The 118756-nt window shown below is 41.5% G+C and overlaps 1 long non-coding RNA gene across 3 annotated transcripts; it reads right to left on the reverse strand.

Annotated features, from left to right (window-relative positions):
* Window positions 1–1225: 1225 nt before the first annotated feature.
* Window positions 1226–77362, reverse strand: LOC118532087 (uncharacterized). 3 transcript variants are annotated; one of them, XR_013449752.1, is made up of 6 exons: window positions 76321–77362; window positions 75717–75915; window positions 74034–74134; window positions 54257–54499; window positions 54119–54167; window positions 1226–1937 (listed from the first exon to the last, which is right to left on the reverse strand). It is a non-coding gene; the product is annotated as an uncharacterized LOC118532087 (long non-coding RNA). The 3 variants fall into 3 exon arrangements; XR_004915556.2 differs by lacking the exons at window positions 1226–1937; window positions 74034–74134; window positions 75717–75915; window positions 76321–77362 and adding exons at window positions 52702–53039; window positions 63250–63617 and having other exon boundaries at window positions 54123–54167; window positions 54257–54504; XR_013449751.1 differs by lacking the exons at window positions 1226–1937; window positions 74034–74134; window positions 75717–75915; window positions 76321–77362 and adding exons at window positions 52702–53039; window positions 62857–63238 and having other exon boundaries at window positions 54123–54167; window positions 54257–54504.
* Window positions 77363–118756: the final 41394 nt, after the last annotated feature.

Raw genomic sequence — 118756 nt, forward strand, 5'->3', positions numbered from 1 at the left:
TGAGCCTTTAATATTCAGCAAGTCAGTCACTTGATTAGAAAAATAAACTATTACTTATTCAACTGTGATTATTAATTTTAAAGCAAAATAAGGGTTCATTCACATATAAGAAAGAAAAAAATTTTATTATTAAAATAAATGGAAATTTCAATGAACAGTTATTTATATTATATGATACCATACTGTTCTAACTAGACTCTGGATATGTTGAAATGTTTTTCAATTACGGTCATCCTCCAAGTATTCCTGTTCATTCATGTCTGCTTTAAGTTGCTGGTAAATACATAAAATAATTACTTGCCAAAAAACAAACAAACACATATATAATTTCTTTTTTTTTTTTAAGATTTTATTTATTTATTTATTTGAGAGAGAGAGAATGAGAGAGAGAAAGAGAGCACATGAGGGAGGGCAGTCGCTTAACCAACTGAGCCACCTAGGTACCTCCAAACACATACATAATTAGGGCTGCTTTAACCTTGCATCTCTGTCATTTCAGCCCACAGTCTCCTCTATGATTGCTAAGACAAGGGAAGAGAATGGAAGAAACATGTTGGCTTTTCCACTGTCACACATCACTCCCATTCAAATTTTCTTGGCCAGAACCATCACATGGCTCTGCTTAGGTCCAAGTCCTGTGTAGTCCTGTGTTCCCAAGAAGGAAAGGAGACCTGGATATTCGTTTGCACTGCAAACTTTTCTATCACTAAGTATTGAAGTTACTAATACAAACAAACTAAAATAAATACATGGGATATCTTGAGTCCTGACTTCATGCTTAATCAGTATCTTGTCTAGGTTACTTTCATAACAGAAAATAAAGACAAAAGAAAAAAATTTTTAATTGCACTGTTAATGAAGCTGACCATTTTTATGCACAGTTCTCACTTCCTTTAAAAGTAATGTCCCACAGATCATATCGTTTTCATAAGAAAGAAGCTCATTATTCTTTTGTGGCAAAATTCACTGGCATTTCCATAAAACTCTAGCTCTTAATTATACCGTGATTAAACTCCTTATGTACTTTTAGTTTGTAGAATAGCCCTAACATATTTCTACCCTCAGGGAGAAATATTTATCCCAAAGCAATTCTTTCTTTATTTAAAGAAATAAATAATGAATGATAATTTTAGAATCAGAGAACTAAAAGGAACTTCAAGAGATACAATTCTTTTTTCCCAATATTTTATTATTAGAAATAACATCCATAATTAATAACCCTGTACATATACCCATGAATTGTTACTGAAATGAAAACTTCAGCACTGTGTAAATTTACTTCCTTGTACTCCATGTACATTCTACATTAACCAATTATAAAGAGATATAATTTATCATCAAATATTTACTGAGCTCTTTCTATATGTAAGAGTTACATACATATCAACCCGTAATGGATGAGAGCTCAGAAAATGCAAAAATGAATAAGTCACAGTGTCCCTGCCTGAGAAGCTTACAATATATATGAGTAACAAACATTAAAATATTCTTTGGGATCACAGAAGGAATAAATACTTCTGACTTGAGGAAGGTTTATCAGAGAAAGGTCTGGGCTTTAAAAGCTTTTGGTAGTCAGAGAAAGGGTGGGGACAGAAGATGGACATTCCAGGGTAAAGAAACATGAATAAAGAAAGGAAAGCAGATCCGTCCTGAGCACCACAAGAAGCCTAGGCCCTCTAAATAAAGAGTCCGTGTATTGTTCTGTAAGTGCAAGGAAGAGGTAAGCTAGCTTTTCTCAACCACAATAAGTATGGTCTTGTATTACCATTAGGAATGAGAAGACAGGGGCGCCTGGGTGGCTCATTTGGTTAAGCGTCTGCCTTCGGCTTAGGTCATGATCCTGGAGTCCCAGGATCCAGTCGCACATCGGGCTCTCTGCTCAGCAGGAGCTTTCTTCTCCCTCTCCCTCTGCCACTCCCCCTGCTTGTGCTCTCTCTCTCTAATAAATTTTAAAAATCTTTAAAAAACAAAAAAAAAGGAATGAACTCAAGAAACTTAAGATGTGTATGATATGATAAACAATGAAAACCACTTTGGGTGGGTATTACAGGTAGAATGCCACAGTTGGGCCTCCATCATGGAGGGCATTGAATGTCAGAGTAAGGACTCTGATACAAGAAAAAATAAGGTAGCAGGGGCACCTGGGTGGCTCAGCCGGTTAAGCATCTGCCTTCGGCTCAGGTGGTGATCCCAGGGTCCTGGGATCAAGCCCCACATCGGGCTCTCTGCTCAGCGTGAGGCCTGCTTCTCCCTCTCCCACTCCCCCTGCTTGTGTTCCCTCTTTCGCTGTCTCTCTCTAATAAATAAATAAAATCTTAAAAAAAAAAAGAAAGAAAAAAGAAGGTAGCAGAATGAATACCAGGAAGGAAAAGTTTCAAAGCAGGTCATTTTGTTCAGGAGCGATTGTCAGATGGGGAGTGATGAAGTGATGAAGATCTGCAGTAGAAGCAATGACAGTAGGAGCGGTGGGTAAAGAAAGGATGGATTTGACAGTAAATTCTTGGAAACTGATCAGTTGTAAATATAAGGAGATGAGAGGAGGATTTAAGAGCTCTAGCCTAATGGATGGCATCTATCATTTCAGGGAACCCAGCAAGATAAGCTGTGTAAGAAAGAAACTAATGCATCCATCAGGGACACGTGGAATTTTGAACATTAACAGTTTTGCATCCCAGATGTACTATATACTAATTGTTTGATCTTGAACAAGTTGCTTAACCTCTGAGTACCTCTGAGGGTTAAATAAGCTGATAAAAATGAAGAGCTTTGCTGATAGCAAGAGATCAGTAGTGTTAGCTAGCTTCACTATTATTCCTATTATTATCATCATCATTATGATCACCATCCATGTGGAGATGCCTAAAAGACTGTTGGAAATCAGCGCTCATGAGAAAGATGAGGATTTGAGATGGAGATTTATGATAACATAGACCTGAGAACCGAGTGAGTGAAATGAAAGAGGAGGAGGGGCACCTGCATACTCAGTGGTTAAGCACCTGCCTTCAGCTCAGGTCATGATCTCAGGGTCCTAGGATCAAGCCCGGCATCAGGCTCCCAGCTCAGCGGGGAGCCTGCTTCTCCCTCTACCCCTCATCCCACTCGTGCTCTCTCACTCTCTTGCTCTCTCTCTCTCTCAAATAAATAAATAAAATCTGAGAGAAAGAAAGAAAGGAAGGAAGAAAAGAAAGAAAGGAAGAAAGAAAGAAAGAAAGAAAGAAAGAAAGAAAGAAAGAAAGAAAGAAAGAAAAAGAAAGAAAGAAAGAAAGAAAAAAGGAAGGAGGGAGGGAGGGAAGGAAGGAAGGAGGGAGGGAAGGAAGGAAGGAAGGAAGGAAAGAAGGAAGGAAGGAAGGAAGGAAAGAAAAGAGGAGGAGATGGCCAAAAGATGGGTGTAGTTTGAGGAGCGGGCTGAGATCAGAGCTTCCATGTAAGGGATGAGTGGAACAATAGGCATCAATGAGACTCTCTAGGAGACACAATGAAGGCATTCATCGCCTGGCTCCTGAGCACTACATGGCTGTACCAGATATGTCCAGGCACGAGGAGGCAACATCTTTGGATTCAGATCTTCTCTACATGGTTAAATGTTCACAAAAGCCTAAGCCCAGTGTCATCTCTCTTACAAGTGTTTAAGATTCAGAACTGCTATTCATGAATCATATAATGTCACCAGAAACCTCTCAATCATCTCACTATTTGTTTTCCGGGAAAAGAAACTGAGGCACAGGTCAAACTTCAGTTAATGACAAAGTCTAGACTTAAGTTGTCAAACAGAATGCCACAAAGCCTGTGGGGAGTATGTCATTGAACCTAGAGGTCTGGGAATATGGTAATGCCTTAAAGGGCGCTTTCAATCTTGAACTAAGTTTGGGGTGAAACTGTTTCTTCTCAAGGAGCATTTGCATTCCTCGGGCTTCTCAACCTCAGCACCGTTATTAATATTTGGGGCTGGACAACTCTTTATTGTGGAGGGTCGCCATTCTTACTGTAGAATGTTTAAAGCATCCCCTCTATCCGTTATATGCCAGTAGCCTCTCCCCCAACCCATTTGTGACAACCAAAAAACATCCACAAACATCCCCATGTGTCATCTGGGGGACAAAATTGCCCCAGGTTGAGAATCATTGTTCTGACTGATACAGGTTAATTATTTCTATTAAGAAATGATAAACTCACTGAAAGTCCAGAGTTGTAATATACATGCACAGATTAACAAAATTGGAACTTGTTTTGTTTTGGCTGGTGATCTTGGAAAGGATTTATCTATCTCCTTCATGAAAAAAGGCATTAGTGTTTGACTATCTGAAATCATAATAGCCATTTTATTAAATACCCATTTCAATGACCCAAATAAGTGAAATACTCTAAATCATCATTAAAAATTCAGATGATTAAAGATGAATTACTGATTTAGGAAATATGGCAATAAAGTAAAAATTCATCTGTCAGCACTCTACCAAATATATGCTTAAATATCTAAACCCTAGTGTTTCTTTCTTTTTTTTTTTTTTTCCAGAGAGAGCAGGGGTGGAGGGTGGGGAGAGGAAGAGGGAAAGAGAGAATCTTAAGCAGAATCCACACCCAGCATCAAGCCCAACCGAGGCTCAATCTCACAGCCCTGAGATCATGACCTGAGCCAAAATCTAAAGTCAGATGCTTAGCCAACTGATCCACCCAGATGCCCCTAAACCCTAGTTTTTCTAAATGATGAGGGAGCAGAAGGCTGGGGGAAGACAAAGCATAAGCGGACACTCTGCAACTTCCCCCCACCCCCCTACTCCTGGGTGGGACATGTGTGACATTCTTCCAGGAATCTCCCAACTATCTTAATGTTAATGCCTTGCTAGAGGGGAAAAACCACCTTAACTTGACAATGGCAAGGCCTCAGTATCTTGTAGGTCCTCTTTAACATATGAAAGTTCTTTTGAAACCTCCTTTTTCCTTACCCCCGCCCCCCAACCCCATAGTATATAATCAGCCACCGCTCACAACCTCAGGGCAGCAGCTCTTTCTTTCTGCCCACAGGTCCTGTCCCCGTGCTTTAATAAAACCACCGTTTTGCACCAAAGACATCTCAAGAATTCTTTCTTAGTCGTTGGCTCCAGACTCCGCCTCACTGAACCTCACCTATATTCCAAAACCCCATCACCATAGTAAGCTAAAAAGAGGGGTTTACTGAAAATATTCTGGGTTTTCTGACTTCTCAGCATTGTAAAGGAAGAACCAAACACCACAGCCACCAGGACAGGAAGCAGGGTCGCCCCGGGTACCTGAGGAATATGAATTCAGAGACAGCTGCTTGGGCTCCAGCCACCAGGGGGCCCATCTCCAAACCATCTTCTATCTGGTATCTCCCCTAAAGGTTCAACTCCCAGGAGAAGAAGTTGATTGGCTTAGCTTGGGTCAGGTGCCTACCATCTATCCCTCCCCCATCCCCCATGGTCATGGCTGAAGTCCTATGATCTACAGCCCTATGACATAGAATGACATGGAGGAGAGGTAATGCCCCCAAAACATGGATGCTGAACAGAAAAATAAAATATGTGCTTTACATTCACTGAGCAGAAAAAGGAGACGTGCTTTACTTTGTCGCACCAATCCTATCCCTTCTACTTAACAGAGAGCACTGAGGCATTCGGAAAAGCTAGGCTTTCTTCTTCAATCACCTTCAACAGCCTTGAGAGCCTGTCTTTCAGAATTCAAAAAAGTCCTTTTGAGTTGAGTCCTTCCTCTAAGAAACCCGGCATTGTTGATTAATGACTCCCAAGGAAGAGTCATTTAGTCTAATTATCAACTAAGCTCATTCATTCTTAACAGCCACGGAAGACACAAGGACAGAAAATTTAAGGCAATGTGAGAAGGAGGAAGAGAGAGAGTTTAAAGACAAATGTAACAAATCAATTCTTCCCAACCACCAAATGACCCATGTAAAGGAATTTAGTTAAGCATCTGCCCTTTCTCCATCCTCAGTCTGTTGGCCCTAAGTTTTTTTTTAGTAATTCTAAAATTCTTTTGATAATCATCAATTTCTGTGAAAACAGAGGGGAGTCTGTTTTATGACAATGTTTTTTGATCCCAGACTAAGATTGCGTCCCTGCCTCTGGGGAAATTCCTTCTACAAGAAAAAAGTTTTCTTTAGGCCACTGTTTTTTAAGTATTTGCCATCAGTACACTTTATCTTGCGAAGCAGAAGGACAACACTAAAGTTAGCATGTTGGCTGATTTTTATTTTTATATTTGAGCCGGCCTAAAAAAATAAAATAAAAACTTTCTTGGGCAAGTTCTCATTTGGGTTTAATTATTTGCTTCTTGTCTTCATTGTAGCAAAAGTCTCAATTTTACTGGAAAGAATAAAAGATTCTGCAAGATTTCTAACCAAGATTTTAAACTGCATTCATTTTTGTGAAATAAGGCCCTTTGGTCATCTGTATTCTGGGGTGAAAGTATGTTTCCAATGATCTTGATTTATTTATGCATTTTATTACGTAGAAAACAGAATTTCAAGTAAGATATCATATTGCTTGAGAAAGGACAAGATGGGGACAATGACATTCAACACATCTTATAAGCTCTTCTTCCAAAGGAAACATCTCTCTTAATATTCAAACTCTGCAGAAAACATCAAGTAGAATGGAACAATCACCTCTCGCGTCAGAAAGCCACACTCCCGTGTTTCTCCTTTCCTCTCCTTTACTACTACCACCCTCGACACTTCCGACACCAGCCGTGTGGGTTTTCCACACATCAAGCAATTCCACACAAGCAGGGTGTCCCATAATTCAATTCAATTCTGACACTAATCAGAGTTAGCGCCAACCCCACGGCTTTCAGGGCAGAGTCTCAGGAGACTGTCCCCTACTTCAGAGGCCAATCCCAGGTAGTAGGTCCCCAGGTTATCCCCAACTTCTGTCTGACTTCATTTCAAAGAAGAGGTTCCCATGACCCCCTGCTGTGGATTCAGTCATTTGCTAGGACAGTTCACAGAACTCAGGGTAACACGTTTACCAGTTTAGTATATAATAAAGGATGCAGGTGAACAATCTTATGAAGAGATACATAGGGTGAGGACTGGAAGGGTCCTAAGCACAGGAACCTCTGTCCCTGTGCAGTTGGGGTGCACCATCTTCCCTGTTCATGGGTGTGTTCACCAACCTGGAAGTTACTCAACACCACAGTATTCAGATTTTTATAGAGGTTTGGTAGGTAAGCATGAGCATCTAGTAACTCTATTTCCAGCCCCTCTCCCCTCTTGTGAATGGAAGGTGGGGCCGAAAATTCCAAGCTTCTAATCATGTCTTGGTCTTTCTGGTGACCATCCCCACAGAGGCCCACCAAGAACCACCTCATTAGAACAAAAGACACTGCTATCCCCTAGGAAATTCCAAAGGATTTAGGAGCTCTGTGTCAGTAACTGGGGTCCACAAATAAGTGTTAGAAGAAAAGATTTTCTTTTTCTTTTTCTTTTTTTTTTATTTGACAGAGAGAGAGACAGCGAGAGAGGGAACACAAAAGGGGGAGTGGGAGAGGGAGAAGCAGGCTTCCCGCCGAGCAGGGATCCTGATGCGGGGCTTGATCCCAGGACCCTGGGATCCTGACCCCAGCTGAAGGCAGATGCTTAACGACTGAGCCACCCAGGCGCCCCAGAAAAGATTTTCATAGCACCCTAATTTACAAGGGTTTTAGGAGCTTTGTGTCAGGAACTTAGGGCATAAGCCAATACCTATATTTCTTATTATCTCACACATATCCACTGATAAACAATTATAAAGGATGCTGACTATGTTCTGTTATTTTATTTTTTTCCCTGTTTCCACTGCCTGAAAAGAAGGGGCCATGCACTTTTTTAAAAAGTGGGGTTCTGTAGAGAAAAAATTCACCTTCTCTGCATCCAGTCCTGGGGGAGGAGAGAGCTGCTGTCTGCAAATCCACCCACCACCATTAACTCAAACAGAAGAGGGAGAAGAGAATGTAAAATAGAAAAAAAAAAAAAACCTACCAACCCCCCACACATTACTGATAATGCCTCAGGCACACATGGATCTATTGAGTAATATCTGATGACAAGACTTGTAGGTGGCATTTATCTTTGAAATAAATTTGGAAAGATTTGTTTTTTAATCTACTTTAAAATTTGTACTGAGTACATTTTAAATAGCAAAATTTCAAAGTACGAAGAGAGGTTATTTACATTCAAGGAGACAGAATCGGTTAAATAGAACTAAAAAATTACAGCTCTGCTGGGTACGCATTCTCACTTGGTCCGCGTCCAGGGCATTGTTGTTCGGAGCAGTTACGGAATGAACCCATAGACTGGAAGTCATCCTCTGTGGAGGATTTCCTGTAGGTCGTAGGTATAATAATATTCCTCCTTTTCACCTTCTGCCCATCCGAACAGCCTAACAAATTAAAGAAAACGTTTTTTCAGTTATTTAGCAAACATCATGTGGTTTTGGCAATGGTGAAATCCGCAATAACTGGGGAGAATAGTTGGATCTTGCCAGGAGGGGGAGGTCAAGCCAAATTAGCAATAGAGAGCTTCAGAAATGGGAGTTTATGGGAGAAATCTAGAGGACTGGGCTTACTAATTACAGCCCGGAACGAAACGCAGAGTAACGGCATCCACGGGCGGGCATACGTTGACGGAATTGCAGGGGCCCGCGGGCGTCGAGAGACCCGCCAGCTGCCGGTTAGCAGGTGGGCGCGGCCGCCGTGAGCACGCCGCCAGGGCGCATGCGCCACCTCTGGCTTTCCGCAGTGTCGGCTGTGTTCAGTCGTAAAGCAAAGTTAAAGCGCAATTAGGAAGCAGGTTCAGGACTCCGAACTCGATGACATTTCACCGTGTGATTAAACTTGGCTTCTCACACAGCCCGCAGAGCAGGGCAGAAGACAAGCCACACCACAAACGAGACAACAGAAGGGTGCGGGAAGTGAACGAACCGAAGGCGAAGTCAGTCTGCGGGCGCGAGCTGCGAGGAGGCCTTGGTGGGCTCCGGGTCAGCTCCTGGCACCTACTGCTTCTGATGTTCAAGCAGGGAAGGGTCTCAGATCTGGTCGGAGATCCATCGGGCAGAGCCTTCGGCAGCAGTTGCCTTTTTTAAGTGGTCAGATGTGGAAGGGTCAGGTCTAAAGAGTCTGACAGTATGCTGCCAAAATCCTCCCCTTTTTACAGGGGATTGAATCGGTCTCGGCCCCTGCAGACCTGCTCTGGTTCTGCTCGGTATTAGTTTTGGGGTGTCAGCTGATGCGGGTCCCCGCAGTGTCTCCTAGCTGCAGTACCTTAACTGCTTGCGTCATTGCTGGACACAGGCTCCTGCTTGACATGAGAGACTCCATTTTGCTCTCTACAGGGACACAACAGATTCCATTTCATGTGTGTATCATAATTTATTTAGCCTTTTATTTGCACCTCCCACCTATTTTTTGTTTGGTTTTGTGTGTGCGTGATTTTGTTTGTTTGCTTTGCTAGCACATAATGCTGGGATATCTATCAAAATAAGAATTTCCTTTTTTTTTTTTTTTTAGATTTTATTTATTTATTTGAAAGAGAGAAGGATAGCGAGAGAGAGCGTGAGCAGGGAAGAGAGAGAGAAGCGGGCTCCCCTGAGAGCAGGGAGCCTGAGCCGGGGCTCGATCCCAGGACCCTGACATGGTGACCTGAGCTGAAGGTAGACACTTAATCAACTGAGCCACCCAGGCACCCCCAAAATAAAAATTCAACGGACAAGTAGGTTACTCATTTTTCCCAAATCCTATCTTTTGGAAGAATTCCTTGGCAATATCCTACACATATTATAGTAATTGATTAATCCTTGCAGATCTAAGGTGCCTCATTAGTGTAGTAGGTAGCCCGTCAGTCTCAGAATCCTTGCAGATCTGAATTGTCTAAGTCTCACTTTTAAGTAACACTCATGCACTAATTTACTCTAATTCGTCAAATATGGTCCCCTTTCCCTGGGGATACACTCAAACTTCAGTCTCATTTTAAAAAAACAAACAAAAACTTGCCCCTTTCTCTCCACAAGATTATAGATCCATCATTTGCAAGAGAGTCCTTCAAAGTCCTATACCAGCTTTCTCCCAATAAACAAGCCTTGACTTCTTAAAATAGTATTGTACATGAGGGAAGATGAGAATTATGCCAAATGCTACTTTTGAAAACACTCTTGCAGTTGAGAAAACAGTTAAGAAAAAAATTGAGCTTTCTTGAAATGTCGCCATATTTATTCATCTTTCATCAAGCCACAGAGAGAAACCCTTTGGACGCAATGGCTTGGAGCCCAGCAGTCCTAGGTTCAAATCCTAATTTTGAATTTCCTGGCTAGGTGACTTCAGAGAAGTTGTCTTAACTTGCTGAGCCTGTTTGTCTATGAAAATGGAGTAATAGTAACTTCTTTTCAAAGTTGTTTGAGAGAAAGAGATAATGTATGCCCCTGGCATATAGACAATGCTTAATAAATGGTTGCTATTCTTAGTAAAATGGTGGTTAAATCATGAGCTCTTCAAAGACACAGATCCCTTCTCCTTCTAAGGAAGGGAGTCTAGGCTAACATTTTTCCATTGTAAAACAGATAATAGGTCTTCCCTATGAAGAGTTAGGCTGCCAGGAAGGTCAGAACTAAATGTTGTACCACTTTTCCTTGAATATACAGAGGGCTGGCTTCAGCAATGTCATCCTGCTAGAGACCTGCACAGCTGTTTTCTAAATGCAATAAAAGCAAGTATACTTACACAACAGAATGTAAATATTGCTAGCCTCCAAGGTTTCTCTAAGGAATGGCATAGCTGACAGAAGTCAGAAGTGAGGCGAAGTGTTACTAAATTTCACACCTTATATACTGGAGTCAAGAGATAATGTTTACATGTGATTGATCAGAAACAGATGTTCAAATACATGCTTTATACTACTAAGGCAACCAGTAGAGGAATTAAAAATAATTACGTAACATATTTGGGAGGTAGAAGGGTAATGGAAGTGGGAGCTGTGTAAGTGAACAAAATCTCTGACAAGTTTAGAGATTAAAGTATACTATTTATAGTTTTTAAACACAGTTGTTAAACACTAGGAAAAAGAAAACAAACAGCTAATGGTGATTATCTATGAGGACTGGACCTGGGAGTAGGGCATTAGGAAGAGTTTTACTCTTCATTTAAATTTTTTGGCAATGTTTGATTTTTATGTTTAGTAAGTGCATACTTTACATATATAATAAATATCTCTTCAAAAGAAGGAAATGAATACTGTGTGGTTGCATGCTCCAAGATGATCCCCAATGATCCCCGCTTCCCAGTAATCATACCCTTGTGTATTCCCCCTACCAGATTGTACCAAGGTTGTCTGTGAGACCAACAGCATCTAACAAAAGGGATGGTACATCATTTCCAAGCTGAATGAGAAACTTCGGCTTCTGTCTTGGGTGTTCTCTCTTTCCCAATACATGTTTTTCTCTGTGGGAAGCCATGTCGTGAAGAGCCCCGTGGAGAGGCCCATGTAGTGAGGAAATGAAGTCTCTGAGAATAGCACCGCGAGTTTAGCTGGAAGCAGACCTCCCAGTCAACTTTTTATATACAGAAGTCCCAGCCAACAACTTGACTGCAACCTAATGAGTGACTCTGACCCGGCTACACATGCCTAAATTCCTGACTCGCAGAAACCGTGTGAGATCATGTGTTTGTTGTTTTAAGCTTCCAAGTTTTTGCAGGACTTGTTCTGGAGCAATAGATAACCACTACAGACGGCTACCCCCGGAGAAATAGAAGCAACTGAAGAATCATCATTGCAGGTATCAGAAGCTAGAGTTAGGAGCTCAGAAACCTCTGTTCTAATCTCAGGAACGCTCTGGCTAGCACTATCGCTGAACTGCCAACTGGGTTTTCTGTGACCAGAGTCCCATTTGCTGCCTCCATCTCCGTGCAACCCAACCTGAATGCAGCAGCCTGACTCAGATCCACGGTTTTCCTTTCCTCTTCATAAGCCCACCATCCTCTTGTGTCCACAAGCCCAACCTCTCTTACCTAGCTTATCCCGAAAGCAGAGCTAGAGACGATGGCTGACATTCAAGCAGTTTGTCTGGTAGTGGGATCCCAGGGGTCAGAAGTGAGGGGCAGGAGAGGGCGGAGACCACTAGAAGGATGTGATTGATATCAAGTTGGCCAACGCTACAGGCTACTGGGTGCTCGATCACCTTATCAAACGGACCTCCAGTCTCCCCACTAGAAAAACAGAAAAGAAGCATGTGTCTGTTGGCTCCCAGTTCCATTCATCAGGGGAGGCTCCACAGGATATTGAATCCCCAATATCCCCCTGTTAGGAACACTGAGTGCCAAACAGGTCCTGAAGGGCACAGAAGCCCCATGGCAGGAAGCTAGAAGCACATAGTTCTGTGTGCTTGTTGTCGGGTTGAAAATGCATGAAGCTGGGGCGCCTGGGTGGCTCAGTCGTTAAACGTCTGCCTTCGGCTCAGGTGTTGATCCCGGGGTCCTGGGATGGAGCCCCACATTGGACTCCCTGCTCCGCAGGGAGCCTGCTTCTCCCTCTCCCACTCCCCCTGCTGGTGTTCCCTCTCTAGCTGTGTCTCTCTCTGTCAAATAAATGGATAAAATCTTAAAAAAAAAAAAAATGCATGAAGCTGCTCAAAATCCCAGAGGAGCTCGTAGCCAAGGCTCTGGCTGGAATCAGTTGAGAGCAATAGGACTTGGAGCCCTATACAAGACGTGTTCCATACAACCCGCAGCCAAATATTGCCAAATACTTCCTATTTTACAAACATCTCTCTCTCCGATCTCCTTCCCCTTTTTTCCATTTCACAGCCACTGGCTTAATCTGGGCTCTCATGGCCTCCTGCAACCAGGGTTTTTCTAAGGACACCTCAATGCACTAACTCCTAATATTACTTCTCATTCATCAAACCACCCCAATCACAGGCCAGGCCGAGCTCTGAGTCAGAAAGTAATGATTGCTTTGCCTCCCAGCTCACCTTTGTAAAACAACCCAGAGACAGACTGGCCGAGGCCAGGAGAATGAGTCCTTGCTGGACTAGGCTGCACAGAATTCCAGCCTGGAATCAAGAGATGTTTTCCACATCCTCTGTGGCGACTGGGGTGCAGCTGTCACATACTCTGGAGTCAGAAAAGGAGGTCATGGTGAATCCAGGTAAATTGGAGAGTATCTTTTACTAGTATTCACTCTGACTCTCAAAAGCATTTCAACACTTCCATAAAAATAGTCTATTCCGTAACTTCACAGCTAATTGGCTCCTCTGGATGTTGTACCTTGCCTGGGGAAATCTATCCCCTGACATACTTTATGGATTAAAATATTAGGCAACATTCTATGATGTAACTTTTTTAAAAGTTGATGATGGATTATTTTTTAAAAACATATTTTCCTTGGCAGATTTCTTGACTTGATTCCTGCTTATATGACAAACATACTCATTGAATCGGAGTAAACTAGATTCTGGTTCTCTGCATACTACAAATCTAGTGTACCTTAATTACTTGTAATTACTTGTATTGTAAACTCAAATCTGTTTAACTGGTTTTCATTAGCTTCATCATAAACGAAACAGTCAATTGTTAGAGGTTGTCTTGTTACACTGATGGAGAACACCTGGGATGGATAATTAGTTCCCCCAACAACAAATTCACTTGGACTACAAGCTGTCATTAATAATTACTTCACCCCCTTCCTGGAAGAAGCCTGAGATTAAGATCATAACACAAACCAAAATAAAGCCAGGCTGATTCTTCAAAATAGTAAAATAATAGTAGTGTGGTACTTTTTGTCTGTCCTACAGCAACTCCTTCCCTAAAGGGGTGTGTCTCTGTGTGTGAAAGTGTGTATGTAAATGCAAACATCTAATCATACAGACCCGACATATAAATGCATATAGAAGCCCACACATTTTACGTTATTTACCCTGGTCATTATCTTTATAGTAACCAAGCTAGCACAGAAAATAGAAGTTTTTTTGCACATTTAATAAACAGTTACTCAGGGACAGCCTAAACCACCAAACGGGCATTTTTCCCATAACCCTGTGAAGAACAGAGTTTTTTCCTTTCTGAGAATGAGCTTCCTTGGAGACACAGACTTCCTTTCTGGGTAAATTTTGGCCACTCTAAGTCCATAGAGGGAAAGCTTATATTAAAATGTTAAGTGGAAAATGCAGGGAACAAAACTAGAATGACAGCACAGCCCAGCTATATAAACACGTGGGAAAAAATGGAAAGGAAATGTGCCAAGATGATAACGGTGCTTGTTTCTGAGCGAGTTTTTCTTCTTTGAGCATTTACAAATTCCAAATCCTTATGTAAAAATCTTATACTAATTTTACAGTTGGAAAACCTCAACTTTAAAAAAATCCATGGAAATCCTGACTATACAGATATTCACTAAAAAGCCACAATGACCGGGCAGCAAGTACAAGGTTTTTGCAAGGAACTCTTTTTTACCTCAGGATGGAAAACTGAAAATCGAATTTGTTTTGCAAAACTTTGGTTTGGGAAACTTCAGCTGTGGAATCTGAAACCCTATTTGAAAGATAAGCAGAAACAACAATTGGGCTTTGAGCTACTGCAAAAAGTGCTTTTTATCAATGATGGTGCTATTTCAGATCGGTGAAAGTCTTGAGAGTTTAGAAGGAGCTTTCACAGCATAACGTGCTATAATGAGCCTGGGTTTGGGACCCAGGAAACCGCAGTTTGAGTCTGGTCTCCATCTGTGGGAAACTGTAATGCACTTAAAGGCACTGGGTAAACTGCAAAATGCTCTTTAAAAATGTCATTGTAGGGGGCGCCTGGGTGGCTCAGTCAGTTAAGCGTCTGCCTTTGGCTCAGGTCATGATCTCAAGGTCCTGGGATGGAGCCCCACAATGGGCTCCCTGCTCAGCGGGGAGCCTGCTTCTCCCTCTCCTTCTCCCTCTGCTTCTGCCTCTCCCCCCTGCTATCTCTCTTTCTCATCAATAAAATCTTTTATTTTTTTTAAAGATTTTATTTATTTATTTGTCAGAGAGAGAGAGAGCACAAACAGCAGGAGGGGCAGGCAGAGGGAGAAGCAGGCTCCCCGCTGAGCAAGGAGCCCAACGCAGGGCTCCATCCCAGGTCCCTGGGATCATGACCTGAGCCAGAGGCAGAGGCTTAACCAACTGAGCCACCCAGGCGTCCCTAGATAAAATCTTTTTTTTTTTTAAAGATTTTATTTATTTATTTGACAGAAAGAGACACAGCGAGAGAGGGAACACAAGCAGGGGGAGTGGGAGAGAGAGAAGCAGGCTTCCCGCGGAGCAGGGAGCCCGATGCGGGGCTCGATAAAAGGACCCTGGGATCATGACCTGAGCCGAAGGCAGACGCTTAACGACTGAGCCACCCAGGCGTCCCTAGATAAAATCTTAAAAAAAAAAAAAAAATGTCCTTGTAAGGGATATGTGATATAGGCAGAGAAGATGGTTTTATTTTATTTTACAAATGAGAGAAATGGAAAAACACAGAAACTACTATGATTGTAGCACTCATTGTAGTAGAAAAAAACTTCACACAACCTAAATATCCATCATCAAGAGAATAAGTTATGAAAATGAAACAAACCAGAGCTATGCAAATCAACAAGTATGAACCTCACAGACATAATTTTGAGGCAAAAAATAAAGCTAGAGAATAAAACACAGAGACTGTGTTATCAGGTTTAAAAGCATCCAAACAATATTCTCTCCATCACTTTCAGTAAAAATATAAAGATACCCATAGGATTGAGGTTACCTCCGGGTGGGCAGAGAGAGAAATGCAGTCAGGGTTCCACGTTTTATTAAGGATGCTAAGAGGTGAGTACCCTGGTGTTCACTATATTTATCTATATACTGTCCCTATGTGTGTAATATTGCATACTAGAGTTATCGATCACTTACTATGTATCTAGCATTACGCACTTTTCCATACCTCATTCTATTTAGTCCTCACAAGACCCCTACAAGGAAAGCCTTGCTATCCCATTGTAACAGGTGAGAATGCTGGCTCAGTCCCCTTCAATCACGTGCCCCAAGTCACTCAACTAGCATGTGGCAGAGAAAGGCCTAGGATTTGTCTCCCTCCCATGGCACTGCCCCCAAGGATCTTAAACACCCAGGATCCAATAACCCAGGGACCTCGTTTGAGAAGAGGTATCAGAACTCCAGTGGTTCCTATAGCAGGCAGCCAATGCTGGCTTTCCCTCCCCACACACAGGCATTCTCTTCGTTGGAAATACCATCTTAGAAGGAGTTGTGGCTGTTTTTCCCAGTTAATAAACGTTTGTCTTCTCAATGAAGACAAATACAACAGCTACCCTTTCACCCCCAAGTTCCCATCGTCCCAAGCAGGGCCCCTCCCCCAAAGAATACACAATACAGTGGGGGCTCTCTTCAAGAAGTGAATACTTGCGGATGACCATCATGGGCTTCTCACTTCTCAGTCAAGACTTTTTCCACATCGTTCCCTGTCTGTGGTTTTACTTTTTGTTGTTTGAACGGGAGGAATGAATCCTCAGCATTGAGTGGGGAGTATGCAGACTCTGTGACACGAATCTTGAGTTCCAGACCCAGTGTGTAATCTCAGCCTGGGCTTTGTTGTACTTCCAAGGACAACAGAGTTAGCAGGCTGTCATCATCACAAAGCCTCACTTTCTGGAGCTTTGGAAAATGCTTATTTTCCCTGTCAATGGACTCCTCGCTTTGCACCAACAATAGGCTGCCACTTATAAGACACAGAAAGTGGAGTCTGTATTTTACTGCTCCTGTAATGCTACAGCCCAGAAGAGGTGTAATATAGAGAAAAGGACTCTGTCCTGGGAACTAGGAGACCTGAGTTCTAGTTCTAGACATATTTTCTAACCACTTCTGCCTCAGCTTCTTCATTATTGAAATGACAGGGCTGGGCTAAATGAACTCTAAAGTTTTTTCCAGCTTCAATTACATGGAATAATATGCAGAAAACACATACAGCAAAACATATATAGAAAAAAAGAAATATTTTGGGGCGCCTGGGTGGCTCAGTCATTAAGCGTCTGCCTTCGGCTCAGGTCATGATCCCAGGGGTCCTGGGATCTAGCCCCACATCGGGCTCCCTGCTCAGCAGGAAGCCTGCTTCTCCCTCTCCCACTCCCCCTGCTTAAGTTCCTGATCTTGCTGTGTCTCTCTTTGTCAAATAAATAAATAAAATCTTTAAAAAAAAAAAGAAAAGAAAAAAGAAATATTTAAAATAAAAGATGCCAAGGGCGCCTGGGTGGCTCAGTCGTTAAGTGTCTGCCTTCGGCTCAGGTCATGATCCCGGGGTCCTGGAATCGAGCCCCACATCGGGCTCCCTGCTCAGCAGGAAGCCTGCTTCTCCCTCTCCCACTCCCCCTGCTTGTGTTCCCTCTCTCGCTGTGTCTCTCTTTGTCAAATAAATAAATAAAATCTTAAAAAAAAACAAAAAAAAATAAAATAAAAGATGCCAAATAACTAAGTTTGATTTCATTTAACATTAGCAAGATTCTCTTACTATTAGGAACTTCTTTTTCAATTAGTAGGTATTAAGATAATGATGTAATCAAATTAAACAATGAAATGTTTAATATTATTTATTATTTGGTGAACGCAATGAAATTATGTATGCTTCATTATTGGAACTTGGTAAAATTTTTAGTGATGGAGCAGGGAGACACTCTGGTTCTAGATTCAATTAATTTCAATATTTAGCTTTAATATCTGCCATAGCTGGAAAAAATACCTCACAAAAAGCATCAAGTCAAATGGAAGAAGTGTGTCATTAGCGGGACTTACTGAATGGATACACTCAGTTTTCAATTTCATACATCAAACTTGAAAAATACCTTTTTTTAAATTTTCCTACTAAATTTTCATTCTCTTGAAGTCCCTCCGTCATCTCCATACTAATCGGGACATGGTACAATATGTATTTTTAACAAATGAGCTCAACACTTTCTGAAGTTCTTCATCTAAAACATTAGTACACAGGTTAGAAAAATTTCGTTTCCAATTTGAAGCGTGCAAATGTGAAAATTTCTAATAGGTAAAAATCACCCCATTAATTTTGGCCACAAACTTAATAATGGATACAAATTCAAGTACCTTTTCAAAATGCTCTCTCTGTAGCATGTTTCTTTTGCAAAGCAGTCATGTTCTCATTATTTTAAAACAACTGTTAACTTGAAGGGACAGATTAAGCATGTTTAATTTTTTTTGAATCTCCTGAAGAGAGTATACCTGATAGCCACTGGCCTTCACAAAAAAAAAGAGAAAAAAACAAATTTTGAGCATTTGTCTATTTTATGAAAGAAAAATGCCTAATGCATTCAAGATTAGTTTTGAATCTTAATTTTTATTTCATTACATTTAAAGGCGTTGTTTTTAAAATATTAACCTTGTTAAAGATTGGAGCAGCACAAAAAAATTGTAATTAGGCACAGTATGCCAAAGGCAAACGAAAGTGAGAACGCCCTGCTCAGCATCTCCGTGTGGGGGAACTCCCACTCACCCATCAGAATTGTTCTCTGTTCTACAGATTAATATCAAGATATAGATCAAACTTATTTCTTTTCTTCCCAGAACTGAAAGATCTCTTTAGAGACCACAGCACTAGACTGTGATTAGCGTAAGAGCAGAGACCAGGTACTCCTCTCCTTGGTACTGTCTCTGTTGCCAACCCCTACGGAAGGGCTTGGGACGTAGGAGGTTCTTTAGAAAGACTTACCTAGTGAAGATTGTTAATCCTTTGTTGAAAAGGCTTTAACCGTCTTGTAAGACGTTGCTTTAGATGGTGTGGCTGCCAATGTCTCAGCCAACAACAGCAAAAATTTGCTCCAGGTTTTTCAAATAGAGAAAGATGAATGAGGGGCGCCTGGGTGGCTCAGCTGGTTAAGCATCTGCCAGGGTCCTGGGATCGAGCCCCATGTCGGGCTCCCTGCTCAGTGGAGAGCCTGCTTCTCCCTCTCCCTCTGCCCCACCCCCCACCTTGTGCTCTCTCTCGCTCTCGCTCTATCTCAAACAAACGAATAAAAATGTTGAAAGAAGGAAGATGAATGAAAGAACTTGTGATAGAGGTGAAGGCAGGGTTTAGGAAACAAGGGTGGTGAAGCAGTCGGAGACCAGCAATAGTGAGAAATTGTTACCTCCCACCCAACCTGGGAGAGCTAAACTGGCTAAGGAGAAAGGACCCCGTAGGAGTTGTAGCTGTGGGGGAAACCAGCTGCTGCCAGGATACAATGTAAAAATAGAGAAGAAACAGGAAAAGAATACCCCCACTTCTTTTCTCTGTCCTGCTTCTGCCTTCTGTTGGCCAAACCCACCTGGAAAGCAGCCAGCAGGTGAAAAAGGGAGATGTCATCTAAAAGGGTCAGCCTCCTGGGCACAGAGGAGGGAAAAGGGGGGGGGGATGTGGGGGGGTGGGGCACAGAGCAGTGGCTGGTGCAAATGGAAAGAAACCCACTCACATGAGAGGGCCAATCCTTCAACATTGGTTTGGATCCTTAAAACCAGCCAGCCCTTGTCCATACTGTAGATAACATGCTTCTCCTCTTGTGGAAAATGAACGGGATCCTTTTTCTGCTAACTCAGAGAATTTCCATCAAACCATATATTTCCTATGTCCACTGTGACTGATTCATGCTCCAATCTATTTCCTCTGTGGAGCCTAAGGATAGAAGTACTATAATGCTTTGGACTTTTTTTTAAAAATCTCTTTTTTTTCCCCATATTTGAATTTCACCTATTCTACTGAAAGTAACTCTTTCAGATGGGTTTACAAAGGTGAATATTTGTCAAAATATGAGCCATCTGTAGTGACAATGAAGTCCTATCAAGTGTTCCAATGTTTTCAGCTCAATACCACAAACATATATTGAGGAGTCTACTACCTGCAAAGCATCATGGGGAATTCAAAGATGAATTACAGATGGTCCCCACCCCTCTTTCCCAGGGAGGTTACACCAGCATCTGAAGATGGACAGTGACAAATGTTCTCATAAAGATTAATTCTGACAGGACTCAGAGATGGCCTCAAGGAAGTGGGACTTATTAGAATCTAGAAAGGTGAGTAGAACTTTGACCAGTGGAGTTTGGGGGGAAAGGGGAATTGGCAGGATACTTCAAGTGAAAGAGAAATTATTTCAGTTGAGCTACTTTCTCAGACCAAGACTTGCACAGTCATCGACTTTAGCTAATAAAGACTCTGGTAAGAAAAAAAGAAATGATGGCCTCTAACAAATTTGAAATGCAATATCTGAATTAAATTAATAAATAAACATCTCCCCCATCAAAACCACAACCACATCCCAGATTCAGAGCTTCTCATCTAAAACATTCTCAGTGCCAAAGGCCTGTATTGGAGAAACAGTTCTGAATGAGTTTGAAAGTTCCAAAAACTCTTCAGATAAGCCTTTTGCAACTTGAGCAAAAAGTGGAAACTGGGCAATTTCATTTCAGTTTCAACTCTAGCTCAGCACTGCTCCGGAGGGCAAAATTGGAAAAATGGAAAGTGAGAATTGAATTTTCCTTGATGGTTGTCAATCCCATCAGAAGAGTTTACGGGAGAGTGAAAATCATTAAAGCTAAAGGTAGCTATTATGGAGATGCGGTCTCCTTTGATTTCATTTTGAGGTTACATTTTAAAGACAATACCAAATGGAATGCTAAATGCAATGGCGGTAAACATGTAATTTTTCAAATGTCTCTTGAATCCTCAATATTATGGTCTTACCACCAACAACCTGGCATTAACCAGATAGAATCTCTATCTGAAGGGTTACAATTATTATAATTTATAGAGCACTTACTATGAGCCAGTCACTGTTCTGTGCTTCACATGTAATAACCCATTTAATCCCACATTTAACAGACGAGGAAACAGAGACACAGCATACCTAAGGTCATATAGCCACTAGGCTACTGCATTGTCAGATAAAAGACAAGATGAACAGCTGCATTTGAATTTCAGATAAACCAAAAATAATGTTCAATATAATTATGTCCCTCGCAATACTGGGGACATACTTATATGAAAAATATTCATTACTTTTCTGAAATTCAAAATGCAGGACCCTGGGTGTCCTATAGTTTTATAGAGAGCCCTGTATTTTGCTAAATCTAGCAACCCTGATAGGCACTAATGGAGGAGCTCAAAGAATAGTTGAATAATAGTGCATCAAGGAGTTTCCAAGCCCAAGAACTACCAGTAGACTCGTGGTGTTTGTTCCTTCTTGACTATAATAATGACATTGAATGTATTGAGTGCTTTCTTAAGGCTGTATTATAAGCACTTAACATAGATGATCTCATTTAATTTTCAAAAGGATTCTACTAGTATTAGGTCCATTTTACAAGTGAGACACCTCAGAGAGACATGCCTAGTTTCATGAAATTAGTAAGCAATAGAGCCTGACTCAAACTGGAGTGTGCAAGGGTGCAGATCCCAGACCATGCCAACCTCGCTAATGCAAACTCATCTGCTCTGTGTTATGTTGCTGGAATCATGGTATGTCCAAAGATCTGTCTTTCAGAGTTCTCAAAAGATAAGTAAATGTTTAATCATAGCCCTCTTTGATTCTAAACTGAAAGCTTCTATGAAAAGGACTCCTTGAAACCAGTAAAGTCATGTTCATTGTCTCCACTCCCTACTGGGCCTAGCATGGCTATCAGAATACAATATGAGGGCAATCCGTGTTTGTAGAGTACAACTCAGTATTACCTTACTCAGCATGCATAATGCATCAGAGTGTCTGGGTTTTATTTTTGGTCAATGACTATCAAGCTCTTGACTTTCAAGGCCCAAATGACCTTCTCTGTGAGGATTTTAAGGAAAGAGAATTGAAATAGCACCCAAAAAACTGGCTGGAAAATCCTTTCAACGGTCCTCATTTGGTTTCCACATTGCTGAGTTTATTAAACTTCAAGAGCAGTCTAGGTCTTCTGAGAGTGCATCCTATAAATGTTGTACATGTCCGACTCTGAAACCACTTAGATTACAGGAGCTCATTCCTGATTATTAACTATACCTTTGTTATGGACTGAATGTTTGTATCCTCCTCCCAAAATTCATATGTTGAGGCCCTAACCCCCAGTGTGACAGTATTTGGAGGTGGAACCTTTGGGAGGTGATTAGGTTTACATAAGGTCACGAGGGTGGCACCCCCGTGATGAGATTTGTGTCCTTAAAGGAAGAAGAAAAGGTGAGCTCGCTTGCTCTCTCCCCAACATGGGGATGCAGAGAGAAGGCAGTCACCTGCACGCCAGGAAGAGGGCCCTCGCCAAGAACCAAATCTGATAGTACCTTGATCTTAGATTTTCCAGCCTCCAGAACTGTAAAAAGTAAAGATGTATTGTTGAAACCACCCTGTCTAAGGTATTCTGTGACAGGAACACAAGCTAACTAAAACACCCTTCCACGGTCAGATCATCAGGGGCTCACTAACTCAGAGGAGAGTGTAAGTCTGATAAGTTTTAGCACTGTCTGGTGTGAAGGTGATCTGTGGCATAAAGAGTGCCAGGAGATAGGGTCGGAAATTTGGATGGGGCATCCAGAGTTCATGGGGAGGCTTTGAGGGCTCTGAAGCCATCTGAGAGGACAAGGACCAGACCCGATGTGCTCACACAGTGCGGAGCGCACCAAAGACTGACTGATAGGATACCTGTCAACGCGGAAAGTGATCCTCCGGGGAAGAGCTAAGACGGGGGGAAGGAGGATAGTGATGGAACCAGAAGGCTGGGTTGGAAATGCAGCCAACAGAAAAGAGCTGTTCTGGGCCACATTCCTCATGATGTTCCTCCCGACCGTTCTTCATGCAGGGGCAACAGCGAGTGCTAAAGCTTGTGGGCGGGAATATTATCATCATCATGATGTTTATAATGTTTAAATTCTAACAGGAACAGTAACTACACTTACTGAATCTTCCTGCGTGCCAGACACTGTGCTAAGTGCTTCCCTCCAGGCTGAAACGCTAGCTCTTAAAATATTGAAAAAATGTTATCATGTACATTCCCAAACAGCTATTACACAGAGCACCCTCAGGGAGCCCCCACTCCCCTGATTAGCTGAGCTTCCCCCCAGGATCCCCTGGGTCCCCTATTCCCAGGACCTAAAAGCACCAAAGGAGGCCTCAGGGACCCCTCTTAAACATTACGACCTGGGCCCCTTCAGATTGATCAGTGCCCCTTTTAAATATTTTGAAAATCACTCCTGTATTCCATGCATTAACCAACTTAATTCTTACATTATACTTTCATTCTGGGAGATGATACTAAGGCTCAAAAAGGCAGGAGACTTGACCAGGGCCACAGCTCAGAAGTGACTGAGCACAGACTCTATCTGACTCTATTCTGAGCTCCTGGGCCCCCCACCCCCACCCCAGAAGGGTAAGTTTTATGCTGGAGACTGTGGAACGCAATGCTGAACTGAGTGATCACACTAAGTAAATCAACAGGCGAAATATGATTTCCAGAAACTTCCTGTTTTAATAGGTCAGAGAGAAATCACGAAACTCTCTTAAAAACATCAGGCCCCTGAGCCTCGATCCATCCTAAACACTAAGCCCGCTGGGTGAGCCTGCACAGCTGTTTATGCAGCGGGTACCATTTCCTTGGGTGGTGACATTTGGAGTGGACTGTTGCATCTTCATCTAGCAGAAAAACCCAAATTCTTTTCTTCCATCCTTAAATATAACTGATCTCATCCCAGATGCTATGGTTATTTGCCTCTAGCTTCCAAAACAAAAGTAAATGGCAGTACCATCTGTTATAGCCAGCTATGTGAAAAGGTCACCAGCCTCTCCCATTGTCTCTTTACTCCAAGTTAAGAGTTAACAAAACAGAAAGGTGTTTATTTAGTATGAACTCTTGAGTTTCTTCTGGTGGTAAAAGGTAAAATCCAAAAATAGGACTCAATTTAGGTTGCCATAATTCATGCCTGAGAATTTAACCAAGAAGTCAGAAAAAGAACAAAAGCCTAAGGAAAGTAAGAAAGACTTACTATAGAAAGAAAAAAAGCAGATTAAGGAATTTGAAAACCAGATTAATAAATAAGTCAAGCGAAAAATTTACAGATTAATAAAAATGTAAACAAATACTCTTTTTCGTTGTTTCAATCAGGCAATATAGAACACACTCTGTAGGTCCTATCAGCATTTCCAAGGACTCCTAAAGGCACTTGAGAAAACGTAGCCTTCATTTTTGCCTGTTTTAGACAGATAATAATATATATGCATAGACAAATATCTAGAAGGATATTCATCAAAATGTTAACAGTATTTATCTCTGGGTGACAGAATTTGGAGCAATTTTTCTTTCTTCTTTATACTTTTCTAAACTTCTTGAATCGTTTACAGTGAACATTTATCATTTTTATGGTCAGAATAAAAATTCTAAAGCCATTTTCATTTTTTTAACTGTCCCAAACATGATTCAGTGTGAAATATAATACATGAAAAAAAGCTACATAACGTGTAAAACAAATCATAGTCACATTTGCTTTGTAACAAAATAAGCACCACACACTTTGTATCACAATGAGATTTCACCAAATTACCTACTACTCTCTTGTGGGATTGTGCTCCCCAGCACACGGAGGGCAGCCAGATCCCAGCAAGTGAATGAGTCCAGGAGTACAAGAAAGCCCATCTGGGGGTTAACCTCACCTCGGAGGCTGGGATACTAGGGCACATGGTGGACCTTCACTTTCATGGCGCCGGGCTAACACCGAAAACAAAGCCTAATGATCACGTTTACTTTTCTATAAAACAGTTCAACCGAATTAAAGACTAGTGGATAAACTTGTGGTCGTCTAAACTACTTTTAAATCAACAACCAGACTTGGGAAAAACACTCTATCTCAAATTTTTAAATGTATCTTTCTAGTCATTGATGGAAAGTACTTGAGGCAGACATTTGTAAATTTGTATGCATACATGTGGGGTCATGGGAACGGGCATGTGACCCAGATCTAGCAAGTTATTGCAATACAGACCAATACAGGGATTGGTCTAAGAGGTAAGCACAGAACAAGACCAATCAGTATTCCATTAGACAAGAAATATGGAGACTGGGAGACGCTGGGATCACAAGCTTCAAGGACCACGTAGGCCAGTCGCTGCTGGGGCCTGGCTCACCATTGCTGGGGAAACGGGTGCCTGAGAATAAAGCCAAGGGAAAGCAAACAGAGCTGAGGAACATGAAGAGACAGGATCCTGATGAACTCGGTGATACAATTTTAACCCCTCAATCTAGTGCTACCGGTTTGAGTTGTGTTTCCCTCATTTGCAACTGGTAGTACTCAGTAAATATTAGCTATTTACTTATTAATCCCCAGATGTTCCCTTGAATTCAGACTGAGACAGCATCTACATAACACTAGATTCTTCTTCATTGGGAGGTGGGAATCACACTTCTTCACCTTTATATTCTTGATCCTTATCACAATATATGTGTTATGAATGAAAGAATAAGTGAATAACATAAATATACTTTTTAAAAACTGTATTTGATCAAATAGGACAACGTGTCCTTTAATTGATTAAACTTATAAAAGCTGTAACGATAATTCCTTCAAGATACAGCACCAGTAAAGAAATGAAACATTTTGTTAAGCTAATGAGCAGAAGCAGTGGATTTCCAGAATCTTGGTTTCTCTAGAATTCTCATTTTGGGCCTCCATTTCTTCCTGGGCCTATTATGATGTATCTATGCTTATATTTGAAACACACAGATAAACACCAGGCATCTGGAAGAACGATCCCAGCATTTGGATCAGCTGGGTCTGTGGAAATGGATGTCTGTTGGTTAAGACCAGGCCTGAGAGGTTCAAGGGAGTCAAGGGGTAATGTGGACAGAGCCACATCTGCTGAACCCAGGAATCCGGAGGTGAAAATCAGAACAGGGTCTGGGGTGACAGGCCAAAGTGAAGGGAAAAAAAGGTGGAAGGACCCCACTTTAAAGAAGCAAGAAGCGAAGTTTTAATTAGAGGCAGGAGGTGTATTAGGTGGAGATGCAGGCTGAGTGTGAGGGTGGGATCAGGAACCCAGGTTCCAATAAAGCTGGAAGCTCACTTAGAAGCCAGTTCTAACCCGGAGGCTTGAAGACGTTCTCTGGTGTCAACGCAGGCCTTGCAAGCTGGCAGTCCTCAGGCTGAGTTTTGCCCATAGAAAGATGTTGTTTGGTCTGTACTCTCTTTCTTTAAACCGCTTTTAGACCTTTGCATTTGAATGTCATGAGCTGGGAATAATACTGGCTGCGGCAGGTACCGTTCTGAGTGCTTTGCATATTTGAATCCCTTTAATCCTCATAAGAACATTTGTTGAGTGCTTACGATATGCCAAGCACTATTCCAAGCACTCTCTGTGTATTAACTCATGGATGCTTTTAGCAATCCTATCCCCATATTACCTATGAGAAAAGAGAGGCACAGAGAAGTGAGTCGTTTGCCTGAGGTTACACAGCTCATAAATAGCAGAGCCAGCATTCAGATGTGGGTATTAGCCTCTCCAGCCCAGTCTTCTACTCAGCTAAAGCCTGGCTGATAGCTCCTGTTTGGTCCGTGTCAGGACCGCGTGGGTGACCCCAGGTCTGCACCCTGGTGCAACTGGGTCATTGATCTGAGAACAGCCTCTCTTCTGCCAGACTTTAAGCAGCCTTCCGGAGGGGCAGGGAAGAGGCACTGCAGGGTGAGGCAGAGCCCAGAGCATCCACGGCTGATACTGCAACTGTGGAGGCAGCAGCACCACCATCCCCACACATGCGACCCTCCGTGCTAACACCGTTCCCAGCCTCTCTCCTCTGTGATGTTCAAAACGCAGTAAGCCTCACAGTGGCAACAAAAGAAAAAATAACTGGGCTTGGGGCGCCTGGGTGGCTCAGTCGGTTGAGCGTCTGCCTTCAGCTCAGGTCATGATCCCAGGGTCCTGGGATCGAGCCCCGCATCGGACTCTCTGCTTGGCAGGAAGCCTGCTTCTCCCTCTCCCACTCCCCCTGCTTGTGTTCCCTCTCTCGCTGTGTCTCTCTGTCAAATAAATAAATAAAATCTTTAAAAAAAAAAAAGTTTCTCTCTCCCCTTGCCCCTCCCCCACCCCACACATTCTCTCTCAAAAGAAAGAAAAAGAAAAAATAACTCAGCTTCATCAAAATTCAAAAACTTTTGTAGAGCAAAGAACGCTATCAAGAGAATGAAAAACCCACACAGAATGAGAGAAAATGTTTGCAAATTATTATATCTAAAGAAGGGATTAACATCAAAAATGCATAAAGAGCTCCTGTAACTCAACAACAACAAAAAAAACAGGCAAACTGATCCAAAAGAAAAAAAATGGGCAAAGGATCTGAATGGACATTTTCCCAAAGAAGATATATAAATGGCCAACAAGCACATAAAAGGATGCTCAAATCACTGGTCATTAGAGAGATGCCAATTAAAACCACAATGAGATACCACCTCATGCTCATTGGATGGCTCATATCAGAACACTAGAAAGCAAGTCCAGATGAGGATGTGCAGAAATTGGAGCCCCTGTGCACTGGTGTTGGGAACATAAAATGGCGCCGGGGTGGAAAGCCGTTTGGCAGTTCCTCAAAGAGTTAAAATAGAATTATCATATGACCCGGCAATTTCACTTTCGGGTATGTACCCAAAAGAAATGAAAGCAGGGACTCAAACAGACACTTGTAGTCAATGTTCCTAGCAGTATTACTCACAACAGCCAAAAGGTGGAAACAAGTCAAATGTCCCTCAACATATGAACAGCAAACAAAGTGGTATATACATAAATGAGTATTATTCAGCCTTAAAAAATACTAAAATTCTGGGCGCCTGGGTGGCTCAGTCGTTAAGCGTCTGCCTTCGGCTCAGGTCATGATCCCAGGGTCCTGGGATCGAGTCCCACATCGGGCTCCCTGCTCGGCGGGAAGCCTGCTTCTCCCTCTCCCACTCCCCCTGCTTGCGTTCCTGCTCTCGCTATCTCTCTCTCTGTCAAATAAATAAATAAAATCTTTAAAAAAAAAAAAAAAAAAAAACTAAAATTCTGACACATGTTGCAACATGGATGAACCTTAAAAACATCATGCTAAGTGAAATTAGCCAGACACAAAAGGACAAACACTGTAGGATTCCACTCACAAGGAGGTACTTAGAGTAATCAGATTCATAGAGACAGAAAACAGAATAAAGGTTACCACAGACTGAGGGGAGGAAGAAACAGGCAGTTGTTATTCAATGGGTACAGAGTTTCTGTTTGGAATAATGAGAAAGTTCTGGAAATGATTAGTGGTGATGGTTGCATAACCTTGTATGAATTGTGAATGTACTTAATACCACCAAATTGTACACTTAAAAATAGTAAAAATGGTAAATTCTGTTATATATATTTTGCCACAATAAAAAAAAATGTGTTCAGCCTCAAAAAGGTGATAAATTTATACAAAAAAAAATCTCTGCCCATTTGAAATCAAATAGTAAAGTCTGAGAAAAGTCAGGGGAACAGATAGAAGAGAATCTATCCAGTTAGCCAAAAGAATAGAAGAAAAAGAAAAAAACATTTAGTAATAAATGGTCAGCAAAAATTGGCAAATCTTCAGGAGACATGAACAAAGCTTTTTTTTAAAAAAAAAAGCTTTTAAAAAAACTTTCAGAAAGAATTGAATGCAAGAATGCCTACCAATTAGATATATGTTCACAGAGCCATGTGCCAAGATAATAAAATAAATGTTCAAATTCTCAGCTACCGTAATCCAGCAGAGTAATAAAGTTAAAATGTCCTGTTTCACACGGATCTGAATACAGAATAGAGCCCGAAAATTTTAATTACAGCAGAAACCTATTCAGAGTACATGCAGTGTCCTTGTGAGCTTTCAATTCATTCCAAAGGACTAACACAAAAATTTAAAACTACTGTGTCTGCCAGGGGTATATTTGAAGACCACCAGTTGATACCTGAAACTTCAAATAGTACCAAACCCTATATATACTATGTTTTTTCATATATATATATATAATATATCTATATATAAAAATATATATATAAATATATAAAATATATATAATGATAAAGTTTAATTTATAAATTAAGCACAATAAGAGGTTAACAACAATAACTAATAATAAAATAGAAGAATTATAACAATATACAGTAATGAAAATTATGTGAAGTGGTCTCTATCTCAAAATACCTTATTGGACTCTACTCACCCTTCTTGTGGTGATGTGAGATGGTAAAATACCTGAGTGAGGTGAATGATGTAGGCACTGTGACGTAACGTTAGGTTACTACTGACCTTCAGACCATATGTCAGGAGGACGGTCATCTGCTTCCAGACCACAGTTGACCACGGTAACTGAAAGCACAGAAAGTGAAACCTCGGATAAGGGGGGACTACTGTATAAATCTGCCATAAAGTTACCCACTAGAGACTGACATATTTTAAATAAAATGAGTGTGAACTCCACAACTGCAAAGCAAGCTCATGGGATTGTAAATTATTCTGCAGTTCTCTGTCTCTTCAGTTGGAGCCTTTTGGATTCTCCTAAAACTTTAACTTGACCTACATTAAGTTAACATGTGCTGGGGACTCCTAGCCCTACAGGAATATTGGTTTCTTGAAGAGAAGACTAGATTCAACCCCAAGACATGACACTAAATCCCTGGGAGATGTTGGGCAAGTCACTCAACTTCTCCAAGCACCAATATCCTTTGTGTGAAGTAGAGACTAGACAAAATAATTTCTGAGGTCTCTTTAACACACTATGAGTCACATTTTGTTCCTTTCTTTTTTTTGGGGGGGGTGACATTTTTTTGCTTTTTCTTTTCCAAATACATCACACTGTCCAAACTGAAAGCTACAGAGTTTCATAAACTTTTCATAAAAAATGTGATTTATTCAGTCCCTCCAAACGTATTTTCTTCTTATCTCCTAGCTGCCCACACACAAAGATGATTAGAGAACCCACTCTCCATTACATTTATTTATTTATGTATATATCACTTCAGTCCATAAAGGATTTGAACCTATCTCATTTCATTAGCATCTTAAAATTTCAAAATTCTCTTGCACAAATACTGTGCATAACCTTTTTTAAGACTAAATCCTTTTCCCAAAAAAATCATGCTTAAAAATGTTTACTTGGGCTTTTTCTCCATTAAAACAGGAAAGTGACATATGCATAAAGAAGGATGCTAAATGAATATAGATTTGATACTGATGACTTGCAGCCAACTACCGCCCTTTCTCTCCTGGCTTGATGGCTAATCACCAAAATACATTCCAGAGCTGTTCTCTCTCCTCATATACTTCATTTGAGAATGAATTAATTTCTGTTTCAAGTTGTCCCATCTGGGAAAACCTAGATCCCATCAACAACAGCTTGAGAATAGAATTGAGAGGAGCAGAAAGGCAAGAAAGAAGTCTTAAAAATTAAAATAATCTTTCTTTCTTCAGTCTAAGTCCAGAAAGGAAGCTTTGGCTCTCGGCGTGCAGTCTATGCAAGGAAGATTCTGTTCTCTTTTTGTATTAAGCTAACCAAACAGTTCAACAACATTAATCAGTCTTTAGTGAGGAGTACCACACCAAAACTCGACAGCGGACCTCTTCCCCACTAGCACAACAAATCCTAGCTGAATCGTCAGGCCAGTTCTGGTCTGACATGTCCCTAATAGACCTGCCACATTTTAGTTGGAATTTTCTCAAAATAGATGGGAATTGTGTTTTGTAGAATCTAAAAAATGGGAAGACCCCAAGTTTTAATTATACAGGCATCTATATTTACATTGTTATCTATATTCTATATGAAATTTCTTAAGTTTATTCTACAGTAACATTTTAAATAATGAAGATTGCAAAGTTAGATCTAGGAAGATGCTATCTGCAAGCCAGTCAGGTCCCCAACCAAAGCAGAACCCAAATGTCAAAATAAATACCGCTAATATGATTCATTTATTTATTCATCAAACACAGTTTAAGCAACATCTCTTTTCAACTATTCTAGGCACTGTGGGGGCTCTTACATCATCACACCCCATGGCAGAAAAGTGTTACTGGAGAAGTGTAAAAACAGTGCCCTGTTGCCCTACGAAGCCCATTACAAAATTCTGATGGCCTGGAAAATAGAGGTGGGGTCATAGCTTCTTCAGCCTCTAACCAGGCTGGGCCAGAGCAGGCTTATGACACCTTTGACCCAAAACAGACAGTTGAGAACACTGGCATCCTCCCAGACAGATGGCAACATGGCTATATGGCTGGGTGGGGAGAAGCTGAGCTTACCTCAGGACAGACAGGAGCTCTGGAGGTGAAGCCTCCATCAGCTGTTTGACCCTGACCTACCATGGAATTCAGAAGTTGGGAGAAATGAGATACCACAGAGAAGCCATTACCAGAATGGAGAAGAACAGAAAGGTGGGGAAGAAGCCCTACCAATGAAAGCAATCCTTCCTCAGCCTGAATCAGGACAGGAGCTCAGGAGCTCATTCCATCCAAGAAACATGGAGAAGGTGAAACACAAACTCTGAACTAAAAGAAAGAGGACTAAGTCTCCCTGAAGGGTAGAAGAAGAGGAAGGGGTATCCAAGTGAGCCCACATTCCAGAAAATTCTGTTTTGAACCATCGGAAGGAATGTACATAGGAGGGAAAAATAGAACAGCTCATGTTGCTGATGCGTGACCAAGAAATGAGACAGCCTGAGGAGCGGATGACAGGAGTGCATTTCCAAGTGTGGTAGTGATATAAGGGAGCACCCAGGCACACTCATCTCCAAAGACGAGAAAAGACTCAACTCATTGTGAAGCCAAGTTTCTAATTTAGAATTCACAAGTTGCTCTTGTAAAAAACTCTGCCCCAGAGTTTCCTCTCTGGCCAGATCAGATATGTACCTCACAGGCAGCAGCAGAAGACGGGAGGTTCAACAGGTACTGAGGAGTGGCTCAAAAATCCAGCTCCTGGAACCTCCAAGTCTAGGAATCTCACACTCGAGAGAGGAAGATAAAAAGTTGGGGGTGAAACGACTCACCGGTTGGCTGTTTGGGTTGCAAACAGAAAGATGCTGAAGAGTTAGAAGAGCCCAGAGAAGCCAGAAGCAGAAGTTGGGCAGAATTAACACTGGCGATGAAAGGCAAGCCTTCAAAATACCCCAAAGTCGTAGACTTAACGTTAGAGGAGCCGGATGCCCCCCAAAATCTGCAGTGCTCAGCTAGAGCCAGCAGACGGATCTGTTATCATATCGTCTGAGGAAGTGTATGACGACGGTCCCCACAGAATGGAACTCTTTCACGGATGCTAGCTTTGACCCAATTCCGTCCTTCCCTGGGTTTCCGGTAAAAATCATCCAAGGGCGCCTGGGTGGCTCAGTTGGTTAAGCGACTGCCTTCGGCTCAGGTCATGATCCTGGAGTCCTGGGATCGAGTCCCGCATCGGGCTCCCTGCTCGGCAGGGAGACTGCTTCTCCCTCTGACCCTCCCCCCTCTCATGTGCTCTCTCTCTCTCTCTCATTCTCTCTGTCTCAAATAAATAAATAAAATCTTAAAAAAAAAAAAAGAAAAAAAAAAAATCATCCAAAACCCTTGCAAAGCATACGTTTTAAAAAGTTAAAAATAAAAAGTTAAAAAGTTAAAAAATGACTCTCGTACAAGTATCAAATGAACATGTGTCAAAGATGTTACGACCAACAGAGCAATAAGCTTTTCTACCTTATCTTTTCTACCGAACAGGAATTATTTGCCAAATCTACATGTTAATATGTTACCTCACTAAGTTTACAAAGTGTAGTTAATAGTAATAAGTGGTTTGAACAAAGTATATTCTCCTGCCTAAATGCTCCTTGGGTGGGCTTGCTTTGCCCCCACATGATGTTAAAAGGACATATTACCCAACTTCTTATTTCCAAGTTTTAAATGATTTTTCTTACCTCCTTGATGCTTAATTTTGTGATAGAGGGTGGGCAAACCTCATTAATCACAGAAGCTGGAAAACCTCCCCCACCTCAAGGTTTTTAAAACTAGACTGGCCATACAAAATGTTGACCTTGGTCTTGACTGATTAGCAAAAAGAATGGTGTGTGAAGAGAGAAAAGACATTCAGATGGCAATGGGAAACAGCTAAGTCCTGCTAACCTTGGCCATCTGGCGGCCTGCCAGACCTCACTGACCATGTCACACTGAAGTCTGGAGGTCAGAAGGGGAAATCACGCTCACCTCTCTGAGCCAGACGGACCACTTAAGTGCAGTTGCCTCGAGATAGAACCTCCAGTGAGAAATCCAAATGCATACTCTGCAGAAAGATTACCCTTTGAGTGTCACACAAAAGCCAGCTTCAAGCTCCTCTTGGAGAGAGCCGGTGGCTGAAGCAGTTGGTGTGGCCCTCCAGGACATGCTTTTCCAAGAAGATGCGGTTGGTGCAACTAGCTCCACATAGAACCAGGAGTAGTTACCTCACCTAGAACCCGCCCTCGAGAGAAGAACCCAGCGTCTTACAGTGAAGGTTCACCGAAACCAAAACACGGCCCTCCTTTACCCTTGCCTTTCATACCCTCTTTTTGCATATGATTTTTTTCAACTATTTTCTGTCACGGAGGAGCAAAAGATCAGTAAAAGCATTTTCACACAAAGGCAGAGTTGTATGTTAGGAGCAGGGTTTACACAGGTGTGAAAGTAAGCGGCCAGGTCTAGAAAACTGGAGAATAAAACCAGATTGGTGTTTCAAATGAATTTTACGGAAGTATTTGCCTGGTTTCTATCAGCTCTTGTGCTAGGTTGGGATGGTGGGGGTCAGAAAGGTACTTTGTGACCTCCTAAAAGTAAGAACCGGAACTACAATGAGATACCATTTCACATCCACTAGGATGGCTATAATCAAAAGGGGGGGTGGGGGCAGGAACAAGTGTGAAGGAGGATGTGGAGAAATTGGAACCCTTCCCTACTGCCGGTGGGAATATAAAATGGTGAGGCCACTGTGCTTCTTCTCGAAAAGTTAAACATAGAATTGCCATAGCAATTCCACTCCTAGGCATATACCCAAAAGAGCTGAAAAGAGCTACTAAAATAAGTACTTGTACAAATGCGTTCACAACAGCACTATTCACAGTGGCCAAAAGGTGGAAACAAACTGAATACCCATGAGCAGACACAGAGTGACAAATGGTGGTACACGAATACAAGGGAATGGAGTTTTATTCAACCATAAAAAGGAATGAAATGTCAATGCCTGCCACAATGTGGACAAACCTTAAAAACGTTATGCTAAGCAGAAAAAGCCACACACGGAAAGTCACATATTGCATGATTTCATTTACATGGAATGAATACCAGGGAAAGGTAAGTGCATAGAAATAGAGAGCAGACTGGTAGTCGTCAGGAGCTGAGGGAAGAGGCTGGGCAATAACTAGTTAGTGGGCGGGGGGCTTTATTTGGAGGCAATGAAAATGTTTTGGAACGAGATAAAGGTGGTGTTTTCACAACATGATGACTGTACTAAATACTGAATTGTACACTCGAAAATAGTTAATTTTATGCTATTTGAGTTTCATCTCAATAAATGAAAAGAAACAGAAAATAGCAACCATGACAATAAGAGTATTAAGTGGCAAACAGTAAAACCCAAGTCAATACAGTGGCTGCAGAATGTGAAAATATGCAGAGTAAACTAGAGTTTGGACAGAAGAGGGAGCAAGAAACACACAGACATAGAGAATTCATGTGATTAAAAAAGATTCAGAAAATACACTGATTATCCCCCCCACCCCAGGATCATGTCACCGGCTCTTCTCCTTGAGTGAAGATTATCTCCTCTAAATATAGAAGAGAATAAAAAACATATAAATTCTTCAATACCAAGAAAGAAATATTGAAGACGCACATAATTTACAGCACAAAGAGTTGACCTGAGAGATCATTCAGTCCAACTGCCCTTACTTTGCAGATGGGAAACCAAGACTCAGAGAGACTAACTGCCTTCCCCAAGGCTCAGGGCAGAGCTGGGGCTAGAAGCAGCCGGGGTTGCTTGGGGACTCTGCTCTCCAGGATAGAAGCACCGACTGTGTTCTTTGTGGTCTTATTTTTTTCTCTTGAATCACATATCTAAAATGTTTCCAGGCCTGCAGCAAATCAGTGTCAGCCACCGCCTCCTCAGCTTCTCAGCATTCACATCCAACGAAAATCAGGTTAAAATTAACATCTCTAGAGCAGCCTTACGTGGAAAAGCCCCAGAGATGCAACCTCAGCGTGTATAAGAAGTCAGCCCAGGGAGCGGGCCCACTCTGCCTGGTTCCTGGGGAGAGGGCTGGGTAATGAAGCCACTGTATGCACCTGCAACCTACATGTCAACTGGGGTCACCGCATCCTCTGAGAGTCACACCAAAGAGCCTGAACTCCTATCCAGGTGCTGTCTTCCAGATCATTCTTTCCAGCCCTCACCTTCCATTCTAGAGGGCTGATGAAGGAATTTTCCCAAACAAAGACCATTCTCTCCTAAGGCCAGTTGTCTAAATAACTTTTTTTTTTTTTTTAACCCAACTGCATGTATGTCTTGGGACTGGTGCATTCCCTTGCTTCCTTCCTCCCTACACCAGTTACCAGCATGGGTTACTTCCTTGTGGGACCTCCTCAAAGAGCAAGAGGGTGCAGTAGACACCCTATGGATATTTCAGCTCAAGGTTATAATGCAGGTAAGGAGCAGGACCTGGCAGAACTAAACCCAAAAGCTTCATACTCCAACAGGCCTACCACCAGCTGAAGGCCAGCACCTAAGACATTGCTATTTAATTTTGCTAAAAGGGGACATTTGTCTTCATTATATTTTCAGATTTTTAGTCCCTGTAATACAATTTACTTATTAAGTATAGATTTTTGTTAGTGTTTTCAGAGTACCTAATACAGCACAGTATCATGCCAGAAAGGCCTCTCTCCCCTAATTATTTAATTTCGAATAAAATTGGGATTAAGAATGTAGGCTTGGGGCGCCTGGATGGCTCAGTTGGTTAAGCGTCTGCTTTCTGCTCAGGTCATGATCCTGGGGTCTTGGGATCGAGTCTGCTTCTCCCTCTGCCCCTCCCCCTGCTTGTGCTCTCTCTCTTGCTCGCTCTCTCTCTCTCAAATAAATAAATAAAATCTTACAAAAAAAAGAATGTGGGCTCTGGAGTTAGAATACTCATGTTCAGATTTTGGCTCCAGTTATTCCTTGTGTGGTCTTCCGCACTATGTTTAACCTCCTTTGCCTCAGTTTGCTCAGCTATAAAATGAACATAACAATAAGCACCTCCCTCTTAAAGCCATTATGAGAAAAAAATGAAATAAAACACTTGAAGTACATATATGAGTTCCTGGCACATTCCAGGAGTTCAGTAAATGTTATCTATTGTTATCCTTCCCCAAAAGGGGCACATTAATCACGCTTTAATCATGGAAAAGAACCTGTCCCCAGCTACTGTCCTAACCTGTCTGCTCTGAACTTTCACAGGGTCAAGAAAGATTCATGAGTTGGAAAGATCTGATCTACAGCCTTCTCCAGACCTTATTCCCTCTCCCACTTCCCAGAAACCCTCTGCTTGAATATCTCTAACAACAGGAAATTCACCCCTTCCCCAGGCTGACCATGTCATTTTTGGATGACCCATGGCTTCCATACCCACCGATCTACCTCTGTTCCCTGGGGTCACCCAGCAGAAGGCCCCCCTTCCTTCTGCATGCTTAGCCTTTCAGACATATAAGGACACTATCCTGTTTCCAGGCTGACTATCCCTATGTTCCTGAACTGTTACTCCAGGGACCTGATTTAAGGTCCCCTGGACAAGAAATTGTGCTTGTTAAAACCTCAGAACCACCCGGTACCTGCAAGGGCATCTGCCCAGCTCCGAAAGGCCAGGCGGGAGAGAGAGATGTAAAGGGGACAAGGGGACCAGGACTTTTCTTCATTCTTCCACCCACTAACCCCCATCCCTGTTCCTCTACATTTTTGAGAATCTTCAGAGACATGACACTGGCTTTCTTCAAACATTTCCTGAGTTGGATGAAATTGTCAGTGATCTTTCAATGGTGTCTTAATTAAGTAATTCATGCTTTCTACATCATTTTAGGAAAGGAGGAGAGAGAAGAAACGGTGTCCAGTGAGGACTGTGTTAAGCTCCATGTTATTTTCCATACATTGCTTCATTTAAATAAACAACAAGCATAAGGGACATTCTAATTATAATCCCTATTTTAGAGATTAGGAAACTGAGACTCAGAAAGGTCTAGCAGCTTGCCCTCAATCACAGAGTGGCTAAGCCCGGATATGAGCTCAGGCCACCCTTGTACTTTCCTCTGCACCGGACATGTCTTCCAGGGTCATGTGCTCAGGGACTCAGCCAGTGCACAAGCTACTTGCTTATACTGAGCCTGCAACCCACCAACCTACCACAGTAATAAAATACCCCCAAGACTAGGGCTCAGCAAAGTATAGTCTATGGGCCAAATCTCCCCACTGACTGTTTTTGTGAATTAAGTTTTATTGGAACATGGCCACGCCCATTGTTTTTCATATTGTCTATGGCTGTTTACACACTTCAATGGCCCAATGGTTAAGGTACAGTGAATTCCTATTAATTCTCTAGTAATGTAATTTTACTTCTCTAGGACAAGTTGCTGACTTCTTGGTAACGACACGGTACCTCTAGTATTGGACATCATTAGATTACATCCCCGTGGCTTCCATCTTGAAGACATTTGTCAGTTTGTGACGGCAAAGTCACAGGTGAGGTCTTTTAATGCCTCCAGTTGACAAGATAGCAAAGCACAGCTCACCACTTCGGATTCCTGACACTCATACCAGTGGGGAGAAGCCTAGGAACCAGAATGACCCAGGAGATCAATGCAAAGGAGCACAAAGACTCCAGCCTTCAGCAGATGCACCCACATCCTCTGGTCTCAACACCAAAATCCTGCCAGGTAGTGAGAAAGCAGTGGTTGTCCAAAGGACAAAGGAAATGAAAAATATTCCTGCATGAAAAGAACTATAGGAAAGGACTCTCAAGGTCATTGGGGGTGCCTGGGTGGCTCAGTCGGTTGAATCTCAGACTCTTGATTTCAGCTGAGGTAATGATCTCAGGGTCGTGGGATCGAGCCCCACAGCAGGCTCCCCACTTGGACCTCTGCTTGTCCTTCTTCCTTCCCCTCTGCCCCTCCCCCTCCTCAAGCATTCACTTCTCTCTCTCTCTCTCCCTCTCTCTCTCTAAAATAAATAAATAAATCTTAAAAAAATAGGAAACACCCTGAAAAATGGATGTCACTAGAGATATCTAGTTGAATACCATCAGTGATGGTGAACTCATTACCTTTCAGACAACCTGTTACATTTTCAGACAGCACTAATTGTTAGAAACCTACAACAACTCTCATTTAAATGAAGCCACACAAAACCATGCTGCCCCTTTTCCCTATGGCTATCCTCCACAGCTCTCTTGATCACTATTAACATATCCCACATAAATCTTTTCAACTCCTAACCTAACACCCCAGATGCTCCAACTCATTTTTCATGTGGCATGGATTTGATTTTTACTTCCCTGACTGTAGGCGTCAATCAGGTCCTAGCAGGATAGAGACGACACACTCAAAGTTAGTAACTCAAGGACACTTTCATAAAGGGTCCATTTATGAAAATAAGAACAGAATGTAGGGAGACTAGCAGGAATTCTGTAATACCCCAGGGGCATTCCCACGTTAGGCTGGAAGGAATAAGGAAAGCAGTCAGCAGAGGCTGAAGACAGGGCAAGCTACAGAAAGAGGGTTGGCGGCAAGAGCTGTGACCTTCAGTTATAGACGGTACCCTCAGGGAAAGGCGCTGATGGAATAAATAACCCTTTCTCACACTTCTTAACTCTAATCTCCTGCCAGAGCTTTCCATTGACCAAATGCAATGGGAAGTTTGAGGGAAAGGTTGCTCATCAATACAGTCTATACAAATTAGACCTCCTGGGGCACAGAGCAGGGTGGTGGGTGGATCTGAGGGGCAAATGGAAAATACTCAGCACAGAGGACATGTCATGTCTTGCCTGCCTAACATGCATTCACTTGTATTCTGGTAACAGTACCTCAAGTTCTTTTCTTTTATTTTTTTTTTAAGATTTTATTTATTTATTTGACACAGAGAGAAAGATCACAAGTAGGCAGACAGGCAGGCAGAGGGAGAGGGAGAAGCAGACTCCACGCTGCACACAGATCCCAATGTGGGGTTCGATCCCAGGATGCTGGGATCATGACCTGAGCGAAGGCAGCCGCTTAACCGACTGAGCCACCCAGGCGCCCCTTCAAGTTCTTTTCTGAGGAACCACTCCCCCGCCCCCAGTCTCCCACCATGTGATTTAAGCCCGGTTGATTGCACCTCTGACTCCAGGAGAGCTCATGCAACTCAGGAGTCAGGTCTGCCTACAGCATGACAACCCTCCACTCACAGTGATTGGCTCAGAGATAAACATGTAACCCAATCAGAGACAATAAGAAGCAACCTCTGTACTGCAGAAGAGGCATGTTCTCCTTTCCTGGGATTGCAGGACATTAGCCTGGAGCTGCTGGAAGCCATACTGCCCCCCAGGGAAGGGCCTGAATAAAGGGAAGATCAGTTCAGTGGAGAGCAGGGCCAAGGGAAAGACTAGACCCTGGGAACACCATTTGAGTTCCTGGATCCAGTTGTGCCTGAAATCTAGACTGTCCCTCCCAGCCTGGAATTTAGATGATATTGAAAAGTTACAACCCTGCAGTGTAAAGAGCAATGGTGGGACATCATTAGGTGTCCCTGAACAACTTAGGAAAAAGACTTAATTTTATGATCCTCAAGTCCCTTGACTTTAAAACAGAAAATTCTAGGGACATCTGGGTGGCTCAGTCGGTTAAGCGTCTGCCTTCGGCTCAGGTCATGATCCCAGGGTCGTGGGATTGAGCCCCACATCGGGCTCCCTGCTCGGCAAGGAGTCTGCTTCTCCCTCTCCCTCTGCTGCTCTCCCTGCTCATGCGCGCGCTCTCTCTCTCTCAATCTGACAAATAAATAAATAAAATCTTTAAAATATATATAAAAAAAACACAGGAAATTCCAATGCCCTCCCAGGCTTACTGTGAGCACCAAGCAAGATCACGTATCTAAAGGTCCCTTGTAAACTGTAAGGCATTGTACAAATGTCACAGATGCTTCTTCAGGTCATCCCCACCTTCGGATGTACCACCCTCGGGACATCGGTAACACACTGTTCCCCAGTCAGGGGCACACCACATTCTAAAATTACTTCCAAAGCTGAGTAATGACAGACTGCCTAGCAGCTGGCAAGAGCAGTAGCAATCTCAACATTGCCAGATAGAAAAAAAAAAAGAAAAAAGAAATTGACAAAATTGGCTTTATTTTAGAGACAGACTGAAATCAGCAATGAAGAAACAGAATGAGAAAAATTCTGCTGAATTAAAAGCTATGTCTAAAACAACGTCAGGACAGAGGAAGATCAGAATCGGGCAAAACTAAAGATAAATGGCCCATGCTTCGGGGCACCATGATTCAAGCTGCCGGGGTCACAGCTGGGCAGCAAAGGAGTTAAAATCAAAACCCGTGGAGCCAACGAGATGGAGTGCTTCCCTGAGGACGGAGAACTGTTGAAAGGAAAAGTCCATATGTTACAACCATGAAATACTGGGAAAGAATAGAGGCAAAAGGCCAGCAAATGGGGCAGTAAAACCCAGGCCAGAAAAACAGAAAGATAGCAAAGATCTCACAGCTGAAGCCACCCCCGATGGTGAGTGGAGAATCCGAGAGCACTTCGCCGAGTGGGTAAACCCCATGTGGAAATTTCAGAACTGGAATGGGAAAAATCCAAAGCACAGCTAGGAAAATTTCTTACCACAGAGGCAGAAGAGAAAAACATATGTTCAAATGCTTCACTGTGCTCAGCAGTACTCCTTCCCTCCCAGACACGAATACCAGCCTTGCATGAAGCACTTGGCTCTTTGCTCGTCCAGTAACCTGACTCTACTGTAGAAGAAAATCAAAGAGCAAAGGAAAAACTGACTTGCATTTCTAATCAATATGACAAATGCACTATAGATTACCAAGGGTCTAAAAGCTAAAGGAAGTGTTTGGTAAAGTCTAAAGGAAAATAAAATCTTTTGGGTCCAACTGAAGAAAAAGTGCTCAAAAGAAATGCATTTCAAAAAAGGATTTTCAGCATCTGCTATGAGCAAAGGACTGGGCTAAGTACTATGGAGCACAGGAGATGAAAGCCACACAGTCTCCCCCCTTGCCCGCCCGCACAACTAAGAGTCCAGTTGGGAAGAAAAATGGCAGCAGAAGAGAGAATGTAGAACGGATGACTTCAGGAGGCACAACCCGGCTTAGGTAGCCATATGGCTGGTGTCTGCTCAATGCAAATCACAAAAGACAGCTCACAGGAGTTTTTCTGCCGTCTTTCATGGGAGAGAGGAAGTGACTAAATCAATCGGGAAGGATCTGTTGATGCCTTCTTCTCCCTCCACAGCCCCCCCTCCCCCAAACACAGCATCCACATGTCCTGCCACTTCTACCTGCAAACTGTACCACGAGTCTGCCTTCTTTCTCAGTCCCCATGGCTACCACCCTCAATGGACCACTGTCATCGCTTGCCGGGACTACCCAGATGACCTGCTTATCCCCATTCTCTCTTCCTACAATCAGTCCTCCACCCAGCAGCCAGACCAATGTTTGTTTTGTTTTGTTTTACGATTTTATTTATTTATTTGAGGGGTGCCTGGGTGGCTTAGTTGGTTGAGCGACAGCCTTCAGCTCGGGTCATGATCCCGGAGTCCCGGGATCGAGCCCCACGTCGGGCTCCCGGCTCAGCGGGGAGCCTGCTTCTCCCTCTGACCCTCTCCCCCCTCATGCTGTTTCTCTTTCGCTCGCTCTCTAATAAACAAATAAATAAAATCTTTAAAAAAAAGATTTTATTTATTTATTTGAGAGAGAGAGAGAGCATGAGAGAGGGAAGGGTCAGAGGGAGAAGCAGACTCCCCACAGAGCCGGGAGCCCGACGCGGGACTCGATCCCGGGACTCCGGGATCATGACCCGAGCCGAAGGGAGTCACTCAACCAACTGAGCCACCCAGGCGCCCCCAGACCAACGTTTTTAAATGCAAACTGAATCAAAGCCCTTCCACAGGTGCCAAGACTAAAATGAAGTATCAACTCCTCCAAGACCCCGTATCTTCCCGCCTCTGAGCACGTCTCCAGGTCCATTTCACACCACTCTCCACCTCACTCAGCATACTCTAACCTCGCCGACCTTCACTCGGGTCTGTAAATGCCCCACACTCTTTACCACCAAAAGATTTCAGCATATGTTGTTCTGTGTCTGCGATGCTGTTCCCTCCAACTCTTCACATAACTCTTATTTAGCTTTCAAGTCTCAACATAAAAGTCACTTCCAAAGAAAAGTCTTTCTGAACGTCCAATATAAATTAGGTCCCAAAGCATCCTATACTTTTCTTTATCCTAGTAGGTAATTACATATTTATTTTATGTTCATTTAATATCTGACTCCCCACAATACTAAGGAGTGGGAAACTTTTCTGCTTGCTCCCCACAGTACCCCCATCTCCTAGCATAGCTCCTGGTACCCAGCAGGGGATCAGAAAATATTTGCTGAATGAAGGAATATATATGGTATACAAAAGTAGAAATTATGTCCTCTTTCTTCAAAGTGTTTCCAATCTAATAGACACAAAACAATAGGAAGCAGAATAAAATAGATGAAAATCACATATAGAATAGATTATTTGGTAAGTCCATAAGCAGTGCATGGGTAGGCAGTGTAATTTACAAAATAGAAATACTAAATAAGGGCGCCTGGGTGGCTCAGTCGTTAAGCGTCTGCCTTCGGCTCAGGTCATGATCCCAGGGTCCTGGGATCGAGCCCCGCATCGAACCCTGCATCAGGCTCCCTGCTCAGCGGGAAGCCTGCTTCTCCCTCCCCCACTCCCTTTGCTTGTGTTCCTGCTCTCACTGTGTCTCTCTCCATCAAAGAAAGAAAGAAAGAAAGAAAGAAAGAAAGAAAGAAAGAAAGAAAGAAAGAAAGAAAGACTAAATAAACAAAAGGTATCCTTTTAGGGCTTTTCTGTCTTCAGGGGAATCACCATGGAGTCATTGGTAATCACAATTCTCTATAAAGAGAGAACAGAGACTCAAGAAAAACGAAAAGAAACAACTAACCCGCCCAACTGGTCCCCCTTGGAGATAAAAAGAGTGGGAAAGCATCACTCCCCCACTTAAAATAAGAAACAAACTGGACAAACTGCAAATTAACTTTCACAAATCCTTCAGAAAGCTGAGGTCACAGAGCCAACAACTAACCCAAAATCTGAGGAAAGACAGGCATCCACAGGGAGAAAATGATCCAGGCCTTTGCTTAGCTAGGACAGATTTCTCAGACACCATATAAGGCATTAGGAAGAATTTAGCTAGAAATTTTTAACAAATTGCTAAAGGCCAAATGTAAGCTGGCTAAGGGCTGCAGTAATAGGGGTGAAGGGTATATGGGAACTTCTTGTACTATCTTGGCAACTCTTCTGTAAGTCTAATATTATTTAAAACAAAAACCAGTTCAGGACTCATGAGCACTGTTGAACGTGGACAGAGGCAAACAAAAAAACCATCCCATGGGAGACTTCCCATTCCCAGGCATGCATGGGACTCTCAAAAGAGACAATGCCCAGGGGCCTGGGTGGCGCAGTTGGTTAAGCGTCCAACTCTTAATTTTGGCTCAGGTCATGGTCTCAGGGTTGTGAGATCCAGCCCCACGTCACATTCCATGCTGGGCACGGAGCCTGCTTAGGATTCTCTCTCTCCCTCTACCCCTCCCTTCTCCCCCGAGCAAAAAAAAAAAAAAAAAAAAAGACAATGCCCATGAACATGAACTCACTCACAAAAAATATGGAGGAAAAAAAAAATGAAAATTCTAGTGACTAAATCAGTCCACAGACCCAAGTAGAAGTTTTCATACCTGAAGAACTATAAATGTTTATTTTGAACTTCTAGAAATCATAATGAAGTTCACCTCATATGAATAAAAACAACTCCAGATGGAAGGTAGAGGATGCATGGTGCAGGGGGAAACAAAGTCAGAACATGCGCTGGTAAATTTAAGTAAAAATTGACTATAAAAATAATGAGGATGGGGGCAAGGGGTATATGGGAACTCTCGGTACTTTCCACTCAATTTTGCTGTGAAAGTAAAATTGGTCTAAAAACCAAAGTTTATTTATTTAAATAAATAAATAATGATAACTTTTTGCACTGAAAAACGAAATGGAAGTAAAATGCTAGATAAAAATAGCACAGAAGATGGAAACGCTGCTCAAAGGCAGACAATGGGAGGAATATCTGAAGGAAGTTAAAGCATTCTAAAAATACTGATCTTGTTCAAGAGGAAGAGAGACATACTGATTTGCTCTCGACTTTGTTTAAAAATATATGATTTTTAAAAATCTGCTTGCAGTTCAAGATGGCAACAGAAGAGGATCCTGAACTCACCTCCTCCCACAGACACACCAAATCTACAGCTGCATAAGGATGAACTTCGGGGCGGGGGCGGAGAACAAAACAAAAACCTAAACCTGGGGGCGCCTGGGTGGTTCAGTCGTTGGGCATCTGCCTTCAGCTCAGGTCATGATCCCGGGGTCCTGGGATCGAGCCCCACATCTGGCTCCCTGCTCAGATGGGAGGCCTGCTTCTCCCTCTCCCACTACTCCCCTGCTTGTGTTCCTGCTCTCACTATCTCTCTCTGTCAAATAAATAAATAAAATCTTAAAAAAAAAAAAAAAAACACCTAAACCTGCCTGAGCGAGGCCTCTGCAGCCAAGCCCTAGCAAGGCTGCAGCACCCTCTGGCCGGAGACTCCATCCCAGGCCCGGAGAACCACAGTGAGGAGGGAACTCCAAACCAGAGCTGCTCCCCGAGGAGCCAACTGTTTGAACCCCATACCAGGCACCCCCAGTTTTTAAGCCCTGCCCCTGAAAGAGGAGCCCCTAAAACCTGTAGCTTTGAAACCCCACAGGGCTCATGTCCACAGACCCACAAGCCATAGGGAACAGACGTGGCTCTTAAAGCTGGAGTTGACTGAGGGCGGCCCAGGCTTTGTGTGGGAGAGGCTCCTCTGCTTGCCTTGGACCCGGTGCCCCCTGAGGACATGCACCTGATTTGACACACATTTGGGGGCTTGCCATGGCGCTCACTGCGGCCCTGGGCTCCTTGGCTCCAGCAGGTGGGTGCCCTGTGGGAGCTCCAGAGCACCAACCCACCCCCGGGGGCAATCTCTACAGGTATCTGGCGCCCCCATTTTACTTCCTGGTGTTTGTGGCTGGGGCGCCAAGGATGCCCCTTGAGCACCTGACTTCGGCTGTGATTCCCCATTGGCTGCTACAGAAGCCAAAGGTTAGAAAGATCCATCCCATGCGGTGATCTCACTTAGCAATGGTTAGCCCCTCCTCCAGAGCGCAGGCTTCCAGACCTAAGTACAGTCTTTCTCTATTTGTTCACGTCAGTGAAAGGCCCGAAAATGGGATTTTTTTTTTTTTATTTGTAATTCTTATCTTGGAGTTAATCCTAAATTTACTTCAAGGAAATAAACATGGGCATTTTCAAGATTTTAGTTATAAAATATTCATGACATCTTAGAAGTAGAATTAAACATGAATTTTTCTCTTCTCTTGCTTATCTACATGTTCTATAAAAATTTAAGATTTTATTTATTTATTTGACAGAGAAAGAGCACAAGCAGGGGCGTCAGGAGAGGGAGAAACAGCTCTCTGCTGAGGACACAGGGCTCGGTCCCAGAACCCTGCGATCATGACCTGAGCCCAAGGCAGACACAACCTACTAGCCACCCAGATGCCCCTATTCTGGGATTTTAAAAAGAGGTCTTTAATATTGTGTTATTATCTTTTAAGTATTTTTCTATTTTTTATTAAAACTCAATTAATTAACGTACAGTGTATTGTAAGTTTCAGAAGCAGAGTTTAGTGATTCATCAGTTGCATATAACACCCAGTTCTCACTCCATCATGTGCCCTACTTAATGCCCATCACCCAGATACCCCATCCCTCCACCCCTACCCCTCCAGCAACCCTCAGTTCGTTTGCTATAGTTAAGAGTCTCTTATGGTTTGCCTCCCTCTCTGTTTTCACCTTATTTTATTTTTTCTTCACTTCCCCTGTGTTCATCTCTTTTGTTTCTTAAATTCCACATAAGAGTGAAATCATATAATTGTCTTTTTCTGAGTGAGTTATTTCGCTTAGCATAATACCCTCTAGTTCCATCCATGTCATTGCAAATGGTAAGATTTCAATTTTTTTGATGGCTGAGTAATATTCCATTGTATATATATATCACATCTTCTTTATCCATTCATCAGTCGTTGGACATCTGGGCTCCTTCCATATTTTGACTATTGTGGACATTGCTGTATAAACATTGGGGTGCAGGTGCCCCCTCTGATCACTATGTTTGTATCCTTTGGGTAAATACCTAATAATATAATTGCTGGGCCATAGGGTAGCTCTATTTTTTATTTTTTGAGGAACCTCCATACTGTTTTCCAGAGTGGCTGCACCAGCTTGCCTTCCCACCAACAGTGTAAGGGGGTTCCCCTTTCAGAAATGGACTTAAGTATTATTAACCATCCTTTCATGTTCTACCATTCTATGACTCTGCAGAAAGCAAATATTAGATTTTAGGTTATATTAAATCTCAAGCTAATACAAGCCTATTGAAAATATTAGAGATTGACATTTTGAAAGCTATTGGATGTTATAGTCATTATCTTATTGTCCTGTGTTGCTTACAATAAAGACAAGTCACTGACGATGTCCCACCCTACCCTGACTGCTTTTTGACCCTCATCTCTCAAGTTCCACCCCCTTCAAGAAATGTTCCCTGGCCCATGAGTCTGGTTTTTATGGCTGTCTTCTGGACCTCCATAGAATCCAACACACACCTGTATCTTAGCCCTTAACCACACTGGATGTGTTGTCTTACCTGCTTCCTAATTAGACTAAAAGATCTCTGAGGGTTAGAGGCTAATTCCTAATAGACTTTTTATTCTCAGGTCCTAACACAGTATGTTTGTGAATGAAACACTCCTTAAAAATCAGCAGAAGGTGGGCGCCTGGGTGGCTCAGTTGGTTAAGCGACTGCCTTCAGCTCAGGTCATGATCCCGGAGTCCCGGGATGGAGTCCCGCATCGGGCTCCTTACTAGATTACCAATTTATTATAAAAGGGTATAATTTAGGAACAGCCAGATGGAAGAGACGCATAGGGCGAGGTACGGGAAAAGAACGAAGTTTCCATGCTCTCTCCAAACACGCCCCTGTCTACAAATCTACACGTTCATCAACCTGAAAGCTCTCCAAACACCATCCTTTCGGGTTTTTACGGAGGCTTCATTGTGTAGGCACGATTGATTAAATCATTGGCTATTGGTGATTGAACTTAATCTCCAGCCCCACCCTCTGGTCGGGAGGGGCTTGGGCTGAAGGTTCTACCCTCTTATCACAGGGTTGGCTCCTTCCGCAGCCCGACTCTATCCTTAGAAGCTTTCCAAAAGTCGCCTCATTAACATAACAAAAGACCCCTTTCTTCCTCCCATCACAGGAAATTCCAAGGGTTTTAGGAGGTCTCTGCAGGAACAGAGGAAGACCAAATATATTTCATATTATAATTACCTTTACCATGAATACTGAATGTTTTTAAGTCTTCATGGTCAAGTTTTTAAAGCTCTTCTGAATTTCAGATCGTTTCTAAATGAATTTCGCCTAAATTAAGAGAGAGTTTATTGACATTTCCTGAGCACTCTGCAAATTCTAAAAATGTGTGCAGTCACCATGGTTTTTTACCTGACCATAATATGGCTTAATATTGTTTTGAAAAATTTATCCATATCTGCCCTAGTTGCATTCATTGTGCTAAGAGAAATACCCTGCATGAATTCTCTGTTTCCAAAGTTAATTTGGCAAACATCTGTTACAAGAAAATGGTCCAGATGGTTTTTGACATGTAGTGATAATAAATAAGTGGTCCTTTTTACATATTGCATGGTGTTTGCTGTAGCTTTCTATTAAAGGGACGTGGTTTCTTAAAGAGGGGAAAAAATCCGGCTCATGGACACCCAAGGCACATGGAATCACATGTGACCCATGTGTCTGAATGCCAGACCACTCTCTATAGATTCAAATCGGGTCACATTGCCAGGAATATCTCATATGTTGCTGACCCATGACTCTTTCTGGTATATCAGTATCGCTTACCCCGTGCTTTACTCATATTATCTTAATCTTGTTAACCATCCTATGTGGTCGGTATTATCCTATTTCTAAATGAATAGCCCAAGGTTATGAGTAAGTGGTCGAGCATCTGACACCAAGCCCGTGTTCCTAACAGCCACACGCTCTACACACGGGCGGTTTCAGGGCATCGCCTACCAAGCTGCATCCCAGGGGACACACTCCTGGGTGATGTTTATTGTCCAGACCTTCTTCACCTTCAGAGTAGCACAAGGGCCCCTTGCCTCCCCTCTGATGCCCAGTGGCAGTCCCCTCCCGTCAGGCGGAGTGGCGCATTTACACCCGCTCACCAAGCTCTCTGGCCCAGGACAGCTGTACCCGAGTGCCGAGAATGCATCTCTCACCCAGGCCAACGGCCCTCTTTCCCATCCAGATGGCAGCTTACCCCAGTATCTCCCAGAGCATCTTCGGAAACCCCATCTCTGCCTAAGATCCCTCTCTCTCAGCACTGGACCGGAGGACTAAGTGTAAGACAGAGAGTCTGCATTCCCCACCCCAGGGAGGTTTTCATCCTCCTTTTGCCAGAACCCACTAATAACCTGATTACTGCACACCAAGCTGGGGTAAGAGGCAGACAGGCACCAGGATATCACCTGAAATGTAACCAGATAGAGAATTCTGTATTTACCGAAACTCCTTCTGTGAAGCGCCGTGTGTGGTTGGAGGAAATACGGTATTATGTAACTTAGAAACAGTGAGATCCCACAAGGGTGTGTGAAACTGGTCGCTAAGTTGCCTGTTAGGGAGATGAATCTAGTTAGCCTCAGAGGGTGACCTGTGGAAGGTGACCAAGTTTCGGGCCAGCGTGGAAGTGCTCTTGATACCAGTGAAGAGGCTGAGGGGGCTGTCTCCCTCCCACAGAGTGTCTAACCATTTCCCAAACGAAGAGATCTTGAACAAATACTTAAAGAACACAAGTTTGGAAAGGCACCAACTTGAGAGCCTGGGAATACCATACAAGCCTGCCCTATAGTTTCCAGCAGTAGGTGTGGCCTGGGCTGTCGCCCTAATTCCTACCTTCCGTAGAACTCTTTCTAGAAATTGACTCAGCAGGGAGTCTGCTTCTCCCTCTCCCTCTGCCCCTGCCCCCTGCTCATGCCCTCTCTCTCTCTCTCTCTCAAATAAATAAAATCTTTAAAAAAAAAAAAAAAAGGTGATGGAGGGCCAGGAGGGCAAGGCATGCAGCAGAAACAGCTTGCATAAAGGTGGAGATGTCAGGCTAAAGCCCCAGAGGCCAGCTTTGGCCAGCGGGACAAGCTAGCCTACCGGCCTGTTTTAGTACAGCTTAGTTTTGCAAACTAAGAATGGCCTTTGCCTTTTTTAACGGCTGAGGTGGAGGGAGAAGATCACAAGAATCCTGTTTTGTGTCCAAGAAGTCTTACGAAATTCAAATTTTAGTGTCCAAAACTCGCAGTGTCCAAAAGCTTTCTGGCACACAGACACACCCATTCATTTCCACATCGTCCGAGGTACAATGGCAGGGTGGAGTGCAGGCAAGAGAGCGTGGCCCCCAAAACCTAAGATATTTATTATCTCATCCTTTATGGAAAAAATTGGTGAACCCCAGGGTCAGAGCAGAAGTTCCTCTCGAGCAGGAGACAGAGAGGAAATTTTACCAGTTCACTGGAGAATATAACAAAGAAGTATAAAAAAGTAGATACTTCATAAAGTTAAACTTATTCAATTTAAAGAAGAGCCCTTTATCCTAAGATGACATCTTTCCTGCTTTTTGTTGGACCAAAAAGATGTCCTTTCTGTTATGCAGTGAGAGTGAGTGACAGTTTGGTTCTGTTTAATCTCTTCATCGACACTGGTTGATGCGGATGGAAGAGCAATGTCTTCTCTCCTCTCTCTCGCCTTTTCCTCAGCTTCTTTTTTTGGCATCCGTCTATTCCACCCACCCTTTCTCCTTCTTCCCAGCTCCAACATGGCCCCTCTTCTAAAAAGTTAGTGACCTCAAAAAGAATTCACACTCCACAGAAATAGCAAAGGAGAGATATGACCGGTGATCTGCCACCTGTGTTTAAAGGTAAATGTCTAGTTTCGTGTGATCAAGTCCCAAGCAGTTCCATTGCTTTATAAGCCAGGTTTTCTTCTCAGCAAAAGAAGCGGCTTCCGTATCTCCTCATCCGAGCACGGGCTCAGTACCTCTCCCATGTGGCAGGCACTGAATGAACATCTGTGCTGAGTTTTTAGGAGTTGATTCTGAAAATACCAGTTTTAGGCTGTTGAGTGATCTTAATGAAAGTTTCTGTCAAAGCAGACAGAAAGATTGCCTCCCCAAAATCAAGCCAGATACACATTCCTAGGCAAAATGATAATTCTTAATTACATGTAATTAAAAATATATATATGTCTTGGCTTTCATAAAAAACTTTCTGGGGCGCCTGGGTGGCTCAGTCTTTTAGCATCTGCCTTCAGCTCGGGTCGTGGTCCCAGGGTCCTGGGATCGAGCCCCGCATCGGGCTCCCTGCTCGGCGGGAAGCCTGCTTCTCCCTCTCCCACTCCCCCTGCTTGTGTTCCCTCTCTCACTGTCTCTCTTTCTCTGCCAAATAAATAAATAAAATCTTTAAAAAAAAAAAAAAACAAACTTTCTATCGGAGTAATATATGGAGAAGTGCCCAGACCTTAGGAGTACAACTCAGTGAACTCTCACAAACTGAACACACCCCGTAACCAACATCCAGGACATTTCCAGCGCCTAGAATCTCTTTGTGCTCCACGCCAGTCACTACCCCCAAAGGGTTAAAAAACCATCCTGACCGCCAACAGCATAGATTAGTTTTGCCTGTTTTTGTGCTTTATGTAAATGGAATCATGTAGCTTATCCTCTTTGGTGGGAAGCTTCTTTCACGCCAGTGCTGGGGGAGGGGGTGTGGGAAGAGATGGACTGCCCTCACAGGCAACAGTATTTTATCACCCATGCTGCTCCGAACGATAGCACAGGGTGACAGTGAAAAAGTAAAACTGACGGGCGCTGGGTGGCTCAGTCGGTTAAGCACCCAACTCTTGGTTTTCAGCTCAGGTCGTGATCTCAGGGTCGTGATCACAGGGTCGTGAGATGGAGCCCCACACCGGGCTCTGCACTCAGCTGCGGGTCTGCTGGAGATTCTCTCTCCCTCTCCCTCTGCCCCTCTCCGCCGCCCCCCCACCCCCGGTTCTCTTTCTCTCTAAAAATAAATAAGTCTCGGGTGCCTGAGTGGCTCAGTTGGTTAAGCGACTGCCTTCGGCTCAGGTCATGATCCTGGAGTCCCGGGATCAAGTCCCGTGTCGGGCTCCCTGCTCAGTGGGGAGTCTGCTTCTCCCTCTCCCGCTCTCCCCCTCTTGTGCTCTCTCTCTCTCTCTCATTCTCTCTCTCAAATAAATAAATAAAATCTTTAAAAAAACAAAAATAAATAAATCTTTAAAAAAAACAACAACACTGATTTTTTGTCAGTTTTAATATTGTTTTTAAATTCTCTACAGACAGGGCACATCCTTATTGTCTACACCTGGGGTGAACCTTCCACCACCCCCTCGTATAAGTACACCACTGTTTCACCTACCGTTTCTTCTAGAAGATGTATTTATATGGTTGTGGGGAGATGTAGATGATTCTTTTTCATTGCTGCATACAATCTCATTGAGTGAGATTTCCAATTTACCAATTTCTTTATTTATCTTTTTTTTTTTTTCCCTGAGGAACCCACGCATGCAGGTGTTGCTCCAGAAGCACTTCCTGCCCTCGGGCCTCTTGGACTTCTAGGCCTGTGCGTCTGGGGCACATGCCAGCCCCACAGGCCATCTTCCTGGAGTTAGGGTTGCTAGCCCTGCATTACTCCTGCCTAGAGAGAAAGGTCAGGTAAGATAGAGCGCTTGCTGCCCTGTGCTCGCGGGATACACAAGGCCTCTGGGAGAGTACTGTCTCCCAGGTGGGTTTCCTGGCTCATTTATTTCTGATGGGCATCTAGGTAACTATTCTGAACAGTGTGGCTCTGAACATTTTTGTGTGTCTTTTGATGAACATATGGGTGTGTTTCTGCTGGATAATAGACCTCCTGGGTCATAGGGTGTACAGACGCTTAGCTTTGATACGCTGCCAAAGAGCTTGCCGAATGGTTGTGCCAACTGACCCTCCCACCAGCAGGGCATGAACACCCCTGCTGCCCCACATCCCTGCCACCACTTGGCGTTTCTGTCTTTTCATTTAGGCGATCCCGGAAAGTGTGTTGTATATATCCAAAATTATGAAATATCGGGGAATACTTAGAATACTGGGGATACCCCTTTCTTCAGAAGGGATCCAAAGGGAAAGGAAAATATCAAATTCATACAGACGCAAGAAAACCTAAAAGAGCAACTCTATGTTAAGGGAGAATGACCATCAGAAATAGGGAGACCTATGGAAATCGGTGATGTTAATTTAACAAATATTTATTGAAGACATGTTGTTATATACTGAATTGTTCTCCACCTCCTCCAGCCCCCATATTTCATATGTTTAACATCCAGGCCCAAATATGGTTACACATCACTTGCATGGGCATCAACAAGCTTGAGCCACCAAAACAAAACTAATGATAAAAGGGTAACAAAGGGGGTGCCTGAGTGGCTCAGTCAGTTAAGTGTCTGCCTTTGGCTCCAGTCATGATCCCAGGGTCCTGGGACTGAGCCCCGCATCGGGCTCCCTGCTCAGCGGGGAGGCCTGCTTCTCCATCTCCCTCTGCCACTCCCCCTGCTTGTGCTCTCTTGCTCTCTGGAAAATAAATAAATAAAATCTTTAAAAATAAATTAATTAAAATTTAAATTAAAAAAAGCTTATAATAAAACTCATTATCATAAAAATTAATAATTGGCTTATAAAATAAGCCTTCCTCTCTGTAAATTGTAGACCCCCATCCCATCTTCATGAAAGTAGAGGGAAAGTAGACATTTTATCTTATTTTTTTAAGATTTATTTATTTAGGGGCGCCTGGGTGGCTCAGTCATTAAGCGTCTGCCTTCGGCTCAGGTCATGATCTCAGGGTCCTGGGATCGAGCCCCCCATCGGGCTCCCTGCTCGGCCAGGAGCCTGCTTCTCCCTCTCCCACTCCCCCTGCTTGTGTTCCCTCTCTTGCTGTGTCTCTCTGTCAAATAAATAAATAAAATCTTAAAAAAAAAAAGATTTATTTATTTATTTATTTATTTATTTGAGAGAGAGAGAGAGAGTGCATACAGAGAGAGAGGGAGAAACAGACTCCCCACTGAGCAGGGAGCCCAGTGGGGGATAGGGCGGGCGCTCCATCCCAGGACCCTGGGATCATGACCTGAGCCGAAGGCAGATCCTTCACCAACTGAGTCACCCAGGCGTCTCTGGAAAGTGGATGTTTTATTCAGAAATATACATATGCCTCAAAATGTACATACAAACAAAATTCCAGAACCATGAAAAGTAATATCTAATGCTAAGAAAGTTACCCCAAAATTCTACATTCCAAATGTAAATGGATTCCAAAACAAATTAATTTTTTGAAAGAATCTGACAAAACTTGAAAATAAGTTTATTAAGTTCAGTGAAGAATGTTTCATCTTTGTAAAGCAAGAATTTGTGAAGCAGGGGCACCTGGGTGGCTCAGTCGGTTAGGCAGCTGCCTTCGGCTCGGGTCGTGATCCCAGGGTCCTGGGATCGAGCCCCACATCGGGCTCCCTGCTCAGCGGGAAGCCTGCTTCTCCCTCTCCCTCTGCCTGCCTCTCTGCCTACTTGTGCTCTCTCTCTATCTCTCTGTCAAATAAATAAATAAAATCTTAAAAAAAAAAAAAGAATTTGTGAAGCATAAACAAAAAATAAGGAAAAACTTACATGAGAAAGAATGCATTTTAAATCTTCGAAGCAAAAATAGAGTGACTGAAATTAAAAATTCAATAATCAGGAAAACTCTAGCCCAGATACACTAAACAAATTAATGAAATGGGAGATAACAGTAAAAAACTTACCCAGAACACAGCACAGAGAGACAGGCATAAAAACATGAATGATGAAGGGCACCTGAGTGGCGCAGTTTGTTAGGCATCTGCCTTTGGCTCAGGTCACGATCTCAGGTCCGGGTATCGAGGCCCATGCCGGTGTCCCTCCTCAGCAAGGAGTCTGCTTCTCCCTCTCACTCTCCCTCTGTGCTCTCTCTGTCAAATTAATAAAGTCTAAAAAAAGGAGACAAGTACCAGGATGGTGATTGCTATCTCATCTGCAATAGTAAAAAAGAGAAAGAAAAGAAAATTTTAAAAATCATGTAAATGACCAATAGAAGAAAGTTCTATTTTATTTTAAAGATTTTTTATTTTTTATTTATTTATCTGAGAGAGAGAGAGCACAAAAGGGGGTAGGGTCAGAGGGAGAAGCAGACTCCCTGCTGAGCAGGGAGCCCAACACGGGACTCGATCCCAAGTCCCTGGGATCATGACCTGAGCAGAAGGCAGACACTTAAAGACTGAGCCACCCAGGTGCCCCCAATAGAATAAATTTTTTAAATAAAGTATATCTCATATTAACAAATGAAATACTGTAAAATTATTAAAAGGAAGAATTAGAATTTCAAGTATCCACATAGATCCAACTTAAAAACATGTGGAACAATGTAAGCAAGTTGCAGGATGAAATGCATGCTAAAATACCATTTCTATAAGCTTGAAAAATACCTACAATATATTCTTCATAGAGATGTACACATACGGTAGCAGGTATTACCGCGGTCCAAATGTTTGTGTATCCCCCCCCCCCACCACCCCCCCCCCAGGTCCAGATTCAAATGTTGAAATCCCACTGCCCTATGTGATGGTATTAGAAGGCGGAAGGTAATTAGTTCATGAGGGCAGAGCCTTCATGAATGAGATTAATGCCTTTATACAAGAGGCTCAAGAGAGCTCCTTTGTCCCCTTCCCCCATGTGTGGATACAATGAGAAGTCTGTGACCTGGAACAGGGCCCTCCCTTGACCACGCTGGCACTCTGATCTCAGATTTTCAGCCTCCAGAACTGTAAATAATAAATTTCTGTTGTTTATAAGCCACCCAGTCCGTGGTATTCTGTCATAGCTGCCCAAATGGACCAGGACAAGTATTAAATATATACGGCGTTGAAAAACACCCTCTAGGTAGGCAAGGAGGGGAGTGGAATTCAGGACAAATACACAGGGGATTTCAATTAAATCTGTAAATTTCTACATGTTTTAATCTGAGCAGGATTTAAGATGTTAAAAGGGGTTTTCTCATTGTCTTTAAAATTCAGCTAAGGCCCTGCAGCCAAGGAGACTTCCTAGACACATTTCTGCAGAATTTTATAAAAAATGACCAAGCTGGTCCTTCAAGTATCAGTCCCTGTCAGGTTTTTCCAGCCATTTTAGGAGAAGGCCATACATTCACTTGAATGGGATTTTGGGGGGTTTCGCCGCCTCCCAGAATCGAACGCTTCTTACCCACTGCCAAGCCGAGAGAGAGGCTCCAAGCAAATCAGTCACAGGGAACAAGAGTGCCTACAAGAGAGTCAACTGCCATCTCGCCTTCTGGCTGGATGTTTACAGAGCCCTCACACTGTGGGCCCTGGTACTACTCGGACACCAAAGACAAGAGCAGAAAGAGGTCTAAGGAAAGCCAATGAGCATCCGCAAGGTATCTGTTGGCATCTATACCTGGGGAGCCCGTCTGGAGAATTCCAAACGCAGAAGACTGGCTGGAGCAGCACAGTTACGGGGCGGGAGGGCTAACTGGATGGGTAGGCATTTGGCAGGAAAAAGACACATGATGTTTTCCTGTTGACCAAAAGGGCTTGCAGGGAGTAGCTTGGCATAAGCCATCCTGAAGAGACCCTACTACCTCCCAAGAACGCTGCTTCCTGAGGTCAGGGGTCCCCAGCAGGAAGAGGCTGTGTAGGGTGAGAGTGGGTTTCAAGAAGCCACTGGAGAACGACTTAAACAGAATGAAGCCCATTCATCGGTTCTCCAAATAACCTACATCTTCACCTGAAGAACCTGTACTTGGATGCTCAGGTTAATGGAGGGAATGAGCTAGATTTAGCCAAGAGAGGACTATATACAATATCAGCTAAATACAAAGATTTTTTGCTCCTCTTTAATCCACATACTGAACCCCATGCTAGAGCAATCAGAAAGCAAGAAAGAAGCAAAGGAAGCCAAAAAAATTCTTGAAGGAACCCTGATCTCCTTCCTCACAGAGTCAGCAGTAAGAAGAGGTAAAGACATAAGATTGAAGCTGCATTTGAGATTGCACTAAGCTTTTTCATCTCTCGAACAGCCCAATGTGAGCCACGGGGTCTATCAGAGATGTCAGTCACTGAGGGAGGAGGAGAGATTGAGCAGTGTGGTTGAAAGCCCTTGGGAAGAAAAAGTTCTTTCCCATTTATGTCTCTCAGAGTTTAGCCCTGGGCTAAACTCACTTATAAGGTAGTAACACAAACGGGGCAAAATGTTTCTATTTAGTAAAGCTTGAAGGTGGGTGTTGCAGCCAGGCTTCAAGATGGTCCCCATGATGGCTGCCTCCTGCCTTCACGCCCTGCGTAGTCCTCCGCCACATGGTACCAGGCCCAGGGACACCAGTTTGAGTGACCAGTAACAAACGGTAGAAGTAAAACATTACTTCTGAAACTAGGTTCTAAAAAAAGACTATGGCATCCCCCTCTCTCCCTCCCTGCCTCCCTCCCACCTTCCCTCCCACCCCCTCTCTCTCCCTCAGGCTTCCTTCTCTCTTGCTCTGGGGGAAGCAAGTCCTATAAAGAGGCCCACGTGTCAGGAAACAGTCAGCAAGAAACCAAAACCTGCCAACAAACAAGAGTAGGCTTGGAAGCTGTCCCTCCGGCCCCAGTTAGGCTTTGAGATGACCTGCCCACAGCCTGGAGGGGGACACTGGCCCAGAACCACCCAGCGAAGCCGCTCTGATTCCTGACCCGCAGAAACGGTGTGAGATAATCAGTGTTTTGCTTTGTAGGTTGCAGCGCTGAGGCAATTTGTTATACAGCCGTGGATAACTAATACAGTGAGCACACCGAAATTTGATCTATTATCTTGACGTTCTTCAGAACGTCTAAACTATCTCATAATAATGTAAATATATATCATAAAGGTTTTCCCCATGTTCAGCATCTTGAAGCTAAAGTAAAGGGCTCTTTTAGGGGTGAGCACGTGGTCTCTAACTTGGATGAAAATCCCTATGGTCCCCTGAGAGCACGCTCATAAAATAAACCGTGCTTTGGAAGTGAGAAATGACGTGAAATGAGTTACTCTGAAATTCAGTTATTAAAATAGTCTACAGAACCCATGGTCTCTGGTAAAGGAATCAAGCAGTACCACCTGGGAGTGCTAGATACTACTAACAGAAACAAGAGGGACAAGCAACATTACTGCAGTGTTCCTTACTGACACTAGATGGTGATAAAGTTTTATCGTGCAATTAAATTTCAATTACACAGTTTGGCTGGGGTAGAAGTCCTTTAAAGAGCATCCCTCCAAGAAAGCCAAGCAAACATTTACTTCATTATTACTGGGTTAGTACTATTTTTGAATTATCATTTCTGAGTGGAAATTAAAACTGAGTTGCTTGCATTGATTCCTGAACTAAATCCATCTTTGGAAGGAGGTAGTTTAAATAAAGTAAATGTACTTATAAAAATGCACTTTATAAAAATTAATAGCAATTTTAGGGGTGCCTGGGTGGCTCAGTCGTTAAGCATCTGCCTTCGGCTCAGGTCATGGTCTCAGGGTCCTGGGATTGAGCCCCGCATCAGGCTCCCTGCTCTGAGGGAAGCCTGCTTCTCCCTCTCCCACTCCCCCTGCTTGTGTTCCCTCTCTCGCTGTCTCTCTCTCTGTGTCAAATAAATAAATAAAATCTTTAAAAAATAATAATAATAAAATAAAATAAAAAATAATAGCAATTTTAATAACTGTACTCTTAGCATGCATTCAGTTATTCCTGAGCATACCTGAACTTTGGGATAATTTAGGCAGAGCTGAGTCATGGTTTGCTTTTGAAAGATCAGTACCTCTAAATCAAAGGAGAAAAAAAAACAAAAAAACAGGAAAGCACTCCAGTAATTACAATACATTTTCATTCCTTTCCTTCAAAATATTTCCTGTTACAAGAGGTTGTCTAGCTTAATAATTAAGAGCACAGACCCTGGAACCAGATTGTATAGACTTAAATCCTAGTTCTCCTTTGGATTGTATCTCAGTATCCATCTCATAAATGAGTCACAAAAGAAACAGTATATGTGAAGCACTAAGAGTAATACTTACAATTTAGAAATGCTGTTTAAATATGAACTATTATTATTATTCCACATACATTCCCTGTGTCCGAGGTACAAAGTGCTAAGGAGGGCAGCTAGGTGGGCTCAGTTGGTTAAGCGTCTGCATTCGACTCAGGTCATGATCCCAGGGTCCTGGGCCCCACATCAGGCTCCCTGCTCAGCAGGAAGTCTGCTTCTCCCTCTGCCCCTCCCCACACTAGTGCTCTCTCTCTCTCTCTGTCTCTCACTCTCTCTCTCACAAAAATAAATAAATAAAATCTTTTTTAAAAAGTGCTATGGAAATGTATAGCAAAAACTGAAGCTTGAAATCTAGGTCAGTTTCCCAACATTACACAATCAGCAGAGTCAAAAAGTCCACGGTTAAAGGAGACAAACATTTGGAATTGCCCTTTACTATTAACAGAGAAGGTATGCTTCCAAAGAAGAGGACTGGAACGCAAACCTTGTAAATCTTGAGCCAATGAACCTTCCACTGCACCACAACAAATAATCCTTATTTACTGACTGAAGGAACTCCTAAAAGACAGGTCTTGGCAATATGGGCTGCTAGTTCCCTGACAGATGAAATTCTGAAATATTAACAAACACTTCCATCCAACTGCATTATTTTAGGTATCACCACCCTCTGCCTCATGGGATGTTCTGCCTTACTTGCCTCAGAGAAGGAATGATACAGCAGAATCCAGAAAAAGAAAACATTTATTTTTTAAGTTTTTACCTTAACTCCAGCTAGCTCACATACAGCGTTCGGGTGTACAACATAGTGATTCAGCCCTTCTGTAAGACACCATGTGCTCATCACGACAAGCACGCCCCTTCATCCCCATCACCTATTTCACCCATCCCCCACCCCTTTCCACTCTGGTAACCAACAGTTAAAACAAAATATTTTTAAAGCTTAGGCCCAGGTATTAAGGCAAAAAGACTTAGAAGGAAACCTGACATGTTAGAACAGAGCTTCCCATATTGTTACTACTCAGAAAGATTCGTCTGATAAGGAGATTTGAAAGAAAGGCAAAGACACCGGTGGGCTCCAAAGAAGGGACTCTAGTCTCATCCCACTGCTGTCCTAAGCTGAGCCCTCTGATTGAGGCTGGGGGAGGAAAACGCCAGATATATCTGGGGATTCTAGACCAACATATTCTGCTCCCTCTCTAGGTGGAATCTGGAAGCCAAGGGACTCGATATTCCTGGGTCCTGCATGCACAGTAGATGGAAAATCTGTATGCTGTATTTAGGCAGATGGTCCTGTGAGTCCCACAGAGCTCTCAAAGCCACAGACTCGTGTGGTGGCAGCAGAATGATGCCAGAAATGCAAGACAAGCACAGAGGCAGAGTTTCTCATGGTGCGGCTGGTAAGGAAGCATTAGAACATTACTGACATGGAGAGAGCTACAGCCCTGAGAACCGACAGGAAGAGGCTTGCCCATCAGAAGCAAGGGAGAACACAGCAGGAACCACCCCGGAAAGTGGGTGTATCCTTTAAGATATTGGCTCAGCTGCTTTCACAGAGACCAAAAGAACAGAGTCTTAGCAAGACAGAACACTCATTTCTGTCCCATACAAGTTCGGGGTGGTAGTGGTCCAGGACGCTGGAGCTGCCCGGCTCCACCGGGCCAACCAGGAGTCACGCCCCAGGATATTGCCCTCGTGCCCTCCCAGAAACAAAGCTGGCTCATCATCACCCTATCTTCATTCCAGCCTTGGAGAGAGAGAAAAAGGAACATGGAAAGCTGAGGGTCAGCAGATGCCGTTTAAGGGCATGACCCAGAAGTTGACACATCATTCCCGTTCACCACCCATCAGCCAGCCCTTAGACACATGTCCATACCCAGCTTTAGGAGATTCGGGAAATGTAGTCACTAGCTGGGCAGCCAGGTACCCAGATAAAAATAAGGTGGTTTTTGACTAAAGAAAGAGAAATGGATATCTGTAGATAAGTGGTGATCTCGGCCACTGTCCATGTCTCATATCCCAGGGGGGATATGTACAGAGGACAAAATTGAACACTGTCAAATGCCTCGATTCTACGTAAATCCATAAATACTTTGAATCTTAGATGCAACCCTGGGTAAGCAGCGGAGGCCTGAAATTTAACAAAATTAAGTTTCTTGCACTCCACAGAATGAAAACATAAAATAGAAATTAAATTCAACTATTGAAAGAATGAAAGATACATTTTAGTACACCTTAGTTTGTGGACTGACATTTATAGCAGCTACTCTTAATTCAGACTACTTAAATAGGCTTGAAAAAATAAAGCTGTAGTTCTCTACAAAACCTTGACAGATTTTGATTTTGCAATTACTGTGATATAGTAACAATTTAATAACAACGAAGACCTTGTTAGATGTGCTTTTAAAACTATTCAAAACAGTTTTGCCAAATTTATTTATTCATTTTATCTCCAAATTCCTATGCAGTTTATTCCCAAACTTCTTTCCACGGACGGCTGTAACAGGCGTGGGCACATAATCAAGAGCAGTCCGTCTGTAAACTGGCCTGTGCATTTCAGATTGCTTTAAACAAAGGCTCTGCCCAAACCGATTATGATGATAAACAAGACAATAAGATTGTCCCTCTTGGACATCTGATCCAGAAGTAGATTGGAGAGAGTATGACAGAACTAATTAGAGAAGCAAAGAAGTCTCAGAATCAGGTCATGGTCTCAAGGTACCATCAGTTAAATGAACGTGTGACGTGAGATAGAAATCACCATCAGTACTTGGGCCGTGAACTCAAAAGCAACTGATATGCTTCCTACATTTTCTCCTTTTCCTTGCAGGTGGGTTGGAGACATGGATCTAGTTCCCGCCCATGAAAGGTGAGAAGTGTCTTGTATCACTTCTGGATCCAGGTCTTGAGACCCAGGGGGAGTCCTTCGGTTCTCCCATTCCTCATGCAGTGACTTTGGAAGCCACGTGTTAATAGGGCAACATCACAAGATGGAGGCGCCCGGGGTCTCTGAGCGGAAGAAAATCTCTACTGACGACAACAGCCAAGGTCTGTCCTGACCATGGCCGTGTCTGTTCTGATTATGCCCTTGCTGTCTCATTTGGTAAATATATCACATATTGTCCTGCTTATGGGGAAACCCTATCCCCTTGTGTCCTTCAATATATACTGTGAGAACTGAAAAATGTATTTTTAAGTTATGAGCCAGAAACTTTAATGGATCAAATCCGAGAGACTTACTATATACATGAGACAAAAAGAGAAAAAGCTTAAATACAGGGGAAGAAAACGAGACCAACTTAGAAGAAAGAAGAAGAAATAAAGTCTTTATGTCTTGAGTTAGTAAGATCAAGAGGAAACAACTCAAAAGAGAAAATGGTTATCTATCCATGTAAGAGGAAGTGAGTTTACATTTAGGTACCCTTCAGTTATTTCAGTCTATAAAATCATGGCATTCCAAGAAGAGATACCATTTCATCTTGCTTCTTAATAACTTACCTGTGCCTATTTGTTATTTGCACATCACTTGAATACATTTAGAACAATCGTAATGTATTTCATATATATTCCTGAAATTAAAATTTGTGTTTCTTATGCAGACAAAATAGGAAAAGAGGTAATCTAATCACTAACATGAATGTTTTAAAGAATCATATCCCATTTTCATTTGATTCTCTCTCAAGATAAAAAGATTGCCTAATACTTTAGCATGTAGGGAACAAAACTTCTCTCAAATTGCTTTTGTCCTTTCTGGACTTATTGTTGCAATTATTATAGTATTATAGAACACATATGTACCCAAATAATAGAAATATTGACTAAAATGCATATTACCTTATATAAATCTTTACTATTTAATTATATATTAAAATGATATTTCATTTCATATGCTAACGACATAAAAAGCTACCATTGTTACAGAATGCAAAATAGAATTCTGAAGTTTAAATATACATTCCATTTATAACCCGCTTTCCCTACAACGCTAATAACATGAAATCAATTTTTTTAACGCGGACTTAGATAATAAAATTATTTTTAACCAATAAAAGAACAGTTTATTAACTCCCAGGCCAAGAGTTGACTGGGAACCTGAATGTGAGTAAAGCTATCTTCCTGAAACTTACCCTCCCCTGGGACGCTTAACCGACTGAGCCACGCAGGCGCCCCTCCCATAGGGCATTTCTATATTCAAACACCTTTCAGGTCTATTGTACGTTGCTGCAGCTTACAACGCACTATTAAATATAGCGATCCTCTGAACAGCTCTATGAGATAGAGAAAACAAATTCTTATATTCCTAAGGTCCACAAACCCAGCATACTGACCCTCTTCAAGTTGAATTCAGTCCACAGACCTGTATGTCTAATTTATGAGACTCATAAACTTTTTTGTAATTAGCTGTCAATATTTAAAAGTTTCAGACTTTCACATTTAAAAAAAATTTAAAAATAAAAATTAGAAAACTTGAGGCACTTGGCTGGCTCAGCCGGTAGAGTGAGCGACTCTTGATCTCCGGGTTGTTAAGTTCGGGCCCCACGTTGGGTGTAGAGATTACTTAAACATACAATCTTAAAACAGAAACAAAAAGAGCCTTGCTGTCCCAGAGGTCCACATTCCCTGGTGGCAACAAGTGGCTTCAGCTGAGGTGGGTAGAAGCTGCACCTTTTTTGAGGAATCTTTCTCGCCAATTCACTTCAATCCCCACCTCTCTTTATTACCTCCAAGACTGATAACGGAGTCAGTTGCCATTTATCTTGTTCTGCGGGCCTCCTTCTTGCAAAGCGTGGCCCGTCTGGCCCCTGGGGTCTGTGGCAAAAGGAATCAGCCAGGTCACCCCTGTCAGCCCAGGAATGGTGGGGATGCGCGGCTCAGAGCTGAGGCTTGCGGCGCTCGTTGGAAATGCACACAGCTGGCTTTGGAGATAACTTAGAAGGTTAAATATGGAAAAGACCTTCACACATCATCTCAAACTCCTCATTGTACAGAAGAGGAAACTGAGGTCCCAGGGGGCCCCGTGACTTGCGCCGCATCACACCGTGAATTTACAGAAAACCCCAGCCCAGAGCCCAGGTCTTTTAACTCCAGAATGAGTCCCCTGGAGAAACAGAAACAGGAAAAAGAAACAACTGCAGAGAAAGGAAGGAGAGTAGGGACGAGCTCTCCCTCCCCACCTCCCCCAGGCCGTGGCAAGCAGCCAACGGCAGCTCACTGCATATTTAATTTAAACCTTTGTCTGCCCTGGCAAGGACAAAGTACAATCTGTTTTATGTAAAAAGTCTTCCCTGAGGAAAGCCTCGGCCTCCAGCTGCGAAACTGATTGATGTTCCTAAAGCCCCCAGGAACCTCTGCTGGGATCCGACGTTGTGGTTTCCAAAAAAAGAGTTTGTGAAAAAGGAAGCGCTGAAAACAAATTTTTTTCCTTTATTGTGTTTCTCTCAATCTGGGAGAATTAGACTGCAACATGAGGGGGGAACATGCAAATAAAGACTATATTTTAAAATCAGATTTCGGAGTTACACAGGGGAGGGGCTCAGGAGGCAATCTGCGGGGGGAGGAAGACGGGAGATGTGTCTAGAAGCTTTATATGCACAGCAAGCACTCTGCTTTACTTAGATTGCCCCTTCCAATCAATAAAGATAGCAAGATGTTCTAAAGATGCTTTAGCCACACTTGGCAGGAGACCCACAGCACTGATGTTTGTATTTGAAATGTGTGTGAAACGTTCTAATAGAGATTAAAATCCATGTTATTTTGAGAATTTTGTGGTATTCCTGATACCCGGTTAAGGGGACCCCTATTTGGGGTAACACTTCTGGCGACACCAAGGCCAGTTTTGAAATCCAGTCCTTGAGTTGCCTCAGAGTGCTCCTGGACGAGTCGGGGTCAGGGGCATCTCCTGCCGGGCTTCTGTTCCATCCCCAACGATCTCAACCCGCACTTGGGGCCCCAAGCGCAGACAGCACCGAAGTGCTCAGCCCCACCGCGGGCAAAACCACTACAAAAGTTCTGAGGCTAAGATTAACCCCCAAGGACAGGCCTTTCCTCCTGGCCCTTAGTCTCACCCAGAGCAGAGGACGTGGCAGTGCGAGAGGCGGACGCGGGTTAGGGTTCAAGGGCCTGCCTTCACCTTGAGGCTCGGTGCAGGGGTGAACTTCAGCTCCAAGCGAGAACAAAGCCACTGCCAGGTCAGGGCTAAGAAGCTGGGGCCGATCTTGGGCTAGTGCCAGGACCCAGAAACCGTTGCCATGAGCCACCAGCTGGCTCGGGTCCCAGGACCATGTGCAGCTGCCGTGCAGGCCAGACGGGGCCTGCAGACTGTCGCCGTGCCAACCACCCCATTAGGCCTCCAGGGCTCTGCTCCTGTCAGTCTCACACCCAGTGGCCCGTGTACCTTGGCATCAGCACGCCTGTAAGTATATTCTGAGGTGGCTGAATAGACCTTCAGAAAAGCCGCATGACCTGCTGGTTCTTACAGTTCTGGACATGATCCTGCTCTAAAAATCCACAGAGGTCAGGATGTATGGTGACAGATCTCTGAAGCTTGTTGGCCTGAAGAAAATGAAAGAATCAACTACAACCCTTAACTCCGTGTGGTCTAAGGTGCCTGTCATTGGGACTTGAACAAGAACAACCCAGGCGCCACTGGCTGTGGAAATAGAAAGCCCACCTCCTACGTCCTAACAGTGAGGGCAGATCAATAAATGGCCATATACACAGCTGTTTCTAGCTGGCTTCCTGCTGTCTTGAGCATTACACTGTAGTAAGAAAGTTCACAGCAATACAATCATTGCGAAAAGGCCGAAAGGGGGGAAATTTTTATTTTAAACGATATACTATTTCTTTTATATACTAGATCATCTTCTGTATCAGTGGCTATTCTCCAAGGCAGCTGGTCCCACCGACCCTCTGGAAACCCTGTTCCAAAAGATCAAGTTTGGGGCACCTGGGTGGCTCAGTCGTTAAGCGTCTGCCTTCAGCTCAGGTCATGATCCCGGGGTCCTGGGATCGAGCCCCGCATGGGGCTCCCTGCTCTGTGGGAAGCCTGCTTCTCCCTTTCCAGCTCCCCTGTGCTTGTGTTCCCTCTCTCGCTATCTCTCTCTGTCGAATAAATAAGTAAAATAAAATCTTTAAAAAAAAAATCAAGCTTCTTCTTTTCCTAATTTTGTTCCCTTCCAAACTCATTAGGCCCTCTCCTGCTTGGGTCCGAATTCCTGCATTTTTAACAGGCTGTCCATCTTCAGATTCTCTTCTCATCAAGAATCCTGTACAATTGTTTGGTAAACTTTGGTCTTAAGGCATGCTCCCTAATGAGAATAAAGGTCAAGATCCTACAGTGGGGCCAACAGGATCAGTCCCATGGAGAGTAGCCCAGTAGGGCTTAAGCTATAAAGACAAATAAGACAAGCTCTCTATGCTAGGGAAACTCGTAATCTAGGGGAGGCCATGGATATGTGGCTTAACAAGGTGATAAGTGGAAGCTAGCAGTGTGAACCAAGTGCTATGGGGACTCAGAGGCAGCAGTGAATAATTATGCTGGGTGTGGGGATTAAAGATCTGGGACTGCTTCCCAGAGAGAGTAACAGTTGAGCTGAAACTTAAAGGATAAGCGGGCTTTGATCAGGAGGAAATTTAGTGGGCAGAGCGCTCAGCAAGATGCATTCCGGGAAGAGCCATGGTGCAGAAGACTTCCAGACACTGAGAAGTGATGATGTATTAAATGTCGGGAGCGCAGAAGACCCTCTGGTACAGCTGAAGTTTCTGGTATAATGTCAGCGTGACACGAGAGAGACTGAAGAGTTAGGTTAGGCCAGATGATGACAATCTTGGAAAACAAACTCCGGGGACTTTATCCTGAAGGCAGTGGTGAAGCAAGTGAAGGATTTTTTTTTTTTTTTTTTAAAGATTTTATTTATTTGAGAGAGAGAGCATGAACACAAGCCGGGGGGAGGCAGAGGGAGAGGGAGAAGCAGGCTCCCCACTGAGCAGGGAGCCCGATGCGGGACTCGATCCCTGAGACGAAGGCAGACGCTCAACCAACTGAGCCACCCAGGCACCCCGCAAGTGAAGGATTTTAAGCAACTGGCTGGCAAAAGAGTTTAGGTTAGTGTAGTGTGGGTGATGAGCAAAATTTTCTAGAAATGACTCTGGGAGGTCACTTGAGGCAGCCTGGGCAGGCCAACAGGAGCAGGGCCTTCCACCTTCTCCCAGTGGGGTGGGCTCCCTCCAACTCAACTTAGCTTCCTCTATAGGACTGGAGGCTTCTTCTCTGCCCCCTCAAGCCTCAAATCTCCAAAGCTGAAAAACTGGCTTTCCTGGACATCCTGAAAACATTTAACACTATTTAACGCCTGGTGCCCCAGTAGTGTTTGTATCCCCACAGATGAGTTGTTCTCTCACTTTCCCTATACGGAAAGCAACAAGGAGATAGAACATAAACCTTCCATATTCCAGTAGATGCCTTTCCTTAGATCGATGAAAGGCTAAGATCACAGACTTCTGCTCTTCCTGCAGACACTTGCTTAGTATGTTTCATCAATAAAGTCTATTTCTAAATCCGTATCAGAGAGTGTTGTGGAATGCTTTCTGACCATGGTGCTTTATGACCACAGTGACTCATGAAGGTACCACCACATTGCACCATAATGGGGTATCCTAGGAATGGAATAAGACATTACCTATTGTCAGATAAGACTCTTTATGTTATAACAGGGGTGCCTGGGTGGCTTAGTCAATTGGGCTTCAGCTCAGGTCATGATTTCAGGGCTGTGAGATCGAGCCCCATGTTAGGCTCTGCACTGAGTGTGGAGTCTGCTTGAGATTCTCTCTCCCTCTCCCTCAGCCCCTCCCCCCACTGCTCGTGCACACGGACACCCTCTCCCTCTCTAAAATAAACAAACCTTTAAAAAAATTATTTAAAAAAAGACTCTTTATGTTGTAACAGAGGCTCCAACTAAAACTGGCTTTAAAATTGAAGGGGATTCTTGGTTCTCGTAACTGTTGGGTGGACATAGTTGATCAAGTGTTTCAGTGATATCAGTGGTCCATTTCTTTTTGCCTCTCTGCTCCGCCTTCTCTAGTGTCAGCCTCATTTTAAGGCTGACTCCCTAACAGTTGTAGGAAGGCTGCCAGTCATAATCAAGTCTCAAACATTCACATCCAATGGCAAAGAGGGCTTCCACACCAGCATTCCAAGCCAGTGTCCTGAAATCCATCCTAATTGGATAAGCTCATCTCACCTGTCTATGCTCACACCCATCCATGTATTCATTTAACAAATATCTATTGATGTCTATTACCTGTTAGCCACTGCTCTAGGTCCTGGGCCATTGAAATAACATTGAATAGCTGATTAGGTTTAAGCCAACTGGTACCCACCACTAGGGCTGGGAGTATGCTCAGTTTCCTCCAAAGCATATGGACTGTATAGGGGTGGAAATAAATGCTTGAATAAAGATGTCCATGCTATTAGGAGAGGGGGAGGAGAGAATGGATATTAGTAAGGTGACCAAGAAACTCTTTACAGTCTTGCTACTGAAAGTCTGGTCCATGAACTGGCCTTATCAGCATCGCTTGGGAGCTTACTATAAATGCAGAATCTCAGGTAGTACCCCAGTTCTACTGGATCAGAAGTTGTATTTTAAGAAGATCCCCAGGTGATCCATGTTAACATAAGACTTTGAGAAACACTCATCTACAGGGTAGATAAATATGTGATGATTGGGGGCACCTGGGTGGCTCAGTCATTAAGTGTCTGCCTTTGCCTCGGGTCATGTTCCCAGGATCCTGGGATGGAGCCCCACATCGGGCTCCCTGCTCTGTGGGAAGCCTGCTTCTCCCTCCCCCACTCCCCCTTGTTTGTGTTCCCTCTCTCGCTGTGTCTCTGTCAAATAAATCAATAAAATCTTAAAAAAAAAAAAATGTGATGATTGGGGCTGTAGGGTAAAGAAGTTGGAGAACCAGCCAAATGGTCTACATAGCAGACGCAAGTTGGAATGACTACCAGCTCATAACAGTTCTCCCATGGAGAATCCAAAAGGAGATGTACCTGCCAACGTGGGGTACATCCAAAAGGAGATGTACCTGCCAACGTGGGCCAATTAATGGATCATTCTTCTAGGTCTTCAAAACATGAATAGGGATAAATGGTTATAAAAGGCCATTGAAGAGAGTTGCAGGTTGACAGAACCCTGGCAGGCCCAGAAGTACCTAATCTGGGGATCCTCAGAGTGCTCTGAGGCTTGGTTATTGGCAACTACTCTGATTCATCCATCCCCTAAAATATCCCCCTTTTTAGCTTCAATTAGCCAAAAAGGGTTTTTATTGCTGTCATTGAAACAACCTTAACTTCCATTGCTTTGACTTTCTCAGTATAGACATCTACTACTTTCTCAGTATAGACATGATGAGAGTGTTTGGTCTGCCTAAGGGGTAGACCAAAGTTAATCCATTTCCCTACATAGTGTCTGAGATGCATACACTGCTTTTTCTCCTCTGCTTCCAAACTTGACCCCCTACACAGGCCATGTATTGAATTTCATTCACAATTGACAAAAGCATAAAAAGCCATTTTTATCATATTTTTAAAAAAATTCTATGTATTCTGAAATGCTCGTGGATTTCATAACAAATATTCCATTTGGGATTTACTTTCTGTATACAAATTAATGTATCTTTCTAGAAAGATCAATCCATGTGTCCTCTTTAATCTCACCATCTATTGTTGACTTTTTTCAGATGCAGCTGCCTTTTATAAATATATCTACCAAATGACTGAATTGTTGTTATACCAATTTTTCCTCTTTTACATGCAAAATGTTTTCAATCAAATGTTGGCTAATAGCTAGGCTGTTTGGAAATTAACAATCCTAATACATGGGAACAACAATATAAGCATTTAAAGCTTAATTACTTCTTCAGGCTCACTGTGAGAAAATCAAGGCTTTTTTTTATTAGTCTGATTCTGTATTCCTTGGAGTATTTCATCTTATGCTACAATATTCTCATTTTCTTCTTCTTCTTCAAAAAAGAAAACAACCCTAATACAACAAAACAACGAAGAGGTCACATCTCACAAGGAACAAACATGACATCACATGGGAAGTGAGTCACCGTGCATCAGACTGGGAACTGAGTCAGGACTAAACTGACTCACATCTTTCTGGGCCAAGAACCAATTCTAGTTATATCATGCTGGAAAATGACTCATTGACTACCTTTATTAGGTCCCCTCAACATCAAATCAACTGCAAATTGGAGTAGGTCTTATGAAACTCAGGTGTCTCTGCTTGAGCCATTAGTCTCTGCCGGTGCGCAGAGGATTTGTGTCTGTGAAACTCCCTGGCTGTTTGGCCACAAGAACTCAGAAGCCTACTTTTGTCAACAGCGTGTTGCACTTATCTGAGCTGACCACATCGAAACATAAGAGTATGCATAAACTTTGTAGTCTCTATGCAATAAGCACATTTGTTGATAATCTATCGGTCGACTGAAAATCTGTTATCTTTCGTGTGTTTTTAAAAAAATGTTTGCTGTAGAAAATAATCCGAAAAGGCAACTAACTGTTCAGCACTTTCGTCAATTGAAGGTCAAAGTTCAGCAATAGCTAATAGCACTCTTTTCTGACTTATAGTTACCCCTGCCACTAAACTGAGTAAAACTGATACAGTATTCCAGTTAAAATAGGAAAGGGAGGGGCACCTGGGTGGTGCAGTCAGTTAAGCGACCAACCTTTGGTTTCTGCTCATGTTGTGACTTCATGGTCATGAGATCCAGCCCTATGTCAGGCTCAGCATGGAGTCTGCTTGAGATCTCTCTCCCTCTCTCGCTGCCCCTCCCGCTCGAGCTCTCTCTTTCTCTCTCTCTCTCTCTAAAATAAATAAATCTTTAAAAAAAAAAATTGGAAAGGGAGACAGGGAAAATTTGAGCTCCAAAATCGTAAGATAACTCCCAAAACATCTTCAATAAATACATTAGGAGGAACTATAAGTATTATTAACACCTGGAAGTCTAAAATGGATATTGTTTTTAGAAGAATCCCCTAACTGGCTGATCTGGCCTTAAACATATAGGAATTCCACATACATATCCAGAAGTTTGGACAACACTGCAGCTACTCTCTCGTAGGACAGTTGGCTAGGACAGGACATCTGCTTCTCCCTGGAGAGAGGACTTTTAGAGTGCTCTCCAATCATCTCCAGGTCCCAACGGTCCCCACTAGTCTCTTTTGTCACAACCAGATTCATTTCTCATTACTTGCTTGATCCCTGGTAAGCATTTGAGTTTGCAACCCCTGATAAGTAGATTCCAAATTTTTCTTACTACTAAATAATAAAAAGAAATAGAAAATTTTAAAGGAAGTTAAATATTTTAAAAGCATATTCATATTGCAGCTTGACCAATCTTCTTTTCAATTTTTCAATCAGATTTTTCTTTATTAAACATGTACTGAGGATCTTGTTTGTGCCAAGACAGTGGGCTGGATGCTTGACATTAAAATGTAGGCTAATGTCCTTGCCCTCGAATTGCTTGTGATGTAATTGGACAGGTCATAAAAGCATGTCCTTTATTTAAAATTCTACCTTAAAAAGCATTAACATGAGGCTCCAAGACTTTATATAATTTAACCAAAACCGCAGACACTAGAGCTTATCTTTGTCCATTTAGGGGTCTTTACCTTCCAGTTAAAAACATTGCAGTAGTTAATATTTGAGTAGCACTATGCTAAGGGATATAGACTCCTGTAGGGCACAGTCTTTATCCATGAGAAATCTATATTCTATTAGGATTGCAACATTAACCAAATAATTCAAATATCTGGCAACAAGTGATGATACGTAGGGCTGAGAAGCCACCTTAGCTCTCAGAGATCACTTTCTGGGCAGGTGTGTGGAAAAGGCCCCATCCCACCTCTGAGGCTTGAGCCGCTCTTCTGCAGACATCATCCTTGACTTAATTATTCTAACCTAAACCAAGGCTGTAAGCCAGATGAAGAAGAGTTGAGGTTTTCCCCAGAAAGCTTACATAATTCTGACTAGTAACCACAGGGAAAGTTTAAGCAAGGAAGTAGTGGTGAGAGTGGGAGGAAGGAGAAAGAGAAATAGAAAGTCCCAAAGAGAAGCTCAGTCAACAGGCAGGCTCTGGATAACCTTCAGATTCTGTAGTCCCTGCCCACTTGGATTCACCAACTGCCATGAAGATTTTGCCAGTAATGGGGGTCAAGAGGATTCAGTTACGGTCAGATGGTGACCTTGGTGTGGAAGTTCTGAGCCTATTCACGCCATGATCCATTCTCCTCTCCCTTTCCTTCGCGTCCCTGCTCCGCCACCCCGCTCTGACCTGCACTGCTGGCAAAGGGGAGCTGATCTCCACAGCTTGTTTTTCCTGAGCTTCCAGTGTCGCTGGCTGCCCTCTGCGATGGGCCAACAAGAGCATCGGTATGAGACTGTGGAGGAGATAGGGGGTGGGGAGAAACATGACGCCGCCACTTCCTCCACCTTGGATGGCCTCTCAGATGACTGAATGGTCTCCTCTAGGGCTTTAGCTCCTGCAGACAGGTCTGCCAAATTTCCAGCCAAAGCTAGGTGACCCTGGTTCCTGTGGCCTTGCCTATATGTAACTCTGCCTCCCTCACCTCTCTCTCTGTTGATAAGCCTATTTTTCCCAGCTTCCTCATCACCTGTGTTAACAGTTCCTATGTTGAATTTCTTTTCTTGTAAATACTTAAAGCGGTTTCTGATTTCCTTGCTAGATCCTGATATATATCTTTGATATTTTAAAATATATATTAAGTATATATGAAAAAATATCTATTTGATACATTAAAATGGTGACTTGCCAAGTAGTCCAGTTACAATATTCAAGAGTAGAGCACAATTACTAAGTCTTTCCTACCCTCATCCCCCACCTCCCAATATGTAGGCATCACATAAATGACTGTTCAAAGAGAAGGTCTATCTCCCTGAGCTTCAGGAAAAACTGGGCCCCTAGCTGAGTAGGAGCAATTGTAACATAAATCCATTGTCCTGAAAGTGTGTAATAAGCAACCAAGTGCCCCACAGTCACCATTATCTTTGGCGCATCACCTATGAGAAATGACGAGTATTGTAATAGGCATGCAGCTCAGCCCACAAACTTGGGTGTGCCAAGAGTTCTTGCAATTCTCAGGTTTATTTAAATAAAGGATATTTAAAGAGGTAGTGAGAGGAGATAAAAGCAGAAATGTTTCTATTTTTTTAAAAAAGAGGAAGGCAGAGATGAAAATCAGAAAGAGAAGGGGTGAAAGGAGCTAGCTTGTGGGGTCTTGTGGTCTGAACAGCAGTGCACTCAATGCCCATCATGGGACAAGGACAGAGAGGGAATGAAACGTGCTAGTTCCTCCTTAGTTAGGTCACCCTCGTGGCTTCACAATTTAGTCAAAATGCCTGCATTTTGGAAAAATAGATATTTTTAGACAAAAATTCAAAACTGTATTTCATAGTAAACAAAGAATGATTTGCAAATTGACTTCCTTTTTACAAATCAAAATATAAAGTTTCTCTTCTTTAATATATAAATATATATGTAGGGGCGCCTGGGTGGCTCAGTTGGTTAAGCGGCTGCCTTTGGCTCAGGTCATGATCCCAGGGTCCTGGGACGGAGCCCCGCATCAGGTTCCCTGCTCTGCGGGAAGCCTGCTTCTCCCTCTGCCCTTCCCCCTGCTCGTGCTCTCTCTCTCTCTCTCAAATAAATATATAAAATCTTTAAAAAATAAAAAATAAACACATATATATAGTAAAGGATGGTTTACATACTAAATTTCTTTTATCTCAGCCTACAATTCATTAGCAATTATACAAATTGTACACACATGGAAAACACGTGCATATATAAAATATCGCCACATATTTAAAAATTATACCCATTAAACAATTATATAATCCTAAGTCACTAAACCAAATCTTTTATGTCCTACCTTCCAAAGCCTGGCTATTATTTTTTAGAATATATACACAAACCACCCCCCACCTTTCTTGAGATACTTTTAAACAAATTCACTTTATTAATAGAAACCAGGCTCAGATTTTTTATATTCTATATTCACCTGCGTTTTTTTTTCCACTAAAAATGTAATAAAAACGCAGGCACATGCTGCAAATACTAAATTAGAAAAACAGCTGTGCTTTTTACATTGTCCTGCCCTAGAAAAAAGGCACCCAAGACAATCCCAGCAGCTGGTATCCTCTCCATGGTGTGCTCATTACCACAAGTAAATAAAGTCGGTAAATTACTGGCAGAGCACGGGCAGCTATGATGAGTCTAGGAAATCACCCTTTCATCAAACTCTCTGCACACTGTATATTGCCAAGGCAAAAAGCAAATGATGATGATCAATGGAGGATTAATATTTTAGTCAAAGAGGAATGGAGATGAATGCATACTATAAATTATTAACCAGCACTTGTACTCTATCCCCTTGGCACAGCGTGAACTGGGCTTCTGAAGAAACAAGATACATATCTTCTACTTACCTAGCAATATTTTCTTCAACCAATGAATAATATTCCTGAAGATGTACATTTCTGAGACATCCAAGCGGGAAATTTATATCTGAATTTCTCTACCTTTCTGTAACAGAATGTGGGCAAAACATAAATATTTCTTTGTTTATATTTTATAAACATATATGTGTGCTGTGTTATGTCTATAAATATTACTGTGCTAGAGCAGAGACGCAATCATTGGGCTGGGAAGCAAGATGGATCTGTTCTAGCTCTCCCTTGGCTGTGACCAGCAGGGACACGTTAAGCCTCTCTGAGCCTCAGGTTTTTTTTAAATTTTATTTATTTATTTGTCAGAGAGAGAGCACAAGCAGGGGGAAGCAGCAGCAGCGGGAGAGGGAGAAGCAAGCTCCTCACTGAGCAAGGAGCCTGATGCGGGACTCGATTCCAGGACCCTGGGATCATGACCTGAGCCCAAGAAAGACACTTAACCGATTGAGCCACCCAGGCATCCCTGGGCCTCAGTTTTCTGAACTGTAAAAGAAAGGGTTGCATCAGAGATGGACCTTTTCAGCTTTAAAGTTCATCGAAGGGCTTCATAATAAGCAAATAGTAGGAAGAACTAGGAGATAGTTGTAACCAGAGGTATAGCATAAAAATTAAAAACAAATGTAAAAATTGTTCAGTTATTTAAGCCAACAGAATACATACTCCCCAGGAGAAAATGTGTATGTATATAGAAAATCATATGTACATGCAATCATTTGCATGTATAAGTTGCTCTCCCCTTGATTGAGAAAAAAAGTAATTGTCCACCACTAACTGTTCACTGAAATAAAGAAGTTTGATCTCTGCATATCAGTAGCATACCACGAAGGTTGCACAAGAGATTATTAAATACTTAGCATTCGAAATCTAAGAAATAGTAATACTTGAAATATGGAGCGATCATAGACTTGTAATTTCCTGGATATGCAATCCTAGCAAACAAAAGGCAAGGCAGCATTCACTATGTGCTAAGGTGACCCTGAAATGAATAACTTGGAATGAAATGTGACCCAAAATGAATGGCTTGTTCACCAAGAGCCCACCACGGAAGAGAGGGGAATCACTCGCAATAATAAAAATCAGGCTGTGATGAGGAGACTCACAAGAAGGTGTTCATAAGCTAGAGAGAACACAGAGCCAGGGCAGAAGGAGATCATAGGGAGAGAGATACTTCTGACTCCTGTAAGATTTGTTTCGCACATTAAGAAGCCTCCAAATGACAGCTGTGACACAGAAACGGACGTCAGAGTTCAGAGAAGTTTAGGGACCATTTCGTTTTATCCTCCCATTCTATAGATTGGAAAAGTCAAGGTCAGAAAGGGTATGTACTTTGTCTTGTGGTAAGTGTTTGGCAGAGTCAGACTAGAAGCAAATTAAGCCTTCGAACTTCCAGTCAGGCTTGCTTTCCTTCACTGCTTCCCTTCTCTCTGTGTGGGTCCAAAACAAATTCTTCCCTGACTGACTTATGGCAAATGATCCTCCTGGGATGAATAGAATGTACTGTTACCTCTCCCTCCCTGAGAAGTTCCTCCCAAGCCATAAAGTTTTTCCCAAGCTGACTAATGCTTTGCTTGGTCAGATTGTTTTTAAGCCATCATTCTAAATATCATCTCCCAGCTGAGTGATCTGGGAACCAAGCTGTTCGTCCCCACTGACTTTACCATGTTAGTCCCAGAGTGGGAGAGCCAGCACGGCCTGTGTGATGTAGGTCAGTGACTCACGGACAAAGGATCACACGAGGGAACAGAAGCTCTCTGAAGGACTCAGGGTCTGATGTTCGATGGGCTATAAATGTCTCTGTGTCTCAGTTCCCTTATCTGTTTGTTACACAGGGACAAATATTCATTTACGTTTCCAACACTGTGGAGATAAAAAAACAATCATTAATATTTTTTAAAACTCTGACTTCAGAATTACAGATTTGACTCTTCAAGTAGGAAGCACATCTTAAAAATAATCTAGTTTATTTCCTCATTTCACAAGAGAAAAAAAAAGGATCAGAAAAAACTTCTCTTTGTTCGATATGAACCAGCTAGATGGTTCTAGAGTTAAGGCTGTAAGCTGGGCCTTTCCACACACATTGCTCACCCTCTTTAAAGGGCTTCATAAATGGGACAATATAGAACACGGAGAATCGTATATTCATACTGAGTCGTGGTAGACACAAGATGGCAGTCTCCTACACTAGCAAGACAGAGGTTCCCCTCCCCCCCCAACGCACACCAAATTAATTGGGTTTCTCGTAAATTATGTGGTAGGTCTTACCATATAATTTCAGACACGGAGACCGGTTGGGAGTCATCTCCTCCAGCCTAACAATTTGAGATGATCAAGCTGGGTCACAATGAAGGAGGAAGCCGGAGGAGGAGGGGCTGACGGTGCTACAGCAGTGCTTCAGAAGACCGCAGGGCCACAGATTACAGAGGGGGCTGCATCCCTCCCTCTCCCAGCTCTCCCGCAACTCGGGGAGGTAGTTGCCCTCTCTCTCACCCACTTCCACCATATCACTCAAACTCCAGATTACTTTCTGGTGATTTAATTCAGGCTCCTAATCGTGTGACAAGACCTGGATGAAAATGACACGTATGGAGAAAGAGACCCAAAGCTTCCAGGCTCTAACTCTCCACAGGGAGCGGTCATTACTTGGCACTTGCCCATGGGGACTGCTGTGCTCTAAAGCGTTCAACTGGATTCTTCTTGAGAGGAATAAAGTCTACTCTACTAGTCCCCACTATGCTCTGCAGAAAAATGGCTGAAAACAACAGAACTGGAATGGATTCTAGAGGAAACCTCACCCAGAGCTCTGTATTGGTGTGGGGGCGGGGAGGAGGTTTTAGTACAGGGGGAAGATGGGAAGAGGGCAGGCCGGTGGCTAGCTATTGGCCGAGTTCCTGCGAGGACGAGACTCGTACGGGGTGGGAACTTCAACTACTTGCCGGTGCTAGCTTGGACTCAGTGGCCAGAAATGCCTCTCGGACCACTCTTCCCTGGACAAAACAATAGCAGCATTTCAAAATAAGAAAAGAAGGATTCTTCTCAAAGACAGGAGTCATTCCACAGACTTGAAATCAGACCACACTGAAGCCCTGTCTGCAAAAATAATGGTTTTTCCTGACATTTTAAACAGCACAATTTAACGGCTCAATGTTGCATTTGACATTTAAAAAGTCATCCATCTCCAAGAAGCTTATTGGCAGATCTTCTCAGTTCCCAGAATTAGCAAATGTAGTATGCATGTGAACTCATTCTACAAGAGCCCAAAAGACTGTTTGAAAAGGAAGCCCAGAACACTGAGAATTAGCTGTTACCTACAGAGCTCGATCTGCCCCTTGCCCCCAGCCCCGCCAGCCCACCTTCTGCACACCACTCACCCTTCTGCTCATCAGTCTCCCCATGACGATAAGGAAGAAAAGTCATAGGCTCAGCCTAGTACACTCTTGCAGTTAAGAAGGTGGCTGTACAAGAGGGGCAACTGGGTGACTCAGTCGGTTAAGCGTCTGACTTGGTTTCGGCTCAGGTCATGATCTCAGGGTCATGAGATCGAGGCCTGAGTGGGGCTCTTCGCTGAGCTGAGCGTGGAGCCTACTTAGGATTCTTTCTCTCCTCTCCCTCTGCCCCTCCCCCCCGCTCACGTGCTTTCTCTCTCTCTCACAAAAAAATAAAAATAAAAATTTTTTGAAAGATGGCTGTGCTAGATACAGTGGAAGAATTCAATTGCTCAGTGCACGCAGTGGGAAAACAGGTATTCAAGAGCAGGACTGCCTCATATGGAATTGTGCCTACTCCGCAAATTATAAGCTGCGTAAACTTGGGCACATTTCTTAACCTCTCTGTGACTTGGTTTTCTCATTTCTCATTTCTCATTTCTCATCTCATACTGGGGACAGTAACAGTACCTATCTCCTTGGGTTGTTAAGATGGTTAAGTGGGTTGGTATTTGTAAAATCCTTAGAACGAGCTGGCAGAAAGGGGCTATATAATTGTTTGTTAGAAAACAATAAATAACATGTATATATTAACTCATTCAGATAATTCGTGTACTGATTCTCACTGAGGGGACACAAACCTAAGCCAGTTGATGGGGTTTTGGGATTTAGGTGAGGTTCAAGGGGTGGAGTCCAGAGCCAACGACTAAGAAAGGATTCTTGAGACGTCTTTGGTGCAAAATGGTGATTTTATTAAAGCACGGGGACAGGACCTGTGGACAGAAAGAAAGAGCTGCTGCCCTGGGGTTGTGAGCAGTGGCTGATTATATACTTTGGGGTTGGCGGAGCTAAGGAAAAAGGGAGGTTTCAGAAAGAACTTTCATATGCTAAAGAAGACTCACAGGATACCCACGGCCTTGCCATTGTCAAGTTAAGGTTGTTTACCCCTCTAGTAAGGCATTAACATTAAGATAGTTGGGAACTTCCTGGAGGAACATAACACTCTGCCCACTTCAAGTATCTGTTGATGGGCTGCAGGTTATAAAGACATTTAATTGTATCTACATTTCCTTCTGGAAGCTAGGTTATTGATGATAGAATGCTTTGTTCTTGTAGATTGCTAAGATATTTGTAAACTGAGGGAGACTCTATAAGTTAGTTTTTCCTTTAGGGCAGCCAGAAGTGCCTGAGGAATGTAACATATATCCCATGGCGGGGGGGTGGGGGGGCGGGGGGTGTCAGCTTCTGCTTTGTCCTCAGCTTGTCTTCTGTTCCCTCATCACAATCAATGTATCACATTTCTCCTGGTCTCTGTGATTTCTATGGAAATGCCACATAGTGCCCATCAGAGCCAATAGGATGATAGGAGTCTATTCTGGAGCTCCTGGCTCTTTCCTATTGAACTTGAGAGGATAGAATCTGAGAGGATACTGAGTCTGGAGCTGTTGCCACCATCTTTCACATATGGAAGAGGGATCTGTCAGAGAACAACAGAGGAAATGGGTTCTGTTGACACTATTTGAGCTGCCGGATTGTGGGATGCTTTAAGCCAAACTTCCCCCTAGATACTTTATTACATGAGCCAACAATTTTTCCTCTTTTTCTTAAATTAGTTTAGTCTAGGTTTTTGGATTTTTTGTTTTTTTTTTTTAATCACTTGCAACTGAGATAGACCCAGGTGATAAAATTTACAATATATTTTAGGATACATAGTAGGTATCATGGCCAAGAAATTATAGCTTCACCAGGATTTAAAATGTCAAGTTCTGACTTTGTATTTTTGTCAGGTCATTTAACTTTTCCTGGTCTCAGTTTCCTCATCTGAAAAATCCAGAAATTGAGCTAAATTTTTTTATGGATCCTTCTAACTCAAAAATTTTATGACCATGACTTAAATTAAGGTCTTCTTGGCAGCCTTCAAGATTGCTCTTAAATTCATTCTTTCCATTCACTACAAAGCCAAGAAGAATAATTCCAAAAGAATGGTTTGTTTGGTTTTGGGTTGTTCGCATTTTAAGGTGGAAAGTGGAAGGAAGTGGAGAGTCAATCTAGTGATGACTTACCTGAGTTTTCAACAGCTTTGTCTTGTTTCATACATCCTAATTGGAATTACGCACCTACACTCATGTAGGGAAGACACAGGTTAGGTTAAAAAAAAAAAAAAAAAACCTTTAAGAAAATCTCGTGGGTCCAGAAGCTCACAGAGAGTTATGGCCGTTCTCTGAGAGAGATTGATGTAACCATCACCTTCCATGATATCCATTCCTTTTCCCAGAGGCCAGCACATTCTTTGCTGTCCCGGAATGACTGCGGGATATAGAAGCTTATGTATAAATGAGAGGGAAGAGTAAGGAACTGTGATACTCAATGCAGAGTATATTTTATCGAATAAAAGGGAGTATGATAAACCCTGCTAACTAGAGAACAGTTAGCAATTGAACTCAATTACTCAGAACATAATTGGTGTTTGGAAGAGGGGGAAAAAGGGCCATTTCTGAGCAAGTTAGGTAGATGTCTCCTCATCCAAGAACTAAAGATCATATGCATGATTCATAAGAAAGATCTTTAAACTATCCAACTTAATTTTAGACAAAATTCTAATAAGTTGATATCATCATTTCCCAGGCCACCACAGATTAGCAACATTCGCTTAATAGGAGAGTGAGAATAGGTACTAGAAATGGACTCAACTGGCAACCAACAGAAAGAGAGGAGGCAGAGAAACGATAAAATGCCAACATGACTTAAAATAAGAACCACAGCAGTCCGAGGTCATTTACTTCCTACTATGTGACAAGTACTATTTTAAGTGCTCTGCAATATTACCTCACTTAAGTTTTATAATAACCCGCTAAAGTACAAAGAAGTTGAATAACTCGCCCAAGGCCATACAATCCATTATCGACAGAACCAGGATTCAATCCAGGCAGCCTAGCTCTGGGGCCCATTCACTCAACCACCACACCACAGTGTTGCACCTGCCACGTTGTACAGCAAGCTTCCTAACTACTCTTCACTATTCATGACGACTGCTGGCAACAAATATAGAGGAGACAATCCACATATCCTGGGCAATAAAGCCAAGAAGTGAAAAATTCAGTGTAATATATTTTTCTTCTGAAGTCATATACTACTATTACTAATATCATAGCATTGTAATAATAGTATTTTGCCTTTCAAAATAAAAACTTGAGGTAAAATATTAAACCTATCATGTATAGTAATATTATTTAAATACTTAGCTTTGGGCTATGGGAATGGAGAATATGATAAAGAATAAGAAATTTTGATCCCTGGTTATCTCTTTCTTTGTGGAACAAATAACTTCTCGGAATTCTCTGGAACGCTTTTGTTCATATTATTATATATATACCACCTCTTTTACCCTGGTATTAAATATCACTCTTAAGCCACTAATTGTAGAGTTGGCTTTATTCAAAGTCTTAGGGTAGCTCTGTGTGTGTGTGTGTGTGTGTGCCAGAGAGAGGGGGGTGGAGGGAAAGGGAGAGAGTTTACATTGTGTGGCCAAAGCAAGAACTATTTACTTCTTTAAAAGAAATATCAATAATGTTCATGCCAAGACAGCAGCCAAAGGAAGAGGAAGCCCAGAACTGGCCATAGAAGCAAGCCAGAGAAAGTAGAGCCAAAAATAATCTGGCTGAAAGAAGGAAAAACGACAGAAACAATGAAGTTGGTGAGTGTCCAATGCTGAGAATATTTAACCTTTCATTATTATCACATGTGGATGTCCTGTAAGTTTTTTTCAAGACCCAAATTTGACCCACATTCACACATGTGAATTGAGGACCTGAATCTAATATATAAATTCTGGCTGTTTCCTTAAATTCACCTTTCCTAATTTTATCAGTAATTTTGAATTTATTTGAGAAGGTTTATACTGCCTATGTTCGTTAGTTGAAATTTATGTTTCATACTGTTCTCAGTCAATATTTTTGGTGTTGAGTCTTCAAGCCCCTGGTCTTCCTTGAGCAAGTGACTATTACTGAATTGTGTGTGTGCTCAGGATCGAGTTTATCAGACCTTTTATTCCGTAGCACCCTAGAATCACTGGTCCGTGCAAGGCTCTTCTCTCTACCATCACACCCTTTCCTTCTTCATCACCATGCCCAATACCAGCCTGGACTGGGAAACCTGATATATTTAACGTTAAGTATCCACTTATCTTTGTAATATCCACTTACAATCCACTTTATAAATATCCATTTACCTTTGTGGGGCGCCTGGGTGGCTCAGTCGTTAAGCATCTGCCTTTGGCTTGGGTCACAATCTCAGGGTGCTGGGATCGAGCCCCGCGTCAGGCTCCCTGCTCGGCGGGAAGCCTGCTTCTCCCTCCCCCACTCCCCCTGCTTGTGTTCCCGCTCTCACTGTGTCTCTCTCTGTCAAATAAATAAATAAATCTTAAAAAAAAATTAAATTAAAAAAATAAATAAATATCCACTTACCTTTGTAAAACACATACTGTTTTTTGTGTTAAAAATAAATGTTTGGGCGCCTGGGTGGCTCAGTTGGTTAAGCGACTGCCTTCAGCTCAGGTCATGATCCTGGAGTCCCTGGATTGAGGCCCACATCGGGCTCCCTGCTCGGCAGGGAGTCTGCTTCTCCCTCTGACCCTAACCCCTCTCATGTGCTCTCTCTCATTCTCCTCTCTCATATAAATAAATAAAATCTTTAAAAAATAAAAATAAAAAAAATAAATGTTTATAATTTATGTAACTGGTATTATTCTGTAGAAGTGATTGCTCCTATATATTATTTTTACTATATACTATATTTTTAAGATCGATTCGCACCGCAGTATGTACATCTAGTTTAGTGTTTGTAATAGTTGATTGATAGCCCATGGTAATCATGCTATCCAAATTACTTACCCATTCTCCGTGTACATGGTTCCCTAGGTAACTTCCACAACCAACCCACTATGAATAAAGCTAGCATCAACATTTTCATAGAGCAGTCTTCTGTAAAAACATTTTTTAAATCATAGACTGTTTCAGAGTTCTAATGATTTTACTTCATCACCAAGGAATGCAGCTGAAGGAGGTACATTGAAAGAGGTTAAGAATTTTGCACCCAAAAGAAAGAACTCATCAGGTTGCAGAAATGTAGTTAGTAGCAAGGACAGTAGCGAGACTAGTTCTCCCAACTCTCAGACTGCACCCTCTGGCATACTTAACCTATGTACAAGGTGTATAAGATACAACTTTTTAAAATTAAATATTTTTCATCACCCAAGTATTGAAAATGGGTATTGAAGTGGCTTGTTCAGATAAATTCGATATGCTATATCCTCCAAGTCATAAGTTCTGAATATGTGACTATATTCCCCTAACTGATAAAAAGGATAAAATCACAAGCCACGAGGAGCTACATCGGCATTGCTGCACACTGGTCCGTGGCAGGCTGCAGTTATGTAATGTATTTAAAACTAAAATGTTGGGAAATAACCCAAATTCTACCTCCGACCAGCTGTGTGGTTTGTTATTTTTGTGAAGAAAGCTTCCAAAGGGATGTGAGTCCGGTATCTTTGGGGGAAATATTCTGTGCTTCTGAACTCCACTGCCAGGGAATGGGCTCATTTATCATTTTGCATCTTCTGCACTAGGCCCTCTACAGAGCACTTGAACACAGTCATTTTGGAATCACTGGTGGGAGGCTGGAGTGATAGAATACAAATAGCTCTATCTCCTTGGACAGCTTGCTCTACTTCTATGAGCTTCTGTTTCCTCATCTAAAAACAAGGGAGAGTCTGGCATATAACAGACAATGAATAAAAGGTATCATTTTTCCTTATCCTTATTTTTTAGCTAAAGCCTGTGTGTTCCACTACACTTTATGACAAATGTGCTTTTGTTCTGTTATAATGACATAAAAATGAAATATACATGCCTTTATTCTCTATATTATACTGTGTCCTACAATTAGTGAAATAGTATGCATGATGTGTGCAGATGCAGATTTACCCCGAAGCTGATGAAGCCACCAATGCTGGTTGCTGCTGGGGCTCATGGAGTCTTCGTGGTGAGGAAGGGGAGGCAGACTGTGCTTGGAGACATCACTATATGTGTTTCTGCTAAGTCGCCTAAAGAGATCTCCGAAGAAAGGGACTAGAATCTCGAAATCTTCAGTAATTTGTTTGATAGATTTTCTATTCTAAATAAATATTCCCTTTTATACTCTATTTTATATTTGTAATTTTGTGTCCTTTAAAAAAAGCCCCCCCAAATTAAATGACTTTAGACTCCACAAAATCTGGATTTGCCCTTGAATGTATGAACAACATTGTAATTAAACAATTTGAGAAAAGCATATAGATAAATCTCAATTCACCTTGAAGACTTTTCTGGAGCAGAAGAGGTCCCCTAAGTTGAATCTTTGGGCAAGTCACTCTTTTTTTGTCTGAACCTTACCTTTCTTACCTTAAAACATGCACATTTGACTGGCTCCCTAAGATCCCTTCCAACTCAGATAATCCTGACTTGATACCTGTCTTACCATACTTCCAATATTATTTTCCAATATACCATATTTTAAAGGAAGTCCATAGTGAATACTAATGTTAAAAATTGTTGGGGCGCCTGGGTGGCTCAGTCATTCAGCGTCTGCCTTCGGCTCAGGTCATGATCCCAGGGTCCTGGGATTGAGTCCCACATCGGGCTCCCTGCTTGGCGGGAAGCCTGCTTCTCGCTCTCCCATTCCCCCTGCTTGTGTTCCCTCTCTCACTGTGTCTCTCTCTGTCAAATAAATAAATAAAAATTTTAAAAAAAAATTGTAAGTCTTCAGTACCAAGAATAATTACATCCTCCCTCCAACAAGTATTTATTTTGTTAATGTAAATGAACGAATATAGATCTTAAAATAAAGCACACTCATTACAGCATGTCACTATAGAACTAACTTGCTTTATAAGGGCAGGAACATTTCTTCTGGTGGTTCTAGTTCAAAATAACCGAGATAAAACTACACGCTGATTTTCATTTATATCATTACTCAAAATAATCCATTCTGAAAGAGGAAGAGGTATTTTTACAGTCCCAATGAAACCAACTAAACTTGTAAACCAAGTTGCTTTAGAAAAAGATTAAATAGATGAGCCATTTATGAGAAATCAATGGTAGTTGTTCTCTTCTGAGCTTAGGTAGTTGACAAGATCTGAGAAGATTTTAAAAGAAAAAAAAAAAAAGATAATCTAGTTTAGTCTTCAGACACAAGAACCAAAGCTTGGAGCTTGGAGTCATTCTTTCCCGGTGGTGAATTCCACAACATATTGCTCTTTATTGGGCACAGGGGATTGGTTCTTGGAAATCTAGAAAAACAGGTCTGATGGAGTCAGAAGGATGGGAAGGAACCTCATGGAGCCAGTGGAATTTACATGTTTTAAGATGGAAAGGCTGAGGCCCAGACAGAAGTGTGACCTGCCCCAAATCAAATGCCCAGATAAGGCAACACTGAGGCCAAACCCTTGTGACCACAAGTCTGGTGCAGTTTCTTCCTCACCACCCTGGGTTTGCAGAATCACCTGAATGCTTTCATACTTCAGGTGCCCAGCGGGGAGCTTATGGTACAAAACATGGAGCAATTTTTGCTCTTAATATTAAATCTTATGGTAAATTTACAGTAATTAAGATAATGGGTGTTGGTGGAAAGCTAAGTAGAGAGACCTGTGGAACACAGTGGGGTACCTCAAAATTAGGTTCACACACATATGGAATCTTGATGTACGAAAACGGTGGATTTGTAGATTAGAGAGTAACAATGGCCAATCAATCAAGAGTGCTTGAACAAATGGTTATCCATATGGAAAAAAAAACAAAAACAAAACCTAGATCACTACTTCAAACTATACACACACACTCACATACACACACATTCCAGGTCCATGAAATGTAAAAAAATAAAACTTTAAAATGTTTATTTTTTTATTTTTTATTTTTTAAAGATTTTATTTATTTATTTGACACAGAGAGAGAGATAGCTAGAGAGGGAACACAAGCAGGGGGAGTGGGAGAGGGAGAAGCAGGCCTCCCGCCAAGCAGGGAGCCTGATGCGGGGCTCGATCCCAGGACCCTGAGATCATGACCTGAGCTGAAGGCAGACGCCCAATGACTGAGCCACCCAGGCGCCCCAAAACTTTAAAATGTTTAGAAGAAAAATAAGAGAATGTGTTTATGTTATTGAGATAGGGAAAGAATTTTTTTTTTTTAAAGATTTTATTTATTTTTGACAGAGAGAGAGAGTGTACAAGCAGGGGAAGCAGCAGGCAGAGGGAGAGGGAGAAGCAGGCTCCCTGCTGAGCAGGGAGCCTGACGTGGGGCTCAATCCCAGGACCGTGGGATCATGACCCAAGCCGAAGGCAGACGCTTGACTGTCTGAGCCACCCAGGTGCCCCGGGAAAGATTTCCTAAATCACAAAACACAAACCGTAAAGGAAAATATTAAATGATTCAACCACATTCTAAAAATGCATCAAGGTATATAATATATTTATATGTATATTTATATGGTATATTTATTTGTAAAAATTTATTGAACTATATCTTTATATATGTGTCTCTTATACTTTAATGTTTTTTAAAGATTTTATTTATTTATTTGTCAGAGAGAGAGGCAGAGAGAGACAGAGAGCAAGCACAAGCAGGGGGAACGGCAAGCAGAAGGAGAAGCAGGCTCCCCGCATAGCAGGGAGCCAGATGCAGGACTTGAACCCAGGACCCTGGGATCATGACCTGAGCCACTCAGGCATCCCTACACTTTAATTTTTTTTTTTTTAAGATTTTATTTATTTATTTGGCAGAGAGAGACACAGCGAGAGAGGGAACACAAGCAGGGAGAGTGGGAGAGGGAGAAGCAGGCTTCCCACCAAGCAGGGAGCCTGATGAGGGGCTCGATCCCAGGACCCTGGGATCATGACCTGGGCTGAAGGCAGACGCTTAACCGACTGAGCCACCCAGGCACCCCCGTTACACTTTAATTTTTTTAAGTTTACCAAAAACAAGACACTATAATAAAAGTGAAGAGGTAGGCCACACTCTGGGTAAAGATATTTAGAATACCTATAATGGGGCGCCTGAGTGGCTCAGTCAGTTAAACGTCTGCCTTCAGCTCGGGTCATGATCCCAGGATCCTGGGATCGAGCCCCACATCGGGCTCCCTGCTCAGCGGGGAGTCTGCTTCTCCCTCTCCCTCTGCCTGCTGCTCTGCCTACTTGTGCTCGCTCTCTCTGTGTCAAATAAATAAATAAAGTCTTTAAAAAATAATAATACCTATAATCAACAAAGGATTATTATCCAGAATATATAAATTACTTCCTCAAATCCAGGGAAAAAGATGAGTATTTAAATAGAAAAATGTGCAAAAGGTGTGAAAAGGCAAGTCATAGAATAGGAATACTGAATGGCCAATGGACTTGAAAAGATGTTTAACCTCACTGGTCACCTGAAAATGAAAACCATAATGAGAAAACATTTTATATACATTTAATTAGCAAACTTCAAAAAGTCTGCTAAGACCAAGTATTGGTGAGAATATAAAGCACCAGAAACTTGTATATATTGCTGGTGGGAGCAAAACTTGGTAAAAAATTACTTAGGAAGTTTTGGAAATATCCATTAAGTTACACACAAATGCCATAATCCAGCAATTCCTCTCTAAGCAAATACCAAAGAGAAACCCTTTTACACGTTCACTGGAAGACATGCACAAAAATATTCATACAAGCATTGTTTGTAATGACACCCAATAGTAAACAACCTAAAAGTCCAAACAACAAAAGAACAGATTAATAAATTATAGTATAGTCAAGCAATAGAATATAAGCTATGAAAATAAATGAATTAGAGCCAAATGTATCAACATAAATTTCATTAAAATGACGTATTAAATGGATAAGAGGAATTTATAGAAGGATGTTTACTGTATGATTCTGGGTCTTAGTCTGGCTTTATTTTCACTGAGAGTTTACCAAAACCCTTTGGGGAGACAGCAAGCTAGGCCAGGAGTGAGTCCTAAGAAACACTGGGCTCACACAATTGGGACATTTGGCAGGGCATAGTATGGGCCAGGTACTGGACATCAAGCAGGAATATGGTCTGTATTTGCTGCTTCTGATCTCACCTTGGTTAACCTTTAGCTCTCAGGAGCAGGTCCAAGCAGAACGTGTATATAGGGGAACAAGTGTCCTCACGTGACCCATACAGGAAGAGAAGAAATGGAACTTTATCTGCACTTGACCCAAGAAAGCATAGTACAGATAAGCACAGGGCCAGACTCACCCAGCCATTTTTAGGTCGAAAAGATATTGAGATATATGCCTCTGAGTCAACATTGTTCCAATGTGGACTTTAAGCATGATGTACAGTTGTCACTTGGGGAACTCCCTTCACCATCATCCTGGGGAGTCCCTTCATCTTTTCCCTGAGCTGTGCATCCTGGTTTTTGTATCCTATGTCTTCCTCTTTCTTCATTTGTTTATTTATTTTGGTGGGACATATCACCCCACAACTTTCTAAGACATTATTTTTGGGAGAGAAATGTTCTGAGTCTGAAAATGTCTTGCCTTGACACTTCATTAATAGTTTGGCTGGATATAAAATTCTAGTTTAGAAATCATTTCCTTCTGAATTCTGAAGGCCTTTTCCCACAGTCTTCTAGCTTCCAGTAGTGTTGTTCCTTAGTATGAATCTCTTTTAATCCACCGTGCTGAGAACTCTTTGGGCCCTCTCAATTTGGAAGGCCCATGCCTTTTGATTCTGGGAAGCATTCTTGTTGATTCTCTCTTCTCCATTTCCTCTCCTACTGCTTTTTTTTTTTTTTAATTCAGATTTTGGAAGCTCTATCCCTGGTTCTTTACTTGTCTCATGTTCTCTGTTGGGGTGGCAATGGGGGGCCTTGGGATCTGAATGCTTCTTACCAATCAGTCTTCTTTAGCTAATCCCCTGCTTCCCCTTTCTCAACCCCTCTCCCATCCCTCCCACCCCCACCCCGAACCCCAGCCCTGGTGCCACCAATGTTGAGGTTTTTCAGGACTGTGTGGTATAAAGCTAATTGGTTCTCATCTTTTCCCAATATCAGTTTAGGATTTGGCTTTCTCAGGTTTACTGTCAATTCCCACTCATGCATCTATTTTTAAGCTTCTCAAATGCTGTTGCTATGGATTCCCCTTGGCTGTGAAACAAAATACAAACTAAGCCTGGTCATAAAAAGAAGAGACCAACTAGGAAGTGTCTATTACGTGTGATTTGTAGGTAGGTTCTCTCTGTTCAGTTTGTGGAGACAGTCATACTCTCTTTGTCATTGTAAGTTTATGCCATCAACTAAAAATTCACGAGGGATTGAAATGATATCGAAGCCACCATCTTTACCCAGCAGTTTATATAATGATGTGATTACCATTTAATTCCTTATATCTTTTATTTATCTTAAGTATCACATAATTAATGAATGAAAAAACTGAGATACTACACTAAAGTCATTAAGTTTAAAGAAAGGTACCTCTCTGTACATAGATATCTTGAAAATTCCATCTATGTTTGGACAGGGAGAATTACAGAGCTTAAGACCATCAAGTCCAAACCTCTCCCCCTTATTTTCAAGAAGAGCAAACAATGCAGGGAGTTACTGTGATTTGTTCATGAACGTTAGCAGCAGAACTAAAATTATTAGTAAAATCTACTCAAAGTTCTTTTGCTAAGTATCCAGAGACCTCAGTCTAGTGTTTTTTCACAGTAAACTAAATTGCTTCCCCCCAAATTTAGTTATTCTGTTTAGTGTTTTTTCTACTGAAAACATTGAAGTGATTCAAACTTCTTATAGGTTCTACCCATCACACCATAATCAGGAAGAACTAAACTTATATACATTGCTTGAAACAGTCAACCAACTGGATATTTTTATGTGAAAAATCTATTCTTAAATGAGGGATAAAATGGAACAAACTTAATCAGTTTCTCATGGTGATTAATCTGGACTAGCTCAGGCCTTCTCCTTCACATTATCACTTAACTAATGATATATATATATATATATATATATATATATATATATATATATATATATCTCAGTTTGCCAAGCCCTGGGTGTTTCACTTGGTTTGGGACACTAGATGTTAAGTCACACATTTTCATGATTCCTACAGATGTCTTTAATTTTATATTCAGACTTACATTTGCATTCTCATGGGTGGTGTGTTGCAACACCCCTCTGCCTTTCCACATCGCCTTGGGAACACAGCCATCGTGGGGATTCAGGAAGCACACACCCCAAAAAGGATTTAATTGTTGAAGTTCATTCCATTTAAGCAAAGTTGGTTCCCTGGCTTTTCTCCTTTGCCAACTAATGTGAATGATGGCTTATAAGGTAATTATGCATTCATTTTAAGACTTCAAGTATTGAGGACTTGGATTTTTCAAAGCAAAGAAAATAATCAGATAGTTTTCATACCCCAGAGTTTTAAAATTCTGCCAAATAACTCCATAAAAATGTCCAATACACACACACACACACACACACACTGAGCTACTGGGAAAATATTCTAAATAAATGAATCTTGCAGAATGTTTTCACTTATTATCCTTTTTTTCCACAGAAAAATTTAAAAATACACTTACTCACTTTCACTTCAAGAATCTGAACAGAATTTGTAAATGCCTGAACAAAAAGCAGAGAAGACAAACAGAGGAAGACTGCACTCCTCAGACACATTTTTAAATTTAACAGCCGCAACCCTATCCTCAAATACACCCCATTCTCTATTGATTGTGTTAATGGATCTTAAGTATTGGATAGTTTGAGGTTAAGTGTAATGCTAGAACCTGAAACCAGAATGCAAGATGATTCACAGATCCTTGATTTGTGATTTTAAATGTGGGCATGAGGTAACATTTGGTGGGGCTTTATCTTTACCTGGGCCTGATGTGGGCCCGAACCACCTGCTGTAGTGAGCCGGGGGAATGGCTGGAGAGCAGCTGCCTGCCATTAAATTCATCTGCTTCTCAAAACCATGAGGGCAAAGAGAATGCTGCAAAACTCAGCCTTGTGGTTTCTGTTAGTTCAGTCTCTCCGTTTCAGCCCACTGTCCCTAGTCTCTGTCCTTTTCCTGGGAATGAACAATAATCCTTTCATGAGAGTCTTACGTACATTATGAAAGAAAACAAAAACCAGGGAAAAAACAAATTTGTATCTCCACAGACTGTGTTCTCCCTTCTCCGGATCTCCATGTTCCTGTGAGGGGTGATATCAGAAAGAATAACTAATAGTTATGAAGCATTTCCTGTATCCTAGGCTCTTTACATAAACTGTCTTATTTAATCTTGGCACACATTACAAAATGGAGACCATTGTTATTCCTATTTTATACATAAGAAAATTGATGCTTCGAGAAATTAAGTAACTTTCCCAAGGTGACTCAGCCAGCAGCTGGTGAGCAAGGTTCAAATCCTGACAGCCTGAATCTAGAGACATAATGCTTAACCAATGCCTGACTGAAAAAGAATCACCACATAGCAGTTGCTAGAACAGCTTCCCTGATATTAGTACCCTACTTTTCACTAAGCTATAAAAATGTTCCCTATCTCACTGCTGGGCACCATGTTAAGACTAATTTGGATCCTCCATGAAAGAATTATCTTGTGAAAAATAACTTTAGTGCTAAATGATAATAAAGAGATGAGTCTTTTTCTTTTTAAATCAATTTGAAGTATAATTTTTATACAATATGTACCACTTTCTGTGTATAGGCTGATGATTTTTGACAAATGTATGTAACCACGTACCCTCACCCCAGTCAAAATATACAATATTTCCATCATCTCAGGAAATTCCCTTGTGCTCTTTTGCAGTCAATTCCCCCAAACTCCCCATAGCCAGTCCCAAGAAACCACTGATCTATTTTTACCAGTATAGATTGATTTTGACTGCATTTGTTTCTTCAGAGAAATGGAATCATATAGTATGTACTCTTCTGTGTCTAACTTTGTTAGTTTTTGAGATCCATCCATTTTTTTGCATGTTTCAATAGTTAATTACTTTTTATTGTTGAATAGTATTCCATTGAATGAAGATATACCAAAATTTTTCATCCGTTTACCTGTTGATTAACATTTGGGGTTTACAGTTTGGGCTGTTATGAATAAAGCTGGTAGGAACATTCATGTGTAAGTCTTGGAGTGGAATTTTTTTGGTCATTATGATAAATATGTGAGTGCCCCAATTGCTCCACATCCTTACGAATACTTGGCATTATCAGTCTTCTTATTTTTGATTATTTTTTTTTTAAGTAGGCTCCCAGCCCAGTGTGGAGCCCAATGCAGGGCTTGAACTCATGACCCTGAGATCAAGACCTGAGATGAGATCAAGAAATATACCTTTAACCGACTGAGCCACCCAGGTGCCCCTGTCTTTTTAATTTTAGCCATTTTAGCATTTGAGAAGTGAGACCTTGTTATTTAAATTTACATTTTTCTGATGAATAATAATAATAATAATGTTGAGTGTCTTTTCTCATGCCGATTAGTCAAACATATGTTTTTCTTTTTTTTTTCTTTTCAATGTATACTGCAAACGTAGCAAACACTGATAATATTTTCTTTACAAATTAAAGAAAACCAAAGGAATGTTACCCTTGTACTTTGTATCTCTCTCTGGGAGAGGTTGCCCTGATCTCTCCAGTTATAATCTGCTTTATAAGACCCTGGGATGTGCCTCTAGATTTGAGCAGCCGCTGTGACTTCCCGTGTCTGAAGCCCTGGTATTCCAGCACAAAGTGGACATCCCCCAAATGTCTGAATTAAAATGAATTGATCTATTCTCTAGATGGAGCAGAAGCTGCATTGGAAGGGTGGGCAGGATGGGACTGTTTTACCAAGGTTTATTTACAAATATCTGTCTTGTCAAAGCACTGTTTTTTAATGTATTATACTGTCTTACATTTCATTATTAACTATTTAATGTCCTTACACACCATGATGACACAGAATAATAGACTATATTTCTTCAAAATTAAATCAGTTACTATCTATTAGCTTCTGGTAGGTTAAAGAAATTCATGGTAGCTTCTGTTGGACTCTCATGTCCCATTTCATAAATCGTTTGACCTTCTGTGACTACTGCAGGGTGGACCAATGTGGGAATGATTATGGCTTACTCCACATCCAGCTTTCCCTTGGCCTTCTAAACTCCCATATGCTCAATGAGTTCACAGTGCTTCTGGCCTCTCAACTGTAGATCCCCTTCCTATCCAAACTCCTACCTCAAAGCCCATGCAGGAGATGAAATTTAAGGTGACAAATTAATACAAAAATCTTAACTATTATTTTTATCCATCATCCTTACCAGATAGCATTTATTTTCAATGGTAGCAATAGATCTCCTACCCCAAAAGAGTGAAGATTGAAATTCACAGGCCCTGTGGTAGGACAGAATGATGAGTAGGAAAGTTTTTGGACCACCATTTTCTATGATTCTAATATAATGTGAATGCCCTATGACATGCCATGTTCAAACTTTCCACATAACCCCTTGATTTTAAAAGATAGTTATCAACCTTCTGGGAAGCAACATATAAGCTTTGGTTTACTCCATGTGAATATTTCAATAATCTAAAAAGAAGTGTGACAGACAAAACCCCAGAGGTATTTGGTACATCTGCCAAGGAGGGCCAATCGTCATGCCATACCCCAACACTGCATAGAATTTCATGCCATCTGCAATTTTCTAAAGTAACTTAAAGCCAAAGTCCACTTGAAACTGTTAAAGAAAACCTATATAAAGCTTCTACATAAAACAAAACATAATCCATAACCAGTGTTTCTTTTAAATGTCTATTATTATGTCATAAAAGCATATTCTTACGTTAACGACAACAAAGTCTACTGCACAGAATACTAGGATGAGAATCAAGAAACTCAGGAGCCTTTGTCTTACCTCCACACTCACTAACTTTGGAACTCCAGACAAACCACTTATACTCCATGTATGAAATTGGGATTGTAATAAACATTTCTCCCTCCTGAGAATAATAGGAAGATAAATGTCTGCAACAGTGCCTTGAGTTGCAACATAAATCTGAGGCATTATTATTTTTAGTACAGAAAGCTTAGAAATAAATACCATATTGTCCTAACATTTTTGTTATTTTAATTGGTCCAAATTATATGTTTTTTGTGGGATTTTTATTTGGCTCTTTGTGCAAGAGATAGACAAAAAAGAACAAAGTCATGTGAAAACAGAGAAATAAGAAGAGGAAACAAATAAGACAACTTTGATTAACATATTATGCTAAAATTACTGTGAGAAATGAAAGGCGATTCTAAATTAGATAGCTACAAGACATGAAATCCCTTTCCTGAGCTATTTCAAACCAAAGCCCTGTGAGAGAAAATGAAGCTAAACAAAGAACACATGTCATTGTAAAAACGAAGTAACAGAAAGCTCAAATAGCTAAATGGTTTCCATGATTAGAAATAAAGAAGGAATATTATTGAGTAAGTGGATCCCATTGTCAGGAAAGTATACAGACCTCCCTGAGGGTCAGGATGTTCTCTCTTGATTCTCTTTCAGAGTAAAAGGCTAAGCACCAGAGGTTTCAGCTCCTTGATCTAAATCTGAAATCTCATGGGGCCTGGGCCTGCAGGTATTTAGCCGAGGACTAACCACTGAACCTCAACAACCAGTTTCGTCTTCTATCACCGAGGATAACAGCCTCCGAAAGCAAACAACATCCATCTTCAGATTTCTATCTAGTTGGTGAAAACTCATGTATCACACTTGAGGATTATGAACAGCACCTATTGCTTATTTTCATACTTAAAAATATAAAAAGTTTCCATACTCTTGGTCTGAAAAAGGTAAATGCTAAAAAGATACAAATTTAATGAATTATATGGATAAAAGATTCTGTCCGTAACTTGCCAGGGTAAGAGAGTCTCTCCTGACACTTGAGCCGGTACACTTACGACAAACAAAAGGAAGTTCTACCTCGAACCGTGGAATTCATACGCAGAAGGTCTCATCCTGCTTACCACAGAAGTAGTATAATTTTCTGGTCCCTTGTCTGAACTTTCAGTTCCTTGAAGGCTGGATCTTGGTCGCTGTTCTGCCCCTCACCAGTCAGCACAATGCCAGGCCCAGGGAAGGGACTTCATAAATCTTAGTTCTCTCATATGGCCCTCGCTAGGCCCCCTCTCTCTCAGAGAGTCTGTGGTCTGTGACCCAGATGCATGGCAAGATTGTGCAATCACTTGAAGTTCCAAGAGCTGTTAAAGGAGAGGAGAAGAACAAATAAGCAGCACATACTTCAGTTACTTCTGCTTTATTTGTTTTCTGTTTCCATAACAATAATACTTCACCTCGCATTCCCAATGATATAGAAAATCTGGTAAATAGCATTCCTGAGAGGACGAAAGGTGCAATTTAGAGGGGGCACTTCAGACATTCTTTTCTTAATTTCTGAAGACAACGAAAGTTGGTCTTTAGCTGATGTTTAATGCTATACTACTCTTACTCCAAATAAATAGCTCACATAATTTTCGTTTTTAAGATTTTATTTATTTATTTATTTTTGAGAGAGAGCGCATGAGTGGCATGGAGAGGCAGAGGGAGAAGCAGGCTCCCCACTGGGCACGGAGCCCCATGTGGGCTAGTTCCAGGACCCCGGGATCATGACCTGAGCCGAAGGCAGACACTTAACCGACTGAGCCACCCAGGCGCCCTTCAAATAATTTTCATAGTAGAGATATTATTCATAATTCCCACACAAGAGCACAACATAGCAAAGACTTAAGTAATTTGGGGAAAATCTGAGTCAGTTGAAAACAAAAAACAAACCTATATCTGTATAGCTCAAAATAGCTCAAATATATATTATGTATGTAAACATATATGATGTGGGGAACAACGGCAGAAGGAAATGTAAATAAAATTAGATCTCCTTATAACCTACATCCCATCGACAAATACTCGAGAGAGGCCGATTATAACATTCCTCCAGGATCTTGAGTCTTCTTTAACATATGAAAATCCTTTTGGAATTTCCCTTATCTTTACTTCCTCCAACCCCAAAGTATATAATCAGTTGTCCCTCACAATCCCGGGGCAGCCGCTCTTTCTGCCCACGGGTCCTGTCCCCGTGCTTTAATAAAACCACCATTCTGCACCAAAGACGTGTCAAGAATTCTTTCTTGGCCATCAGTCCCGGACCCCACCAAACCTCACCAAAACGTTCAAAAACTACATCATATATGTGTGTGTGTGTGTGTGTGTGTGTGTGTGTTTATAATCTACACTGAGATTATAATGCCATGGAGAGATAAAACCAACTCTCAGTAGGAGAAATAGTTACAATATCCTAAGCTAGTGGTTCTCAAAGAGGGGTCTCTGGTCCAGCAGCAGCACCTGAGAACTCGTTAGCAATGCACCTTCTCAGACCCCACCCCAGACCTACTCATTCAGAAAGTTTGGGGCCGAGACCCAACAATCTGTGCTTCAGCAAGCACTTGAATTATCAAATCAACCAGTGTGCACAATGTTATATGTGAATGATATCTCAATTAAGACAAAAAGTACGTCCTCCATGTGATTCTGATGCACCCCGCAGTTTGGGAACAACCGCCCTGATCTATACACATCACTATCCTTATTTTACGAATGAGGGAACGTGAGCGCATACATAACCCAGCTAACGGAGTCTGGGATAGGAGCCAGAGCTTGTGATTGAATCCTCTGTGCAGCGTTGGAAGAAAAGAATCAACTTAAGAACCAGAAAATTTCTGATTCCTAAGATGGATGCTTTTCTAACTGAGGGAGAAAAAAATTAATTAAAACTTCTTAGGCTTCAGGGATTTCATTCCGCGATATGGGACAGTAATATTGTACTAACCTCCAAGAGCTTTGGATGAGAAAAATAAATCAGATAATGTATGTGATGATGATTTTTGGCCATAAAGAGTCATAACATTTTGGTCATCATTATTTCTACAGCTTTTTGATCTCATGAGAAAACATACTCTCGCTTGCTAGTCCACATTCCCAAGCCACAAGATATACATAAACTTTTAAACATGATCTACTTGTAATTTTGGTTTTTGCTATAATAAGTTTTTCCTCCAAGTTGCAAAATTACATGAGCTATAACTCTACTCAAGTCAAAATTACTATGACCCATATTTTTGTATAAAGAGAAGAGGTAATGTTATGCGGTATTTTTCTAGAGAAAAAAATCAAGTGATTTTAATTTTATAAAAAATTTCTCAAAGATTAGATTGGTGCAGATCTTACGCTTTTTAGCCCACAGAAGTAGCTTTCACAGTAAATTACCATTTTACATTGATTTTATACAACTGGTATTTTTAATGTATCATTTTTGCATGCTAAGTGGCCTTTATATAATAATCTCATAAACTATGTGTTCACTTTTTAAAAGTAACTTTAACTTTGTTATAAGGTATAATAATACCATTGTAAGTACCTGGGAGGGGCACCTGGGTGGCTCAGAGGGTTAAGCATCTGCCTTCGGCTCAGGTCATGATCTCAGGGTCCTGGGATTGAGCCCCACGTAGGGCTCCCGGCTCAGTGGGGATCTTACTTCTCCCTCTCCCTCTGCCACCCCCCACCCCCAGCTTGTGCTTGCTCTCTCTCTCTCTCTCTGTGTCAAATAAGTAAATAAAATCTTTAAAAAAATAAGTGGAAAATGACAAAAATATATTCAAAAAAAATTTTTGGATCTGTATTCTTACCAATCAGTAATAGCTGCATTCTGGTTTTTGTCTTTCAAGAATTTTTTATATGCATACAACACATTCATACATATTTTAACAAAATAGGAGCATCTGATTTGAACATGTATCAGTATATTGTGAAAATATTTCCAGGTAATCATTTCTCCTTTATCAGTTCAAATGGCTCCATTATATTCCATTGGATGAATGGATCGGATGGATGGATTCCTTAACCAATCACTTATTATTGGACAGTTGGATTTTTCTGGTTATTTCACTTTTATAACTGATGGTTCAATGAATACCGCATACTGATTTAATTATCCTCTCAGAATACAGTCTTAGAAGCAGAGTTCCTGGATCAAAGAGAAACGTATTTTGGGGGCTTTTGATTTATATCCCAAATGGCCCTTCTAGAAAGATGGTACTTTCAGCCTCACCAGTAGTATGTATTTTCCAACATTCTCCCTTCTGGAAAAAAATCTTTTCTACTCTAACATGTCAAAATGATGTCAAAATATGTCAAAAATAATATCTCATTGTTTTAATTTGCATGTATCTGATTGTTAATGAGGTATCTTTTCATATGAGTGGCAGACACTGCCAGGCCTTCTCATATCCTTCTGTATCCACCTCTTTGGCTTCTGGTTGCTTCCTTCAATGCTGAGGGTGTTTCTTTGGTTGTCTAGCATAGGCAAGCTGTGCAGGGCACGTGGGAAGGGCCAGAGAATTAATACCTTCAGGAGCAGCCTCAACCAAGTTGAGAGATAAATACGGCAATTGCACCGCTGAGGTGGGATGACTCTAGGCAATGTTCCACACTCTCTCCCACAGTAGGGAGGGAGACCCTGGGCTGAGCCCCAGTTGCCCAGAAGAGACGGCTTGATGACTCACTCTTTGTTGGCTTCCTTGCCTTTCTTGTGTCCCTTCTCTACTTCCTAATCCGTGTTTTCTAGGATCATCTCCCAAATAAGCTATTTGAACTTCAATCTTTATCTCAGGGTCCTCTTCTGGGCTGGACGTCCCAAACAAAGACAATATGAGCTCCCCGCCCCCACCACCATTTTAGTCAATTACCTTATTATTCAGGCATTTCCCCATTTTCAAAATGGGGAACTCCTATATCACTTAGAAGTTAGATTTACCTATTTTGAAATATTAAGATGGAAGAGATATTTATGAAAGGCAACCTTGAGAGAACACAAATCAGGAGATTAATGAATAATTATAGTTATCACCAAATTGTTTTAGTAAACAAGATTTAAAATGTTACAAAGTATTATTACTAGTAGTGATAGCTATTATATTAAAAGTTAATTACCTCTTTATTTCAGATGTGCCATACTGAGCTGAGATTTTCTTGGAGATATAAATTAAACTAAAATGTAGGAAAAGGGGAAAAGCTAGCAAGCAATGGTGAAGAGAATAGTTTAGCCAAGATGTACTAAGTGTGTTAATTGAGTGCTACCAGAAAAACTACATCCAACAATGTAAATATGTTCAAAATAGATTGCCATCATCTTTAAAGGGAGATTAGGGCTCCGTGAGAAGTCTGCTGAGAAGGTTTAGATTGGAGAGACATTTTGGGTCAAAGACATTTGCTAGTATCTAAAATCAACATGTTCTTAATTAAAATACCAATCTCCCAAGATGGCTCTGAAACAGTAAACAATGTTAAACTAACCTGGCTCAGAGCCCAGAAAGTCAGAGGAACTTAGGAGTGCATACAACTAGGCAAACAAAACAAAACAAAAAACTTTCAAAAGCAGAACTAACCATTTGTAACTGGGGGAAAGGGGCAGGAGAGGCGGGTACCTACACAAAACAAAAGAAAATTGTCAGTTTGTATCTTGCTCTGGGCCAGAAATCAGACACAATGCTCCAGCAAAACCTGTTCGGAGACCATTCTTCCAGCTGCACAATTTAAACTAAGCCTTTGCAAAGGTAAAACAAGGACAATCTAGTCAACCTAACTGCTTTGTATGGACAATGAAAGTTTCTAAGGAGGACACATGAATATAAATCCGTAAGAGTGACACTTAAAAGCCTCCTAAGGGTTATGACTGCCCTGAACTTTCATGTTACCTCCAGAGGAGTGAAATGGAAAAAAAAAAAAAAAAAAAAAAAAGTCTGACTGGGTCATTTTAACATATTTTATCAGGACAGTTTGAATTTTTTTTTTTTTTTGAACTTATAAGATACATTAAGGCCATGTGTCTACAGAATAGCAAATGCTCCTAGAAGAGATTTAGACAGACAATTCTGTCCAGATGAAAGTCAGTGCAAATGAGTGGCTCTTGGAACTCAAATTGGGATGTTTGAGTTACACAAAAAGACAAATGCCCAACAATCCATCAGCTCCGTGCTAGTCAGATTCCAAAGAACTCACCATGTAATCGGTAAGGAGGAGATTCCCCTGAACATCTTTGTTTCAAACTAAATATTTATTTACTTAAACACATTTATTAGGTGCTCATCTAAACATTATTGGTAATAAAGACAAGTTATTACATTGCCCGATGGACTGAATTCTCCAACATAGTCAGCAGCCACCAACCAAATAAGCAAGAGTGGAGGTGGCCTTGGGTAAACTCCATCAAAGCACAATACCACTCCATGTTAGTCAGAATAGACTTGGTTTTCTGTAATAACAAGCCACCCCCAAATCTTGGCGAATTAACGCAACACAGGGTTATTTCTTGCTCATACTACTTGCTCCCTGTGAATCAGCAAAAACTCTTACACAAAGTCACTAAGGGACTCGGGCAGATTAAGTTTCCACCAGCTTATACCTGCGCCTTTCGGAACACAAGACCCAAAAGAGGTGGTGGAAGGAAAGGGAGAGACTCAAGAATCCCACAGTTGTCACTTCTGCTCCTGTTTCATTAGCCGGAATTAATGCCATAGCTCCTCCTAACACAAGGGGGTGGAGAAGTTCTGTGTCAGTAGTGCCTGGAAAAGGAAGAGAACTGGATATTAGAGTAATTTCCACCACACACTCAATGACCTGGAACTTTGGCTGATTTCCTAGTGCAATGTAAGGACAGAAGCAAACATTGAGAGGCAAAGCTAAGGACACATAACAAAAGGCTGAATCATGGCTCAGAGGAGATTCAGAGAGCTGTAAGCAAAGACAGAACGAAGCATCAAAATCCTGAGAATGTCTTTAAATGGCAAAGGCCAACCTGTCATAAAGTTTTTTAATTGACTTTATTTTGACACAGAGGAACATTTTTCTCAGGGCATCTTAATATGTCACTTGATATCTGACATTACTCCATCTGCATTCTGAAAGCAGTTCTCTGCATCATCAGGAACAGATATGTCTGAGGGGCTTCACGGAAATACAGATTCCTAGGACCCACCCAAAATCTTACAGATTTAAAATCTCTGAAGATTGTAGGTCCAGGAATTTGCTTTTATTTTATTTTATTTTATTTTTATTTTAAAGATTTTTATTTATTTATTTGAGAGAGAGAGAATGAGAGAGAGCACATGAGAGGGGGGAGGGTCAGAGGGAGAAGCAGACTCCCTGCAGAGCAGGGAGCCCGATGCGGGACTCGATCCAGGGACTCCAGGATCATGACCTGAGCCGAAGGCAGTTGCTTAACCAACTGAGCCACCCAGGCGCCCCAGGAATTTGCTTTTAAACAAGTATCTCCTTGGCAATTCTAACACATTCTAAACTTTGAGAATCTGTTTTAGACTTCTGCCAATATCCAGATCAGGTCTGAGATCGGGGTTGGGTTTGGGCTCTGGGAAAATACCTCCACTTATCTTAGTCACCAGGTCGAGTCTGCTCTGGTACCAGAGGCATTTGGTAAGGTCAAGACTATTCATTTAGTCTAAATGGGGGACTTCCCCGGGTGAGGAAAATTTGAGAGCATGGAAAGTAGGTTGATTTTTGAGATTCTGCTGAATTTGGTTTGGGAAACACTGGTTGAACACAGAGTAGCTTTAAGGATAACAGAATTTGTAGGTAGGTTTGCCAATGGATTGACAGTGATGGGGATGGAGAAGAGCCCAGAGTTTCTGTTGAGGTTTTGGAAGTGGTCAGGTGGAGGAGATGAGGGCCTTGGGATTTTCCAGGCCCATGTTGCAAGTGCTGCTCCTTAAAGAGGCTGTCCTGGGCAGGCAGGGGACAGACACCCGGTGAATCCCATGCTCTCTTTGCTGACGCTGGGGGGAGGGGTGCAAACTGCTGTCATGGTTATTAGAAACTGTGAGGCAATAGAAAAAATATATATTGATCTCTGCCCCCAGCTCTTGGCACAGATTCCTAAATCCCTTGGAATTTCCTGGGTGATAGCAGTGTCCTTTGTTCTAATGAGGTGACTCTTGGTGGGCTCCCAGATGGAGCCAACTGGTCACTGGAAAGACCAAGTCATGATTAGAAGCTTAGAATTTTCCTCTTTACCCCCCATTCTCCAGAGATGGGAGAGGGGCTGAAAATGGAGTTAATGATCTATCATGCCTACATGACGAAGACTTCACAAAAATTCTAAATATGTGGGTTTTGGAGAACTTCCAGGTTGGTGAACATGTAGATGAGCTGGGAGAGTGGCATAGCCCATGAGGGCATGGAGAGCCTGCATCTTGCCCTAAACCATCTCTTCTGTCAGGATATCCATCTGTATCCCTTATCATGTCCTTTTATAATAAGTTGGTAAACAGTAAGTAAAGTGTTCTCATGGATTTTGTGAGCTGTTCTAGCATATTAATCAAATCTGAGGAGGGGGTCATGGGAACCTCCAATTTATAGCCAATTGGTCAGAAACACAGGTGACAACGTGGACTTGCGGCTGGCATCTGAAGAGGGGGACAGACTAGTGAGACTGAGCCCTTCATTTGTGGGATTTGATGCTATCTCCAGGTCGACAGTGTCATAATAGAGTTCAAGTGTAGGACACCCAGCTGACGTTGCAGAATTGCTTGCTGTAGGGAAAAAACCCTACACATCTGTTGCCAGAAATGTGGTTAAGTGTGATAGTAGCATGAGGGTAAAGGAGAAGCATAGGATGAGAACTGGGTTTTTTCCAACACAGAAACTTTTTTAAAATAAAGAGAAAAATACACGTCAGGTAATTGTAAAATAGAGCTATTTACACTTAACAGGAGGGAGTAGTGAAAGCAAAATGGACATACCAGAAAGTTTTAAAGCTTCCACAAACTATGATTAATGGGGAGCCATGGGTTAAAATTCCGTGCTGTGAAATTTGAGAGGAAATTTTGATATCTCCTCTCAAACAGAATGCAACTAGGAATCTTGGGTTGAAAAATAAGAATATGAAACAAAGGAGTCTGATGTGTATGTATATGGAGGAGGGTATCTCCAAAATGTAAAGTGTCTTATAAAAAATTGTTTACTATCCCAGAAGAAATTATTTTGCTCGAATGGAAGTATCTATTACCTGAGGAATGGACAAGCCCTCTGAAACTCTTGGAACCTATGATCAGGAAGTGAGCTCTCTTTGGAAGAATAACATCATGACCTGCATGATGTGGTCTGGGAGTGGAGAAGTTCAGAGCATTATGTAAGAAGAGACAAGGTACTGAGCACAGTGGCTCTTGGCAAATAAAATGAAAGAATGGTATACCAAATACCTACAAACAATGTTATAATGTTATGGTAATTAATATGCACCCCCAATGCTTAACAATAAAAAGTTCTCAGTGGTTTAACAATAAAAACTTTTCTTTCTTTCTTCCTTCCTTCCTTCCTTCCCTTGTTTTGTTCTGTTTCAGTTTTATGGAGATATAATTGACAAAATTGTAAGATATTTAAAGTGTACATCGTGGTGATTTGATACAGTATACATTGTGAAAGAATCCCACCATCTAATTTAAAGATTTTTCTGTCTCACTTCCCCACCCAATACAGATTGGGTTGCCTTCCTTAGAGGCTGTCCTCCAGACAGTGACTGAGAGATCTGGGTCACTTCTGCATTATGGCTCTGCTACTCCTTAGCGCCTCCATGGACTCCTCTGCTTGATCATCACTCAGCCATCAAGTAAAGAGAGACAGCAAGGAAGATCATTCAGGACTATAAAACATACAACTGTTTTATAAACAAGTCTGGAAGTGGTCTACATTATTTGCTTCCACATCCCATTGGCCAGACCTAGTCAAATAACACCAACCTAACTGCAGGCAAGACTGGAACATGAGTCTTCTTGTGTATCCAGGAGGAGGAAAAGGATCGGGAGCATCTAGCCAATCTCTGCCACGCAATGCCTACTAACAGTAGTCCATATTCTGCAATCTGTAATCTGCCTCTGTTTTAATTAAAAATCATAAAACTTCCTACAGTGGTTTAAGCACATTTTACAGTGTAGTTCCCCAAATATATTATTTTTATTATGTTAGTCACCCTACAGTACTTTACTAGTTTTTTCAAAATATATTATTAAAAACTGCAAAAAATATTTGAATGTCATTATTGGAATAGCTGATTCTCACTAAAACTTTTAGAAATGAAGGACTCTCTGGTAGTATGTGAACTGGTTTTTTTTTGTTTTTCGTTTTTAAAGATTTTATTTATTTATTTATTTATTTGACAGAGAGAGACACAGCGAGAGAGGGAACACAAGCAGGGGGAGTGGGAGAGGGAGAAGCAGGCTTCCCGTGGAGCAGGGAGCCTGATGCGGGGCTCGATCCCAGGACCCTGGGATCATGACCCAAGCCGAAGGCAGACGCTTAATGATTGAGCCACCCAGGCACCCCAGTATGGGAATTGTTAAAAAAAGCTATTCAAAGTTCAGAATGCTTAAATTTAGCAATTCCATCCTGGACTTTGAAGGGTAGCTAAGCTCTCATTCTTATAATATGCCTTGTGAGCCCATTTTTGAAAAAGCTATATGATAGAGAACAATGTGAAGAATGTTTGGGCTATAAATTCCAAAACTTATTAATGAACTTCTAATGCATCATTTACAATCTAAGATCCATTCTAATACTGTATCTTTCTGCACACCTATGACAGACCCAGTAGAAAATCTATTGACCAATGACAGCTAGTTTTGAGCATTTCTGAGGTACCTCCTCCACATACATACTTTTTTATTTCCTCATTGCACTTTTTATCTTCATATTCTTACTTTTCAACCCAAGATTTATAACCTGCATTTTGTTTAAATATTAGCACCTCTTCTCAATGTTCTAGACCAAGGAATTTCAAACCTGTGATTCCCCATTGATTTTTGTGAGTTGTGGAAGTTTCAAAACTTTCTGGTGTGTCCATCTGGCATTCGACTCTCTCCCTCCCTGTTTCTCTTCCCTTCTATAGAATATGTAATAGCTCTGCTTTATAATTACCCTGCATGTAACTTTCTCTTTGTTTAAAAATTTTTTCCAATAGCCATGACAACATTTTAAAGCTTACTCTAAGGAAGACTATCTAAACATGAAACAGATGAATAAGTATATCTTGGGCAAAATAACTTACAGATATGACAAAGAAAATCAGAGTAGACATATGTTTGTGGTTCAGAAAGCATGTCTGTCCAAATGTATGGGAGAGGATTTGTATAGATTAAAAAAAAAATGGCTGTACAGAAGGGTATTGTCTAATTGTTACATAAGCAACTGGGAATTCTGGGATGACACCCAACCTCTTTGGCTGACGAAGTAGCTTCAACTAGATGCCTGAAATTGGAAACAAATGATGCCAGGTGGGTAAAAGAGAAAGTTGATTCCATCTACTTTACCATGTCATTTATTTCTGGGACAAGACAGACATGCATATATATATATACATGCATCAGCATCAGATGATCATCGTGTTTCATTTGTTTGCAAAGCTGTCTACAGATATTGGCATTGAAAACAGCTCAAAATTTAAGCAAAAGCAGCCTTTTATGAAGAAAATTAATGTAAACCATAGGTTAAAATCAGTGTAGAAAGCATTATTACCATATTTCAAATAACTAACGGTAAGGAAAACTATGAAAAGAAAAAAGAAGTTATAGGGGCACCTGGGTGGCTCAGTTGTTTAGTGTCTGCCTTTGGCTGAGGTCATGATCCCAGGGTCCTGGGATAGAGTCCCGCATCCTCCCTCTCCCTCTGCCTGCCGCTCTGCCTACTTGTGCGTTCTATCTCTCTGTCAAATAAATAAATAAAATCTTTAAAAAAAGAAAGAAAAGAAAAAAGAAGTTATAGAGAACCCCAACCATGAGATCTACTATTAAAATAAAAAATAGTCCTACTATTCTGAGTCAATACTGTTACTTATTAAACTTTGGTCAATAATGTCTTTTCATATAATCCACCTTTTTTTTCCTCTATGAAGATTTTTTTTTAATTTTATATTTGTCATGTAATCCAGTGTGTTAATAGTTATTTAAAAGCTGATTAAAATAGACTTACTTTATGCACCATCTTTATACAAATGGTGGAGCCTCCTCAGCTGGAACTGCTGCCGATAAGTCATAGTGTAGACCTTGATCTCTGACCACTTTTGGAGAGTAACCAAATCAAGACAGAAAAATCTAATTTTGCCAAAGACCACATAGGAAGTTCTTGGCAAAGTTAGATGAGAAAGCAGAGTTCATGAACTCCAAGGGCGGACATTTTTAACCACTGCTTTTGTTCCTTGTTTTGGGAACCCCTTTCCAAAAAAACGTAGAAAATTCTGGAATTTTGCTTGTTTTTTTTCCATGATCAGTTTAATAGAGTGGCGCAAAGAGCTCTGCACTAAGAGTCAGAGACTTAGACTCTTTAAAAACAAAACAAAACAAAACAACCTTTGTATAATGGAACATTTAAATGAATCCTTTGACCCATCACTTAGTTTTGAGAATCTTAAACTCATAGTTTATCTCATTTCACCGAAATCCCATTGAATTCCTTCCTTCCATAAAATTTTGAAGCAAACCCAAGACACATCATTTCATCCATAAATATTTCGGTATGTATCTCTAAAAGATGTGTCTTACAAAAGTAACCACAATACTGTTACCATACCTAAAACATTTGATAATAATAATTTAATGCCATCAAATACACAGTGTTTAAAATTCCAACTGTCTCAAAATACAGTAATTTTTAACAGTTTGTTTGCATCAAGATCCAAATAAATTCCACTCATTGTGATTCACTACATGTTACTTAGGTCTTTTAAAAAATTTCTAGGCTTTCCTTCCATCTTTTTTCAGATTTGTAACTTATTTGGTGAAGAAAGAAACCAGTTCATTTCTCCGGTAGACAGAGGTTGGATTTTGCTGACTGCAACCTTGTGGTATTGTTTAACATGTTCTTTCTTTTTTAAATCAGTGGTTGAATCCAACAGGTTTGAAAAGACTCAGATTGCGTTGGCTTTGGTAAGAGTATTTAAGAAATGGGGTATGTTTCCATCAGGAGGCACTAATGTCTATGTATCTCTTGTTTTACCATGTTAGCAGACATTGATGCTCAATGTATAGATTGGATAATGAGGATATCATAATTCTATTAGTCCTTCATTTCTTAGACAGAATACGAAGAAAGTTTCCCTCATCTACTATACAGCTCCCCAGAAGTACAGTTCATAAAGCAAAGGCAGGATAAATTCTTAATTCTTTTTATTATCAGTTTTCAAAATAGTACATTGGGCTACTAGTGTCCTACAATGATGATTAACTGGTTATTGTTATTTGTTACTGTCATTGTGAACTCATAGGAGTTCATAGTCCAGTGGCGGAAACAGATGTACACAGATTAATTACAATATAACATGATTTGGTACTATAGTAAAAGTAAGTAAATGCATCTATGGGCATCTAGAGGTGAGAGTATCTAACTACTTTATTGGGTATGACAAAAGCCTCAGAAAGGAGACAGTGCTTGAGTTGAACACTGAGGGATGAAGGTCACCAGGCAAAGAAAATCAAGAATTTGGCCACCTCTGCTAATAGTTCCAAGCTTTTTATCTTGTACAACTAATAGAGTTGTAGGAAATAGATGAAATTCACTAAGTCAGGATATAAAAGAGATAAGCAGGAGGAGTCATGTGATGGGATGGGAACTATAGGAATGTAAAAAGAATTCAGTTTTTATGTGTTGAGTTTGTGACGCCTTTGGGATATCCAGGTAGAAATGTTCGGCAGACACCTGGAAATAATGGTCTAAATCACAGGTAAACCTTGCTTGTCTGCACAGGTCAATTTAAGTTAGCCCAACATGTAATACTAAAGTCCTACAAGTGGCATGGGATCCCTTAGGAGGGTAGAACAAGAAGAGAAGGCACAGAAGAATCTACCTTGATATTTAAGGGATCTGAAGAGGAAGGGAAATCTACAAGGAATACTGAGAAGCAGAGAAGTAAGAAATGGTATGACACCCAAAGGAGGGGAGAATTTCAGAATACACAGAGAGGTCTAGGAAAACACCAACTGAAACATAGCCACTAGTGACCTCATCAAAGCCTGTTTCAGGGCGCCTGGGTGGCTCAGTTGGTTAAGCGGCTGCCTTCAGCTCAGGTCATGATCCTGGAGTCCCGGGATCGAGTCCCGCATCGGGCTCCCTGTTCAGCGTGGAGTCTGCTTCTCCCTCTGACCCTCCTCCCTCTCGTGCTGTCTGTTTCTCTCTCTCTCTCTCAAATAAATAAATAAAATCTTTAAAAAAAAAAAAGCCTGTTTCAGTTGGTTGGTGAGGACAAGGAGCTACACTTCAGTGGACACAGACTGAATGAGAGGCGCCGAAATAGAGACAGAAGCAAAATTACTTTCTTCAAAAAGTTTGGTAGAGTCTGGCCGTATGAGAACTCATTATTATAGATTGTGTCCCATATGTAGCATAAAATCAACCAACCAATAAATATTAATCGTGAGCTTATAATATGTATGCCATTGTGCCAAAGTACTACTAGTATAAAAAATGTATTCTTGACACAGCCCTTGCTACAAAAGAGACAATTGTGAAGGAGAAAGTATGCAAATTTATAAATGCATGTTTAAAAAGAAAGCTTTTCAGAAACCCTAAGAAATCAGATTAAATAAGTATTTTAAAATATGTTCATCTCTATGATACCTAAAACTGTACAAAGAATGCACACATGATTCTAAAAAAAACCCCAAAACAAGGAAAATGTATGCTGTTTAAAAAGGGAATATAAAATCCTGATGCATAAAACAAAAGCCATTCTACGAATCCGTATATTTAGGAGTCTTTTGATTAGGAACATAGCACGAGATTCTTGTATTTATTCATTAAAAGATCAGCTTCAATCACATTGTCTTACCTGCCACAGGTAGGCTGGGCATATGGATTCAGTACAGTGTCTGTGAAGTATTACAATAAACACATTCCTTATTAACAGTCCAACAAAGTCAGCAGTGGTTATTGAAATGCAACATTCCATGCGGAGGCCCCCTCCTCAGCCTTTTCTCCCCTGTCTATTGACTTGCAATGAAGACTTTTCATATTTAACAAAAGGACCCTCGTAGTTCTAGAAGTGGTTTTTCACCACCCTGCTTTTGGTCAGCTTGCTAATTACAGCCTACTTCAGATTTAAGAGGAGAATAGAACTGACCATGAACTTTGGGTTACCTGAGGGCTCCCTTTCAGCAGCATCCTGAGCTCTGAGGGGTCTTGGCTCTTGCTGCCCTCGTATGGCAGCACTTTGAAATCAGGAACCAGGTCTCAACACAAGCAAATTTTTTGGCAACACAGAGCCAAAAAAATATACATCGACATAAAAGGAGTCACAGTTGGAGGGGACCACCTCCTTCCCTAAAAAGGAAACGTTTCCATTTACTTTTAATTCTATCATCCACAGTAGGGTTACAAATAAGAGGTCAAGGATGACAAACAAGCGGAAAGATCATCCATAACACTGGATCCATCTGTCTTTTCCTCTCCTTCTTCAGACTCAGTCCTGGCCTTGAGTTTTGTAGGGTAGACATAATGGACGCTGGGCCGTGCTCCCAATGAAAAGATTCTCCATGTGTTTTGGCAGGTGGTTCGCACCTGGAGGAAGGTTAGGGAAAAATTTTCCCTGCTCCCTGTTTGCTAGAGAAAAGAGACCTCACTGGATGGTTCTGAGATTGGATCGTACGGTTCTGCAGTCTGACTAGACTGGGTCTTTTTGGTCAGCAGAACGGGCCCTGAATAAGCCTTTCAAATATCTTGGTGCAAGGAACTTCAGTTTCATCTGTGGATTATATAATGACCTTCTTTCCTCTAGCTCCTGAGACCAGATGGCTAAGTAAATAAATAAATTACAACCAAGTCTGTTTCAATGTTATGACTGGAATTTGAGATAATTCCTTTAATCAGCCATCCAAGGAGTTGAGTCTTCTTTGTGTCCTGACCTAGAAGTGGATATCTTTCACCATGACTTTCAGAGTCCTTTGGTGATAAGAGATTTTTCAGTATCAGTGAATATAAAATCAAGTTTTATTACTGAATTTTCTGGGGATGAGTTAATGAAAACCTCTGGGTCCCATTTTCACCGTGGAAATAGCTGCTGACCTTTAAGAACTGTTAAAGAATTGGGGAGGAAAATATAAAATTATATCATTGTTTTATTTATTTATTTATTTATTTATTTATTTATTTATTTTTAAAGATTCCATTTATTTATTTGACAGAGAGAGAGAGAGCACAAGTAGGCAGGGAGGCAGGCAGAGGGAGAGGGAGAAGCAGGCTCCCCGCTGAGCAGGGAGCCAGATGCGGGGCTCGATCCCAGGACCCTGGGATCATGACCTGAGCCGAAGGCAGCTGCTTAACCAACTGAGCCACCCAGGCACCCCTAAAATTATATCATTGTTTTAGTCTTAAAACAGAGATTTCAAAAATAAGCCAATTTATTAGAATTCAAAAGGGAACTTCAAACCTCAAATTCTCAACCCACAGCTTTTTTTTCAGACAGCCAGATGCTTCTCTTCCTTTCACATTAAGAAATATCAAGTACTTAGGGAGCTGCTCTACTCCTATCAAAGATTCAAAGATGACATAGCCATAAAACAAACCATAATGGCTGACTTGAAATTGCTGATGAAAAAAAAAAAAATCCTATGAGCCCAAATCATACTATTAGAATAAGGAAATATTGTTTTTGTATTAACAATTGATGGTCCATTAAACCCCTGGATTACTGAATTAATTAGCTCTTGAGAACGCAGTTGAACAATAATCAGAACCTTAGTGCAAAATACACAGTGACTTATTGTATATCAGTAGTTTTAAACTCCAGCTCTATTAAAATCACAGGACAGGGGGCATTTCAAAAATATTGACTCGCAGGCCCCACTCCAGAGATTCTGATATAATTGGTCTATGAGAGCTCTAAGATCACATTTTTTCAAAATTACTCCCACCCCCCATCCCTATCCAGGTGTCTCTAATGTGCAATCAGGTTAAAAGCTCCTGATCTAGATTGTCTAGCTTTTTATGATACTGAACTTTTAAAAAAGATTTTATTTATTTATTTGTCAGAGAGAGAGAGCAAGCACAAGCAGGGGGAGGGGCAGAGGGAGAAACAGGCTCCCTGAGCAATGCCCGGGGCGGGGGCGGGGGGGGGGTGCTGGATCCCAGGACCCTGACATCATGACCTGAGCCCAAGGCAGATGCTTAACTGACTGAACCACCCCGGTATCCCTATGATACTGAACTTTTATTTATAATTGATACAAGCAATAAAGAGTGACAGGTATACTTATAAAATATTTCTGTTATGGGGTGCCTGGGTGGCTTAGTCGGTTAAGCATCCGCCTGAGTCTCCTTCTCCCTCTGCCCTTGCCCCTGCTTGTGCTCTCTCTCTCTCTCTCAAATAAATAAATAAATAAAATCTTCTAAAAAATGCTGCTATGATAATTTATTCTAAATCACTGTTCTCTGAACTTAATGGTTTAGAAAATCATAATTACTAAGCAAACATAAAATAGCATCTACTTAGTGTCTATAGCAAGTAAAAAATATAGTTATGTGTATGGATGAGGTACAAGATGACTTTTTTATTTTTCAGTAAAATTGTTGGTAAAACCCTGGTATGAAATCATAGAGTTTTCTATTCCTCTACTTCACTGAGGATAGAAGTTAAGTAAATTCCTAGGTTCATCTCATTTATGATAGATGCTGGCTAGAACCCATATCCCTAGATTCTAGTCCTAATGTTCTTTCAAATATTTCCCTGATTTTATTTTTTAAACATAAAGGTTACTTTTTGGGAGTAATAAAAGACACCACAACCAATTACTTGAAGCTTATATAAACATTAGAGACAGTTTATAGAATATTTGTCAAGTATATGGACTCTGGGATGAGATAAACCATGGTCTAAGTCTGACTTTAAGGTGTACCACCCATGAGATCTAAATCTACCTCCACTTCCTCATCAGGAAAATAAGGATATTATAATATAATAGCATTAGGTAGCAAAATGGATGAAGGTCAATTTCTCTCCTGTTCACATGACATTGTTTCCAACCCTAAGACCTAAGGAAAAGGGGAGTAGACCCAGATTTCTCTGGTAAATGTGTTAATAAACAAACCATAAAGGCAAAACATATATGTGATAAGGGGTTAGCATCCAAAATATATAAGTAATTCATACAATTCAATAGCAAAAAAATATCTGATTAAAAAATAAGCAAAGGAACTAAACGGACATTTTTCCAAATAAGACATACAAATGGCCAACAAGTACATGAAAACATGCTCAATATTACTAATCATTAGAAAAATGCCAATCAAAACCACATGAGATATCACCTCACACGTTAGAATGGTTGTCATCAAAAAGAGAAGGGATAAGTATTGGTGAGGACTTGGAGGAAAGAGAACTTATGTGTACTGTTGGTGGGAATGCAAATTGGTGCAGCCACTATGGAAAATAGTATGGAGTTTCCTCAAAACATTAAAAATAGAACTACCCTATGATCCAGCAGTCCCACTTCTGGGAATATATTTAAAAGAAGTTGAAATCGTTATCTTAAAGAGATATCTGTATTCCATGTCCATCGCAGCATTATTCACCATAGCCAAGACACGAAAAGAACCTAAGTATCTGCTGATGGATGAATGGATAAGAAAATGTGGTATGTACAATAAAATATTATTCAGCCACAGAAAAAAAGGAAATCTTGCCATTAAGTATAACATGGATGGAACTTGAGGGCATTATGCAAAGGGAAAGAAGTCAGAGAAAGACAAATACTGTATGATGTCACTCATACATAGAATCAAAAAACATCAAACTCAGAAACAAAGCAGAATGGTGGTTGCAAGGAGCTGAAGGGGCTAGGGAAGGGCGGGAAATAGGGAGATGTAGGTCAAAGGCTTCAACCTTTCAGCTATAAGATGAATAATTTCCTGGAATCTAATGTACAGCATGGTGACTGTAGTTATCAATACTGTATTGTGGGGTGCCTGGGTGGCTCAGTTGTTAAGCGTCTGCCTTCGGCTCAGGTCATGATCCCACAGTCCTGGGATCGAGCCCCGCATCGGGCTCTCTGCTCAGCGGGAAGCGTGCTTCTCCCTCTCCCAGTCCCCCTGCTTGTGTTCCCTCTCTCGCGTAGTCTCTCTCTCTCAAATAAATAAATAAAATCTTTATTTTATTTATGAGAGAGAGAGAGAGCACATGAGAAGGGGGAGGGTCAGAGGAAGAAGCAGACTCCCCGCCGAGCAGGGAGCCGGATGTGGGACCTGATCCAGGGACTCCAGGATCATGACCTGAGCCGAAGGCAGTCGCTTAACCAACTGAGCCACCCAGGCACCCCAAATAAAATCTTTAAGAAAAAAAAAAAACTGGATTGTACACTTCAAAGCTGTTTTGAGAGTAGAGTTTTAATGTTCTCACCATAACAACAACAACGACGACAAAATGATGATTATGTAAAGTAAAAGATATGTTAACTAGCCTTATTGTGGTAAACATTTCCCAGTATATACATGTATTAACTCATCACACTGTATACTTGAAACTTACATCAATTGTATCTCAATAAAGCTGGAAAACAAACAAGCAAACAATGAAGTTCTTCACATTGGTTCTTCTACATACATTTCAATAGCCGGCATGTTATAACAGGGTACTAACTCAGATAATGGGTGTGAGTCATATAGATCAATGGCTAGAATATAGAATGCACTCAACAGTATCATCTTAAACTGCAACTATTACGCATTAAGTAATGTTGCTCAATGATGCAGATGGGAGTGTTTTGGGTTTTTTGTTGTGGTTGGGAAGTAAATGTGTTTCCATCCTAAATAGTTTGTACTATGTGGAACATTCTTCCATGGAGTCCAAACCACTTCATGGTGCTTAATTAGTAACACTGTGAATCAATCAGTCAGCGTATTTGTGTGCAAAATTGCAAAGGAAGAGGACACCATTTTTATCCTCAAAAAAATCTACAACTTAGTGAAGAGAAAGGAAAAGAAGATGAGCTCTGCCAGCCAAGGGAAGTATTGACTGGCCAACTGGCTGAGCCTATATTTGATATTAGTGTCCCTCATGTCACCTACTCTATTCCCCAGACATGAGCTACAGTAGCATTTGGAGAATTAGGAGAAATAGTATCTGTGGGTTTATTTAACACATCAGTTCCATTTGTACTGTATTTTTGGGGAAGGAGAATTAATTTAACCAAGAAAAGAAACATTTTGATGCCCTTACCCATCAAATAAACTGACTTTCTGCCAAATGAATGTGATCACAGGCCAAGGGTGAGCTTTCCAATCAGGAAACCAGAAAAGGACAAGATGACACCAGGCTCGTTTTATAGGCTTTGTGTTTGATTAATAGCACTGTAAGAGATTTAAAAAGAAAAGAGATTGTACTAAAATGATGTCACCTACTTACAGAAAAACTACATTTCAACACGCCTATAATAATATCAAGGTTACAGCTGACAAAATACATTCCAGTCTTAGAAAAGAAAATCTATCATCTTCATTCTTTAATTACCTTACTTTTGCAATCAAAGATTGAAGCTATTCTATTTCGTGTTTGTGAAAAAATTTCTGCAAATGGTTATAATTACCTATAATTTCATTTGAGGCAAATGAAGCTTTCAAATAAAAAGTGACTATAGTATATTCATTAATTCATTTAAAAAATATTTATTGTAAGCCTACTATGAGCTAGGCACTGTTCTATGGAAAATAAGACAGTGTCTCTACCCTTACAGACATTACAAACTGGGAAGCCACCCAGGTGTCCCAGACACAAAGATTATTAATGACGTACAATGAAGAAAGTAAACACAGACTATAAAAAAGAATAACGGCGAGATCTTCTTTACATGGGGATCAGGGAAGTCCTCGCTGAAAATGTAACATCTGAGCCAAGACCTAAGTGATGAGAAGACAGTGCCATTGAAAGTCAGGGAAAGAGTTATTTATGCAAAAAGAATGACACGTGCAAAGGTCCTAATGCAGAAAAAAGCTTTTCTCTGTCAAAAACTGACAGAAGGACAGTGACTGGCCCTCTCTAGAAGCAAGAGAGACAGCGGCATATGGCTTGAAGAATCAGAGGGGAACATCATTTTTAGAGCTTTTGGGCCATGCATGATATGGGGCTTGAGTTTTTATCCTGATGTCAAACATTAGAGGTGTTTAAGCAGAAGTTGATACACTCTGATGAATGTTCAGTGTATGTGTGTGTGTATTTGATTTTATCTTGTACTAAGAAAAATTCAAGTTTTCTACAATTAGTGTGAAATATCTAATACTTCATCAATATTTCATCAGAGAGATATCAACATTGGTATGACTCAAATGTAAATGAGATTTTCTTTCGGGCCTGACTTCATCCTTAACTATTTGTGGAATTTCAAAGTCAGGCAGATGCGACACTAGTGAAGGAGAACAGAGATGTAGTACAGAGGCTGCCAACAGAATAATCTCGGAAAAAGGCATCTGGACGTAAGACTTTTCAGGTCTGGTCTGGAGACTTAGGTCTAGACCGAGGTGACATCCTGAAAATTTGGTCCCATATTACAAAGCCACTCCAGGGCTCGAAGCCTTTTAAAGTCAGTTACTTTTCAGGATCTTTCATTATTGGCACGAAGGATGTAGAGTCACAGAGACGTATCATTTCAAGGTTAGAAAGAAACCTAAAACAGTGTTTTTCTTTTCTTTTTTTCTTTTTAAAGATTTTATTTATTCATTTGACAGAGAGAGACACAGCAAGAGAGGGAATGCAAGCAGGGGGAGAGGGAGAGGGAGAAGGAAGCCTCCCGCAGAGCAAGGAGCCCGATGCGGGGCTCGATCCCAGGACCCTGGGATCATGACCTGAGCCGAACAGACGCTTAACGACTGAGCCACCCAGGTGTCCCTAAAACAGTGTTTTTCAAACACAAGATCACCCCGGGATCTTGGTGAAAAGTGGTTTGATTGCAGTGGGGCATGAAATTCTGCACTACTAAAAAGCTCCCAGGGGGACCGGTGCACTCTGAGGAGAAAAGCAGGCTATTACATTCAGCCCCTTCTTGGCCCCAAACCTGAGTCCTCTAGACTAAGCTCCATGATCTCCTGTGGCTCTCACCACAGGATCCTCCACAGTATCAAATATATATTAAGCATGTAGTTGGTGCTCAAAACATTTTCAATAACTATGTCAGTAAACGGGTGAGCGGATGAATGAACACCTCCAACCAATATTTACCAGCCTCTGATGAAAACCTCCCAATCTCAGGATTATCAACCAAGGAAGCTTTTTTTTTTGGACAGTTCTGATCATTGGAAATTCCTTATCTGAACTGAGCCAGCCTCTGTCTCTCTATGATTGAGATCATTGATCCTAGATCTGTCCTGTGAGGAAACGCATGGCTGCCTTCTTTTTTGACACAAAAGGGACTGGGCGTTGCTTCATGAACAAGAAAAAAATCATTTAAAGGGTCATGTTCTAAAAAGTTACAGTAAACATTTAATTTTAACTTAAAACGTATGAAAGTACATTCATTCACTCATCTTCTTTGTAGATGCAAGGCTGGGAAAATGGACCCTTTGATGATCTTTATCAGCTTAGGCTGTCTGTCAGCATAAACCACACCTATAATAACACATCAAGCACATGTGAAACAATGGTAGCAAGAGAAGAATGTGCACTGAGGCGGAGAGAGAAAAACCTGCCTGGGACCAATCGGCAATGATATGGCTCGTTCCCAGCAAAGACATTGTGTTGGGTGAGGTAGATCAAAGAGGCCAGGAAAGGGTGGCTGTCCAGCCATGTCTGGAGGTCTCTCTTCACTTCTATGGAGGCAGGGTGATTTATTATTACCTGCATCAAGTGAAGAAAGCACTTGCTGTGTTTTCAGACAGGTCCTACCTATATCATAAATACTGATCAAAATATAAAAATAATTCTTTTTTTTTTTTTTTAAAGATTTTATTTATTTATTTGACAGAGAGAGACACAGCAAGAGAGGGAATACAAGCAGGGGGAGTGGGAGAGGGAGAAGCAGGCTTCCCGCCGTGCAGGGAGCCCGATGCGGGGCTCAATCCCAGGACCCTGGGATCATGACCTGAGCCGAAGGCAGCTGCCTAACCGACTGAGCCACCCAGGCGCCCCTAAAAATAATTCTTAAGCTCCCAGAAAGCAGGCCCGTATCAAGTACCTGGTTGTCAGTTTTCCTTTCATTTAATAAGACATTTCAAGATTTACCAATTAATGGAATGCTTGGAGACTTCTTTGATCTCCATTTTGAGAATCAGTTTCTATCTCTGTCCAATAAATGGATTTTCATTTATTGTATGGGTTTCATTACCTTTTCTAATAAATTAATTGGTTTTACCACGTCTTTTTTCCTTGAACTTTTGGGTCCCGTTTTCCTTCTATAATTCTTCAAAGAGGTCATCTACTTGTTAATGCTCAATTTAAAATGTAAAGACTGAGAAAAGTATTTGTTCTTAAAATATAATGACACCTATCCCAAAATACTCATCCTCACATTAAGAATTGAACAATGTCGTATTTTTTTTTTCAGTACAGTGTGGTTTCACATTCATTATCTTGCTTGAGTCTCAAAGCAACTGTGGGAGGTCAGTGGTATTTCTTCTGTCTTAAAAAGACAATATGAAGCTCAGAGGTGGTCAGTGTCTTGTATCCAGGCCACCCAGCTGGAAAGTGTATAGGGTTGGGAGGATCCTAACCTTTTGATTATTTGGGCCTTCTTTTAAATCTTACAATTATATCAACTAAGGCCAAAGAGCAATAAATGGGGCTTCTGCCATTTCACCCCATGGGTCTGCAATGCTTAAATGTATTGGCAGGTTCAAATAATATTATTTATTTAAGCTAAAGACTTTCTTCCTCCTAAAAGTGTGTTAGAGTTCCAAAATTAAAATGAAATCAAATTATTTGGGAAGTCTTTTGTTTATTAGTTTGTTTTAAAATTTTATAATATATCTGGAAGTAGTTCTAGATAATATTCACAGTGTATTTTTTTTAAAGATTTTATTTATTTATTTGACAGAGAGAGAGCACAAGCAGGGGGAGCAGCAGAGGGAGAGGGAGAAGCAGGATCTCCACTGAGCAGGGAGCCCGATGCGGGGCTCGATCCCAGGACCCTGGGATCATGACCTGAGCCAAAAGCAGACGCTTAACCGACTGAGCCACCCAGGTGCCCCAATATTCACAGTGTTTCGAAACTAGAATGGAAAATCCCTATCTGATGTTGATTTAGCTGTGGGGATTGGCATCACTGAAGCATGGCATCATTGTTGGCTTACGGTAAATAATCATCTCCTTATTGTGTTATAGCAGATTACACACTAAAATTTAAAGGGCTATTTAAAAAGTAAACTACATTACCATTTTTACCTAGGCCAGTGAATAAATACAGATAGACCACAAACAGGGAAAAAAAAGTATTTTCAGCAACCCTGATTTGGATCAGTCCTTGGTAACAAATTTAATGACCTTTCTTAACATTCAAGCTAGGAAATTCAAAATCCAAAGGGAAAAATGTAAAAGCAATCCTCTGAATCATTTAGTGTAAATTTGGTTTAAATTTATTCTACCTGAGGGAAGTTTCATTATTAATGTGGTCAAAAGAACTGGTCCTAGCTTCAGACCTATTCTGTTTATGAAGAACATTTCTCATATTTTTATTTAGAAGAAAAATATAATTTCTAATTATATACATAATGCTGAAGAGATAAATCAGCCATCAGTATCTTTTATGAACTCCAAATAAAGAGTAAAATAAGGGGCGCCTGGGTGGCTCAGTCGTTGGGCGTCTGCCTTCGGCTCAGGTCATGATCCCAGGGTCCTGGGATTGAGCCCCACATCTGGCTCCCTGCTCAGCGGGAAGCCTGCTTCTCCCTCTCCCACTCCCCCTGCTTGCGTTCCCTCTCTTGCTGTGTCTCTGTCAAATAAATAAATAAAATCTTTAAAAAAAAATAAAAATAAAAAATAAAAGAAGACACAATTTATGCTTGACTAAAGATCCACATCTATCATCATTTTCATTTGGTTTCTTTGTCATACACGCTCAGAACTCATCTCTTTTACTAACAATGCTATATATTGATTCCTACCCTTATCCCTCACTGTACCAGTGGTTTCTATCACCTGGGAGGTTTAGGATTGACTTGTTTAAAAGGTTGACGTTGAAAATTATATC

The sequence above is a fragment of the Halichoerus grypus genome, chromosome 7, assembly GCF_964656455.1.
Source record: "Halichoerus grypus chromosome 7, mHalGry1.hap1.1, whole genome shotgun sequence".
In the NCBI taxonomy this organism is placed as follows: domain Eukaryota; kingdom Metazoa; phylum Chordata; class Mammalia; order Carnivora; family Phocidae; genus Halichoerus; species Halichoerus grypus.